The sequence below is a fragment of the Muscardinus avellanarius genome (genome assembly GCF_963383645.1).
Source record: "Muscardinus avellanarius genome assembly, chromosome: 18".
Classification (NCBI taxonomy): domain Eukaryota; kingdom Metazoa; phylum Chordata; class Mammalia; order Rodentia; family Gliridae; genus Muscardinus; species Muscardinus avellanarius.
Window position 1 is genome coordinate 40,098,097 of NC_137804.1, and position 127,756 is coordinate 40,225,852.

General features: G+C 53.7%; 4 protein-coding genes across 6 annotated transcripts; 3 read left to right on the forward strand and 1 right to left on the reverse strand.

Moving 5' to 3' along the window:
* Positions 1-3,065: 3,065 nt before the first annotated feature.
* On the forward strand, positions 3,066-37,806 carry BRD4 (bromodomain containing 4; the record flags this gene model as incomplete). 3 transcript variants are annotated; one of them, XM_080715706.1, is made up of 19 exons in its annotated part: positions 3,066-3,350; positions 8,205-8,342; positions 9,679-9,814; positions 12,306-12,595; positions 13,218-13,580; positions 14,343-14,471; positions 21,426-21,632; positions 22,223-22,422; positions 22,753-23,048; positions 23,961-24,071; positions 32,473-32,525; positions 32,648-33,026; positions 33,546-34,133; positions 36,345-36,457; positions 36,542-36,704; positions 36,809-36,939; positions 37,065-37,270; positions 37,333-37,594; positions 37,738-37,806. In XM_080715706.1, the coding sequence occupies 19 exons, from the start codon at positions 3,066-3,068 to the stop codon at positions 37,804-37,806; spliced, it is 4,119 nt and encodes a 1,372-aa protein (XP_080571832.1). The 3 variants fall into 3 exon arrangements, with proteins under 3 accessions (XP_080571832.1, XP_080571833.1, XP_080571831.1); XM_080715707.1 differs by having other exon boundaries at positions 37,348-37,594; XM_080715705.1 differs by having other exon boundaries at positions 36,345-36,704; positions 37,348-37,594.
* Positions 37,807-43,560: 5,754 nt separating this feature from the next.
* EPHX3 (epoxide hydrolase 3) lies at positions 43,561-46,422 on the forward strand (the record flags this gene model as incomplete). Its single annotated transcript, XM_080715708.1, has 7 exons — positions 43,561-43,803; positions 43,902-43,987; positions 44,160-44,317; positions 44,436-44,564; positions 45,781-45,884; positions 45,970-46,106; positions 46,197-46,422. 7 exons carry the CDS (start codon positions 43,561-43,563, stop codon positions 46,420-46,422), a joined length of 1,083 nt encoding a protein of 360 aa, XP_080571834.1.
* A 12,129-nt stretch (positions 46,423-58,551) lies between these two features.
* NOTCH3 (notch receptor 3) lies at positions 58,552-106,598 on the forward strand (the record flags this gene model as incomplete). The annotated part of the gene is made up of 33 exons (XM_080715704.1): positions 58,552-58,663; positions 60,828-60,906; positions 67,649-67,791; positions 67,873-68,211; positions 68,300-68,422; positions 68,509-68,742; positions 69,957-70,112; positions 70,204-70,389; positions 71,528-71,641; positions 72,360-72,473; positions 73,728-73,961; positions 74,053-74,163; positions 75,646-75,838; positions 75,921-76,072; positions 76,916-77,029; positions 79,653-79,808; positions 81,680-81,905; positions 82,843-83,044; positions 84,298-84,445; positions 84,630-84,814; positions 85,247-85,379; positions 85,462-85,719; positions 85,798-85,916; positions 86,458-87,026; positions 88,933-89,265; positions 92,135-92,289; positions 92,889-93,108; positions 94,038-94,122; positions 96,369-96,531; positions 98,047-98,351; positions 99,431-99,578; positions 102,750-102,847; positions 105,549-106,598. 33 exons carry the CDS (start codon positions 58,552-58,554, stop codon positions 106,596-106,598), a joined length of 6,957 nt encoding a protein of 2,318 aa, XP_080571830.1.
* Positions 106,599-113,627: 7,029 nt separating this feature from the next.
* On the reverse strand, positions 113,628-125,148 carry LOC308276582 (olfactory receptor 10T2-like; the record flags this gene model as incomplete). The annotated part of the gene is made up of 3 exons (XM_080715406.1): positions 113,628-114,581; positions 123,041-123,273; positions 125,040-125,148. The coding sequence occupies 3 exons, from the start codon at positions 125,146-125,148 to the stop codon at positions 113,628-113,630; spliced, it is 1,296 nt and encodes a 431-aa protein (XP_080571532.1).
* Positions 125,149-127,756: the final 2,608 nt, after the last annotated feature.

A 127,756-nucleotide genomic window follows, 5' to 3' on the forward strand; every position in this document is an offset into this window, starting at 1 on the left:
CCTCCATGTTGCTAGAACCCTCTCAGACTACAGGTATCTGCAAACCTTGCCAATACATCTCTGTAATAATGCTCCTGCCCCTCTGGGGTTCAGGTCCTGCTCATTAGAGACTAAATATTAGAGCTGGGTGAAATCTTGCCTCTACCTTGCTGTCACCTCAGGAATAAACACATGATCTGTTCTGCAAGACCCCATGCAACAGCTGGTTGAAGCTTCTGGGAGTGCTGCCCCCTCTGTCCCCTCATTAAACTGCAGCCACCTGTGCCACCCTGTCTTAATTTGCTTGGTGAGTAGTAGTGTGCTCTGGGACACGTTTTGTCACACTCCTGTGACTCTGCTTGGGCCCTAGATTTCTTGTCCTCTGTACTCTCTCCTCATAGCAAACTCCCCTTCCCTCCTTCCTTCCTTCCCTTCCCTTCCCCTCCCTTCCCTTCCCTTCCTTTGTGTGTGTGTGCGCATGCGCACGTACTCGCTCACGCGTGTTTGGGGGAGGTACCGGGATTAAACTCAGAGACATTCTACTTTCAAGCTACACACCCAGTCCTTATTTTTATTTTGAAACAATCTCACTAGGTTGATGAGAGCCTCACTACTTGCTGAGGCTGTCCTTGAACCTAAGATCCCCTGTCGGGCTGGAGTGTAGCTCAGTGGCAAAGCGCCTGCTTTGCAAGTGTGGCACTCCGGGTTCGATCCCCGGTTCCAAAAAAGACAAAAAAAAAAAAAAAAAAGAACCTTTTAAAAAGATTGCCTGGCTCAGCATTCTTCCTTTTTTCTTTCTTTCTTTCTTTCTTTCTTTTCAGTACTAGGGATGGAACCCATGGGCATTCTACATCTAAGCTATACCCTGAGCCCTATTTTTTATTCCTTGTGGGTTTTTTTTGTTTTGTTTTGTTTTGTTTTTTTGTTTTTGAAACAGGGTCTCACTGAGTTGCAAAGGGCCTTAAGTAGCTGAGGCTGTCCAGGAACCACAATCCTCCTGTCTTATCCTTCTAGATGCTGGGATTACAAGGACACACCACCCTGCTCATTCTTTCTTTTAAAGCAAACAGGAATTCCGTTTTCAAGCTGAATCTGCAAGTTCCATCATACCAACATGTTCATCACCATAAGTAATTTGTTGACTCGTGTGTTATATTTGCACGCTGTCATCTTCTGGGTCTTCTACAGGTAACCTCAGATTGCTCCCATATGGACCCCTTTCTATGCAGCAGCTCCCTAAGAGCAATGCTTTCTCTGTGCAGTCTAGCCAGGTGATAGCTGAACCTGCCGTCAGTCAGGGTACCATGGAAGGAAGAAGCTGTCTCTAGGAGTGTCAGTTTTTTGTTTTTTTGGGTGGTGGTACTGGGATTCCTAGAAACCCTTCTACCTCCGGGCTATACTCCCAGACCCTTTTTTTTTTTTTTTTTTTTTGGTGGTACTGGGGTTCCTGGAAGCCCTTCTACCTCTGGGCTACACTCCCAGACCTGTTTTTATATTTTTATTTAGAAACAGGGTCTCCTAAGCCAGAGCGCGCGACTGGCTTCGAACCTGCGCGATCCTCCTGTCTCCGCCTCCCAAGCGCGGGGATTACAAGCATGCGCCACCATGCCCGGCCAGACCCATTTTTTATATTTTATCTGGAAACAGGGTCTCTTAAGCCAGCAAGGCTGCCTTCAAACCTGCGTGATCCTCTTGTCTCCGCCTCCCTCCCAAGCGTGGGGATTACCAGCGTACACCACCACGCCGGGCTAGTTTTTTCCTCTTATCAGCTCTCATCTTAAGCCAGGACCATGATGTAAGAAGAGGTTATGCCAGAACCTATGTGCAAGGCAGTCAGTCAGCCTCCAGCTGACCAGGATGCCCATAGAGAAAGACTACAGAGTTGCTTTATGCAGCAAGTTCTCCTGCTATGCTCTTAAAATGCAGTAATTTGCCAGAACTACATTTATTTAAAAAAGGTTTGTTGGGAGCCTTGGTTTACATTGCACTTGGACTGAATTATAAAGTAATTCATCCACATCTAGAGTGCCTAGGCACAAAGTTGCTTCTTGACTCCGGGTGCATTCCAGAATGTTTCAGAATGAAAGTCACAACAGAACCAGCTATCCTGCCCTGCCTTTATTTGTTCCTCTGCCCTCCTGAGATTCTTAAATCTGCCCTCTTTTTCAAAAGCCCCTGGCCATCTTCCTTCTCCAGGAAGGTTTTCTTACCTTGACTAAATTCCCAGGTTCATTCATTGAGATTGATGTTGGATGTAGTCGGCTCCAGCTTAGCCTTTTTACTGCTGAGATTGTTTAAATGTGGTTGCACCTTTTCCTTGCCAGTAGAAAAGTGTCATAAATGGCACAAAAGGATGGAAGTGACCAGTCCCCATTTGAGCAGATGTTTCTTCTGGTGGATGGAACAGTGTAGGAACTCTGTACTGTGAGGAGGGGTAGGTTGCTGTGTTTCTGGGGGGCACTGAAATCACCTGTGCCCCCAACCTGCAGATGTAACTCTTGGAGTAGGCTACCGTGAATCTTGGAGTGGACTAACTGGACTAGCTTGTGGAGTTCCTCTTGCAAGGATGCTTGTGGCAGGGTTTGCAAAGTTGGCATAGCCTTCAGCGGGGATCACCAGAGATGGCACAAGATGGGGTGTTCGTTCAGATGGGCACTGGTGGCCTAAAGGCATAATGAGAGATTAACATCTTTGTTAGGTGAAGTATAGATTTATTTCTTTATAATGAACAACCTTTTATAGGGTTTTTTAATCAGCAAATGAGCAGTTAGTTACCAGGAAAATGTTCTGGTAAGTGTGAGGCTGTGCTCTAAGCACTTGGCTATGGGTTGGGTGGGCGGGCCTGGCCTAGCTGGCTTGTCTTTCTGTCTCTGTTGTATGGCAAGTCTTAGAGAAGAACAGACACTGGAGCCCTTTTGAGTAAGGCATGGAGATAAGACCTGACCAGTCACTGCCAGAGAAGCTCAATTCTTGGAGTCAGGGGTATCCACAGCCAAGGGACATTTCATTTCTGCTGCCTGGTCTCTGATGGGGCTTTTCTCTTCCCTTGTAGACTGCCTGGTGAAGAATGTGATGGGATCACTAGCATGTCTGCGGAGAGCGGCCCTGGGACAAGATTGAGAAATCTGCCAGTAATGGGGGATGGACTAGAAACCTCCCAAATGTCTACAACACAGGCCCAGGCCCAACCCCAGCCAGCCAACGCAGCCAGCACCAACCCCCCACCCCCGGAAACCTCCAATCCCAACAAGCCCAAGAGGCAGACCAACCAACTGCAATACCTGCTCAGAGTGGTGCTCAAGACACTATGGAAACACCAGTTTGCGTGGCCTTTCCAGCAGCCTGTGGACGCTGTCAAGCTAAACCTCCCTGTGAGTAGCTTGGGCAGGGCTGCTATTCATCCTCCATATCCTTCTGACCTGTGTGTCTCCTGGTGAGGGCAGACTTCAGGGGAGGGGGCCAGGTGGGTTTGGAGCTCTGAATGCCAGCCTAAACCGCAGGGCCCTTGAATGAGTGGTCTCAGCGATGCTGATAATTGGAGGTGAGGAAGGAGAAGGCAGTCACTGCAGCACACACCTGCACTCCAGCCACTGCCTCTGGCTCCTAAGTTTGAGGTCAGCCTAGGCAACTTAGTAAGACCCTGTCTCAAAATAAAAACAGATGGGGATTTACCTCAGAGATAGAAGACTTCTGGGTTTGATCCCCAAGATGAAAGAGAGGAGAAAGAAATGAGCTTAACTGGCTTAAAGTAACTGGTTTCTTAGATCCTGGGGTTCCAGGGAAACAAGATGGGAAGGGCTGCTCACAGGTTTCCGCCCACTTCCAGGGTGAGCTGCACTTGGGCTTGTTGCCAGTCCTGGCCCTCTCTCCTGCTCTGCTCTGCTCTGCCTGCAGGAGAGCTCAGCAGGGCTCGCAAGGCCACTAGACTCACCATCACTGTCGCCCAGCGTGCCCAAGTTATCTCCCAGGCAGCAAGTAAACGAAGGTAGTCCTGGGGAAACTGCCTGGCCACGTGCCCTGGGGAGCAGCTTTTGCGCTCTCACTGTTGGGCCATAGTGCTCTTGAACACTTTTGCTCCCCACTCCTCTTTCCCTTTTCCAGTTGCCCATGTCCCTAACTGACAGCTCATAGCTTGTCTTCTTATCTAAACCTCTAGGAGCAGTTGGAATAAATGCTTTTTTTTTCTTTCCTTTTCATACAAGCATCAACGGCTCATCTCTACATTGTCCTCTGCGGTGTGCCAAGTCCCATACCCCCTGGCAAGTGAATTAGGTGGCAGTAGCTACTGACCAAGATTTGGTCTGAGAGTGCTAGAACTGCTTATGTGGAGTAGCCTTATCCTGCCAGGCATTCCCACTCTTGAAGAAGGGATTCCCTAAGCTGACCTTTCTGGCTTGAAAATCATGTGTCTGACAACTGTCCAGTATTTACACATTCAAATATGTCCAAATACATATCAGATGCATTAGGGGGAGAGAGTCAGGAGGGGGCACCACAGGTCTGGGTAAGGAACTGGCTCAGGAGGGGGGTGGTAGAGGTAGAAGGCCACACCTAAATTGATCAAGACAAGGATTGGAGGCAGTAGCTGTGGCCGCCCACAGGGTACTCTAGAGGCTGTTGGGGTAGCTTGTGACACAGGTCTCTAGCTGGGTGCACCAAGCCACCACGCCCAGCTTGGCACACACTTATCATCCCAGCACTTGGGAGGTGGAAGACTGGAGGATCTCGGTTCATGAACAGCCTCAGCTACTTAGGCCCTTTTCAACAGTAAAAAAGACTAAAAAATTAGGGCTGGGGGTATAGCTCAGAGGTAGATTTCCCCTGGGTCTCATCCCCAGTACCACCAAAAAAAAAAAAAAAGAAAAGAAAGAAAGTAAATGCAAAGAACCAACCAGGTGTGGTGGCATACACTTGTAATCCCAGTTCTTGGGAGACAGACATGAGAATTGCAGGTTCGAAGCCACCCTCAAGAACTTAGGCCCTCTGCAACTTAGACTGTGTTTCCAAATAAAAGAATAAAGCAGGCTTGGAATATAGCTCATAGATAGAACGCCCCTGAGTTCTGTTCCAAGTAACACACACACACACACACACACACACACACACACGGCGAAGCCAGGTGTGGTAATGCACGCTTGTAATCCCCGGGCTTGGGAGGCTGAGACAGGAGGATCACACAGGTTCGAAGCCAGTCTCAGCTACTTAGTGAGGCTCTCAGCAACTTAGTGAGACCCTGTTCCCAAATAAAAATATAAAATAGGTCTGGGAGTATAGCCCAGAGGCAGAAAGCCCCTGGGTTCCACTCCCAGTACCACCCCCCAAAAAAAAAAAGTGAAAAACTCCAAGATGGAAGGAGGCTAGGGTAGAACCCAGGGGCTCTGAGGCATTCATGGGCATTGGGCAAGGTCAAGAGAGCAAGAGGCCCACAGAGCAGTGGGAGGATGGCCAGTGACAGCCGCCTCAGAACAGAAGAGATGACGATGCCTGCCTTCCTTTCCTGGTGGCCTGTGGGGGCGGGGGGGGGCATTGTTGACATTAGAAGACAGGACACAGAACTAGAAGCCAGATCTACAGTGGTTTGACCAAGAGGGTGAGGATCCAAAGCCATCACTATCAAGGAACTTGTTCATAAAGGAAAGTGTGTCAGGGCCAGAATGAAGGTCTTATAGGGCGGAGGAAGAGGATTGCAATATAGAGAGCAGAAACAGCAGCCTGGCATGGTGGTGCACGCTTGTAATCCCAGCATTCAGGAGGCTGAGCCTGGAGGATCACATTTCGCAGACAGCCTCAGCTACTTAGTGAGACCCTGTTTCAAAATAAAGAATAAACAGTAGGGTTGGGGATGTAGCTTGGAGGTAGAATGCCCCTGGGTTCCATCTCCAGACCTGCAAAAATAAAAGAGAGCAGAGACCGAAAAGGCCAAGGAAAGGGGGCCCTGGAGACTTGCGTACTTGAGAAAGCAGCACCCAGATCAGATCCAGGGAACAGTGCTGGCCAGTGGGCCAGGCAGGTATGTGAGGCCCAGGGCAGCTGTCTTCTAAGGTTGGCCAGGATTCTGCTTCTCTGGGTAGAATGTGAATGAACTTGGCTCCATAACAGCCAGCATCACCCTCAACATCTCTGACACTGCCATGCGGAGAGGGAGGACACAGAGGAGGGAGTTTGCTGGTCAGGGTGGCCTTGCAGCCTTGTGGCTGACTAGGAGGAGCCGGCCAGTTGGCAGCAGCATCACAGTGGTGCTGAAAAGAGCTTCCTCTTCTTTAAGAGCTTTTAAGAAAACCACTCCAAGTTCTCCCGATTGTGTTTTCTGACAAATTCCAAATTTCCACCTGTTTTTTAGCCTCTTGTCATGCCCTTAAGCTGTTGGTTCCTCTCCCCCAACAGTCTACCTTCATTCTTTTTTTTTTTTTTTTTTTTTTTTTTTACTTTCATGTGTGTGTGTTGGGGGATGTACTGGAGATTGGACCAGGAGCATTCTACCTCTGAGCTACACCCCCAGCCTTTTTTTTTTTTTTTTTTTTTTTTTTTTGGTGGTACTGGTGTGGAACCCAGAGGCTTTCTACCTCCGGGCTATACTCCCAGACCTATTTTATATTTTATTTGGAAACAGGGTCTCACTAAGTTGCTGAGAGCCTCACTAAGTAGCTGAGGCTGGCTTCGAACCTGCGCCATCCTCCTGTCTCAGCCTCCCAAGCGCGGGGATTACAAGCCGATCACGCCCGGCTTTATTTATTTATTTTGAAACAGGCTTTCACTGAGTTATGGAAGGCCTCAACTTAGGCTTAGTAGCTGAGGCTGGTCATGAACCTGTGCGATCCTCCTGTCTCAGCCACCCAGGTACTGGGGTTACAAGCATGCGCCACCACGCAGGCTTCACTTCTCTTTCTGTGCCCTCTAATTCTCTTCACTCTTGAGCCACCTGACACACTGTGACCAATGCACTTGCCAGGCACTTGGAGACCTTTGACATGGAATAATATCTCTCTATGAGATGATGTAGTTGGGCTTAGTTCTCTTGGGAAAGGAGGCCAGAACATGATGTAGCATAAAACGTCTGGGTTTGAGTACCCCCGGCCTCCTGCCTGGGACACCTGGGTGTTCACATGCAGTCCTTCTCAGCATAGGGTCCTGTTCTGTGGCAGTCCTGACATGCAGGTATGGACCTTATTCCTTTCTTAATGTCAGCGAAATCCAAAGGCCCTCTAGCCTGCTGCCATTTTGGGATAGAACCATGGCACTTGTTGATAATTTTGCTCTCCTCTCTGCAACAGCCTCTCTGTCTCTAGCTGTTCCACTTGTGAATGGTTCTGGTAGTCTTCCTGCCCATCCTCAGAGATTGAAGGTCTTGGTGGATTTGGCCAAGAGGCCATAGCTGGGCCAGCCCTTACGGGCTTGCCATCTGTTTGAGCACCCTACCTGGCTCTCTGATCCTGCCACCTGGAAACTCATATACTGCTTAATCTGTCTCAGTTTCCGTGTGTGTGTGTGTGTGTGTGTGTGTGTGTGTGTGTGTGTGTGTGTGTGTGTTATTTTTAATTATTTTTGTGCTGGGAATTGAACCCCGGGGCATTCTTCCTCTAGGCTATACCCCTACCCCATTTTCTATTTTTAAGTTTTGAAAAAGGATCTCATTAATTTGTTGAGGCTGGCCTCCAATCTATGATACTCCTATCTCAGCTTCCCAAGTACTGGGATTACAAGTGTGTGCCACTTCCCCACCCCCACCCCCAGGCTCTTTGTATTATTTTTGAAAAATAAGTTTTTAGTATTAGACTAGTTTAGATTTAGATAAAAGCTGTGAGGTTAGTACAGAGTTTGATTTCAAGGGCCTTAGACATTCACACCTGTCCTCTGGCCCCTTCTGTTGGAAGCCAGCCTCAGCTGGCTTAAGAAACCCTGTTTCCAAATAAAAATATAAAAAATAGGTCTGGGAGTATAGCCCAGAGGTAGCAGGTCCCTGAGTTCCACCCCCAGTACCACTAAAAAAAAAAAAAGAGAGAGAGAGAGAAGAGAAAGAAATTGATAAACCCGTTTCAAGATGGGGCAATTGACAGCTTGCGTATTTTCCCTCCAAGCTGCTATGCAGCATTTAGGAATCCTCCTCTGGTCCTCCATCTTGGGCTCCACTCAAGGCCGCTTGCCAGCACCATGGAAGAGCTTTGTTCTGTGCTATGGGCCCAGCATGGTTGTCAGGGTGACACTGACCTTTGCTCTCTGCTCCCCAGGATTACTATAAAATCATTAAAACGCCTATGGATATGGGAACAATAAAGAAGCGCTTGGAAAACAACTATTACTGGAATGCTCAGGAATGTATCCAGGACTTCAACACTATGTTTACAAATTGTTACATCTACAACAAGGTGAGATGTGGGGACAGGTGCCCAGCTGCCCTGGGGGTAGGGGAGCTGAAGGAGATGGGGGGCTTATCAGGAGCCCCCGGGTAGTGTGCTGGGAGCTGGGCTTGGAGTCTGAAGCAGGAACTCTTCGGAGGTGGGCTGATGGCAGGAGACCTTTGGAGATGGAGGTGACAGGCCTGGGACCGACTGTGCCTGGGACTGGGTTTGTTTCTTTAACAGGGAGGAGGGTGTTGGCCTCAATGAGCTGTCCTTGTGAGCCTGAAGCTTGTGCTTCTGGTACCCTTGGGGTTTTGGTTCCTCTGCATGTCTAGCTGAGAAGGTGCAAGGAGGACAGTCCATTGGGATGGTACAAATTGTCAGAGATCCTCCGCGAATGTAGCTGTGCAGAGGTGTGCGCAGAGAGAAACCTCCATACAAGAGAGGGTGCATGGGGCTGACCAAGAGCCCAGCAGCAGTTCTGTGGTCACAGTCTCCAGGAACTGTGGACATGACCAGGGGTAAATCTTGGTCATAGGATTGAGTGTCCCCTGATTTTACTTAACACCCAGGTCGCTCCCTAACCCCGTACGTAGCCACACTTTCGGCTCGGCTGTGCCATGAAGCCAGATTATTTGTTTACAGTTCAGACCACAGATGTGATTAAAACCAACCCTTTCATAGAACGACTCTGGAGGGAGACACTATACAGAACTCAGCTTTTGACCTCTGCTGGTGTAGTGGGTAAAATTGCCCAGAAGAGATGGGTAGGTGAGTTTCTTGAAGTTTACTGTGTTTTGTAAAGTCTTAGCTCTCCCCACTTAGGTGGAAGTGAAATATATAGACCAGGCTGTCCGTTTAGAGCTGAGTGGGAACAGCATGTTCTGGACGAGGTGGCAGACTGGGACCCATAAGGCAGTGTGAGATGAGCCTTGTCCACATCCCACGGAGCTGTCTTGGGGGTACATTGGGGAGAACTGTTGGAACCCTGCTAAAGTATTTGCGTCAAGAAATCCTGTGTAATTTGAGAGTATTTTAGTGAATTGAGTTGTGTCCCAGGAAGCCCTAAAGCCAGGAAGGCCCCTGTCAAGGACTGGCTGAACTTGGTAGGTGCTTAAGGCATTAGGATGGTTTCTCAGAGAGACAGGAGCTTAAACAGTGAAGGGAGGTACAGTCTCAGCACCCCTGTAGGGACACCTGGGAGTGTAACCTCGTAGCATCACCTGGCCCTTGGGGGCCCAGATCAGAGAAGGCGCCCAAATACGATGCTTTATGCATTGGGGCAAGGGGTGGCCCGGGTGGCCAATCCAGAGAGGTGGGGAGGGGACGCTTCCGCCTCTACCCCACGTGTCTCCTCATCCAGCCTGGAGATGACATCGTCTTAATGGCAGAAGCTCTGGAGAAGCTTTTCTTGCAAAAAATCAACGAGCTGCCCACAGAAGAAACTGAGATCATGATAGTCCAGGCAAAAGGAAGAGGACGTGGGAGGAAAGAAGCAGGTACTGAAACAGCAAGAAATCTGCTGTGTTTCTCCCTGTTCTCTGTGCTTTCCCAAGTTGCTTGTTTGCTTGGTACCAGGGATAGAACCCAGGGGTATTCTACCTCTGAGCTATACCCCAGCCCTATTTTTTTCTTTTATTTTGAAACAGGGTCTCACAATTTGCAGGGGGCCTCACTAAATTTCTGGAGCTGGCACAAACCTGCAATCCTCCTTTCTCAGCCTTCCAACTACTGGGATTACAAGTGTGCGCCCCTTGCCTGGCTGTGCTTCCCAAGTTCAGTGGAGGCCTGAGTGTGGTGGGAAGGATATGATGACAATACATGCCAGAGTGCTGTGGTTTGGATCAGTTTCAGTATTGGGGCCCCCCACATGGGGCCCTGTGACCTCCACCCCCAAGTAGCAGTCATTGGGCCCTGTTCCGCTTTTCCCAACAGTGGTTGATTTATTTGGTCAAAAAGAAAATAAACCTTTCCCAAGCATTTGTCATTATTTGAATTCTTGACCTTGCCAGTATTGTAGATGGCATTTGCTTTTCTTTTCCTTTTTTTTTTTTTAATACTTTTATTGGTGCATTATAGTCTCACATCATAATATAGTTCATAGTAGTAATGACCTGCCGCACAGTGCTTGGTGAGCTTCCCAGCTCCTCCCCCCTGCCTTTCCCCGCCCAGGAGTCGTTGAGCTTGGCACTGGATTCTCTCGTATGAACCTAATGTCAGTGGAAGGGAGTCTTTCCTTCATTGATTCCATCTTACCACCACCACCTCCCTGGCACCACTGGAGTTTCTCTTCTATTATCTAAGGTCCTCTGGTATCCCAAATACTTTTTATTTTATTGTGTCTTTGCTGGGAATTGAACCCAGGGCCTTGTGCATACTAGGAAAGCGCTTTGCCACTGAGCTATACCCCAGCCTCACTTTTCTGTTCTAGACTAAATAGCCTGACCAGAAGGAATTTGAACCATCATGCCTACCCTGAAGCCTGAGGTCTGTTATCTGAACCACCCTGATGCAGTTGTGCCACAGCTGTGCCCACCTTTGATGCTTAGTCACCTGAAGTCAACTACACCCTCCTCATCTGTCTCTGTGTCTTGCCTCTCCTGCCTCTCCACTGACACAGGATTCTTGAGGCCAGCTGGAAGAGTTGCCCACTCAATTATTTCTGTGGGGAAATCTCTTATAGCTGTTTCTGCGTGCTGTGCTGGCCTTGGAGCCTCTGCTACAGAAGGGTGATGTTCTCAAAGCAGTCCTAGTGCGAGTCGCTTGCTTCTCTGAGGAGAAGCCTAGCCTGGCCTTGTACCCTGCTCTGTAGTCGCAGTGGTACTGGGGCAGCTGAGTGCCCTGCAGTCCTTGGAGTAACCACAGAAAACCAGTCTTGCTGGTCACCTCTTGCCTGCTGCACGCACAGTCACTTTTTTTTCCCCCCTTCCATGAGGAGCCTGGTCCTTGCCTTCTGGGACCAGGATCTTGGTCCATACATGGCCAGACATGGTGAGGCCTTTTCTCTTCCGGTTCTGGGAAAAGCTCCAATGTGGTGCCTGTGGGGAAGGATAATTGGGTAACTCAGCAGAGCCTCCCTTTGTTTTACCTGAGGAGCCTTGGCCATCCTGCAGATGGAGGCCTTTTTGTTTATGTTTGTACTGGGGATTGAATGAAGGGGTAATCTGTTCCCATGCTACCCTTCAGACCTTTTTACTTATTTTTTATTTTCAAACAGTCTCACTATGTCGCTAAGGCTGGCTTCCAACCTGTAATCCTCCCATCTTAGCCTCCTAAGTAGTTTGGTTTATAGGTGTGTGCCTCCACACCCGGCTGATGGTAGCATTTCGTAGCGTACTGGGCATCTGTATTCCTTTCTGCAGTGGCCGGTGTGCGTGTGGAGGATGTGGCTGCCCTGGCCTTGCTCTTTGGCTCTGGTCCTGTGGTCCATTTGCGCGCATTAGCACTCTGGTCAGAGCCCATGTTTTGGAGCTGGTCGAGCATGTTGTGTGGCTGTTTAGTCTACACACTCACCCTCACACTTGCAGGGAGGTGGCCTGAGGTAGTCACGAATGGCAACGGCTACCCACCCATCTCCGTTGTGCCAGGCGGTGGGTCATGCCAGTTTCCAGAAGTCTTGGCGAGGGTGGCCACCACAGGGCCTGCCAGGGCACTTCCTCAGAAGGCAGCCCTTCTGGGAATGAGCACTGCTCTGGCTGGAAGCGCTGAGGAACATTTTCTTGATCTTCACTTACAGTCCTGCCAACCCTGCGCGGCCTGCCTGCTTCTGCAGTCTAGGTTGCTGTTCCCATAAAGGGGCCTTCGTGTCCTGGTGGAGAGTTGTGAAATGGAACTCACCCGTTTTTCCAGCCCTGGGGCCAGCGGGTGGGTTTGGTGTCAGGGCTGCTGTTTACGAGGTGAATGCACCAGGCAAGTATGTGTTGGAGTCCTGGCAAAGTCAGTCAGCATGTGTCAGCACAGCTTCTAACTCCTTGTCCTTATGATTGGTAGGGACGGCAAAGCCCGGCGTTTCCACGGTCCCAAACACAACTCAAGCATCAACTCCTCCGCAGACCCAGACCCCTCAGCAGAACCCTCCACCTGTGCAGGCCACACCTCACCCCTTCCCTGCCGTCACCCCAGACCTCATCGTCCAGACCCCTGTCATGACAGTGGTGCCTCCCCAGCCACTGCAGACGCCCCCACCGGTGCCACCCCAGCCACCACCCCCACCTGCTCCAGCCCCCCAGCCTGTGCAGAGCCACCCGCCCATCATCGCAGCCACCCCACAGCCTGTGAAGGTGAGTGTCTGGGGTACTGGTGGAATGCTCCTACCAGGAACAGGGTGTTGCAGGAGACAGGTGGTCCTGTTCCTGCTAATGCCTTGTTGCAGAGCCTGTCCGTGCTCACAGGTGTTTCTGGGAGTATCTTGCCTTATTTTGTTTTTATTTTTTGGTACTGGGGGTTGAATCCAGGGTCATTCTACCTCAGAGCATTTGGAAACAGGGTCTTGCTAGGTTGATAAGTCTTACTATTTGCTAAGGCTGTCCTCAAACCTGCGGTCTTCTGTCTCAGCCTCCCAAGTACTGGGATCCAAGAGCTGGAACCCTGCTGGTCCAGAGTTTCATAACCATGTTACATTTCCCAGTGGGCTCCTCTGGGCACTGCAGGAGAGGTCCCTGGCATTAAGTAGTAAATGGCTTCAAGTGGTTCTCTGGCCTCTGAGTGAGCAGATCCTGTACTGAGTTGTGTGCTTTCTCCTGCAGCTGGCTAGTCCTGTTCTAGCTGCAGAACAGAGGGGTGGGACAGTGTCCCTCTGTGCATGCTGGCACGCTGGCTGTGCGTAGTTTCAGGGGTGGCCTAAGGGGTAGCTCTATAGGCCACCACATCTAACCAAGCCTGTCACACCTGTGCTCCTGGCAGACAAAAAAAGGGGTGAAGAGGAAAGCAGACACCACCACTCCCACCACCATCGACCCCATTCATGAGCCCCCATCACTGCCCCCGGAGCCTAAGGCCACCAAGTTGGGCCCCCGGAGGGAGAGCAGCCGGCCTGTGAAGCCCCCAAAGAAGGATGTGCCCGACTCGCAACAGCACCCAGCACCAGAGAAGAGCAGCAAGGTCTCAGAGCAGCTCAAGTGCTGTAGTGGCATCCTCAAGGAGATGTTTGCCAAGAAGCACGCAGCCTACGCCTGGCCCTTCTACAAGCCCGTGGACGTGGAGGCACTGGGCCTGCATGACTACTGCGACATCATCAAGCACCCCATGGACATGAGCACAATCAAGGTGAGCCCCCATTCCCCTGGAGTGGAGGGATAGGAGTGCAGGCTGAGGCAGAAACCTTCCGATCCTCAGGACCTCCTTCCCCAGGGCCCTTGCTGGACCAGTCTAAGGTGGCCTGGCCTGCTGTTTCGGTGAACTGTGTAGACTTTTCCCCACTAGTCCAAAGAGACTTGGCGCCCCCTGCTGGAATTTTATGGATATGCAATGAGAGAATGTGTGCAAACTCCTCCCTTGCTCTTGTCTGAGAAGCAACAAGTATCTTCTGTGGCCCTAGTAGATTCTCTAGGAGAACTTGGGGCTGGGTTCCTTGATTGAATTAAGACTTTGTATTTTTTCTTCTTGTAAGAATAGAGTAAGGCTGCCTGAACACAGGATAGGCAGGGGACAGTGCTGTGTTCCTTTGACCAGTGTCCTGTTAGGTATCTCCACAATCAGAACTGGACCTAGCCCTCTGCTAATCTTCCCTTCAATTCTGAATTAAACTTGTTCTCTTGGGATTCTGTGTCCCCTTGCCCTCTGGCCAGTCATAGTGACACCTGCGGGTGAGCTTAGGTTGCTACCAGGGCAATTCCCAGCCTGATACTTCCTGTTTGTTGAGTGTCTCTTTGTCATCTGTTGCTGAGACCTGGAGCGGTGGCCTCTCCCCCAGCCCTAGATTAAACTGACAGCCATTAGGAAGCCTATAGGCAGCCATCACTGCTGCTGCTGGCCACCAATTGGAACAGAGGCACACAAGGCTGACTGGGACCTCTCTTGTTTTTCTAGTCTAAACTGGAGTCCCGTGAGTACCGAGATGCTCAGGAATTTGGTGCTGATGTCCGATTGATGTTCTCCAACTGCTACAAGTACAACCCTCCTGACCATGAGGTGGTAGCCATGGCCCGAAAGCTCCAGGTGAGGCTCTGGGGAGGGTGCGTCAGACCCTTCATGGGCCCTGGCAAATGTTATTTCTGTCATTCTGGGATAATACCATGAGGCTTTGGAAGAGTAGATTCAACTTAGGCTAATGCATACATTGTTGAGCTGGGTTGATTATTTAAGCAGGGTGTCTTTTTTTTTTCTTGGGTGGGGGGGTATGTTCTACTAAAAGCCACCTTCCTACCCTCTACCTGTACTATGTTGCCCTTGGCTGGAAGAGCATGTGTGCTATGCATAGCCCAGTCTTGTCTCTAAAATGTCTCAAGTTGGCTGGGAACACTGTTGCCAGGAAGACACTTTGTTGTGAGCCAGAATAACTATTCTGCTTTGGGTATTCTTTATCAGAGCCTTGAAAGCCTATGTTTTAGCTGCAAGGTAGCTGTTGCTGGATGTTCCATGTTGCTACAATTCTCTATTGGGTAAAATTCACAGTCCCTATATCCTTCAAATTGAAATTCCCAGGTGGTATGTACTGTAAAATGCATGTGAGGAGCCGGGCGTGGTGGCGCACACTTGTAATCCCCGCGCCTGGGAGGCGGAGACAGGAGGATCACGCAGGTTCGAAGCCAGCCGCGCGTGCTGGCTCAGGAGACCCTGTTTCCAAAAATGAAAATGTAAAAATAGGTCTGGGAGTATAGCCCGGAGGTAGAAGGGCTTCCAGGAACCCCAGTACCACCAAAAAAAAAATGCATGTGAGGAAAGGAGGTTATGGCATAATTGTGTAAACTAAGTCTGTTGAAAAAGAAGAGTGGGGCGTGGTGGTGCACGCTTGTCATCCCAGCATTTGGAAGGCTGAGACCAGAGAATCGCAGTTCATGGACAGCCACAGCTACTTAGTGAGGCCAGCCCTCTGCATCTCAGTGAGACCCGGTTTCGAAGAATAAAAAATAGGGCAACGGGTGTAGCTCAGCCTGGGCTTCATCCCCAGACCCGTCCCCCCACCCTCCCCAAAAAAAGAACACTTCAGGATCACATGGGCTTGTAAGAAGAGATACAATTCATGTCTAAGTTATCCTTCTTCCTCATACTCACAGGTGCCAGGTGTCCAGTCTTCACTCATTTCTTTGGCCAGTAAACTGATAAGAGCTTGTTACTTGTTAAGAAGGGGAGTAAAGGCGAGTAGGAGAAAAATATCACTTTGAAACTGGCCATCTGTTAGCTACCAGGGTCAGAAGCAGGCTACCGTTACAGTGGCATGGTACTTACCTAACATGCACGAGGACCTTAGGATTTGAATCCTAAGCTTCACAATTTAAAAAAAAAAAATTGGGAAAAATAAGTATTTAATAATTTTATAATCTTTTTTAAAGTTTTTTAAGGTAAAGCCAGGCGTGGTGGCGCACGCTTATAATCCCTGCGCTTTGGAGGCAGAGACAGGATTGCACAGGTTTGAAACCAGCCTCTCTGGTTTAAGAGATCCTGTTTCCAAATAAATTATAAAATTGGTCTGGGAGTGTAGCCCGAGAAGGGTTCCATCCCCAGTACCACCAAAAACAAAAAAAAAAAAAAAAAAAGTTTTGTAAGATAAATATAAAATCCTAAAACTCTCCTCCTTTTTTCCCCAAGGCGGTGTGGGTTTGCTTGTGCTCGCAGGCCCAGCAGGCCATCGGCTTGCTGCCTGCTGTCACAAGGTGCAGGTGCACTGGTTTGGGGCCTAAGGCTTCCTGACAGCTGGCCCGCAACACTCTGTAAAGTGCTTCCATGACTTGGTGACCCGAGGGTTTGTGCTGCACTGAGCCCACTTGAGCCCCTCCTACCTGTGACCTTCCACCTCTGCCGGCTTCTGGCTCTTCTGTCCTAGGCTCACACCATAGTGTCCTCTGTTGCCTGCCCCACTCTGGCTCAAAGGGTATGTCCCAGGCTTTCAGGTCAAAAAACACTTCCCTTGGGGACTTCCAGGGGCTCCTCTTTTGTACTAGTATAGATCTGGCTCTTGTTATTTAAACATATGCTCAGACTTGAAGCTGTGTGTGTGTGTGTGTGTGTGTGTGTGTGTGTGTGTGGTGGTGGTGGTGGTGGTGGTGGTGGTGGTGGTGGTGGTGCTGCTGCTGCTGCTGCTGCTGCTGCTGGGATGGGATCCAGGGGCTTTCTATCTCCAAGTTACACTCCCAGACCTATTTTATACTTTATTTGGAAACAGCATCTCACTAAGTTTCTGAGAGCCTCACTGAGTAGCTGAGGCTGGCTTTGAACCTGAACAGTCCTCCTGTCTCAGCCTCCCAAGTGCTGGGATTACAAGCATGCACCACCACACCCGGCTGAAGCTTTTTATTTCTAAGGCTTGTTTCTTACATTGTATTTCTGTCTTTGGCAAGGAATGTGTTTTCACTCCAATTTGGGAGGGTGAGACAGGAGGATTGCAGTTTGAGGACAGCCTCAGCTACTTAGGCCCTCCACAACTCAGTGAGACTGTTTCAAAATAAAGAATAAAAAATCAGTCTGGGAGTATAGCTTAGAAGTAGAATGCCCCTGGGTTCCATTCCAGTGCTCCCCCCCCCCAAAAAAAAAAAAAACTGCCCTATATTTACGCTTTTATCTCCTGTCTTTGAAAGGTTCCAGCTTTTTAATTTCACAGCCATTCTTGTACAGAGTCGCTGTGGCAGTGCTGCCTTCAGCTCTGCGCCTGATGCCTCCCTCTCTCCCTCCCTCCTTCCCATTTTCTTGAGAAGACCAAGCAGCGTTTGTGCATGCTGTCCAGATTTGATCCCCGTACCCTTTATTTGCCTTCATGGAAACAGTAAGACCCAAATAAATTCTCTGCCAACCCTTGGAGAGGGCAATTTTGAGCTACTTTATTTTATAAAAAGGAAAGAAAAAGAAATGTCTAATATATTCTACCTCTCTCTTCCTAATTTTGTGTCTTTTCTGTCCTTGACTGCAACCCTGGAGCCACTGCCTCTTCATAGCCTCTACTTCTCTAAAAAAAGTTTTGGGGTTTTATGATTTTCCCTTTTCCATCTTTCTCTTTCCAGGAATGGGTGAATATACCCAGACTGACAGTTTTCACCTGTAGCCCTGCCACCAAGAAGTCTGACACACAGCAGCCTCTTGAGCTGAGTGTCTTAGACATTGACATAGTGTTGGGCTGGACTAGGCCCTTGACCCTGAAGAGGGTCCAGTTCAGTTCAGTGGAGGGGGGGGGTCTTCCCCCCAGGAGTGGCGTTGCTGTGTCTGTTTCTGGAAGTAGTGCCTCCTCTCCCTGCCAGGGGACAGGTAGAGGAGTACCCTTGCAGGCTTCTCTTCTGGTAAACAGCTATGCCATGTGATGCTGGCATCTCCGGCTTTGTGTTGCCTCTTTCTGCATTCTCCCATAGCTGCAAGTTTTAGATAGCTAGGTTATTAAGAGTGTAGGGATGGGAGGTGGACTTGGAAAGCCCTTGTTTGGTGTGTATGTGCGTGCGTGTGCACATGTGTGTGGGTGTGTTATACTGGGGGTTTGACTCAGGGCTATTCTACCTCTAAGCTATACCCTCAGCCCTTTTTATGCTTGGTTTTGAAACAAGGTCTTACTAGATTGCCAAGAGTCTCACTATCTTGCTGAGGCTGTCCTCAAACCTGTGATCTTTCTGTCTCAGCCTTCCAAGTACCCCTGGGATTACATTTCTGGAGGTGTTGGGACTTGCTTAAAGAAATCTAATTAAGCTGCGCCACAGGACGGAAGATTATCTGAAAAGATATATGGAAAGGGGTCCGCTTTTTCTCTTCCAGCACCTCAGTTATAAGAAAGAAGAATAGGTGACATTCACAGGCCCTATATCCTTCAAATTGAAAGTCCCAGGTGGTATGCACTGTAAAATGCATATAAAGAAATAAAGTTATAAGAATGCAGTTATAAGAAAACCTGTATTCAGATCGGTCCTGGTGGCTCAAGTCCTTGGGAGGCTGAGATAGGAGGATTACAGCTTCAAAGCCTGGCAAGACTATGAGAAACCCAGCGAGACCGTGTTTCAAAATAAAAAATAAGGTTGGGGGCCGGGCGTGATGGCGCACGCTTGTAATCCCCGCGCTTGGGAGGCTGAGACAGGAGGATCACACAGGTTCGATGTCAGCCTCAGCTACTGAGTGAGGCTCTCAGCAACTTAGTGAGACCCTGTTTCCAAACAAAATAGAAAATAGGTCTGGGAGTATAGCCTGGAGATAGAAAGCCTCTGGGTTCCACCCCAGTACCACCAAAAAAAAAATATATATATATATATGGTTGGGGATACAGCTCAAAGGTAGAATGCACACACACACAGAAGTGAAAGAAAAGAAAACCTGCATTCAGCAGCCTGACGGCTTTGGTCACAAAATGTCTGGCAGCCTCTAAACTAGGATTTCCCTCAAGAGCCTAAGGGCAGCTTGGGCTGAAAGCCACCAACACAGCTAGTGGTCCCAGAGATGCCGCTGGTCCTGCCCTCAGCTCTTTCATCTGTCATGAAGACAAATTTAGGAAGTTTGGTAGTGATAAACCATGTAAAGCCTGACACTATTTTGGAAGGGGGGAAAAGTTGCAAATTTAGGGTTGTATGCAGTTATTTTCACAAGAAAAAAAAAAAAGTACACTAAACCTCCTGTAGTGTGGATCCCAGAGCCCTGTTTTATTTTTTATTTTGAAACATGGTCTCAATAAGTTGCTGAGACTGGCTTTGAACATGCAGTCCTCCGCACATATGTCTTTGTGTCTTTTACTTAGAGCTGCTGGCACCTAGTGAGCCTCCCGCTCCTGTGTATCCAGCCCCATGGAGAGGCTTCAGCTCCAGCTCATGGCTCCCAGGCTGATTTTCCTGGGGTTGTTTGGGCGTGGGGCTCTTCTAGCACCTGAGCTTGTCTGTCTGATTAAAGGGAGGCTCCTGCAGGTCTGATGCAGTCTGCTGTGCATAACCCCGGTCAGCATTCTAGCAAGAAGAGATACTTGCTCTGATACTATGGGGGTTGGCTGAGGCTAAGAAGCAGGCTGTCACCCAGACCCAGAGGAGGGGCCTGGCCTGGCGTGATGGCCAGGATGCCAGATGGGGAGCTAGGCCACCTTGGGCTATTGTCAGCCCAACAGCAGAAAGCCCAGGGCCTGTGTTTCCCTAATAAGTGCTTGTGTTCACTGTTCCTCACCATCACTGTCCTTCCTCACAAGATGTTTGTCTTCAGTGCATCACCACCTGGGATGTTCCTGGGCTCTATAGCTTTTGTTTTCCAGCCCTGGCCTAATGTCCTCCCATCCTTGAGGCACAACACCCTTCCAGTTACTGCCAGTGCATTGCAGCCCCTTGGCACCTACAGCAGTTTGCAGCTGCTTACGCGTTCACTGGTTTCTGTTTCCCAATAGACTCTGGGATTCTTGAGGGTGTGGGGCTTGCCTGTCTGTTGCAGCCAGGCAGCACATGGGTTTCCCAGGTTTCTTCCACTCAGGCTAGAGCAGAGTTTTCATTTTCCATCTTTCTCCATGTGGAGAAAGATAACAGGATCACACAACTGGACACAGCCAGGAAGCTAACAACCCCAGCCCTGCCTGCTGTTAGCTTCTCATCCTAACTGGATTCTCGTCTTACACTCCTTGTTGTTTAGTAGTGACTGGGCAAGCCGGGGCCGGGAGCCCAGTGAATGGAAGGGGAAAGAGGCCTCAGAGTGCTCCCATCACCATGTCAACAGCCACAGTGTAGGGGGAGGAGAGGGATGTCCTCAAGGCAGGGGTAGTGCTGTCAGAGATCTGGACACCTCCCTTCAGATTGTTCTGCTGACCCGGCTCAAAGCTTGTGGCCCTAACTGCCCCTTAAGGAGCCTTTCCATACGTGAGGCACTGTATGGGGTGGGGGCAAGCTTGCCAGGTACTATGGGACTCGTGATCTTGCATGGTGCCCTGGCAGAGGCTTCTGCTCTAGTGTGAGGCTCCACTTTCCTGCTGGGTCCCCTCTCCCTGGTAGGCTCTGATCGCCCCCTCTTAAAATATGTTTGTCCTTCAGGCTTTCTCAAGGGTCTATTCTGAAGAAACTGGAAAGTTACTGCCCCCCTAATGTTTTATCAGCCAAGTCACTTACAGGCAGGGCCCCGCTGGGAGAAAGAAGCTGTGTGTGAGTGGCGGGGGTGGGGGGCACAGGCAGGTGGAATGCCTGCCACAGGAGATACCTTCTCTTATGGCTGCTGGGGCCGCTGACTGAGCCTCAGGAGGGGCTCCCAGGCAGGCTCTGTCAGAGCCCTGAAGTGAAACTGCAGTCTTGGCACTTGCCCCATGCACTGGACTCTGAAGCATCAATGTACTTCAGGGAAGGCAGCTTATATCATATGGATGGCTAGCTATATTGATCAGTCAGCTCTATGCTTAAAGCACGGATCAAAATCCTCTGGAAACAGCCCTGTTCCCTCTACCTCTGCCCTCCCAAGTTATCATTGGAGTGATGGTGGAGTCTGTAGGGCATGGGGGCCACCTGCCAGCTGGCCTGACCCCTCTAGGAGAGCCTAGAGCACACAACCCCCACAACTCCATCCCATTCTTGGATCTTGAGGTGAGGAGGTGCCTGGGTCTTCCGGAATGGATTCCTGTGCCCGGCTATCCCCATGGCCTCTGCCAAGGCTGCTTATATACTCAAGGTAACTTCCTCCCTGAGCCTTAGTGTGTTCACTGCTCCCAGTGTGCCCTGGGCTAATCTGCGGAGCCAGGGCGCAGGTGCAAACACAGAGCCTTGAACTCTTCCAGCCATGCCCTCCTCTTCCTCTGCCTGGAAGGCTCTCAAACAGCAGAGATCTGCTCTAGGAGCCACAGGCCTGACAGGGCCACCTGATTCCTCCAAGTGAGACTTGAGGGAGGAGTGTTGAAAGACCTGTCAGAGGGCCTCAGCAGGCTCCTTGCCATCTGTATTAGAGAGGCTCCATCTGCATGCCATCCTCACTTGATGTGAATTGATCCTAGCAGCCAGTAAGGTTCAGGTGACTCTCACCGACTTGCCTTTCCCTTCCCAGGATGTGTTTGAAATGCGCTTTGCCAAGATGCCAGATGAGCCTGAGGAGCCAGTGGTGGCCGTGTCCTCTCCAGCTGTGCCACCCCCCACCAAGGTGGCCCCGCCCTCATCTAGTGACAGCAGCAGCGATAGCTCCTCTGACAGTGACAGTTCCACTGACGACTCTGAGGAAGAGCGAGCCCAGCGGCTGGCTGAGCTCCAGGAGCAGGTGAGACAGGAGTGGCTGCCTTCCCAGCCACCAAGAGTTGAGCTTATGGGCCAGGGCACTTCCCAAGAGGCTTCCAAGAGACATTCTGATCCTGCGGCCTTTTTCCCTCTGCTAGGTCAAGTGCATGTTGATCACACACATGTGTATGCTGTATAGACACATGTATTGTGCACAGTTATATACTTAGGTATGTGTGTAGGGGATAAGACTTCTGGTTCCTTCCAGTATCTGGGCAGAGGAGGAGACTGAGCCACAGTGTTCGCCTGTCCTGGGTTGCCTACCTGTCCCTCTCTCCACAGTAGTCATCAGGTCCTTAGTGCCTAAAGTGTGCACTCTAACCCAGCCTCCTAAGGAACATCCTGGGACCAGGAAGTCCTCAGCTTGGGTGGGCAGCTCCTCTGGTGAGGAGAACCCTGGCAGTCTTTAGAAATCAGGGAGCAGATGAGTGCAGGCACTTTGGGAAACTGGTTGATGTAGCAGGCCACTTGACTGAGGCCCCCCTTGTCCCCTGGCTCCATATCCTAATGCCTGGGTCTTGGGTGACAAAAGTGAAATCTCAGCCCTGAAATCTTTCGCCTGTCTCCTCCTAGCTCAAAGCCGTGCACGAGCAGCTTGCAGCCCTCTCTCAGCCACAGCAGAACAAACCAAAGAAAAAGGAGAAGGACAAGAAGGAAAAGAAAAAGGAAAAGCACAAAAAGAAAGAAGAAGTAGAGGAAAATAAGAAAAGTAAAGCCAAGGAACTCCCTCCCAAAAAGACAAAGAAAAACAATAGCAGCAACAGCAACGTGAGGTCTGTGCTTCCTGAGTCTGCCCTGGGTGGGGAGCCACTGCCCTCTTCTGTGGGATAAGCCTTTGGAAAGCTCCGTGTTGGTGAAAGGATAGCGTGGCATAGGCGCCAAGGGTGTGGCCACCGCAGGGCCCCAACTCCTGCAGCACTGGTCAGTTGTTGTGGGCTTCCGCGGGGTGCTCCCGGGAAATGAGCCACCCAAGTCCCCTTTTCTCTGGAGACCAGCTGGGTAGGGGAGTGGGAAGGCCCTGCCCCCCCATACAGATGGAGGAAGGAGTGGCCGGCTTCCTCAGGGGACCCATTCCTGACGGTGTCTGCATCGTCCCTTCATAGCAAGAAGGAGCCAGTACCCATGAAGAACAAGCCCCCTCCCACATACGAGTCGGAGGAAGAGGACAAGTGCAAGCCCATGTCATACGAGGAGAAGCGGCAGCTCAGCCTGGACATCAACAAGCTCCCAGGCGAGAAACTGGGCCGTGTGGTGCACATCATCCAGTCACGGGAGCCCTCACTCAAGAATTCCAACCCTGATGAGATCGAGATCGACTTCGAGACCCTCAAGCCATCCACGCTGCGCGAACTGGAACGCTATGTCACCTCCTGTCTGAGGAAGAAAAGGAAACCTCAAGGTGCACTAGGGTCTGAGGGTGCGGGGCTCTTCCCAGGGACCAGATTAACTTAATTTGCCCTTCTTGGCTCTGCCTCTCTATCTGTATACTTCTGTTTCAACTATGAAATTGGCATCCTTGAACTAGGAACCACCTGGACTACTGGTTTCTACAAGACCTCTCTGCCTGTGGCTGCCTGGAGCTTCTGTGTTTTGAATCTTGCCCTCCGCAGCAGCTGCTTCTATTCCTGCTACCTCTTAGTCTTCCCCCAAAGTCACCTCCCACCTCTGGGGCCAGGAAGAAAGCCAGGCCTGCTGTGACTCGGGCCTGTGTAACTGACGTTAGGTCAGAACTGAGCAGCAGTCTCTTCTCAAGCAGAAATGATGTGGCCCCTTCTCCAGCAGCAGTCTTCCAGGCATCTCTCACTGTACCTGTGCCTCACCTCGGCTCATAGCTTTCCTTTTAGGACTACAGGATTTAGGGTCTATGCCCAGAGCAATATTTGCACATGGCCTTTGTCACCAGGTCGGACTGGCTTCTAAGGGTGGGCCCCTCCTCTAGGACCATCATGTGGTGACACCCATTGGAGCCTCAGTCTTCACACTAGACATGAGTACCCTGGGGTCCTTCCCTGGCCCTGCTCTGTTTATGGGACTCATGTCCTCTGTCAAAAAGGTAGCCAAGAGAGGTAACGTGTCCCAAAGCCAGCTGGAAGTTCCAGCACAAGCTGTATGCAGTGGGTTACCAGCGGGAAGCATGGGACTACTTGGGTGCTTCCGGGGACAGTGGCAGCTGTGGTTAGGAGCAGCCCTTAGGCCTATGGGGTACAATCTTCCCACTGGTCCTTCCTACGGGCAGTTGGGTTGCACCGTAGGTATCAACAGCCTGAGTCAGGGTCCTGCCTGATACACTTGTCTATTGTTTGGATTGCAGCTGAGAAAGTTGATGTGATTGCTGGATCCTCCAAGATGAAAGGCTTCTCGTCCTCCGAGTCAGAGAGCACCAGCGAGTCCAGCTCCTCTGACAGCGAAGACTCCGAAACAGGTTAGGTGACTCCTAACCTGTTATTTAAACATCTTGTCAAACTCCTCCCGTTGCTGCCCAGAGACAGCAGTCTCATGCAGCAGTGCAGGCCCCTTCTGTTTGTCCATCTACCTTGTTAACATTCTCCCTGAGGGTGGTGGGTGGACCTCACAATGTCTCATTAGACCCGGCCTGGGGAGGACTAGTTGCCAAGGGTTTTGGTGTGGCCCTGTCCAGCCTTCTGCACTCCCACGGCATGACCTGGATCACAGTTGCAGGCAGTGCTTGGTTGCAGAGGAGTGCTGGGCCAGGCTGGTGAGCACCAAGCCACCTGCAGCTGGAGGTCCATTCTGCTCCTGGTGCTGCTGTCACCTGGGCTCCAGGACCTGCCTGCTCCCTCCAGTGTGCTCCCTCCAGTGTACTCAGCGCCATGTCAACTGCTCCTGCCTCTGCTCCAGCCCTGAACGGAACTGGAGGTGGGGGCAGGTGACAACACTGGGAGCAGGGTTGGGGGGAGCCAGGAAGGAGTTGTGGAACTTGGGAGGCCTTGGCACTCAACCTGTGCAAGTGAGGTTGCTGTTGGGAAGGTCAGGTCCTAACAACTGCACAGATGGTCAATGGGAAACATGCGTTCTAGCAGAAAGGCTCCTGGCATGTTCTCCCAAAGCCCTGTCCCACTGCTGGAATTTTATTCTAACTGGAGATAAATAACAGCCCATAACAGCCCACATACAGTGAATGCGTGGAAGTGATGGCCAGTCGGTCCGAGGGAATCCTAGGCTCTCTTGCAGCAGCTGGGAAGAGCCACGTTGCTCTGAGGTTTGTACGCTGATCCCGTGGGCCGGTGCTTCTCGTGAACTCCAGTGCCATGAACTACCTCGCCTTTGATGGCACAGGGGCACAAACAAGACACAGCCCAGCCCACCATGCCACGCTTATTCTGCATTTCTTTAGCACTGGCTATAATACTGCCTGGGCAGGCTACTGGCCCCTCAGGCCATCTGTTGCCATCCTTCACCTTTTTTCTAACCAGCACACCTGCCTTGCCTTTTTTTTTTTTTTTTTTTTTTTTTAATTTGTAGTCTTTCTTCCCCTTCTTGCTTTTTTGTTCCATCAGCCAGCAGGGGGCGCTGCACCCCACACCTGCTGTGAAGGGCTGGCCCTGGGCTGCCTTGAGCTGGGCGGGGCCCTCAGTTCAGTTGGGGAACTGGTGAATGGCTGTATTCTTGGGCCCAATTAGCATTCCTGGTGGCTGCTGACTTCATTTTCTGTGCCAGCCAAACTGGGGTTTGCCTTTCCTCTGGGTTGTTGCATCTCCTTTTTCTTCCAGACTACTCCTCCAGGGGTTTTGTAGCCCTTCTTAGGATCCAAGTGACCAAGAGAAAACCCAGTCACTGAAACATGGAGTCCTGGCTACTTAACAACGTGGTTTGACCAGGGTGGGGAGCTGCTTTAGACCTGATTGGCACCTTAGGGCCTTGCCATCGTGTCCTTGACTGCAAGTCTGTCAGTGTGGCCTTTATCCCTGGTCCCCAGCCAGTCTTGGAGTCTGTTTGCTTTAGGCAGGAACTCTCCTGGGCGCCCACATGAGTTGTCCCTCCTCCTTCCTGCCACTGGACTGCCCTGACAGCGTTTCCAGCAGCCCTCTGCTGCTGAGGGTTTTTTAGTTTTTTTACTCCCCCACTTTAAAGAAAGTGGAAAGATTGTGCAACAAGTAATCTGAGAGTCCTGGGAACAGCTGTCCTGGCGGGAAAGAGGGTGAGATTTACAGCCTTGGAACTGCAGTATAGCTGCCTCCACTGGGGCTCTTCTCTTTTCCCAGACACCCCTCCCCCACCTTGGGTTTTGCCTGGCTCCCTTTTGTCTTTGACATGCGGGCCAGCGGGGCTGCTGATAGAGCCAGTGGCTTTTTCTTTTCCTCTGTGGTGAGCAGGCTAGGCTCTTCTGCTCAGAAGGGGCCTTCTGCAAGGGTTTGAGCAGCTGATCCCAGAGCAGGAGCCCACAGGTGGCACTGGTGGCTAGTGAATGCAGCCCCCTGCTACCTCTTGCTGCACACTACAGTACTGCGCCCTCACTGCTGCTGGTGGTGGGTGCAGGGTGGACAGCTCCTCCCACAGCCCCCATTTTTGTGGCTGGATCCAGACTCCCTTGGAGGGAGTGGAATAGGAAAAAGTGGAATTGAAGGTAGTTCCCCTTTGGTCTTTTAGGACTTAATTTTTTTTTCTCCTTGTTCTTTTCCATTTGAATTAGAGCCAAGATTACTGGAAGGGCCTATTTTTGTAATATGTACTAAAGGTTAGTTCTGCTAACATGGCCTCAGGACATGAATCAACAAAAGAAACTGAAAGGCTGAAAGGAGGCACTAAATCCAGCTGGAAGTCGGGTGCACAGAGCCTTTTCTAGCAGGAGCCCTCCTCTGGTGTCCACTGAGACAAGGACGCCCCAGGGGTACAGGGCTGGACCTCTCCTGCCAGCCTGCAGTTTCAGGCGGCTGTGCTTAGTTGAGAGGGGTTGGGGGTTGCTTTCCCAGCTGGGTCCCAGCCACCATGTGTCCAGCAGCAGATAGTACCAGCAGCTATTCCCACCCCTTCCTCTGGACCCAGCTGTTGGCTTGGGTTGTGTGGTCTTTGCTTGGGATTCGATTCTGGCTGGAGTCTGGAGCTGTTGTGGACTCAGTGTTAAGAAAGGCAGGGCTAGGACCCAGACACCACCCTTCCAATCACTGCTAGCACATCTGCAGGCCTGAGCTGGGCAGCCTGGAGGAGGGCACTGCTGTCCTCCTCTTCCTGCTGCCGTCCACATGGGCGGTGGCCTTGGTGTCACCAGTGCTGAGAGCAGATCTGCCTAGCATGTGGGGCATGAAGTGTCCTGTAATTCGCTCCTCCAGCCACCTTGATGACTTCTGGCTCTTCCCAAATAACATCCATGGGTCTGTGTGGGGAGGGGTGGCCACGCAGCTTTTGTCCCTCTCAGAGACAGCCCCACATCCACTGCCCGCACTGTGATGGGCTGAGGAGGTGTAGTGAGATTCTCTCAGACTTTGGCCTGGTCTTAAGGTTTCAGCAGGAGCATAGTCCAGTTATTTTAGTCTCCTGATTTCCTTTTCCCAGGATCAGAGCATGTAGGCGTTTCTTAGCAGCTCCAGGGAGAAAAGGAATTCTGGATGTTTTGGAAAGATTTAAGCCGGGAAGTGCAGACAGAGGCCATGGGACACCCTTAACCACACAGCCAGCCTGGGCTTCCTGGCCCCCGGGATCTTCGAGGGATTCTAAGGCTGTTGCTTGCCCACTCCCAAGGTGTGGCATTGCTCTTGAGAAGTAAGGCCCCTGTAGGAGTTGGGAGTCTACAGCTAGATGACAACCGCACACACACATGGTCGCCCTGGAGCTGCAGCTGGAGGGATTTAGAGCTTCACTGGGGTGAGGGCAAGCCTTATGGAATGTGGCCCGCAGGCAAGAGGCCATGATGGGCGGGTTTTTCCCAGGCATGTGCTGGGGACCAGAACAGCGTGTGTGGTTGCATCCGGGACTGCAGCAGAGGTGTTGCTCTGCTGCTGCGTGGGTGGGTGGGTGGGTGGGTGGGAGGGAAGGAAGGCCGGAGGGAGCAAGTTTGCTTCCTCTCCCCAGGCTTGGAGCCATGTTGGACACCCTGGGAAAAGCAGGGCAGGGCAGGACTTTCCTCTGACCTATTTCTTGTCGCCCCTCCCCCCTTCCTTGGCCATGGACTCCTTTTTACAGTTTGTGTTTTGGAGGGGTGGGGGATCTGGAGGGGTGAGAAGAGGCTCTGCTTTCCTCCCTCAGCTGGAGGTCCTGTACTCTGCCTCCTTCGGCAGGGCAGTTCTTACCCAGCCACACCGTGAGGAAGGGCTCGCCACTTCCCTGAGATAGGGGCAGCAGTGCCTCCTGGGCCTGGCACCTCTGGCCATAGGACGGGCAGGGTTGCCGCCCACCTTCTGCAGAATAAAGGGAGCGAGCGCAGCATGAGCGTGGCAGAGCGCACCTGGAACTTGTTTAGTGGAAGCAGTTCTGTCCAGGAGCACGAACCAGACGCAGGACAGTTCTGGAAATGTCCTGTCGTGCTCGACCCACAGCCCCTCTAAAGGGAAGGCAGGGCAGGGCTCCTGGCCTCCAGCACCATTCTCTCCTGCCCTTTCAGCCAGTGGGGCACAGGAGGCTGGCTTGGTCTGCAGTTCTTCTGTTCTTGTGACTTGAATGGTACATTCCACACCATTTCTCTCACACTGATTTCTCTCTTCCTCTATGTAGGTCCTGCCTAATCATTGGACACGGACTCTTAATAAAACGGTCTTCAGTTCCAGATTCCTTCCCAGCGAGCTATAGCTTAAGTCCATTTTCTTCTGTGAAAGGGACAGGACTCCATCAAGTTATGGAATTCCTCAGAGCCCTGGGCCTGTCCCTGGGGTGGATTAGTCATGTCCAGCAGCACACGCCTAATCCCGCCTTCGGGAAGGCTGCCTGCCTGGCCAGCTGCCCAGGCCTCCCTGTGCAAAGACTGCCTGGCTATCCCGCCCAGCCTCCCCGGCCGTCTGGGGTCCTCTGGGTGGGTGGCATCTCCTGGAGGGTGATGACAATCCCCCCACACGTGCATACATGTGGTGCTGCTCTGTGTGCGAAGCCTGATCACAGTGTGTGTTCTCTCTTCGTCCCCTCCCTCTTTTTCTGAGACTCCAGACCCTAAGTGCTTGCCTCTTTGGGCCTTGCTGTGACTTTAGCCCAGAAAAGATCTCTGAGATGTTCAGCAAAAGGAAGAACACTCTGACCGCCTGACTCTTCCGAAGGAGGGGTGGGAGTTTTAGAGATGAGGCCAGCTCCTCGAAGGCGCGGTGGGCCGTCCTGGTTCATGAGGTAGAGGCTGTCACCAGCTATAGCTGACTCACAGCCCAGGCTCCTCTAGTCCTCCTGTCCCCCTTGTCCCCCTGTGCTTTGGAAACCTTGAGTTTTCTGGTGGGTGTTTTCCCAACTTCTTTGGCCTCTTCTCAAGAGGAAAGTACTTTGGGGGCTGCTGGTGAGGGCATTCAGGCACATCTGCCACAGCCCCTCATGGGCCACCTGCTGCCTGTCTACAGAGCATTACCAGCTTGATATCCTCATCTTCACTTTTCTGGGATGATGGCAGCAGCTGGGGCTGGAGCAGGCAAGGGTGGCCACGTCCAAGCCCTTCCAGAGGCAATATGTAGGTTTTTTTGCTCTAAAAATAACTATCAGCCCTTTTTTGGTCATGAATCCCAGTATCTCAGCAGAAAACTGCCTGATGTGAGAAGTCCCCATGGGAAGTGCTTCTGTGCTTTCGGGGGCTCTTTTGTCCCTTTTTTAAAGTTTAATGTGTGCACTTCTTAGAGGCCTGGCCATCTCTGGGAGCTTCTGAGCCTGCCTTCAGGAGCTGGAAGCGGGTTGAGGAGGTGCCTACTGCTCACTGGCAGGCCATGGGTGCTGGCCCCAACTCCCTGGGGAAGCCAGAAGCCCTCCCAAACACCTCATGTCTGTGGGCTGCTCATTGCCCCAGACCTACTGTGGCCACAGGTCCAGCCTCAGCTTCCCCAGACTTTCCCAGGGCCCTGTGGCTGTGCTCACATGTTCCTGGGCTGTTCCCCATCCTCCACGGGCATCCAGCTTCCAATCAGCTCCATTTGCCAAACAAGACTATTTTGAGCTGCCCTTTGGCCTGCGCCTGATGTGTTCCTAGTGAACTTGGCTTGGCTTGGATGGGGGTGCTTCATGAAGCCCAGAGATTCCCACAAGACAGTGGGAAGCTGCTGGCATCTTTCTGGGAAGATTCTGCTGTCTTGGACCAAACGGCAGCCTGGATTCCCACAGTGTTTCAGCCACATATCGCCCCTGCCCCTCCCTATGCACGTGTGTGTGTGTGTAGGCTGTAGCCACAGGCCAGGTCTCCTGCAGGATTCTCTCACCCTTGCTGTCCAGGGAATCCCATCTTTCTTGCCCATGGGGCTTTCATCCAACAGAGAATTCTCAGAGCCCATTGAACTTGAAAGCTCTTTAAAGTGTCACCTGTGCTGGGTGCCAGAGAACATGGCAGACAGTGCCCACCCACTCTTCCTTGCTGGCAGCTTTTGGCTCCTGGACGGTGGGAGTGCCAGCGGTGTACCACCTGGCTACAGTCCTGTTGGGAGCCAGCCGGCAGTGGAGGGCGCCTCTCCTCCCCTCTGCTCCCCTCTGCTTGCACTACCCTGCCCTCAACCCTCCTTTCTGTCTCCTTGGCTGGAGTGGGCTGGGTGGGAGTGGGAGAAATCAGTGTTTTAATCAGATTTTACAAAAACGTTTTATTTCTTTGTACAATTACCATCCTATGTAAAGATGAAATTTGTGTTGAGTTGAAGATTGTCATGGAATAAAGATCACACAGTACTTGAGGCCATCTCCATGGAACCCTTTCCAGAGAGTTTCGTGCGGGGTGTCTGGGGCTGGTGTGTCGTGAAGCTGTGCATTTCCTGTCTTGTCTTCTTACCGGTACTCCCACAAGCAGCTCAGGCCACAGGAGGGCTGCCCTGGAACACACTCCAGGCCTGGGGGGTCTGCCTTGAGCCTCCCGCCCTCTGAGCCCAGGACACCCCCTGTGACCTTCCCAAGGCAGCCGAGGCATGCGGCCTGGAATCACAAGGGTCTACTATACCTGGACCTCTGCTCACAGCCTTCCTGCAGAAAGTGAGGGGCTAGGGAAACCACCATCTTTCCTTAAGTGGGAAAACCACACTTCGTTCAGGTTACCAGAAACAGGCTGCCCTGACCCTACCCAGCCAGCTTCCCATCACTGGATTGGTGGGATTTGGTGGCACATACCAGAGGCTTCTCCAGACTAGACTTCACACAGTGCCCTGGCTCCTTTCCCCTAGTTCCCCTTCCCTGTGCCCAGCATTTGCATACGCAGCTGCAGCCGCCCAGGCCCACTTTCTCCTTGCACTGGAACAGGTGTCTGGAAGAGAGCCTGTCCCCAAGAAGCCCTGGACTTGCCTCCCCAGCTGGCGTTCTTCCCCTGCGTCATGGCAGCCAGCATGCCGCAGGATACGCTGGTCCCATGGGTTATATGTTTCACCTGCAAGAACCCCTCTCCCCAGAGAGCCCCGAGTTCTGTGTCCAGGCGTCCTCACGTGCTGCACTCTGCCTCATACGAGGACGTGTGTCTGGCTGCTGGGGTGTGTGTCCATGTCTCGTTTTGCATGGAGTGGTGAGCTCTTGCAGGACACAAGGTTCCTTCTCATCCCTCTGACAATACCCTGTCCCTAAAGGGCCATGTGTCTCACACTTAGGGGGGGCCCTTGGAGCCCCTCTGAGTAGAGGCTCCCTCCGTTTGGACAAGGAACATGTCCTCCAACATGAGTGTTGTGTCCTGGCAAAGAGCAGGGTGAGCCAGGCAAAGCAGTGAGGTGCCTCGTGGTGGAGGGAGTCTGACAGGCCCCACCACAAGTCCAGCCTCCCATCTGGTGATGGGCATCTGTATCATTTGCCAGCCAGGAGCAGCAGCCAGGTGCTTTCCTGCTGGGGCTTGTGCGCCATCCGTGTTTGTGGAGGTGGGTAGAGGTGAACACACAGGCCTAGGATGCGCGCACCTTGAGGCAGGCGTGCCGCCGACGTACCCATGTGCTGCAGCACTGACCCCCCAGCCCTGAGGAGCTAAAGCCCCCGCTACCTTCCCCCTGCGGCACACTGGCTGTTCCAGAGAAGGCACTTCTGGGCTGTCTTCCCTGAGGAGGGGGAGCAGGCCAGTGTCATCCTTGTTTGGTAGCCATGGCAGTGCTCCATATGTTCCTGGTCGTTCCAGGAAGGCCACCCTGCTTCCTTTCTTCCTTCGACAAAGTGTTCACTGGGGGTCCTCTCTGCAGTCATACTCGCTGGCACTTTCCCCACCGGCCCATGGCTCTGTGCCTGCAGCACTGCGCGCTCAGCCCCAGTCTCAACCACTGCCGCTTCCAGGAGTCTGGGAAGGTGGACTTTGGAGCACAATACAATTGGAAGCCCCGTGTTGCTCTATTTTAGTTGTGTGGCCAGGAGGAGGCCCCGTGCAACTGTCCAATGAACACCATCGTTGCAGGATTGTTTTAAGCACGAAAGGTTATTCCAGAACAGCCAGTTGGGGTCCAGAGCATGCTGTCACCCAGAGTCTGAGCCGTGGATATGGGGAGGAACAGGGCAAGGTCTCCATTAACCTAACTTTCCTACGAGGCCAGCAGGGGAGGCCTTTTTTCAGGCATGGCCCCCACTAGAAAAAGCAGGATAGGTGATACCACGGCCTTCCCTCCTCCATGATGACCAACTTGTTGACCCACCCAGACACCCTCGTTAGGTGTTGCTGGCCCTTATGAAAACCCCACACCCTCTTTCTCTCTGTCTAAGGCCAGCTCATAATCTTTAGCCCAGAGCCTCACCACCTTCTCTTTTCTCTGCAGAGATGGCTCCAAAGTCAAAAAAGAAGGGGCACCCCGGGAGGGACCAAAAAAAGGTATGTGGTGTGGGGTCGCATTGCTTGGGTGACCTGGCTGGCCACTCCTCTCTGTGGACCTGAGACCTGAATCTGGCCGGCCCATTCCATTGGCCTGATGACATCTTCCTGTCTACCTGCAGCACCATCACCACCACCATCAGCAGATGCAGCCGGCCCCAGCCCCTGTGCCCCAGCAGCCCTCCGCGCCTCCCCAGCAGCCCCCACCGCCTCCGCAGCAGCAGCAGCAGCAGCAGCAGCAGCAGCAGCAGCCCCCGCCACCCCCACCCTCCATGCCACAGCAGGGAGCCCCAGTGATGAAGTCCTCGCCCCCACCCTTCATCGCCACCCAGGTGCCAGTCCTGGAGCCACAGCTCCCTGGCAGTGTTTTCGACCCCATCAGCCACTTCACACAGCCCATCCTGCACCTGCCGCAGCCCGAGCTCCCCCCTCACCTGCCCCAGCCTCCTGAGCACAGCACTCCTCCCCACCTTAACCAGCACACCGTGGTCTCTCCTCCAGGTGAGCCGAGGCTGCTACCCCATTCTCCCCTCCCAGGACTTGGGTACTGTGGGCTGCCTCCTAGCCTCGCTGGGGGCAGCAGCCTCTGAGGCCACCTTTGAAATTAAAGGCATGCTTGTTAAATGGGCCCCTCTGCAGCTCCCAGTTGGGGGTCTGGGGATACATTCATCCTGATAGAGTTAGGCCTGTGGAACCTGGACAGCACATATATATGGGTTGATCAGGGCAGGGCCATCGCTCTCCTGATGGGCTGGCGAAGGTCTAGGAGGGAGGGAAGCAGGTGGCCTGTGCCAAGACCTAAAGGGCCATGAGCAGGGAGCGGGCGGGTGAGGAGCCACTCCTACAGATGGCACTGGGACTTTCTGGTTTGGGAGGTCGTGGAGGGATGAGGGGGGATGAGGTTGTTAGTTGAAGGGAGGCCAAAAGGAGGTTGCTGGAGTCCAGACCAGATCAGGGTGGAGCAGAAGGGACAGACCTAGGCCGTGGCACACTCACTGTCATACTGCCGTGTCCTTCCAGCTTTGCACAACGCGCTGCCCCAGCAGCCATCAAGGCCCAGCAACCGAGCTGCTGCCCTCCCCCCAAAGCCTTCCCGGCCCCCTGCCGTGTCACCTGCCCTGGCCCAGCCCCCCCTCCTCCCACAGCCCCCCATGGCTCAGCCCCCTCAAGTGCTGCTGGAGGATGAGGAGCCACCTGCCCCGCCCCTCGCCTCCATGCACATGCAGCTGTACCTGCAGCAGCTGCAGAAGGTGCAGCCCCCCACACCACTACTCCCTTCCGTGAAGGTGCAGTCCCAACCCCCGCCACCTCTGCCACCCCCACCCCACCCCTCCGTGCAGCAGCAGCTCCAACAGCAGCCACCGCCACCCCCACCGCCCCAGCCCCAGCCCCCTCCCCAGCAGCAGCACCAGCCCCCACCGCGGCCTGTGCATCTGCAGCCCATGCAGTTCTCCGCCCATATCCAGCAGCCCCCACCTCCTCCAGGCCAGCAGCCACCCCACCCAGCCCCAGGCCAGCAGCCACCCCCACCGCAGCCTGCCAAACCTCAGCAAGTCATCCAGCATCACCCTTCACCCCGGCACCACAAGTCAGACCCCTACTCAGCAGGTAAGTGGTCTCACCCTTGCTCCAGGGAGTCTGGTTCTGGGCACGGGGTTCCCCCTCAGAAAGCCTGAAGAGTTAGTTAGCTTGGGCTTCAGGCCAGAGGCTCTGGGGATTGTAAGAGGCAGAACTTGGTGCTCCCTGCAGTGTCTTGCTGGCTAGGTTGTAAGGCCTTCTTCGGCCCTTCTCTTGGAACATACAGTGAAAAACATTGTAGCCTATCCTCAGGCCTGCTGGGGGGAACCAGGACCAGGGCAGGGACACCTGATGCACCTTCAGGAGTCAGGGTAGGCTTCCTAGAGGAAATGACCAGGACTAGCAGGATTTACTTCAGTAAATGAGTTGAGAGCCAGGGCCAGGGCCACCCTAGGAACATGCAGGCTCTTCTCAGCACTGCAGAGCCTGCCTGGGAGTGCAAGGAGCCGTGGAGCCTTGGAGCCCTGCACGTGGGAGTGCAAGGAGCCTGTTGGGTGTGCTGGGGCTGAAGCCGAAGGACACTTCGAACCCCTGGGAACCGGGCCAACCTCCAGCCTTACCTAGGCTGCCCGTTCCCAGCGACACCTTGTTGGGTTTTCTAGACACTTGATTTGTAAGCACCTGTGACCCAATGCCCTGGCCAGTCCTGGCTAGTGGACATTGTTGTGTACTGACAGGATGGGGGCAGGGTTCCTTAGCTCGGTAGCTGAGATCATGCAAGGTGCTTTGGGTGTGCTGCGTGCTGCCCACAAATCACATGCCAAGAGAGGAATATGAAAGGCCCAAAGCCCAGCAGAAGTTGCCAGGTGTGAAGTGGGTGGCTGCATGGCCTGAACTGAGAGCAGCTGCCTGCCTTCCCTGGGGAAAGCTTACATGAGGCCGTTCTCAGCCCAGAGCAGACAGAGCATCCTGTGGTAGAAAGGTGACAGGGGCTGGAAGAGCTGGCACTCAGGGCAGCCTAGGCTCGCAGTCCAGGACCTCTGGCTCCTTCTTCTAGTCCCCAGCTTACCCAAACTCAGCAGCCTGGGATGGGGCATTAGGGGCTGTGTGGCTTGGAACCCAGCCAGGGGCTCTGGGCCAAAAGCCAGTTGTCAAGAGTCCCACAGGCTCAGCAGGCAGCAGATTTGCTCTCTAAAGCCACCAGCAGGTGGGCGGTTCCCCTACACCCCAGCCTGGCTCAAAAGCATCTATCCCCCACATCCGCCTTAGCAGATGTTCCCAAGGGCACCGCCTAGATAGGAACTTGCCACAGTTATGTGTGAGGGTCAGTAACAGGCTAGAACCAGGGCCACTGGGTCCTGGCAGTCTAGAATGGGAGGGACTGTGGAGGTGAGCAGAGGTGAGGGAGTCCTGGCTTTTGAGAGGGGCAGAAGGGTCTGGCACACCTGGGGCATATGGTCTGATACAGACCTACCCAAATAGGGGCCACCAGCCACGGAGCCCACCGAGCTCCCAGGGATGCTTGTGCCAGCGAGTGGTGGCTTAGAAGCCAGGCTCGGAGGTTGGTAGAAGGACTCGCGTGCCGGATGGGGCCAAGTTCAGCTGCTTGGCCCAAGGCAAGGATTGCAGGGTGGCACTCGCTCTTGTGGACCCTTCATATTGTCCTCGTCGAGCTGGCTCAACACAGGATGGGCTTTGGCTCCTCCAGCTGCCCAGGCCTGAGGCGTTGGGGCTCGGACCAAGGCCACCTAGGCCCTCCTGGCTCTTGGTCGGATGCAGCTGATGGGCTTGCTGTGAGCTTCAGGTCCTGGAGAACCACCTGAGTGTGTGAGCCCACTTGGGTCAGAGAAAGGGGCATAGGCTGAGTGAGCTTATTAACGACTCTTGTACATAGCACAGCCGCACTTCAGAACTGCCTAGAGAGCTTTTGAGAAGTACGATTCCAAGACCCAGGATGTCAGGGGTGTATTTCAAAGCTTCCCGGGTGACTCTGGCACCCAGAAGGACCAAACACCAGGACTAAGACCATGGGTTCCAGAAAGCCCTGTGTGCTCTCACTTTGGGAGCATGGCTGACCAGGCTCTGCATACTTGGGGTTGGGGGTACTCAGCCCTTGGGCTAGGGTCATGTTCTTACCAGGCCTGGTAGGATCTGTGGGCCTTTACTCTTGGGCCTGGGTGAGCCATGTACTGATTCTTCATCCAGCCCATCCCTCCCCAGATGAGTTATCTCAAGGCCCAGAGGCCCAGGGTCAGCGACCTCCACACTAGCCCCTGACATGCTCCTTGTCTACTTTCCTAGGTCACCTTCGTGAAGCCCCCTCCCCGCTTATGATACATTCCCCCCAGATGCCACAGTTCCAGAGCCTGACCCACCAGTCTCCACCCCAGCAAAATGTCCAGCCTAAGAAGCAGGTAAAGTTCAGGGCCAAGCCAGGTGCGGGTCAGGGTCAGGGGAGCCCACCTGCCTCACCCGCCGTACTGTCTGTGCCGTCCCAGGAGCTGCATAAGGCCTCAGTGGTCCAGCCCCAACCCCTGGTTGTGGTGAAAGAGGAGAAGATCCACTCACCCATCATCCGCAGCGAGCCCTTCAGCCCCTCGCTGCGGCCGGAGCCCCCCAAGCACCCGGAGAGCATCAAGGCCCCGGTCCACCTGCCCCAGCGTGAGTGCCTTCCGCCTGTGCTAGGCATTGGCTTGCTGTGGGGCTGTGGGCTGCACCCCTCTGGGGTGAGGTGGGCCCGGGCCAATAGGCTACCTGTGTTCCAGGGCCTGAGATGAAGCCTGTGGATGTCGGAAGACCTGTTATCCGGCCCCCTGAGCAGAATGCACCCCCACCAGGGGCCCCTGACAAGGACAAACAGAAACAGGAACCGAAGACTCCAGTGGCACCCAAAAAGGTAGAGACGCTAGGCCTGTGAGTGCCCCGAGGTCCTGCCCTGGGAAGGCACCTTAGTGGGTACCCACTCCCTGCCGTGCCCTCAGGCCAGCGGGCCCCTCATCTCCTGGTGTCTCTGCCCTTCAGGACCTGAAAATCAAGAACATGGGCTCCTGGGCCAGCCTGGTACAGAAGCACCCAGCCACCCCATCCTCCACAGCCAAGTCATCGAGTGACAGCTTTGAACAGTTCCGCCGAGCAGCCCGGGAGAAGGAGGAGCGCGAGAAGGCGCTGAAGGCGCAGGCCGAGCACGCAGAGAAGGAGAAGGAGCGGCTGCGGCAGGAGCGCTTGAGGTGGGCTGCGGGCCGGGCCGGGCGCCGGGCTCTTGGGGCCACACGCGGGGCCGGCTGACCAGGCCTGCTCTGCCCAGGAGCCGAGAGGACGAGGATGCGCTGGAGCAGGCGCGGCGAGCACATGAGGAGGCGCGCCGGCGCCAGGAGCAGCAGCAGCAGCAGCAGCGCCAGGAGCAGCAGCAGCAGCAGCAGCAGCAGCAGCAGGCGGCTGCTGTGGCCGCTGCCGCTGCCCCCCAGGCCCAGAGCTCCCAGCCCCAGTCCATGCTGGACCAGCAGCGAGAGCTGGCCCGAAAGCGGGAGCAGGAGCGGAGACGCCGAGAGGCTGTGAGTCCCGGATCCGGGTGGGGAGCGGGACCCGAGGGAAGGCAGGCCATGAGCCCAGCCTGCTGCCCCTGGGCTGAGGCTCCAGGCGGGCAGCGCAGGCCAGGACACCGCCTCACTCCCTCCTCCTTCCTCTTCCCCTCTAGATGGCAGCTACGATTGACATGAATTTCCAGAGTGATCTTTTGTCAATATTTGAAGAAAATCTTTTCTGAGAGCGCCTACGTGACTTCTGACTTTGATTTTCTGGCAAAGCGTTGACTCTCCATAGTGTTAGGGGCAGCAGTGGAGGCGGTAGCAGGGACCGGTGTCTCCGGGCCTGGCCCTCCTGCATGCTATGCCCGGGGCAGGCCTGACGGGCAGCTGAGGATTGCAGAACCCATCTGCCTTACAGCCAGCCGGAGGGACGTCCCGCCACCCCTCACAGGATGCCAGCTCAGAGCACGCCTCGATACGAGCAAGTGCCGGCCGGACCCACGGCCAGCGTCCCCGCGTGCGGGGCACAGGCCCTCTCTCCGCCAAATGTCTACACAGTATACACAGGACATTGTTGCTGCCGCCACCATGACTGATTTTCTGTCCCTGAGAACGTGACGTTTGTGACGTCCTGCCCATTGGGAGTCCTTCCCTACACCCTAGCCATCGCCGCCGCTCCAGATGGGCCAGGGCAGGCCTATGTGGGCTGGAGCTGGCGAGTGCGCCGGCCCACCCCCTTGCTGGCACTGACTTTGCCTTGAACAGACCCCTCCCTCCCCCACAAGCCTTTAATCGAGAGCCGCTCTCTGTAAGTGTTCGCTTGTGCAAAAGGGAACAGTGCCGTGGAGGTGTATGTCCATGGCATTTTGGGTCGAGGTGACATCCCATGCGTGTGGGCAGGCCTCGCCTGGGGAGTGAGGCCACCAACCAAAGTCAGTTCCTTCCCACCTGTGTTTCTGGTTTTTGTTTTTTTTTTTTTTTCCCCCTATATATATATTTTTTTTGTTGAATTCTATTTTATTTTTAATTCTCTCTCTTCCTCCAGACACAATGGCACTGCTTATCTCCGAAATGGTGTGATTGTCTCCTCATTGAGCGGCGGCCCCCACCGCGCTGTGGGTAGTGTGTGACCGTGGCTGTACTGTATAGTGAACATAGTTGGCATATCTTTGTTTGAAGTTTGTTGGTGACTCCACCAAACTGGTGTAAAAAAAAAAAAACTAAAAAAAATCCACAAAAAAAACAAAACACACAAAAAAAACCTGCCTATATTTTACTCAGTTTCAAACTTTATTAGTCTATTTTTAATTATAAAACCAGAAAGCTGCAATTCCCCTGTCCCCCATTTGTTGGCTTTTTTTTGTTGTTTATTTTTAACGTCAAATCTGTTCATTTTTTACCAAGAAAGGAAGGGACTGGGAATTTGGTGGGCCTGGGCCCTGGGGTGGCTGCAGACTGAGGTCTTGGCCCAGTGCCCGGTCCCCACCAGCTGGCCGCTCCTTCCCATACTTTTTTTTTTTTTTTTAATTTTATAATTGGAGCCCTTGGTGAGGTGACGCGTGCCATGAGAACCCACTACACCGCGACTCGGTGCCTCAGTGTTGGCCAAACTCTGGAGTCACTGACTGGTTTGACTTTCATACGGTGGATATGCATTTGGTCTGTACTGATCATGGAATAAACACATCTCTCTTTTTTAATGCTGGCGTCTCCCTGACATTTCTTTGTAAAACAACTTTTGCCTAGGCTAGGCCCGAGTTCCCCAGTGCCCTCAGGACCCTGGGCCACCTCTGCACGAGAACTAACACACAGCCACTCTACCGTGGCAGGAACTGCTCAGCTGTCACCCCGAGCCGAAGCTGTGACCAGGAGTGCAGATAGCCATCCCTCCTGGGGACCCTGGCCTAGGTGGGTGATTGCCCCAGGAGCGCCTCGCCAAACTCCAGGTGTTTGCCACTTGTCGCCCCCGGGTCCCACCACCAAAGGATTTGGGCCTCCCCTGCCCCCTCCTGGCTCCTCCGTTCATTTAAGCTCAGGGCTAACCAGACACTCTTAGGTAAGTGTACATCCCCCCCAGATAGGATCCTCGCCTGCACCCACACATGTACAAGCGCACGTGTCCACTGCAGAAAGCCCACAGAGGCTCCCTGCCTGTGTGCCCGCCTGTACACATTCCCATCCACAAGGCATGGGTGGCCCCCAAGGACAGCCCCAAGGATGCAGGGTACAAGTACAGTGGTTTATACTTATGCAGAGACAAATGGAAACATTTCTAGCACTGTTCCTTCACCCACACCCCCCTTTTTCAGCCAGAAAGGTCCTATATTGTGTGTGTCAGGATCTGCCAAACCTCCGGTGAGGGTGTGGTTAGGGCAGCCCACCTCAGTGTCCCTGTCCACCCCAGGCACTCTGTGTACCCGCACCTGTTCAAACTGGGTTCAAATGTGACATACTTGCGTTCTTCGGGGTTTCTGCCATCTCATCCTACCCTGTCGTTTCTGTTCCGTGTTTAATTCAGAAACTTCCTCACACTGGGTATATGGTTAAGCTGGAGAGATGGTTTCGTCTGCACCTTCCTACTAGATCTAACTCTGCCATGGCCTTCTCCACACCTGATGGGTGTTTCTCTAACTGGGTGTAATTAGAACTGGGATCTATTTAGTTTCTGGCCATTTATAAATCCCACAGTACTAGAAACCTTAGTCCTATACAAGAGTAAGAGGTGTGTACAAGCCCCATTGTACTGTATGCACGGATCGCTTGGCCAATAATTATGTCAGTGAATCTGAGACTTGTATTAAAACACTTTAGACATTTGTAGAAGGGAATTCGTAGACTTTTCACTTATATACTAAAGGTCCTTTTTTGTGCAGTTCTCATTGCAAAAATAAACATTTGTACTGAATATAAAGTTACCCTCCTGTGACTACTGTCTTTTTGAGGGCAGAGTTGGGAGGAGGGGTAAAGTGGGGTCGGTGTTGTGTAGTGGAGCACCAAGAAGGCAGGTCCCAGCCATGCAGGCAGGGGGCTCGGGAGAGATCTTGGGGGGCTGCTAGTTGTCAGAGACTGACTTGATGCAAACTATAAAGGAAACCAAGGTTAAGATTACAGGAGAGAGCCAGGCGTGGTGGCGCACGCTTGTAATCCCCGCGCTTGAGAGGCTGAGACAGGAGGATCGCACAGGTTCGAAGCCAGCCTCAGCTACTTAGGCTCTCAGGAACTTAGACCCTGTTTCCAAATAAAAAAAAATATTTAAAAAAAAGGTCTGGGAGTATAGCCCGGACGTAGAAAGCGTCTGGGTTCCACCCCCAGTACCACCAAAAAAAAAAAAAAAAAAAAGTATAAAATAGGTCTGGGAGTGTAGCCTGGAGGTAGAAGGGCTTCCAGGAACCCCAGAACCACCAAAAAAAAAAAAAAAAAAAAAAAAAAAAATTACAGGAGAGTATCGGGAAAAGAAAGGGAGACTAAATCTAAATCTAGGAGGGAACAAGAATCAGTATAGGCAAGTGCCGATGTTATTTCACCCAGAGACTGAGCCAGAACAATTGGAGCAGCCCTTCGCCTGTAGGGCACAACCATGGGCTTAATTATGGTCCCCAACAGTAGTGTTTAGTAGCCTGTTAATAACAAAGATTCTGTGGATACAGTGAGAGGTGGCAGGTGCTGGGGCATGAGTGGGGGGCTTAGAGTTAGGGGAGCCGCGTCTAGCGTGAGGCAGTCAGCGGAGTGGGTGTGACGCGCCCCATGGTAAACCAAGGAAGCCACACGAGCACATTAAGCGACACCTAGGCAGCCACCAGAGAAGCTAAGAGCATTCCGGGGGCTGCAGGGCGAGGACGCCGCCGCGGACGGCTGCTTCCCACCGTAAGTGGCCTGGATTGCTGTTTAGCCAGATGCGTGGTTTCAAGTCAGTGACTTCATCCCCGAATTTCAGGTTCCTGATCTGTCATGCAAGGGTATGATGATACTGCCTACACTTGGTAAGGTTGCGATAGCATGTATAAATGATGGGTGTTCTGTAAATGAGTAAGATCTTCCCCGAAGGTTGCAAAACGGGGGAGCCGGGTTCTCTCCGGGTCCCCTCATTCCTGGCCCGCTGCCCTGCTTCCTCTTTCAGCCCGCTCCCCAGTGACTCAATCGTCCTGGCCTTCCTCCGCTCCCAAGCGGGCCTGCTCCACGAGTCCGGGTCTCCCTCCCTGGGTCGCCACCGCCTGGCGCGGCCTTAACACCTGCCCTTTGGCTCCTGCCTGTGGCTTGGATATCAGTGTCCTCCACTGTCCAATCACAAGCCACAAGGGGCGGGCTGACGGGCCCGCCGCACCAACCGGAGGACTGCGCGGGGCAGAGGCTCGGGACCCAGGTGCTGCTGGGGCTTGGGTTCTGGCCGAGAGGAAAGTCTCCAGCCCCGAGGCGGGCGGGAAGCACGCGGGCTAGAGACCTCCTCGGGTCTTTCGCGACGGACTGCGCCTCCCTCCCTCGGTGACTCAACCCCAGCTTAGCCTGCCCTTCCGCTTCCAGCTGGTCCGGACTCCCCCCCTCCCCACCTTTGGGCCTAGCTCCAAGCAACACCTGGTTCATTGGTCCAGCCTCTGCCCGCCAGCCTTCTGGGCCCAGCCTCCAGCCTTCTCCTCCAGAATTAGGCCACGCCTCCTCTATTTCGCCCACTAAACAAGCCCCACCCCTTCGACCAAGGTTCTGCCTAACCTACCAAGGACACCTCCCGTCAGCCCTATTATATTTTTATTTTGAAACAGAGTCTCGCTAAGTTGATGATAGTCTCTACTTGCTGAGGCCGTCCTCGAACCTGCGACCTCCTATCTCAGACTTCCAAGTATTGGTATTACATGTATACACCACCAGGTTTGTGTTATTTATTCATTTATTTATTTTTTGTGGTACTGGGGATTGAACCCAGGGCCGTTCTACCTCTGAGCTACGCTCTCACGCCAATTTTTTATTCTTTATTTTGAAAGCGGGCCTCACTAAGTAGCTGAGCCTGTCTACAAACCCGAATCCTCCTGTCTCAGCCTCCCAAATGCAGGGATTATAAGCGTGTGCCACCAGGCCTGGCTGCTTGTTCTTGTCGTCGTCGTCCTCCTCCTCCTCCTCCTCCTCCTCCTTTCTTTTTCTTCTTTTTGGTACTGGAAATTGAACCTAGGGATATTCTACCTCCAAGCTACACCTCAGTCCTTTTTATTTTTTGTTTTTAAGCCAGGCGTCACTAGGTTGCTGAGGCTGCCCTCACCTTCAATCCTCCTGTCTCAGCCTCCGAAGTATTAGGTGTGTGCTACCACGCCCAGCACCCATCTACCTGCCTTGGAGTCCTGCTGGGCCTCCCTAGGCTCCGCCCAGGGCCTCCAAGGCCCCGCCCCTGGTCCTCTTTCCCCAGGCCCCGCCCCCTGCTCGCTTTCCCCAAGGCCCCGCCCCCTGGTCCTCTTCCCCAGGCCCCGTCCCCTGGTCCTCTTCCTCCCCGACCACGCCCCCTGGTCTCCTTCCCAGGCCCTGCCCCCTGGTCCTTTTTCCCCAGGCCCCGCCCCCTGTCTCCTTCCTAGGCCCCGCCCCCTGGTCTCCTTCCCAGGCCCCGCCCCCTGGTCCTCTTTCCCCAGGCCCCGCCCCCTGGTCCTCTTTCCCCAGGCCCCGCCCCCTGGTCCTCTTTCCCCAGGCCCCGGCCCCTGGTCCTCTTTCCCTAGGCCCCGCCCCCTGGTCTCCTTCCCAGGCCCCGCCCCCTGGTCTCCTTCCCCGGCCCCGCCCCCGCGCCCCGGGCAGGTGCTCGGCGCCCGCCGCGGTCACCTGCACTCTAGGTGAGCCGGCTGCGGCGGCGGTCCCAGCCTCGGCCGCCGTGCATCCATTGCCTCGGCTCCCGCGGACCCGACAGCACGGCCGGGCCCCAGGCCCAGGGCGGCGGCGAGCCCCCGGGGCCAGACCCCGCCTCGCCGCTGCTGCCCGCGGCGCCCCCGGCCCCCGGCGCCGTCCAGGTCCCGGCGCGCGGCGCCATGCCCGAGCTGGTGGTGACGGCGCTGCTGGCGCCCTCGCGCCTCTCGCTGCGGCTGCTGCGCGCCGCGCTCTGGGGCCTGGTGTACGCGGCGGCGCTGGCGGCGGCCGCGGTCTACGGCGGCATGGCGCTCGCGCGCGCGCTGTGCCGGCCCCGCCTCGGCTGCTGCGGCCGCCCCCGGCCCGCCGCGCCCGCCTGCCTGCGGGACCCCGCGCTCGGCCGCCACGGCTTCCTGAGCCTCCGGGTGAGCGCGCGGGCCGACCCGGGGGGGGTGGGGTGGGGGGGGGGCGCGGGGTCGTCCTGCGGGGAGGGTCCGCTCAGGTCGCCTCCCGCCTCCCGCAGAGCTCGGGGCTGCGCCTGCACTACGTCTCCGCCGGCCCCGGCCGCGGGCCGCTCCTGCTCTTTCTGCACGGCTTCCCCGGGAACTGGTACGTGTGGGTGCGCGGGGGCCTGCGGGGGAGAGGCTGAGGGGCCCGGGCTGGGCTGCAGCGGGCGCCGCCATCCTTCCGGGTGGGGAGGTCGGCTGTGCGGATGGGATGGGTGGAGGTGCAACCCCGGGGCCCTGACTCAACCTCCCCTTACGCCCCTCCCGCCGGGCAGGTTCTTCTGGCGCTACCAGCTCCTGGAGTTCCAGAGCCGCTTCCACGTCGTGGCTGTGAACCTGCGCGGTTATGGCCCCTCGGATGCTCCGAAGGACGTGGACTGCTACACCACCGACCTGTTGATGGCCGACATCCAGGATGTCATCCTGGGCCTGGGTGCGAACCTGCCCCAGCCAGGAAAGGCCTTCCCCATTCTGGGCATGCGCGTCTGCTTTTTAGAGCTCCCCCCACCCCTACCAGGCATCCTCCTTACCCCGGTCCCTCTGTCCCCCAGGTTATTCTAAGTGCATCCTGGTAGGCCACGACTGGGGTGCTCTCCTCGCCTGGAATTTCTCCATCTACTTCCCTTCCCTGGTTGAGCGGATGGTCATTGTAAGCGGTGCGCCCATGTCAGTGTACCAAGGTGCGTGGTGGGTGCGGTTTCGTGCCTGGGTCTGTTTGTCCTACGCCACGCACCTGCTCAGGCACCAGGGCCTGAGGGAACAAGCGGCAAACCTGGGTCCCTTGGCGAGTGTCACTCCCCCATCTAAAACCAAAGACAAGAGCCGGGCGTGGTGGTGCACGCTTGTCATCCCAGTACTTGGGAGGCTGAGACAGGAGGATCGGGGTTTATGAACAGCCTCAGCTACTACTTAGTGAGGCCCTCTGCAACTCAGTGAGACCTTATTTCAAAATAAAGAATAAAAAATAGGGCTGGAGGTGTAGCTCAGAGGTAGAACGCCCCTGGGTTCCATCTCCAGTACCGCATAAATAAATAAATAAATATATAAAACCAATGACAAGAGTCAGGCATGGTGGCGCACGCTTGTCATCCCAGTACTTAGGAGGCTGAGACAGGAGGATCGCAGGCTCAGGGCCAGCCTCAGCCACTTAGTGAGGCCCTGTCTCAAAATAAAGAAAAAATAGGGTTGGGGTGTAGCTCAGAGGTAGAATGCCCCTGGGATTCATCCCCAGAATCGCAAAAATAAATAAAAATAAATAAATTTTTTAAAAAAAAGCAATGACAAGCCCAGTACAGTGGCAACACACCTGTAATCCCAGTGCGTGGGAGGCTGAGGCAGGAAGATTGCAAGTTCAAGGATAGCCTCAGTAAGTAATGAGACTCTCATCAAACGAGTAAGACCCTGTTTCCAAATAAAAATTAAAAAATAGGGCTGGGGGTGTGGCTTGGAGGTAGAACGCCCCTGAGTTTCATCCCCAGTACCGCCAAAAAAAAATTATATTTTTGTGTGTGGTACTAAGGATTGAACCCAAGGGCTTCCTTCCTATCCCTACCTCTAGACTGTAAACTCCCTGAGAGCAGGGACTTTTTTCTGTCCCTTTCCCTGCTGGGCTTCCCGGCTCTAGCAGGGCCTGGCAAAGATACTGAAGGTTGCAGGGAAGGCACGCAGGCCTGGGTTGGGGACTCCCAGGAGCTGCAGGGGAAGGCGCCCCCATTCTCTAGCTCTGGTTGCCACCTGGCGAGGAGGGGAGCTGGTGCAGGGGCCAGGCAGGGGCCAGTGTCTTCCCGGTGAGGGGCGGCATTCCTGAGGCCTGTGTGCCTGACCTGCGTGTGTGCAGGGGTGAGGGGCCACCCCAGGCCTGAGCCCCACGATCTCTTCCCCTTCTCCCCTTCCCAGACTATTCCCTTCGCCATATCAGCCAGTTATTCCAATCGAACTACATGTTCCTGTTCCAGCTGCCCTGGCTGCCGGAGAAGTTGTTGTCCATGTCAGACTTCCAGGTACAGCAGACAGAGGGCTCGGGTGCGGGTGGCGGGCTGCCGGGCAGGCTGGACGCTGACACCGAGGCCTGTGCTGTGTGCCCAGATCCTGAAGGACACCCTGGCCCACTATAAGAGGGGCATGTGGAACCTGACCCCCTGCGAGCTGGAGGCCTTCCTCTATGACTTCTCTCAGCCCTGTGGCCTCACGGGGCCCATCAATTACTACCGAAACCTCTTCAGGTGAGGCCCTACCTAGGGAGGAGGCCCGGGAGACAAGCGGGGCCTGGCATGCGGGTGGCCGACCTGCCTGCCTGTCTGTCTTGGCCACAGAAACTTTCCCCTGGAGCCCCAGGAGCTGGCCACCCCCACGCTGCTGCTGTGGGGGGGAAAGGATCCCTACTTCCAGGTGGGGCTGGTGGAGGCCATTCAGAGCCGCTTCGTACCCGGCCGGCTGAACGTTCGCATCCTGCCAGAGGCGGGGCACTGGGCCCCCCACACCAACCCCCAGGAGGTGAACGCGTACATGTGGGCCTTCCTTCAAGACCTGCTGGACTAGCAAGCCCCGCACACCCGCCTGACCAGGCAGGCGCGCAGACACGCGGACCCTGGACGGCACGCCTGCCGTCGGCGCAGTGCACCTGCGCAGTGCACTCTCGGGTTGCACACAGAGGCGTCCTTGGTACCCCGAGGCACACCAGGCCACGCCTTCACGAGGCCTGGGTGTGTGCGGGCAGCTGTGAGGGAGCACGTGGACCCAGGGAAGCAGGCGGGCCTCTCCTTCATGGAGCTACACAGAAGCACTCGGGGTCTTACCCCTCTCTGCCAAAATTCCTGTGTGTCCCCAGCTCCGCCCCATAGCTGCACAAACCGTGAACCCCGACCTTCCTGTCCCTGCCTAAGTCTGGGCCTTCAGCTTCCTCCAATATCCTATCCAATACGGCAGCGTTGGCCACGTGTGGGCTACTTCAGTTTTAATGTGAATTAATAAATGAAATGCAATTTAAAATGCAGTGCCTTGGCCACAGCAGTTGTGGGGGGAAAATATAAAAAATAAAACAAGTTCCATTAGGCAGTGTTGATGACACTATTTTTTGTTTTATTTATTTTTTATTTTTGCTACACTCCCAGACCTATTTTATATTTTTATTTGGAAACAGGGTCTCTTAAGCCAGCGCGGCCGGCTTCGAATCCATGTGATCCTCCTATCCCCGCCTCCCAAGCGCGGGGATTACAAGCGTGTGTCACCACGCCCAGCGTGATGACACTATTCTTGGTTTAAGAGTAGGGTAAGCTGGGTATGGTGGGGCACGCTTGTAATCCCAGCATTTGGGAGGCTGAGACAGAGGATCGCAGTTTGCGACAGCCTCAGCTACTTAGTGAGGTCCTCTGCAACTTAGTGAGACCAGGTTTCAAAATAAAGAATAAAAAACAGGGCAGGGGGTGTAGTTTGGAGGTTGAATGCCCCTGGGTTCCATCCTCACAGCCGCAAAAAAAAAAAAAAAAAAAAAAAGAGTAGGGGAAGCTGGGCAGTCAGGCATGATGGTACATACTTATAATCTCAGTACTTGGGAGGCTGAAAGAGGAGGATCACAGATTTGAGATTTGCGGCCAGCCTCAGCAAGTTTCCTTTTTTATTTATTTATTTATTTATTTATTTATTTATTTATTTGCAGTACTGGGGATGGAACCCAGGGGCATTCTGCCTCCGAGCAACACCCCCTGCCCTATTTTTTATTCTTTATTTTGAAACAGGGTCTCGCTGAGTTGCAAAGGGCCTCACTAAGTAGCTGAGGCTGTCCGCGAACCGCGATCCTCCAGGTCTCAGCCTCCGGAATGCTGGGATGACAAGCGTGCAGCTCTTATCTTTTCTTTTGAAACGAGAGAGCTCTGGCGCAGTCGCTGAGGGCCTGGTTAAATTGAAGAGCCTGGCCGACCTGCGACACTCCTGTCTGGGTCTCTCAGGTACTGGATTACAAATGCACCTCCACGCCCTGCCAGGAGACATGCTTTCAACTCAACATCGGTGCCAAGGACCCGGGGATAGCGCGCCTGGAGCTGGATCTGACAAAGATGTGCTTCCAGCCCGCGAGAGCCGCCTGTGCAGGGGTCGTGGCTTAGCATTTCTGAGAGCACAAGGAAGGTTTAGGGTGGGAAGACAGACGGGGGTGGTTAAACTGCCCTGCCCTGGAATTCAAATGAGAGGCCGAGCTCAGGTAAGACATCGCCGAGGAACCACAGGTGGACGCTGCGGCGAGGGAGAGTAGGAAATGGCCAGATCGAAGGCGATGAGTCTTGGCTCACATGGTGGAAGCCAGTGGCTGCTGAGCAGACCGCCAGGGCTGCGAGGAGCTTGGACTGGGTTCTCAAGGGGGAGCGGCCGGGTTTTCACAGGGGAGCGACATGTTTTGCATTCTGAAGAGCTCCCCGTGGCGGCCGGTGGGGGCGCGGGCTGTCTGCGCCGCGGAGCCTCGACGGAGCACGGAATCCCAGGCTCGGGACCTCCCGAAGGTGGGGAGCAATGCCCGCCTCCCTGGGAGGCGGGAGGAGGGGACCCAGGGACCTCGCAACCTGGGGTGGAGAGTCGGAGCAGGGAGGCCCACGGGCAGGACCAGGACCGCGTCCAGGGGGCGGTGGGTGGGTCTGGGGATGGTTGCCAGGGTGACAGGGGAAGGGTTGATGGTTGACCGGAACGGGTAGCGGTTGTCTGGGTGACTGGAGGGGCCCAGGCAAAGGCGGACAGGAGGCCTCGGACAGTTGCCCGGGCGACCCCGTCCGTCCGCTGACGGTTGCCAGGGTAACCAAAAGGCGCGGTCTTCAGCCTCTGCGATGGCGGGCTGGAGGGAGGAGGGGGTCTTCTAAAGGAAGCGATGATTGGGCAGACTAATGGAAAATGAGCCTATAGAAACCTGCGACTCGGTCCAGGCCGGCCTCCCCCAGCCCGAGCCAATCAGAGTGCGCTTTTCTTCCGGCAGCGGGGCTAAGAGTGAGCATCACTTGGGCGGGAGCAGGGACCTCGAAGGCTCTAGTGGGGCTGCACCCGGGCTGGGTCTCCTCCCAAGTGGGGACTCCAGTGCTCTCTCTTCTTAAATCCTTGCCTCAGCCGAGCCTGGTGCTGCACGCCTGTAATCCCAGTACTTGGGAGGCCGAGACAGGAGGATCACAGGTTTGAGGCCTACTCCAGCAGTTTTAGCGAGAGCCTCGGCAACTTAACAAGAACCTGTTTCAAAATAAAAATAAAAAACAAGAGCCGGGCGTGGTGGCGCACGCTTGTAATCCCAGCATTCGGGAGGCTGAGAACGGAGGATCGCGATGTTCGCGGCCAGCCTCAGCTACTTAACGAGGCCCTTTGCAACTCAGTGAGACTCTGTTTCAAAATTAAAAGGACTCAAAAATAGGGCTGGGGTGTAGCCCCCTGGGTTCCATCCCCTGGGTTCCTTAACCGCAATAATAAATAAATAAATAATAAAAAATAAAATAGCGCCGGAGGAGGTGTAGCTCGGAACTGAAGTCCCTGCCTCGGCACTTTCTGGTTCATTCTTTCCTCTTTACTCCTCCCTTTGGTGGTATGAGTGCTGAGCCCAGGGACAGTCTACCTCCGAGCTATACTCCGAGTGCTTTTTACTTTTGATTTTTTTTTTTTTTTTTTTTTTTTTTTTTTTTTTTGGTGGTACTGGGGTTCCTGGAAGCCCTTCTACCTCCGGGCTACACTCCCAGACCTATTTTTACATTTTTATTTGGAAACAGGGTCTCCTAAGCCAGCGAGCGCGGCTGGCTTCGAACCTGCGGGATCCTCCTGTCTCTGCTTCCCAAGCGTGGGGATTACAAGCGTGCGCCACCACGCCCGGCTGGTTCTTTAATTTCTTCACCCATTCCTGCTCACCTGCCCCACCGGCTCTACTTCAAGGACCCCACCCCATCTGCACTAGAGGAGGGGCAGAGGAGACAGCCGAAGGAGACTCTGGCTACGAGCTGTGTAGAGGCCCCAGTGGAACTAGGAACTGAGGCTGCCGGGCAGTGACCTGCAGGGAGGGAGGGCAGACTGCCCGGGAGATGTCTCGGAGCTGAACCGTGCTCTGACCTGCGCGGGCCTCCAGAGCCTGGGAGGAAGGTTTGGGAGACGTGGGATTGTAAAGGGCTTCCGATGTCAGCAAGGGAGGCTCGGGGACAGATCTTTGTGTCTGGGATATGACTTTGGGGATAGGACCAGAGGGGACCGACTGATCAATGCTGGGCAGGCCTGGAGGGAGGATGGGCAGGTCCAGGCAGTAGAACATGAGCGCTACGGCCTAGGAGCTGGGGAAGGAGAGGACACACCAGGAACCCAGAGCAAGCTTGGGTGGAGTTCAGTCTAAGGGGTCTGGACCTTAGGAGTCAGGGATCTAGAAACAGCCTACTGCTGAGGGCTAAGGCCCAGTGTGCTATCCTAGTATAGTAAGGGGGGGACTGAGGCTGGAGCGAGAGTACTCTCCTCAGAACACAGACTAAAACTGCTTGCAATCCCAGCATTTAGGAGGCTGAGTCAGGAGGATCGTGGTTTAAGGACAGCCTCAGCTACTTGGAGAGGCCCTCTACAACTCAGTGAGACCCTGTTTCAAAATAAAGAATAAAAAATAGGGCTGGGGGTAGAATGCCCCTGGGTTCCATCCCCAGTACCACACACACACACACACACACACACACACACACACACACACACACGACTGAAGATGAAGGCTTGGGGCAAGTGGGTGCCCTCGTGGTAGAGGAGGAAAACACCCAGGAGGAACAGCATAATCGGCAGTTTCTTTTTCTTTTTTGTGTGGTACTAGGAATTGAAATTAGGAGCCTTCTACCTCTAACGAAACCTCCCAGCCCTATTTTATTTTTATATTGAAACAGGGGCTCACCAGGTTGTTAGGGTCTCACTACTTGCTGAGACTGTCCTCAAACCTGTGATTCTCCTGTCTCGGCCTCCCAAGCACTGGAATCACAGGCGTGCTCCACCACACTGGGCTGTCACCTGCAGTTTCAAAAGTTGTTCAGGAGCTGGGCATGGTAGCTCATGCTTGTAAATCCCCGCGCTTGGGAGGCTGAGACAGGAGGATCGCGCAGGTTCGAAGCCAGCCTCAGCTACTTAGTGAGGCTCTCAGCAACTTAGTGAGACCCTGTTTCCAAATAAAATATAAAAATGGTCTGGGAGTATAGCCTGGAGGTAGAAAGCCTCTGGGTTCCACCCCCAGTACCACCAAAAAAAAAAAAATGAGGGCTGGTGTGTAGCTCGGAGGTAGAATGCCCCTGGGTTCCATCCCCAGTACTGCAAAAAGAGTCAGCCAGGCCTACAATTTCAGTACTTGGAAAGCTGAGACAGGAGGATTGCAAGTTGGAGGCTAGCCTCAGTCATGTAAGAGATTCTGGGCAATCTATCAAGATAGATTTCAAAATAAAAAACAATCCAGGTCTGGTGGTGCACACCTATAATCCCAGTACTTGGGAGTCTGAAGCAGGAGGATCAAAGGTTCTAGGCCTCAACATATTAGCAAGTCCCTCATCAATTTTTCAAGACCCTGTTTCAAAATAAAAATAAAGCTGGGTGTGGCGACACACACCTGTAATCCCAGCACTTGGGAAGCTGAGGCAGGAGGGTTGCAGGTTTGAGGCCAGCCCCAGCAACTTAGACCCCAGTTCAACATAAAAAATGATGAAGACTGGGGGTGTAGCTCAGAGGTAGACAGCTTCTGGCTTCAATCTCCAGTACAGTGAGAGAGAGAGAGAGAGAGAGAGAGAGAGAGAGAGAGAGAGAGAGAGGAAGAGAAGGGAAGAGAAGGGAAGGGAAGGGAAGAAAGAAGAAGAGGAGGGAGAGAGGGGAGACAGAGAGACAGAGAGAGAAGACCTTCTCCCTACTTCCTTTTCTTTCCCATGAGCTCTCACATCTACTCCCTGGGAAAGACTGGCCAGGGCCTCTCTCTGACCTAGCCCTGATCTGGACCGGCGGCCCGCGTCTGCATCCCACGGGACATCTGGTGGGGGATGGGAGGAGACTGGTTCTGAGCACAGTCAGGTCCAGCTCCTGATTCACTCATTCAACTGACAGTTACGAGGGCTGAAGGTATAGTTCACAGTCCAGTGCTCACCTAGCATGCCTGAGGTCCTGGCTTCTGTCTCCATTACTACAAAAAAAAAAAAAAAAAAAAGAAAGAAAGAAAGAAAGAAAAAGAAATGGGCCTGGTGTTGGCGCACACCTGTAATCCTGGTACTTGGGAGACTGAAACAGGAGGATTGCAGGTTCAAGGACAGCCTCAGAAAGTAGTGAGATTCTCAGCAACCTAGCAAGATCCTATTTCAAAATAAAAATAAAACATTAAGCCGGGCGTGGTGGCGCACGCTTTTAATCCCAGCATTTGGGAGGCTGAGACAGGAGGATCGCGGTTCGTGGACAGCCTCAGCTATTTAGTGAGGCTCTTTACAACTCAGTGAGACCCTGTTTCGAAATAAATAATAAAAAATAGGGCTAGGGGTACAGCTCAAAGATAGAATGAATGCCCCTGGGTTCCATCCCTAGTACCACAAAAATAAATAAATGAATAAATAAATTAAGTAAGGGTAGAAAGCCCCTTGGTGGTAGAATGCCCCTGGGTTCACTCTCTAGTACCAGAAGAGAGGGAAGGGGAGGGAGGCTGGAATTTAGCACAGAGGGAGAATGGTCTTAGGTTTTATCCCTGGAATCATAAGAAAAAGAAAAAAAAATGGCTCAGGGGTGCCAAGGCGGTGGTATACGGCAGTCCTGACTAGGTCTCACAGCCGCGGGGTCCAGCCCTGAGGCGGGCATCCCGCAGCCCAGGCTTCTGCGCGGGGGCCAGCCTGCTTCCCAGAGGAGAGGCCCAGGGCACATTCTCAGGTTCCCGGTCAGTGTGCCGGCAGCTGCGTCTTGGCCTGGCCCCAGGTCCCGCGTCCCCGGGGACTGAGCTCACGGAGGAGAAATGCAGTCCCTAGCCAAGGCCGCCAGCGGAGCAGGGGAGGGGGCTCCAGCCCATCCTGCCACACGGGGGACTGCGGAGCCGTGGGAACGGCTCCTCTGCCTGGCTGTCCCCGGGGATCTCCACATCCCGGGCGCCCCTGGAGGCCCGCGAGGCCTGGGGACCTGGAGCCATGCGAGACCCTGTCTCTCACCAAATGGGGCCTTTGCGGCTGCAACTTTCTTTCTCCTCTCCCTCTCCCCTGCACTCCACCTCCAGCAGGCCAGGGGCCTCCGTGTGGGCCGTCACCCTCTCGGGACATCTGCCTGGATCCAGGCTCCTTAGTTGCTCCTGTGACAGGGAGCTCAGTGCCTCCTGCGGCATCCGTTCTGGGGAAAAGTCCCCTCTCGATGGCCTTCACTGGGGGTTCTACCTTAGCCCCTGTGGCCACCCATCTTTCTCCAGATCCTGTAATCCCCAGAAAAGCACCAAAGAGAAGGGTGCCTGTCACCCGCGGCCAGGCATCCAGCTCCTCCAGTCACACCCTCGGTGGCCAAACCCCAGTAGGTCACTCACTCTGCACCCGTCCATGCTGGGGGAAACGGGACCCCCCTCCTGATCGGACTCCTAAGAAGCCCCGGTTTCCCGGGGTGGAGGTAACAGCAGGATACATACACCTTGCGAACTGGACTGAGCCAAAGAGAAGGGTCCTGGGGGAGAGGTTGGGGGGCTGGGGGTTCCTGGAGGAGGAGTCTTGAAGAGTAAATAGGGGTCACCAGGTACAACAGGGAGGGGCATGAGCCGGGCGTGGTGGCGCACACTTGTGATCTCAGCATCTGGGAGGCTGAGACCGGAGGATCGTGGTTCTCAGGCAGCCTCAGTTACTTAGTGAGGCCTTCTGCAACTCAGTGAGACCCTGTTTCAGAATAAAGAATAAAAAATAGGGCTGGGGTTGTCGCTCACAGGTAGAATGCCCCTGGGTTCCATCCCCAGTACCGCAAAATAAATATTAAATAAATAAATAAATAAAGGGGTGGGAGGGGGGAAGAGGGAAATTCTCTGATGCACATGATGTACTTCACATCATGTCAACACATGATCAACACATGTCAAACACATCAAAGTCAATCACTAAGCCAAACATGAGAAGGAGGGAGAGGGCGGGAGAGGGCGGGAATGGGGTGGGAATGGGGTGGGAATGGGGTGGGAATGGGGCGGGAATGGGGTAAGGGCTGATTGGGTGATCTGTGCATCACCATCTTGTATTCCATTAGGATATATGACTACAATACACCAATAAAAATTTTAAAAATAAGCCGGGCGTGGTGGCGCACGCTTGTGATCCCCGCACTTGGGAGGCTGAGACAGGAGGATCCCACAGGTTCAAAGCCAGCCTCGGCTACTTAGTGAGGCTCTCAGCAACTTAGTGAGACCCTGTTTCCAAATAAAATATAAAATAGGGCTGGGAGTATAGCCCAGAGGTAGAAAGCACCTGGGTTCCACCCCCAGTACCACACACACACACACACACACACACACACACACACACACAAAATAAAAAATAGAAAATAAATAAAAATAAAAATCAGGTTTGGGTTGTGGCTCAGAGGTAGAACACCCCTGGGTTCAATCCCTAGTGCCACTACACACGCACACGCGCACACGCACGCACACACACACACACACACAAGAGAGAGAGAGAGAGAGAGAGAGAGAGAGAGAGAGAGAGAGAGAGAGAGGAGAGAGGAGAGAGAACACATTTGCTGTGGGTTCGTGCTCATGGAGGAAGTCCCACGTCCTTCAGCTCCTGGCAGAGGAAGGAAGGCCCTGGGGAGGCCATGAACGCAGCCGCAGGCCAAGCAAAGAGAAGACGGGTGGCTCTCAGGGGGCTGGGAGGCTCAGACGTGCCCCGATGCCAGCCTGGAGGGGCTTGGAATCCTCCTCGGTGCAGGGCACAGGAGGCCTTGAGCTGTGCCTGCCCCAGGCCATTCGACTCAGCAAACTTGCAGTGACTCAGTGAGAGCCATTACGCAAGGGGCTTCTTGCCTTTTTCTGGGCCCAGCCTTTACCGGGTTCTCCACCCCATCCCTGCGCTGGCTGGCGGGGAGCCACTCAGACCCAGGTTCAAACCTTAGCTCCAGGGCTGCGGGTGGAGCTCAGGGGTAGAGCGCTTACTTAACAAGTACAAAGCCCTTGCTCCATCCCCAGCTCCAAAGGAAGACAAACAGCTCTGCTCTTCTCAAAACCTCTAGCAAGCCGGCCATGGTGGCGCATGCTTGTGATCCCCGCACTTGGGAGGCTGAGACAGGAGGATCGCACGGGTTCGAAGCCAGCCTCAGCTACTTAGTGAGGCTCTCAGCAACTTAGTGAGACCCTGTTTCCAAATAAAGTATAAAAATAGGTCTGGGAGTGTAGCCCGGAGGTAGAAAAGCCCCTGGGTTCCACCCCCAGTACCACAACAAAACAAAACAAAACCAAAAAAACCCTCTAGCAAATCACTACTTTTTTTTTTTTTTTGACTGAATGAACCCAACCCAGGATTGTTTTACTTATAATCTACACTCCCAGCCCCATGGGGATGGAACCCAGGAGCATTCTACCGCTGAGCTACACCCCCAGCCCTATTTTTTATTATTTTATTTCTGAAAACAGGGTCTCACTGAGTTGCAAAGGGCCTCATTAACTAGCTGAGGCTGCCTGCGAACCGTGATCCTCCTGTCTCAGCCTCCCAAATGCTGGGATCGCAAGCGTGCGCCGCCACGCTATCTTTTTATTTTGAAACAGGATCTTGCCAACTTGCTGAGTTTGGCCTTGAACCTGCGAGCATCCTGTCTCAGACACTTTGTGTGGCTGTAGCTTGGAGATAGCTTGTCCCTGGGTTCAATCCCCAGTATAAACAAAACGATACGATACAAAACTTGGCCAACTGCGTTCTAGCCGAGTCAGCAGAGTGGACATCGCCAGTGCTGGGAACTGACGTCAGGTGTCTCCAATACCATGCGCTGGGGAGGACCCACTACCACTTCCCGGGTTTCTGCCCAAGACACACACCCTGAACTTTGTCTAGAGGAACCGCAGGCCGGTCAGCAGAGGAGCAGCCTTCGAAACAACTGACCCCACCTTTCCAAACAATGTCAAAATCATGCAGAAGAAAGGGAGAGGAGCTAATTCAGAGAGGGAGACCAGGAGACAAGATGACTGGGGAGACGTACCACGTGGCCTGAGATAGCTCGTGGGTCAGCAAAAGTCATGCGATAAATATTATTATGGGCAACCAGTGAAAAATTTTTAATTTATTTATTTATTTTGTGGTACTGGGGGTGGGACCCAGGGGCTTTTCTACCTCCGGGCTATACTCCCAGACCTATTTTAATATTTTATTTGGAAACAGGTTCTCACTAAGTTGCTGGGAGCCTCACTCAATAGCTGAGGCTGACTTCGAACCTGCTCGATCCTCCTGTCTCAGCCTCCCAAGTGCTGGGATTACAAGCGTGCGCCACCACGCCCGGCTTTTTTTTTTTTTTTTTAAATATTGGGGATTGAACCTAGGGGCTTTCTATCACTGAGCTACACCCCAATTCTATTTTATTATTATTTTATTTTGAAACAGGGTCTAAGTTTTGGAGGGCCTCATTATGTTGCTAAGGCTGGCTGCAAACCTGTAATTCTCCTGTCTCAGCCTCCCAAGTACTGAAATTACAAGTGTGCTCCACCATGTCCAGCTTATTTATTTATTTTTAATTTTTGTGATACTGGGGATTGAACCCAGGGATATTCTACCTCCAAGATATACCGCAGCCCCATTTATTTATTTATATTAGGAAACAGGGTCTTGTTGGGTTGCTGACATCTTCACTAAGTAGCTGAGGCTGGCTTCAAACTTACAATCCTCCCGTTTCAGCCTCTAAAGTACTAGGATTATAGGCATAAGCTACTATATCCAGCTTTTTTTTTTTTTCGGTATTGGGAATGGAACCCAGGGGCATTCTCCCTCTGAGCTACACCCCCAGCCCTATTTTTTATTCTTTATTTTGAAACAGGGTCTCACTAAGTTGCAAAGGGCCTCACTAAGTAGTAGCTGAGGCTGGCCACGAACCGCGATCCTCCTGCCTCAGCCTCCTGAATGCTGGGATAACAGGTGTGCACCACCACGCCTGGCTTGGGACCTCTTAAGGTTTTAGTTCTCACACCAGAGACAGAGGGACTGCAGTAAACCTCTGCAGGAGACTAACTTTGGAAGCTGCAGTTAATTACAGTGAGCAGAGCTGGGCGTGGTGGCCCAGGCCTGCAATCCATCCCAGTACTTGGACGCTGAGACAGGAGAATCACAGGTTCACGGGAAACCTCAGCTACTCAGTGCGGCCCTCTGCAACTTCGTGAGACCCTGTTTTGAGATAATGAATAGAAAATAGGGCTGGGGGTGTAGCTCAGAGGTAGAATGCCCCAGGGTTCAATCCCCAGTGCCACACACACTAAATGATAATAATAATAATAATAATAATAATATAATAATAATAATAATAATAATAATCTTGTTATCCCAGCATTTGAGAGGCTGAGACAGGAGGCTCGCTGTTCAAGGACAGCCTCAGCTACTTAACGAGGCCCTCTGCACTCAGTGAGACCCTGTTTCCAAATATAGAATAAAAGAATAGGGCTGGGGGTGTAGCTTGGAGGTAGATGTCCCCGGTTCCATCCCCAGTGCCGCAAAAACAACAAAAAAAAGTTATTATTACAGTGAGCAGGACCGTAGGCCAAGCTGCGTGGAGGTCGCAGGGTAGGGGCAGGGGCGGACCTCTGAGATTCACACAAGCTAGCGAGGAGGAAGGGGCTGGGAGAGGGGTGCACGCGGGCGGGCCTCCCAGGGTGCCCAGGTTAGAGGCTTGGGTGCTGCCCAGGCTCTCGGCCTGGCTGGGCTGGAGTCTGAGGCTGGCCGGGGTCTGGGTTCCCGCGCCTCTCAGGACCTCAGGCGGGGGTCTCTGGGTGTCCCGGCCCCGGGCGTGCAGCAGCCTGGGCGTGGGCCCGCACCTCTCCGCGTGGCGGCCGCGGCCGTGGGACGAGGGTGGACGCGGGTGGGCGGGGGTGGACGGGGGTGGACGCGGGTGGACGGGGGTGGACGGGGTGGGCGGGGGTGGGCGGGGGTGGACGGGGGTGGACGGGGTGGACGGGGGTGGGCGGGGCTGGACGCGGGTGGGCGGGGGTGGACGGGGTGGACGGGGGTGGGCGGGGCTGGACGCGGGAGGGCGGGGGTGGACGGGGGTGGACGCGGGTGGGCGGGGGTGGGCGGGGGTGGACGGGGGTGGACGCGGTGGACGCGGGTGGACGGGGGTGGACGCGGGTGGACGCGGTGGATGCGGGTGGACGGGGTGGACGAGGGTGGACGGGGGTGGGCGGGGGTGGCGGGGGTGGGCGGGGGTGGACGGGGTGGACGAGGGTGGACGGGGTGGACGGGGTGGACGAGAGTGGACGGGGTGGGCGGGGGTGGACGGGGTGGACGAGGGTGGGCGAGGGTGGACGAGGGTGGACGAGGGTGGGCGGGGGTGGGCGGGGGTGGGCGGGGGTGGACGCGGGTGGGCGGGGTGGGCGGGGCGCCGAGGTCCGGCCCCGGGGCGGGGCGAGGCGGCGAGGGCTGGGGGCGGGGCGGCGGCCCGGCCTCACTTCGGCGAAGTTGGCGGCGCGGAGGCTGGCCCGGGACGCGCCCGGAGCCCAGGGCCGGAGGGAGGAGGGAGGAGGGAGGGTCGCGGCCGGCCGCCATGGGGCCGGGGGCCCGGGGCCGCCGCCGCCGCCCGATGTCCCTGCCGCCGCCAGCTCCGGCCGTGCGGGCGCTGCCGCTCCTGCTGCTGCTAGCGGGGCCGGGGGCTGCAGGTGAGGGGCCGGGGGCCTGGCGGGCGGGCGGGCGGGGGAGGGTAGGAACCCCACCTGGGGTTGGGGTCTCGGGAGTCGGAGCGGAGCGGGCAGAGAGAGGTGCAGGAGCTGAGGACTGTGTGCTAGTCTTGGGGGGGGCGCAGGGGCTCAAAATGGGGGTCGGGGTGCCCGAGGCCTGAGAAGAGACCCTGGAGCGATCCAGGCTGCAGAGGAGCGGACCCCAGAGCCTGGGGGCTCGGGGTGCGGCCCTGGGACTGGGGGGGCACTAAAGCCGGGCTCGCCCCTCGCCCCCCGGGCCGGAGCCTCGGGAAAGTTACCACCGGGGCCCACGCACCCCCCAGCCAGGGGACCCTCGCACAAAAGCCCCCCTCCCCGACACCCGGGCGGGCCGGGCGGGGGGCGGGAGGGGGCGCGAAGTTCTGGGAGTTCTGAACTCGGAGAAACTTCCCAGGCCGGAGAGCCGCAAGACCCGGAGCCGGAGCCGGAGCCGGAGCCGCCGCGCGCCCGCGCCCCCTCCCCCAGCGCCCGGCGGGACCCGCAGCCCCGGACCCGCCTCCGAGCGGGAGGGCCGGCGCGGGCCCACGTGCTCCCGCCGGCCGCGGCCCCCTCCCCGGCCGGCCCCGGCCTCCTCCCGCGCTCTCCCCTCCCCCGCCCGGGACAATGGCTGCGCCGTCTAGACACCCCCTCCCCCCGGCCGGCCTCGCGCTTTCTTTGCCAGACAAAGCGGGACCCGCGGCGGGGCCGGGCGGGGGCTGCGGGGCGCCCCATCGCCCGCCCCGGGGGGTCTGGCCGGCGGGGGAGGGGCGCCCGGCCAGCCGGGCAGGGCCGGGCAGCAGCGGCCGCCCCCGCGGGCCGCCGCACACTGGCTGTCACCGCCGGCAGGCGGGCCCCCAGGCCCTGGGTCGCGCCCCCCGCCCGGACCGCGCAGCCCTGGCGCAGAGCGGGGCACCCGCGCTCGCCCGCCTCCAGGCGGGATGGAGGATGCGCCCGCAGCAGGTGCGCAGACAGTACAGCCACCCTGACGCCGACACCCATGCACACGCGGCTGGACACGCTCGGCCGGTCTGAATAGCACACATCTGTACACTGCTGCCTGGGTGTGTCGTTCACACGCACGCACGCCGACATACACATGCAGATTCAGACTTAGCTGCAGCAGCAGGGCTCCGGGGGACAGCCTCAAGGCCCCACAGCTATAGGTTGATGCACCAGCTCAGGATCCGTGTGTGTGCATGCATGCACGTACACGCGCGTGCACACATGTACACACGTGGCTCGTGCAGCCCGCAGCCCAGCGGGGTGGGAGCTTGGGGAGGGAACGCTGGCGTGGCATGGCCCGTGGTGCGCCCTGCCCGGTGACAGCGTCCCATCGGCGTGGCCCACGAGGAAGGGAACCTTTGCCACTTGGGGCCATCCGATAGTCCATTCATTCTGTTAGCCTGTCTGCTGTCTGTTCTGCCTCTACCTGCTTCTAGAGTCTTCTTTTACACCTGTTTCTCTCCAGCTCTCTCTTATACACACACAGACACACACACACACACACACACACACACGCACACACACGATCTGCCCTTGTACACACAAAATTCCACACTAGCTCAGACCTGGCCACACCCTGGCCCCAGCGGCAGGCAGGACAGTTAGACGGTGTCACACCCAAGAAGGACACAGCCCTCTGGCAGGGCTGGGGCTCCTCTGTCCTTCGGGCGCACACCCATCCAGCTCCCCATTTCACCTCACTCCTCCTGGGCACCCCCCTCGGCCCCTCCTTCAAGAGCCAGCACAGAGGGCTGCAGCTGGACGAGGCCCACCTTCAGAGGAGGGAGGACGCAGAGACCCCGACAGCCTGCCCGCGTTACCCCAAGACCTCCCCTTAATGTCAGCGCCTCACTTCCTGACTCCACACCCCCGATTCTGCACGTCTCCGCCCTGGTGGCTTCCTGAGCCCCCACATCTGGCACAGCCAGCCCCCCACCCCCGCCCCGGTTCCCAGGGCTCAAGCTGGCAGGGACAGCTGCAGCCCCAACAGCTGGGACGAGGCGTGGGAACCGCAGATAGGGGGCCTCTCTGCACCCACCGAGACACCCCAGCCCAGCACAGCTGTTGAGGGAGGGGCTCTCGTTGGGGTGCCCGGCTGACCCCCACCTTCCTCTGCCCCACACAGCGCCCCCTTGCCTGGACGGAAGCCCGTGTGCAAATGGAGGTCGTTGCGCCCAGCTACCCTCTCGGGAGGCTGCCTGCCTGTAAGTGCCCCCTCAGAGCCGCCAGAGGGCCCGCGTGGGGAGGGGGCGTCCTCCCCTCTCCCTGTGCTCACCCCCCTTTCTCCACAGGCTGGCTGGGGTGGCCTCTAGTGTTTCCCTGTTGGGAATTGAGTGGGCTTCCAGAGATCAGGGGTTCTGGAGTCAGCCAGGCCTGGGTTCAAAATCCCACCTTACGCTATTGACTGGCATGGAACTAAACCTTTTGAGTCTCAGTGTTCTGGTCTGGGAAATGGGCCCAGTAAACCCAACTGCATGGGGCTCTTGGTCTCTTCAGGTCACATTTTTTCTATTAACAAACTTTTCAGGGGGTGGTGACATCATTCACACTCCTGTGTCTTAAGATGTCACAGTGAGAGCCAGGTGTGGCGGAACCCTCCTGTCATCCCAGGACTTAGCAGGCTGAGACAGGAGGATCACAGGTTCAAGGCCAGCCTCAGAAACTTCATGAGACCCTTAGCAACTTAGTAAGACCTTGTTTCAAAATAAAATAAAATAAATAAAATAGAGCCCGGCGTGGTGGCGCACGCTTGTAATCCCCGCGCTTGGGAGGCTGAGACAGGATGATCGTGCAGGTTCGAAGCCAGCCTCAGCTACTGAGTGAGGCTCTCAGCAACTTAGTGAGACCCTGTTTCCAAATAAAATATAAAATGGGTCTGGGAGTATAGCCCGGAGGTGGAAAGCCTCTGGGTTCCACTCCCAGTACCACCAAAAAAAAAAAAATAATAATAATAATAAAACAAAATAGGGCTGGGGTGTAGCTTGGAGGTTCCTCTGGGTTCAGTCCCCACTACTGAAAAAATAAAAACAAATTTTATTTTATTATTATTATTATTAATTATTATTTTGGTGGTACTGGGGTTCCTGGTAGCCCTTCTACCTCCGGGCTACACTCCCAGACCTAATATATATATATATATATATATATATATATATATATATATATATATATATATATTTTTTTTTTTTTTTTTTTTTTTTTTTTTGAAACAGGGTCTCTTAAGCCAGCGAGACTAGCTCCATACCAGCGTGATCCTCCTGTCTCCACCTCCCAAGCGCGGGGATTACAAGCGTGCACCACCACACCCTGCTTAAAACAAAACAAATTTTATGATGAGACTTGGATGCGGTGGCACACACCTGTAATCCCAGTACTTGGGAGGCCAGGGTGGGAGGATTGCAGGTTCAAGGCCAGCCTCAGCAATCTGACAAGGTCCTCAACTATTTAGCAGGACCCTGTTTCAAAATTAAAAATAAACTGGACCTGGTGGTGCATGTCTATAATCTCAGTACTTGGGAGGCCGAAACAGGAGGATCGCAGGTTCAAGGACAGGATGTAGTGAGACTCAGCAACCTAGCTAGACTCTGTTTCAAAAAAAGAAGTCTGAGGGGGCATGTAGGTTGGATGTGAATGTCGCTGGGTTCAACCCCCCCCCAAAAAAAAAAAACATGGTGGGGGCACAGGAGACCTATAATACAATCCCCATCGGCCACTTACGTGCTGTGTGAACCCTGGGCTTTTGCTTCCCCTCTCTGACTCTCACTGCTTTTCCTTGGCTTGTAACCGAAGCAGCCAGAGCATGTACTTGTCCCCTAGAGAGAGCCCAGCGAGGAGAGCCCAGCTGGAGTTCCCGGCTCTGAGACACCCTGAGAAAGTGCTTGGGAGCCAGCGTGGTGGGCACGCTTGTAATCCCAGAATTTGGGAGGCTGAGACAGGAGGATCGCGATTTGAAGACAGCCTCAGCTACTTAGTGAGGCCCTCTGCAACTCAGTGAGACCCTATTTCAAAATAAAGAAAAAATATAGGGCAGGGAGTGTAGCTCGGAGGTCAAATGCCCCTGGGTTCCATCCCCAGACCCGCAAAAAAAAAAAAAAAAAAAAAAAGAACAGCCTCAGGTACTTAGTGAGACCCTTTGCAACTCAGTAAGACCCTGTTTCAAAATAAAGAATAAAAAAACAGGGCTGGGGGTGTATCTCCGAGGTAGAACGCCCGCAAAACATAAATAAAGAAAAATAAAAAATAAAAAAGGAAAGTGCTTGGAACTCTCTAAGCCTCAGTTTTTGCATCTGAAAAAATGGGGCAGTAAGAGCTGTTCATTTATGGGGTTGGCTGTAAAGGTCAAAAGAGACCCTCCATGCGATGTGCTGGTAAAACAGTAAGTGCCCCATAGATGCTCATAAATAATAATGATAGGGAATGGCAGGAAACAGGGGACGCGCGCTCAGGGTTATGGGGGAGGCTCGCTCCTTAGGTTATAATTAGTCGTAGCAGTTCACCCAGGAGCCATGCATTAATTCATCAATGTATTCATTTACCCCACACGGTGTGTGTCCGGCATTGGGTCTGGAGCGATTTTAGACCCAGAAGAGGGTCTCTCCGAAGTTACACCTGCCCTTTGGCTTGGCTGGAGCTGGGGTTCACCTGTTCGGGGGCGTTGAGGCTGGCGAGGTGGGGGCGTCGTGGGGCGGCAGGAGCGCGGCCTTTACCTGGAGCCGCCCCCCCGGGCGCCTGCGCAGTCGGGCTCCGCGCCTGGACTGGGGCCGCCTGGACTGGGGCCGACAGGTGGATGCGCCGCGGGCTGCCCCGCCCCCCGACAGGTGAATCACCGGCGCGCTGGGCGCCCGGAGCCGGAGCCCCGGAGCGGAGCGGGCCGTCCCCAGAGTGGGGCTGCGGGAGGGCCCCTCCCTAGGCACCCAGCCCCCGGCCTCAGAGACGGCCCCCTTGAGGGGTGCCCCATAATGTCACCCTCCCCAAGGATTCCGCCGTCTCCGCCACGAAGTAGGCTCCAAGCCTTGGCCCCGTCGCCGAGCGCTCGTCCCCCCCCCCCCGCTGGCCGGCCCCCTCCGAGTCCGCGCTGCCCCCGCCCCCAGAGCTCAGGCCCAGGGCGGGGCGCGGGCCGGGCTGGAACCGGCCGGACCGGTCGCGGGGACGCGGGGCGCAGAGCGTGGGAACCTGCCCGCGGCGCAGGGAGGGGGCCGGCGGGCGCGCCCTGCCGGGGGCGGGGGGCCGTCCTCAGCGCCCCCTCCCTTCTGGCGGAGGGTCTTCGTCCGGGAGCCTTGGGGTGGGGGCTGAGAGCCGCGTCTTCTCGCCCCCTCCTAGGCACCCGCACCCATGCCGGGCTGTGCCCCGACTTGTTCTCGGGGGGCCGGGGTGGGGGACATTGTGGGTGACGCTAAGGCCTGAATCACCTGCCGAGTTCAGTCTCGGGCGTCTGGGGCCAGCCGGAGGGAGGGGACCCGCGCGAGTATCGGGAGGAGGGGGGCAGGGGGGCGGAGGTGTCGCGGGTGGAGCCGGGCCTCCAAGCCCCTCCCTCAAAATCCTCCCCCCCGGGGTGGGGGGACCTGGAGGTTATTATCTCAAGACCACCACCCCTCCGGGTTCCCACTCCCCTAGCCCTCAGGGCGGCCCGGGTGGGCTTGGGGAGGGGTCTGCAGGCTGATGACCCCCCCCAGCCCTCCTGCACGGGAGGAAGGCTGCTTGAGTCCAGGAGAAAGGACTTGCGGCCAGCTCCCGCGCCTGCGGGACCCCGGGAGAGCCGACATATCCGCGTGGGAGGCATGTGGCTTGGTGTTGGCCTCTGCTGGCGATCTGTCCCGTTGGCGGTTCCTCTGTATATCCGTGGTTTCTGGGTCTGCCTGGGTGTGGCTCTGAAATTGGGTGCTGCACCCGGGAGACTTTAAATTTGCTGTTTCTTTGGCCTGGAATGCCCTTCCCCACACTACCTTCTGGCTGGCTCCCTGCCTTCTGTTTTGAATTTATTTTTTGGTACTGGGGATTGAACCCAGAGCCATCCTACCTCTGACCTACACCCCCAAACCTATTTTATCTCTTTATTTTGAAACAAGGTCCCCCCCCTAAGTTGCTGAGGTTGGCCTCAAACCTGCGGTCCCTCCCGTTTCAGCCTCCCGGGTACTGGGATTACAGGCGTGTCAGGCCTGTGCCATTACACTGGCTCTGGCCTTCATTAGTCTGTTCAAATATAATACCCACTTTCTCCTTCCCACCGGTCCACCCACTTAGCCTGTGTAAGAGTTTCCTTAGACTCTTATAACAAATGACCACAAACTGGGTGGCTTCAATCAACAGGAATGTGTTCACTGTAAACCCCAAAGGCCTGGCGTCTGACCTGGAGGTGTTCGCCGGGCTATGCTCCCTGCAGCAGCCGGGTGGAGAATCCAGCCTGCTTCCTCTGCTCTTGTATCTGCCTTTGTCTGGGAATGACAACCACCACCACCACCACCACCACCACCACCACCACCACCACCACCACCTCTTCCTCCTCCTCCTCCTCCTCCTCCTCCTCCTCTTTCTTCTTTTTTGGTCTGGAGATGGAACTCAGGTGCATTCGACCGCCAAGCTACACCCCCTGCCCTCTTTTTTATTTTTTATTTTGAAACAGGGTCTCACTGAGTTGCAGAGGGCCTCACTAAGTAGTTGAGGCTGTCCACGAATAGCAATCCTCCTGAATGCTGGGATGACAAGCGTGCACCACCACGCCCAGCTTGTGAATGACCTTTTCCTCTTCCCAAAGCTCTAGCCCCTCTCTCTCTCTCTCTCTCTCTCTCTCTCTCTCTCTCTCTCTCTCTCTCATTCTCTCTTTCTCTCTTTCTCTTTTTGGTGGTACTGGGGATGGAACCCAGGGGACTTCTACCTCTGGACTACACTCCCAGACCTATTTTATATTTTTATTTGGAAACAGGGTCTCTTAAGCCAGCTGAGGCTGGCTTCGAACCTACGGGATCCTCCTGTCTCAGCCTCCCAAGCGCGGGGATTACAAGCGTGCGCCACCACGCCCGGCTTAGCCTTTCTCTTAATAAAGACACTTGTCACTGGCTTGAGGGCTGCTGCGTGATCCAGTATGATCTCATCTTGACATCTTCCCACAATTACATCTGCAAGACCCCTCTGCTTCTCTTTCTTCCTTTATCTCTCTCTTTCTCTTGGGGGTTATTGAATTCAGGAGCATTCTACCCCAGAGCTACACCCCAGCCCTTTTATTTATTTGACTTTCAAACAGGGTGTGGCTAAGTTTCCCAGGCTGGCCTTAGACCTGCTATCTTCCTGCCTCAGCCTCCCAAGTACTGGGATTACAGGCATGTGCCCCCCACTTTCAACAAAGACACAAAGACTCTTTTTCTTCCACGCCCCCCCCCCCCACCGATGTTATTTATTTGGAAACAAGGTCTCACTAGGGTGCTGGGAGCCTCGCTAAGTTGCTGAGCCTGGCTTTGGGCCTGTTGACAGCCTCTTGCCTCCCAAAGACTGAAGTTGCAACCATGCGCCGCCACTCTTGCTGACCTTTTTTCTTTCTTTTTCTTTTTTGTGATACTCAAGATGGAACCCAGGGCCATTCTACCTCCGAGCTCCACCCCCAGCCCTATTTTCTTTTCTTTTTTCTTAATTTCTTTTTTAAAATTTATTTTTATTGGTGCAATGTAATCAATCATACATCACATTGGAATACAAGACTTGAGAGGATATACAAGCACACATCATCCCATTAGCCCTCATCCACTCCCCATCCCATTCCCTCCCCCTCCCTCCATCCCATGCTTGTTTGGTGATTAACTTTGATACATTTGTTTATACGCCTCCTGCGTTTTAAAGAGGCTCCATCCTCCCCTATTCCATACCCTCTGATTGGTCACCTTAGTTGCTTCACTAAAGGGCCCTTTCTATAGTTCGACCACTTCCTGTTGCCCCTTTCCTCCTAGTTATTGCTGATTAGGGAAGCATCTGGTTTTAATTTTCTGCGATATTTCTCTGTGCATGCCGCGTTGCAAGTACCGATCCCACTCTTGACGGCCCCAGTAGTGGCCTGGCTACCCAGTGGACTGATCCAGACCTCGCTGGTTCAAGCAGAGGCCTTGTCTCATGGGAGGCCCCGATTCTGACCTCACTGGCCCCCACACCGTCCTCACCCCTCGATTGGCTCCGATCCCGGCGTCATTGGCCTCAGCACCGGCCTAGCCTCAAGGCAGGCTCTGATCCCAGCCTCGCTGGCCCCGGTACCAGCCTAACCCCTCGGCAGGCTCCGAACCCGGCCTGGGAGGCCCCAGTAGCAGCCTTGCCTCAAGGCAGGCTCCGATGCTGGCCGCTGGCCCTGTCACCGGCCTACCCCTCAGCAGGCTCCAATCCTGGCCTCGGAGGCCCCAGCACTAGCCTTGCCTCACGGCAGGCTCCGATTCCAACCTTCCCAGCCCTATTTTCTACTCTTTATTTTGAAACAGGGTCTCACTGAGTTGCGGAGGGCCTCGCTAAGTAGCTGAGGCTGCCTGCCAACCGCCATCCTCCTGTTTCAGCCTCCTGAATGCTGGGATTACAAGTGTGCGCCACTACAGCCGGCTATGGTGCCCCCTTTTCTAAGTCAGGTTCTGGTCAGTGGTTCTGGGGACATGGATAGTCCTTGGGGGCCGCTCTCAGCTTCCTGCGCCCTCGCGGCCCTCGCAGTGCATACTGTCCGTTCGTTGCCGGCGTGCTGTGTATTAATTCGCTCCTTGTCTGTGCTCTCTTTGCCTGACCTGGCTGTGAGGATCAGGAAGGTAAGAAGCACATCTGCCCTGTTTGCTGCTGTTCTTCTGTTACTTGGCACATAGTAGGTACTCAGTAAATGCTCATTGCAAGGATGAATGGGCGTGTGTGTTTGCTGGCCTGTGTTTCCCCTGCTCTGTGTGTCTGGCAACATCCTGCCCTGAACTGCCTCCGTCACATGGTCTCTGCCCACAGGTGCCCGCCGGGGTGGGTGGGTGAGCGTTGCCAGTTGGAAGACCCCTGCCACTCGGGCCCCTGCGCCGGCCGTGGCGTGTGCCAGAGCTCCGTGGTGGCAGGCACCGCCCGGTTCTCTTGCCGGTGTCCCCGTGGCTTCCGAGGTGAGAGGTGGGGTCTGGAGGGGAACCCACGGGAGGCAGGGCACGGTCAACCCCAGGCTCATCCTCTCCTGGTCCCTGCAGGCCCGGACTGCTCCCTGCCGGACCCCTGCCTCAGCAGCCCCTGCGCCCACGGCGCACCCTGCTCGGTGGGGTCCGACGGCCGCTTCCTCTGCTCCTGCCCGCCCGGCTACCAGGGCCGCAGCTGCCGAGCTGATGTGGACGAGTGCCGGCTGGGCGGGCCCTGCCGCCACGGAGCCACCTGCCTTAACACGCCAGGCTCGTTCCGCTGCCAGTGCCCGGGCGGCTACGCGGGGCCCCTGTGTGAGAGCCCCACGGCCCCCTGCGCGCCTTCGCCCTGCCGCAACGGGGGAACGTGCAGGCAGAGCGGCGACCTCGCCTACGACTGCGCCTGCCTCCCGGGTGAGTGAGCCAGGCGCAGGGCAGGCCGCGGCGGTGCAGGGGCTGGAGGCCGGCCTCTGGGTGACCGCGGGCCTCCTCGCCGTCCCAGGCTTCGAGGGCCAGAACTGCGAGGTGAATGTGGACGACTGCCCGGGACACCGATGTCTAAACGGGGGGACGTGTGTGGATGGCGTCAACACCTACAACTGCCAGTGCCCACCGGAGTGGACAGGTGGGCATGGACGGGCAGCGGACTGGCGACCTGGGGAGGCTGGACCCATGCCCGGTGGCAAAGACGGGTCCATCTGTGTGTCCCAGGCCAATTCTGCACAGAGGACGTGGACGAGTGCCAGCTGCAGCCCAATGCCTGCCACAACGGAGGCACCTGCTTCAACACGCTGGGCGGCCACAGCTGCGTGTGTGTCAATGGCTGGACGGGCGAGAGCTGCAGCCAAAACATCGACGACTGTGCCACAGCCGTGTGCTTCCACGGAGCCACCTGCCACGACCGCGTGGCCTCCTTCTTCTGTGCCTGCCCTATGGGCAAGACTGGTAAGTGGCCAGTAGGGAGCCATTGATGGTTCTGGAGTGGGTGAGGGCAGACCCTGCTTTGAGCTGGGAATGGCGGCACGTGCCTATAATCCCAGTGCTTGGGAGGCCGAGATAGAAGGATTGCAGGTTCAAGGACAGCCTCAGCAACATAGCGAGACTCTCTTCAACCCAGCTGGACCCTGTTTAAAAAAAAAACAACAACAAAAAATAGAAAGGTCTGCTGGGTCTGGTGGCACACACTTGTAATCCCCGCGCTTGGGAGGCTGAGACAGGAGGATTGCACGGGTTCGAAGCCAGCCTCAGCTACTTAGTGAGGCTTTCAGCAACTTACTGAGACCCTGTTTCCAAATAAAAAAATATTTTAAAAAAGGTCTGGGAGTATAGCCCAGAGGTAGAAAGCCTCTGGGTTCCACCCCCAGTACCACCAAAAATAAAATAGAAAGGTCTGGGAGTAAGCTGGACATGGTGACGCACGCTTGTAATCCCGGCTTTTGGGAGGAAGGGCTGGGAGTGTAAGTGGGAGGTAGAGTGTCCCTGGGTTCAATTCCCAGTACCAAAAAAAAAAAAGCTTACAAGTTATTCAAGTGGCCTGGGGTAGGGGTGGGGAGGTTGACAGCTGGACAATTGTTGAATCTAGGTGGGGCCTATATGAATAACCAACTTTTTTTTTTCTGTTTGAGCATTTTCATAATAAATGGATTAAAAGGAAAAAAAGCTACTAGCTGGGCGTGGTGGCACACACTTTTAGTCCTGGTAGTTGGGAGGCTGAAACAGGAGGATTCGGGTTTGCAGCCAGCCTCAGCTACTTAGAGAGGCCCTCTGCAACTTAGTGAGACCCTGTTTCCAAATAAAGAATAAAAAAATTGGCTGGGGGTGTAGCTCAGCAGTAGAATGCCTCTGGGTTCAATCCCAGCACAACGAAACAAAAACAAACAAACAAACAAAAAAAACAAAAAAAGGAAAAGAGAAAAATAGCTACTAAGCGGGGTAAGTGGTACAGGCCTTTAATCCTGATAGTTGGGAGTCTGAAATAGGATCAAAAGTGTGAGTCCAACCTGAGACAGATTTAAAAAAACAAGGGGGGGGGGTTTCGGATAGGGCTCAGAGGTGGAGCTGAAGCAAGGCTGAGGCTCCTGGCTCAGGCGCCAGCACACACCCCAGTCCCCGACATGCAAGGGAGGATCAGCCCCTGCCCTCTGCCTCCTTTACCTCAGGCCTCCTGTGTCACTTGGACGACGCCTGTGTCAGCAACCCTTGTCACGAGGATGCTATCTGCGACACGAACCCAGTGAACGGCCGGGCCATCTGTACCTGCCCACCTGGCTTCACCGGAGGGGCCTGCGACCAAGATGTGGATGAATGCTCCATCGGTGAGGGGGGCCACCTTCTGAGAAAGAGATGAGCCGGGGAGAGGCGGGGCCTCCGAGGCCACGCCCACACCGGCTGTGACCCCTCCCACAGGCGCCAACCCCTGCGAACACCTGGGCCGGTGCGTGAACACGCAGGGCTCCTTCCTGTGCCAGTGTGGTCGCGGCTACACCGGGCCACGCTGCGAGACCGACGTCAACGAGTGTCTGTCTGGGCCCTGCCGCAACCAGGCCACGTGCCTGGACCGCATTGGCCAGTTCACCTGTATCTGTATGGCAGGTGCGTGGTGGGCGTGGCTGGGGGCCCTGAAGGATGGTAGAGGCTACAGCAGCCTAGAGGAGGCAACTGGGTTTAAAGTGAGATCCCAGCCGGGGCTGGCGGTGCACGCTTGTAATCCCAGTATGTAGGAGGTTAAGACAGGAGGATCGCAGGTTCAAAGCCAGCATCAGCAACTAGTGAGACCCTGTTTCAAAATAAATAAAACTGGAGCCCAACGTGGTGGCGCACGCTTGTAATCCCCGCGCTTGGGAGGCTGAGACAGGAGGATCGCACGGGTTCGAAGCCAGCCTCAGCTACTTAGTGAGGCTCTCAGCAACCTAGTGAGACCCTGTTTCTAAATAAAATATAAAAAAGGTCTGGGAGTATAGCCTGGAGGTAGAAAGCCTCTGGGTTCCACTCCCAGTACCACAAAAAAAAAAAAAATTAAAAATTAAAAAAAAATCAAGAATGAAATATAGGGATGGGGACGTAGCTTGGAGGTAGAATGCCCCTGGGTTCTATCCCCAGTACCACACACACACACACACAAAATAAATAAAATTGAGATCCTGGGCAAGTACTTCTCATGCGCAAAGCCCTGAGTTTTATCCTCAGAATCCCCCCCCCTCAAATAATATATGTTTAATGCCGGGCGTGGTGGCGCACGCTTATAATCCCTGCGCTTGGGAGGCGGAGACAGGAGGATCGCGCAGGTTCGAAGCCAGCCGCTCGCGCTGGCTTAGGAGACCCTGTTTCCAAATAAAAATGTAAAAATAGGTCTGGGAGTGTAGCCCAGAGGTAGAAGGGCTTCCAGGAACCCCAGTACCACACACACACACACACACACTATATATATATATATATATATATATATATATATATATATATATATATATATATATCTTAGTGATGGAACCTGGGAGGCAGTGGGCAGGGCTGGAGCAGAATCTTGCTCTAACTGGGCGCGCTGGCGCTGGTGTGGGTCCAGGGGAGTCCCTGGAGCCTCGATGGGCTGGGAGAGCAGTCCAGTTCATATTTCGGGGAGGGCAGTGTGGGTGGAGGGGCAAGTCACTGCCCTGGTGTCAGTGTGAAGCCTGTTCCTGTACCGCCTTCACACCAGAGGGGGCCCCACTCCCCTAACCCTCTCTCCTGCCCCCAGGCTTCACAGGTACCTACTGCGAGGTGGACATCAACGAGTGTCAGAGTAGTCCCTGTGTCAACGGCGGAGTCTGCAAGGATCGGGTCAACGGCTTCAGCTGTGCCTGCCCGTCGGGTGAGGATTTCAGGACCGAGAGTCTGAGAAAGACGGGTTCTCGCTGGGGCAGAAGCTCCAGTGTGGGAACCTAGAAGACAAAATTAGCAAATAACTTAGAATAGAAGCCACACGTCTGGAAAACACTGAAATGCCAGGTACATGCCTATAAACCCAGCGACTGAGGAGGCCAAGGCAGGAGGATTACAACTGGGAGCCCGACCTGGGCAAATGAGCGAGGCCCGGTCTCAAAATAAGAAGTGAGCCAGGTGTGGTGGCATACACTTATAATCCCAGTACTCGGGGGGCCAAGACGGGAGGATTGTGAATTCACGACCAGCCTCAGCAACTTAATGAGGTCCTTATGACTTAGTGAGACCTTAAGTAAAAAATAAAGCCAGGGGCGTGGTGGGCACGCTTGTCATCCCAGCATTCGGGAGGCTGAGACTGGAGGACCGCGGTTTGCAGGCAGCCTCAGCTACTTTGTGAGGCCCTCTGCAACTCAGCGAGACCCTGTTTCAAAATAAAGACTAAAGAATAGGGCAGGGGGTGTAGCTTGGAGGTAGAATGCCCCTGGGTTCAATCCTCAGTACTGTAAAACAAGATGAAACACAACAAAACATCGAAATTAATTTAAGATAAAGTCAGTGGGGGTTCCCCGTGCCAACAAGGTAGTGATGGTGAGGGGTGGCTGCCCTGATGCTCTGGGGGGCTCCTCTCACCCCACTCCCCACCCCAGGCTTCAGCGGGTCCACATGCCAGATGGATGTGGACGAATGCGCTAGCACGCCCTGCAGGAACGGAGCCAAGTGCGTGGACCAGCCGGACGGCTACGAGTGTCGCTGCACAGAGGGTGAGGAGGATGCTGGGAGACTGTGGAGCAGGGCTGGTGGGGAGGGAGCTCGGGGTGGGGCTTCAGCCAGGCTAGGACAGAGCCCAGGAGCAGCTAATGATGGATGTAGGCTGAGGTCACCAGGGTGGGGCCAAGGGTCTTGTGGAGTACCCGGTGCATGTAAAGGGCAGGTTCAGTCTCCTCTTCCCAGCCTGTGTGGTGGCGCAGGTCTGTAATCTCTGTACTTGGGAGGCTGAGACTGGAGGGTTGTAGGTTTAAAGCTAGCCTTGGCACTTTAGTGAGACTCTGTTTCAAAGTAAAAAGTAGTAAGTCGGGTGTAATGGTGCATGCTTATAATCTCAGCATTTGGGAGGCTGAGACAGGAGGATACGGTTTTGCAGATAGCCTCAGCTACTTAGGCCCTTTGCACTCAGTGAGACCCTGTTTCCGGATAAAGAATAAAAAATAGGACTGGGGTGTAGCTTGGAGGTAGAATGCCCCTGAGTCTCATCCCCAGTACCAAAAAAAAAAAAAAAAAAAAAAAAAAAGAAAAAGAAAAAGAAAAAGAAAGAAAAGAAAAGAAAAAGAAAGAAAGGAGAGAAATTGAGAAGAAAGAAAGAAAAAAAAAGAAAGAAAAAAATAAGCTGGGGGTGGTGGTGCATGCCTACAACCCAAGTACCTGGGAGCCTAAGACAGGAGGAGCGCAGATTCGAGGCCAGCCTCAGCTACTTAGTGAGGCCCTCTGCAACTCAGCGTGACCCTGTTTCAAAATAAAGAATAAAAAATAGGGCAGGGGGTGTAGCTCAGGGGTCGAATGCCCCTGGGTTCCATCCCCAGACCCGCAATAATAATAATAATAATAATAATAATAATAATAATAATAATAAAGAAATAAAATCAGGCTGGGGGTGTAGCTTTAGGGTTGAATGCCCCTGGTTCAATCAGCAATGCCAAAAATAAGTAAAGAAAAAAATAAAAAGGCCTGGGGATGTAGCTCCGAGGTGGGTGCCTCTGGGTTCAATTCTCGAAGCCCCTTCAAACTCCCCTTCACCTTCTCTAGGAGCCTAAATATTTGAGCCCCCTCTCCAGTCCAGGCTCTGGTGTTGAGATGGGTCTTGGATGGACCCAGGCAACCTAGGGGCGGGGTCTGGGTTGAGCCCGCCTCCTGACAGCGGGTGGGCGGGGCCTGGGTAGAGCGGCGCCAGGATTGGGCGGAGGCCTGGCTGTGGGTGGGCCCAAGGACGTGGGCGGAGTCTGAGCCTGCCCACCCGGCAGGTTTCGAAGGCACGCTGTGCGAACGCAACGTGGACGACTGCTCCCCGGACCCATGCCACCACGGGCGCTGCGTGGACGGCATCGCCAGCTTCTCCTGCGCCTGCGCCCCCGGGTACACGGGCACACGCTGCGAGAGCCAGGTGGACGAGTGCCGCAGCCAGCCCTGCCGCCACGGGGGCAAATGCCTGGATCTGGTGGACAAGTACCTCTGCCGCTGCGCTCCGGGCACCACAGGTGGGGCAGGGTGGGCGCAGGCACCTGGGGGGCGCGGAGGGGCCGGGGGTGGGGCGCGGCGGCGGTGACTGCCCCTGGCCACGCACCCCAGGTGTGAACTGCGAGGTCAACATCGACGACTGCGCCAGCAACCCTTGCACCTTCGGGGTGTGTCGCGACGGAATCAACCGCTACGACTGTGTCTGCCAGCCCGGCTTCACAGGTGGGTGGGCCGGAGACAGGGTTTCTATAGGGTGGGGCTGGAGCTACCCATTTCTGTTGGCTGGGGTCCCGTCCTGTCCAAAGAGATTGTCCGCGCTGTGTCCTGAGGCTTGGCGTGGGGTTGTGATATTGGCTTGTGATTAATCCGGAGGAAAAATGTCCAGACTCAGGGCTGGGGTTGTGTCTATATAGTGACTTGGTAATCTTTGCTGGGAATAAAAGTAACTTCCCTGCGCTTGGGAGGCGGAGACAGGAGGATTGCACAGGTTCGAAGCCAGCCTCAGCTACTTAGTGAGGCTCTCAGCAACTTAGTGAGACCCTGTTTCCAAATAAAAATATAAAATAGGTCTGGGAGTATAGCCCGGAGGTAGAAAGCGCCTGGGTTAGTTCCACCAAAAAAAAAAAAAAAAAAAAAAGTATCCTCAAAGCTGGGCATGGTGGTGCACACCTGTAATCCCAGTACTGGGGAGGCTGAGACAGCAGAATCACAGGACAGCCTCAGTAACTTTGCAAAACTCTCAGCAACCTAGAGAACCCTGTTTCAAAACAAAAAATAATAAGGGCTGGGAGTGTAGCTCGGAGGTAGAACACCCCTAGGTTCAACCCCCAGTACCATACATTAATAATAATAGCTCTGCGTGGTGGCCCACACTTGTAACCTCAGTACTTGAGAGGCTGAGACAGGAGGATTATGGTTTGTTGCCAACCTCAGCTACTTAGTGAGGTCCTTTGCAACTCAGTGAGACACTGTTTCAAAATGAATACAAAAGCCCGGTGTGGTGGCACACACTTGTAATCCCAGCATTCTGGAGGCTGAGACAGGAGGATCACTGCTTGCAAAGGCCCTCCGCAACTCAGTGAGACCCGGTTTCAAAAATAAAGAAGCCGGGCGTGGTGGAACACACTTGTAATCCCCATGCTTGGGAGGCGGAGACAGGAAGATCGTGCTGGTTTGTATCAGCCTCGCTGGCTTAATAGACCCTATTTCCAAATAAATAAATAAAATATAAAATAGGTCTGGGAGTGTAGTCCAGAGGTAGAAGGGCTTCCAGAAACCCCAGTACCACAATAATTAATAATAATAATAATAATAATAATAATAATAATAATAATGATAAATTTTTTAAAATAATAAAAAATAGGGCAGGGTGTGTAGCTCAGAGGTCGAATGCCCCTGGGTTTCATCCCCAGACCCCCCTACACAAAAAAAAGAATAAAAAAATAGGGCTAGGGGTATAGCCTCTGGGTTCCATCCTCAATGCTGCAAAAAAAAAAAAAAAAAAAAAAAAAAAGAATTCAGGGACCAGGGTGATGTGGTACAAGACTGCCCTGGGTCCAGGAGGTATTTTGCGCCTAAGTCCCACACATTGTGAGATTGGGGGGTCCTTGCACAGGGGCACGGCTGTGCTAACTGGGATGAGGCATCTTTCCTGGTGGGTTCCTATGTCCTCGTCCTGGGACGAGTTTGCCTGCATTTTCCCAGGGCCCCTCTGTAATGTGGAGGTCAACGAGTGTGCATCCAGCCCCTGCGGAGAGGGAGGCTCCTGCGTGGACGGGGAGAACGGCTTTCGCTGCCTCTGTCCCCCGGGCTCTCTACCTCCGCTCTGCCTCCCCCCGAGCCATCCCTGTGCCCACGAGCCCTGCAGCCACGGCGTCTGCCACGATGCGCCTGGCGGGTGAGACCCCCCACAACTCCCGACCCCTCTGCTGTCTCCCCGAACCCCCACCCTCGCCACCCCTGACTGCCTCCCCCGCCAGGTTCCGCTGCGTGTGCGAGCCTGGCTGGAGTGGCCCCCGCTGCAGCCAGAGCCTGGCTCGAGATGCCTGTGAGTCCCAGCCCTGCCGGGCCGGCGGAACCTGCACCAGTGACGGGACGGGCTTCCACTGCACCTGCCCACCGGGCGTCCAGGGTGCGTGTCCCCGGCCCCTCCCAGCTCCCTGACACCCTGGTCCTTCTCATTTCTTCTCTATTCTTTTTTCCTTTTGCTCCTCTGAGGAGCTCCCTAGGGAGGTAGTTGCAGGTTCAAGACCAGCCTCAGCAACTTTAGCAAGACCCTATTTCAAAATCAAAAAGCAAATAAGAGCCGGGCGTGGTGGCGCACGCTTGTAATCCCAGCATTCGGGAGGCTGAGACAGGAAGATCGAGGTTTGAGGACAGCCTTGGCTACTTAGTGAGGCCCTCTGCAACTCAGTGAGACCCTGTTTCAAAATAAAGAATAAGGCCGGGTGTGGTGGCGCACGCTTGTAATCCCCGCACTTGGGAGGCGGAGACAGGAGGATCGCGCAGGTTCGAAGCCAGCAGCGCTGGCGTAAGAGACCCTGTTTCAAAAATATAAAATAGGTCTGGGAGTGTAGCCCGGAGGTAGTAGGGCTTCCAGGAACCCCAGAACCACCACAAAAGAAAGAAAGAAAGAATAAAAAATATGGCAGGGGGTGTAGCTCAGAGGTAGAGTGTCCCTGGGTTCCATCCTCAGTACCACCAATAATAATAGTAATAATAGTAAATAATAATAATAATAATAATAATAATAATAATAATAATATAAAATAGGGCTAGGCGAGTAGCGTTAAGGTAGGATGCCCTTGGATTCAATCCCCAGCACCACTTGGACCTGTGTGCACACACACACACACACACACACACACACACACACACACACGAGACACACACACAGTGGGGTTTCCAGGGCGGGATGAGATGGGGACAGGAGTCTCTCAAGACCATCACTCCACTCTGTCTGCCCCTTCCACAGGCCACCAGTGTGAGCTGCCGTCTCCCTGCACCCCGAACCCCTGTGAACATGGGGGGCACTGTGAGTCTGCCCCCGGCCAGCTGCCCATCTGCACCTGCCCGCCAGGCTGGCAAGGTACATCAGCTTCTGCGCCTTCCTCCTCCTCCTCTCCTCCACCCTCTCTGCACCTTGCTGCCCGCGGGGTGATGCTGGGGCCCAGAGGAGGACTTGCCCCAACCCTGCCTCCGAGGGGAGCTTTCTTCCCGGAAGAACAGGCCTGCACATGGACACTCGCAGCCCATATGAGCCGGCTCGGCTGAAGAGCACTGTGGGGTTGGGGGCGCTGGGACCCAGGCTGAGGTTGGGGGACCGCTTCCGGGAGGGCACATCTCAGAGTGGGCATTTGCCACCCATTGAGCCAGGCAAAAGGGCTTTCCAGAATGGCAAAGTTTAGAGGCAAATTGTCGCTGCTTCCCAGCAACTCTGGAAACTGAGGCAGGAGGATGGCAAATTCAAGGCCAGCCTGGGCAACTTAGTGAGACCCTGTCTCAAAATTTAAAAAAAAAGCCGGGCGTGGTGGCGCACGCTTGTAATCCCCGCGCTTGGGAGGCGGAGACAGGAGGATCGCGCAGGTTCGAAGCCAGCCTCCTTGGCTTAAGAGACCCTGTTTCCAAATAAAAATATAAAAAATAGGTGTCTGGGAGTGTAGTCTGGAGATAGAAGGGTTTCCAGGAACCCCAGTGCCACCAAATAAATAAATAAATAAGTAAACAAATAAATAAATAACTAGAAAGGGCTAGGCATGGTGGCATATTCCTGTAATAACAGTACTTGGGAGGCTGAGGCCAGAGCACAGGTTCAAGGACAACCTTGGCAATTTAGCCTCAGCAATTTGATGAGACCCTATTTTGTTTGTTTATTTTTGTAGTACTGGGGTTGGGACCCAGGGGCATTTTACCTCTGAGCTACACCCCCAGCCCTATTTTTTTTTTTTTTTTTTTTTGGTGGTACTGGTGTTCCTGGAAGCCCCTCTACCTCCAGGCTACACTCCCAGATCTATTTTATATTTTTGAAATAGGGTCTCTTACGCCAGCACGGCTGGCTTCGAACTTGTGCGATCCTCCTATCTCCGCCTCCCAAGCGCAGGGATGACAAGCGTGCGCCACCACACCTGGCTCCCAGCCCTATTTTTATTCTTTTAAGAAATTTTTTTTCTTTTTGGTGGTCCTGGGGGTGGAACCTAGGGGCTTTCTACCTCTGGGCTACACTCCCAGACCTATTTTATATTTTATTTGGAAACAGGGTCTCACTAAGTTGCTGAGAGCCTCGCTCAGTAGCTGAGGCTGGCTTCGAACCTGTGCGATCCTCCTGTCTCAGCCTCCCAAGCGCGGGATTACAAGCATGCGCCACTATGCCGGCCTTTTTTTAAATTTATTATTATTTTTTTAATTTTGAAACAGGATCTCACTGAGTTGCTGAGGCTGTCCACAAACAATGATCCTCCTGTCTCAGCCTCCTGAATGCTGGGATTATAAGCGTGAACCACACCTGGCTTTGTTTCTTTTGTTTTTGTGGTAATGGGGATTGAACACAGGAGCATTCTACCTCTGAGAAACATCCCCAGATTCTTCCTTCCTTCCTTCCTTCCTTCCTTCCTTCCTTCCTTCCTCTCTCTCTCTCTCTCTCTCTCTCTCTCTTTCTTTCTTTCTTTCTTTCTTTCTTTCTTTCTTTCTTTCTTTCTTTCTTTCTTTCTTTCTTTCTTCACAGGGTCTCACTAAATTGCAGATGCTGGCCCCAAACCTATGATCCTCCTGTCTCACCCTCCCAAGTACTGGGATTACAAGCGTAAACCACCACGCCCAGCTTCAATTTTGGTTTTTAGAAACAGGCTACTTGGGCCGGGCGTGGTGGCGCACGCTTGTAATACCAGCAACTGGGAGGCTGAGACAGGAGGATTGTGGTTGGTGGACAGCCTCAGCTACTTAGCGAGGTCCTCTGCAACTTAGTAAAATAAAAAATAAAAAATAGGGCAGGGGGTATAGCTCAGAGGTCAAATGCCCCTGGGTTCCATCCCCAGACCTGCAAAAATAAATAAATAAATAAATAAATAAATAAATAAATAAATAAAAGAAACAGGCTACTCACTAAGTTGTAGCGGGCCTCAATAAGTTGCTGAGGCTGGCCATGAACCTACCATCCTTCTGTCTCAGCCTCCCAGTTGCTGGGATTGCAAGTGTGAGACCCTGTTTTAAAAAAGAAAGGGCTGGGGATGTAGCTTGGTGATAGAATGCTATTGTGATCAACCTTCAGTATCAAAATAAAAAAATAAAAAGGGCTGGGGCTAGCTGGGCGTGGTGGCGCAGACTTGTAATCCCAGCATTTGGGAGGCTGAGATAGGAGGATCTCGGTTGCCGACAGCTTCAGCTACTTAGTGAGGCCCTTTGCAATTCAGTGAGACCCGGTTTCAAAACAGAATAAAAAATAGGGCTGGGGGTGTAGCTCGGAGGTAGAATGCCCCTGGGTTCCATCCCCAGTATCTAAAAAAAAGGGCTTGGATATAGAATGCTCTTGGGCTCAATCTCCACTGTCAAAATAAAAAAAACTAACAAATAACCCCAGTACCCAGTAAAAAAAATAAACCCCAAAAGGCCCATCTTGCCTTTATCTGCCTCATCCTGCAGGTTCTTCCTGTGACCCAGGGATCCCCAGACCTACCTGTACCCCCTAACCCTAGGCGTCCCCTCGCTCCCCACCCCAGGCCCACGGTGTCAGCAGGACGTGGACGAGTGTGCCGGCCCCTCACCCTGCGGCCCCCGTGGCTCCTGCACCAACCTGCCGGGGAGTTTTAGCTGTACCTGCCACGGCGGCTACACCAGCATGAGCTGCGAGGAGGACATCCATGCCTGCGACCCCAGTGAGTGCGGGAGCTCTGGGCAGCGTTGCCCTGGGGACACTTCACGTCTCATGGGTCCCCGGCTCTGATCTTACCCCTGTGGGAGCCGGGCTCCAGGAGGGCAGCGACTGGCTCCCGTTCACAGGCCCGAGCTGGTCCTGGAGCACAGGTCCCCTGCACTGCCTCTGGGGGCCAGTGAGTTAGGATCGGGCGTAAAGTATAAGATAAAAGGTTCCCAGGGCCTGCTGCGGGGGTGCACGTCTTCCATTCCGGTGATTCGGCAGGCTGAGGCGGGAAGATTGCAAGTTCAAGGCCAGCCTGGGCAACTGCGCAGACCCTGTCTCAAGAGAAAAATGAAAAGTGCTGGAGCTTAGTTCAGTGACGGAGTACTAAGCTACCAAACCAAGAAACATTTATTTATTTATTTATTTATTTTTGCAGTACTGGGGATGGAACCCAGGGACATTCTACCTCTGAGCTACACCCCCAGCTCTATTTTTTTTTTTTTTTTTTTTGCTTGCAGAACACTCTACCTCCGAGTTACACCCCAGTCCTAATTTTTAAATTATTCTTTATTTTGAAACAAGGTCTCCCTAAGTTGCAGAAGGCCTCACTAAGTAGCTGAGGCTGTCTGCGATCCATGATCCTTCTGTCTCAGCCTCCAGAATGCTGCGATTACAAGCGTGCGTCACCCCACCTGGCCCCAGCCCTATTTTTTTTTCTTTATTTTGAAACGAGTTCTCACTGAATTGGGAAGGGCCTCACTAAGTGGTTGAGGCTGGCCACAACGCGATCCTCCTGTCTCGGCCTCCCAGATGCTGGGATTACAAGCGTGGGCCACCATGCCTGGCCAAGCATGGGGTTTATAATTCTAGTAGTCAAATAGAAAAAGCGAAGAGAGGGGCTAGGAGTAGGGCTCAGAGGAGAGTGCTTACCTAGACTGCCGAGATCCTGGCCTCAGTCTTCAGCAACACACACACACACACACACACACACAGGGTAAAAAGAAATGGGTGATATTAAACTTAATATTTAACCCGGACATGGTGGTATGTACCTATAATCTCAAGACTTGGGAGGCTGAGACAGGAGGATTGCAGGTTTGAGGCCAGCCTCAGCAATTTTGTGAGACCCTCAGCAATTTAGTAAGACCCTATTATGAAATAAAGAATAGAGCCGGGCGTGGTGGCGCACGCTTGTAATCCCCGCGCTTGGGAGGCGGAGACAGGAGGATCGCGCTGGTTCGGAGCCAGCCGTGCTGGCTTAAGAGAACCTGTTTCCAAAAAATAAAACAGTCTAAAATAGGTCTGGGAGTGTAGCCTGGAGGTAGAAGGGCTTCCAGTATCACACACACACACGCACAAAAAAAAAAAGAATAGAGAGGGTAGAATGTTCTGGGTTCCCCCCCAAAAAGATATGTATGTGTGTGTGTGTGTGTGTGTGTAACATGTATGTAACATATATATATATATATAACATATAATAAATGCACAATTCCTAGATTAATTATAACTAGTAAAATGTAAATTCTATTTAAATACTTAGTACTCTGTCATTTAAAGAATAATGACAAGAAAATTGTCTCTATATGTTCAGTATAGACACAACTAAAAAAAAAAATTTCCACCTGCTGGTTGATTTGGGGGTGCTGAACCAGAGATTTTGAAGGGAGGGTCAATTTGGCAGCTCAGAGGGGCTTTCTGGTTCCCCCAGAGTTCTCCCCTTCCACACAGACATGGCTTCCAGATACAAGAACATATATGCCCACAAAGGGGACAGAATCCCTCTGGCCAGCTGTGCCCCTCCCGGTTGAGCCCGGGAGTCCCCTCCAGCCAGGGGCCGGGCCAGGCTGCCGGCGCGGGTGAGCACAGACTCTTCCTTCCTGGCTGCAGACCCGTGTCTCAACGGCGGCTCGTGCCAGGACGGCGTGGGCACCTTTTCCTGCTCCTGCCTTCCGGGCTTCGCTGGCCCGCGCTGCGCCCTGGACGTGGACGACTGTCTGAGCAGCCCCTGCGGCCTGGGCACCTGCACCGACCATGTGGCCTCCTTCACCTGCACCTGCCCGCCGGGATATGGAGGCCTGCACTGCGAGAGGGACCTGCCCGACTGCAGCCCCAGGTGGGCAAGTCCTCGCCGCTAAACTCAAGGGTTCCCGGGCCTGAGATGCAGCAGGGACGGGGGAGGGGGCCTCCGCTGGCTCACACCCGAGGGCTCTGATGGCTGAGGAAGGGTCACCTTAGAGACTGCTGCTTGAGGGCTGGGGTCCACACGTGGCTCACACCTGGGAAACTTAGGCTAAGGGGTGGGTGAGACCTTCACTGGGGCTGCGGCTTCTGGTGGGGGGCGTCATGGTCAGAGATTGGGAAGCCCAGCCTGGTGTGATGGTGCACACTTGTAATCCCAGTCGTTGGGAGGCTGAGAAAGGAGGCCTCAAGGTCAAGGCCATAGTCAGCAACTTAGGAAGACCTTCAGCAACCCAGGGAGACCCTGTTTTAAAACAAAGAATAAAAAAGGTAGCCAGGCGTGGTAGCGCACGCTTGTAATCCCAGTACTTGGGAGGCTGAGACAAGAGGATCGCAGGTTTGCGGCCGGCCTCAACTACTTAGTGAGGCCCTCTGCAACTTAGTGAGACCCTGTTTCAAAATAAAGAATAAAAAATAGGGGTGGGGTGTTGTCCGGAGGCAGAATGCCCCTGGCTTCCATCCCCACTACCACACAAAAAAAGAAAAGAGGAAAAAAGGGCTGGAGGCCTTGTATGTACTTGGGATGCCGAGACAGGAAGATTGCAGGTTCGAGGACAGCCTCAGCAAGTAGTGACACTCTCAGCAAGACACGGTTTCAAAATAAAAATGCAAAATAGGGCTAGGAGTGTAGCTCAGAGGTAGAATGCCTCTGGGTTCAATATCCCAGCTACTACTTAGGCCCTTTGCAATATCCAGTACCACATACACAAAAGAGGGAAAGGGCGAGGCACGGGGAGAAAGAGGCCCCTAGTTTTAGGAGGGAGGGTGGAGCCTGCGGCGGGGCGGAGCTTGACTCTTCCTTCCCTCTCCAGTTCCTGCTTCAACGGAGGGACGTGCGTGGATGGCGTGAACACCTTCAGCTGCCTGTGCCGCCCTGGCTACACTGGTGCCCACTGCCAACACGAGGTGGACCCCTGCCTCTCGCGGCCCTGCCTGCACCGGGGTGTCTGCAGCGCCACGCGCTCCGGCTTCCGCTGTGCCTGCCCGGAAGGTTTCACTGGTGGCTTGTGCCAGGTGGGCGGGGCCACGGGTCATGGGCGTGGTCTGGGCGTGGTCTGGGGAGGGGCTGGCCTGGCAGCCTTCACTAGAAACTGGGCAAAGGCCGGGCCTGGCGGCACGCATCCATGATCCTAGTTCTTGGAAGGCTGAGACAGGAAGATCGCAAGTTCAAGGCTGGCCTCGGCAATTAGTGAGTCCCTGTCTCAAAATAAAAAATAAAAGCCGGGGGTGGTGGCACACGCTTGTAATCTCAGTACTTGAGAGGCTGAGATGGGAGGATCCCAAGTTAGCAGCCAGCCTCAGCAACTTCTGAGGCCCTCCGCAACTTCATGAGACCTTGTTTCAAAATAAAGAACTAAGCCGGGCGTGGTGGCGCACGCTTGTAATCCCAGCATCTGGGAGGCTGAGACGGGAGGATTGAGGTTTGAGGACAGCCTCAGCTACTACTTAGGCCCTTTGCAACTCAGTGAGACCCTGTTTCAAAATAAAGAATAAAAATAGGGCTGGTGGTGTAGCTCAGAGGGAGAATGCTCCTGGGTTCCATCCTCAGTACTGGAAAAAAAAAAAAAAAGGGCTGAGGATGTAGCTTAGAGATTGACTATTCCTGGATTCAACCCCTAGTAGTGTGCGCGCACATGCACGCGCGCGCTCACACACACACACACTCTACATATATATAAAATAAAGCCAGGCATGATGTCACACAATTGTAATCTTAGTACTCGGGAGTCTGAGACAAGAGGATGGCAGGTTCAAGGCCAGCTTCAGCAATTTAGTGAGCCCCTCAGCGACCTAGCAAGACTGTTTAAAAAAAATTTAGAAAATTTCCCCCAAAACTTGCCGGGCGTGGTGGCGCACGCTTGTAATCCTCGCGCTTGGGAGGCGGAGACAGGAGGATCGCGCAGTTTCAGAGCAAGCCTCGCTGGCTTAAGAGACCCTGTTTCCAAATAAAAATATAAAATAGGTCTGGGAATGTATCCCGGAGAGAGAAGGGTTTCTAGGAACCCCAGTACCACCAAAAAAAATTCCCCCAAAAACAATAAAACAAGGCTGGGGATATATCTTACAGGTTCAATGCCCCTGGGCTTAATCCCCAATCTCACTGCAAATAATAATAACTAGGGCTGGGGTGTAGCTTAGAGGTAGAATGTGCCTGGGTTTGATTCCTGTCAGCGTGCATGCATGCATGTGCATGCATGCACGCACACACACACACACGCTGAGTGTCTAGGACTGGCCCAGTACCAGTGCTTGGCTTTTCTTTCTAGACGGTGGTCGACTGGTGCAGCCGAGCCCCCTGTCAGAACGGGGGCCGCTGTGTCCAGACGGGGGCCTACTGTCTTTGTCCGCCTGGATGGAGCGGCCGCCTCTGTGACGTCCAAAGCTTGCCGTGCAGGGAGGCCGCAGCCCAGATGGGTGAGAAGCTTGTGCCCAGGCGTGGGGGGTTCAGGGAGGGTGTGTGAGCTGAACGAGGTGCCACTGAGCCGGTGGGAGCGCCCAAGTGTGCACATGCGGGTGACTGGGACCTGCCAGCGGCAGGGTGTGACGGCCCCATAGACTGTGAGTAAGACCCGGGGACTAATGAAACTCTCCTTCCCAGGGGTGCGGCCGGAGCACCTGTGCCAGGCAGGTGGGCAGTGCGTGGATCAGGACGGCACCCATTACTGCGTGTGCCCGGAGGGCCGCACCGGCAGCCACTGTGAGCAGGAGGTGGACCCCTGCCTGGCCCAGCCCTGCCAGCACGGGGGCACCTGTCGTGGCTACATGGGGGGCTACGTGTGTGAGGTAGGGTGTGCCCCAGTCATGCCTGGGCAGGTGTGGGTGTGTCTCCTGCAGGTCTCTGCTTTTGTGGCCCCAGGCCTCTCTTTGGGGGGTCCCTGTGGCTGGATCTGGGGGTGTTTGGGGGTTGCGTCTGCCTCCGGCATTTCCTGGGTGTATGTATATGTGTGTGTGTGCACTGTGTTTCTTTGGTTCTAAAGGGACATGGCAGTGTCCCGGTGTGTGTGCATCTGTGTATCTGGGCCAGTCTCTCGTGTGTTTGCACGTGTGTGTTCCTCTGTCCTGGGCGTGCCTGTGGCCCTCCATGCCTGGGTGTGTTTCCATGTGTGCCCTGCACACTGGGCATGTCCCCGTGTCAGATGCCCAGGTGTGTCCTCTTGTGCTGGAATGCCCTGCCCCTGGCTCTTGGCCTGAGTGGCCCATCGCCCTTCCCCACAGTGTCCAGCTGGCTACTCCGGTGCCAGCTGTGAGGCCGACGTGGATGAGTGTGTCTCACAGCCCTGCCAGCACGGAGGCTCCTGCATTGACCTGGTGGACCGCTATCTCTGCTCCTGTCCCCCGGGGACACAGGGTATGCCAGGGCCAGGGTGCGGTGGGGATAGGCGGCTGGGTCTCCCGTCGCCTGCTGCTCACGGCTCACTGCCCTCCCCCAGGTGTGCTCTGTGAGATTAACGAGGATGACTGTGGCCCTGGCTCTCCCCTGGACTCGGGTCCCCGCTGCCTGCACAACGGCACCTGTGTGGACCTGGTGGGGGGCTTCCGCTGTACCTGCCCCCCAGGGTACACCGGCCTGCACTGCGAAGCCAATATCAATGAGTGCCGGCCTGGGGTCTGCCACGCGGCTCACACGCGCGACTGCCTGCAGGACTCGGGCGGGCACTTCCGCTGCCTGTGCCATCCTGGCTTCACAGGTAACCCTGGGGTGGGCTGGCCCGGACCCTGCCTCTTTTACCCCTTTGTATCTGATCCCGCTGCCCCTGCCGGCCCAGGTGCCCAGTGCCAGACGGCCCTGTCTCCCTGCGAGTCCCAGCCCTGCCAGCACGGAGGCCAGTGCCGCCCTGGTCCCGGCCCCGGGGGTGGGCTCACCTTCACCTGCCACTGTGCGCAGGTAGGTGCGAGGGGCGTGGCCCGGGAAGGGGGCGTGGCTTTAGGGGAGGAGTAGAGGGAGGTTCTGAGATTCTCCCGAGGCTTGGAGGGCGGGGATAGGGGGGGTTGTCAGGGCTAGGGGGCGTGGCCTCCTTGAGAAGGCGTGGCCTAGCTGCCAAGCCGGCCACCTGGAGAGTTTGAGGGGGGGTTGTCGGGGCTTGGGGCGTGGCCTCCTAGAGAAGGCGTGGCCTAGCTGCCAAGCAGGCCACCTGGAGAGTTTGAGGGGGGGGTTGTCGGGGCTTGGGGCGTGGCCTCCTAGAGAAGGCGTGGCCTAGCTGCCAAGCAGGCCACCTGGAGAGTTTGAGGGGGGGGGTGTCGGGGCTTGGGGCGTGGCCTCCTAGAGAAGGCGTGGCCTAGCTGCCAAGCGGGCCACCTGGAGGGTTTGAGCCGGGCTGGGGAGGCTGGCATCCCAACCTCTCCCAGGTCGCGCTCACTCTTCTTCCCCTCGCCCTCCTATTTCTCTTCCTTCCCTTCCCTCTGCCCCCGTTTTCTCTTTCCCCCAGCCATTCTGGGGTCCCCGTTGCGAACGCGTGGCGCGCTCCTGCCGCGAGCTGCAGTGCCCGGGGGGTGTCCCTTGCCAGCAGACGGCCCGCGGTCCTCGCTGCGTTTGCCCCCCCGGGATGTCGGGGCCCTCCTGCCGCGGCCCCTCCCGGGCGCTGCCCCCGGGGGCCGCCAACGCCAGCTGCGCGGCCGCCCCCTGCCTCCACGGCGGCTCCTGCCGGCCCGCGCCGCTCGCCCCCTTCTTCCGCTGCGCGTGCGCCCCGGGCTGGGCCGGCCCGCGCTGCGAGAGCCCGGCGGCGGCGCCCGAGGGCCCGGAGGAGCCGCGCTGCCCGCGGGCCGCCTGCCAGGCCAAGCGCGGGGACCGGCGCTGCGACCGCGAGTGCAACAGCCCGGGCTGCGGCTGGGACGGCGGCGACTGCTCGCTGAGCGTGGGCGACCCCTGGCGGCAGTGCGAGGCGCTGCAGTGCTGGCGCCTCTTCAACAACAGCCGCTGCGACCCCGCCTGCAGCTCGCCCGCCTGCCTCTACGACAACTTCGACTGCCACCCCGGCGGCCGCGAGCGCGCCTGCAAGTGAGCCCCCCCCCGCCCGCCTCCCGGGACACCCTTGGTTCGAGCCATCCTGGCGGGCGTGGACCCGTGGACCCTGCCTCTCGCCCTGTCTGCCCATGTGCCCCCCTGTGGCCCTCTGTTGGCTGCTTCTTGACCTCCTGTGTCTGTTCCTCCGTGCATACCATCAGCACATCCAGGTGTGACCTCTTGTTTGAGGGTCCGCTCACCCATGTGCCCTGGCTCCTCCCACTCGACCTTTCACCCACGGGCCCTCCTGACTTCGCCCGCCATCCCTCCTATCCATCCATGCATCCATCCATGCATCCATCCATCCATGCATCCATCCATCCATTGTACTGGGGATTGAACCCAGGAACATTCTACCACTGAACCACACCCAAGCCTTCTTCTTCTTCCTCTTCCTCCTCCTCCTCCTCCTCCTCTTCTTCTTCTTCTTCTTCTTCTTCTTCTTCTTCTTCTTCTTCTTATTATTATTATTATTATTACTTTGTGGTGCTGGGGCTCGAACCCAGGGACATACTACCTCCGAGCTACATACCCAACCTATTCTATTTTTTACTTTAAAGTTTTTTAAATTTTTAAATTTATTTATTTATTGGTGGTACTGGGCTTCCTGGAAACCCTTCTACCTCCGGGCTACACTTCCAGACCTAGTTTATATTTTATTTGGAAATAGGGTCTCTTAAGACAGCGAGGCTGGCTTTGAACGTGCACGATCCTCCTGTCTTCGCCTCCCAAGTGCAGGGATAATAAGCGTGCGCCACCACGCCTGGCCTTATTTTTTTATTTTTTATTTTTTGTGGTACTGGGGGTGGAACCCAGAGGCTTTCTACTTCCGGGCTATACTCCCAGACCTATTTTATACTTTATTTGGAAGCAGGGTCTCACTAAGTAGCTGAGGCTGGCTTCGAACCTGTGTGATCCTCCTGTCTCAGCCTCCCAAGTGCTGGGATTACAAGCGCGCACTACCATGCCCAGCCCTTTATTTTTTATTTGAAAACAGTATCTCACTAAGTTGCTGAGAGCCTTGCGGAGTGGCTGAGGCTGGCTTTGAACCTGTGTGATCCTCCTGCCTCAGCCTCCCAAGCGTGGATTACAGGCGTGCTCTTCTGACCCAACTATGTGTTTCTTTCCTTTCCTTCTCCTCCTAGCCCTCCTTTTTTCTTTTCCACAGTCTACCACTGAACTACACTTTCACCTCTCTCTCTCTCTTTTGTTGATACTGGGGATTGAACCCAGGGACATTCTACCTTTGAGCTACAGCCCCAGCCCTTTCAGCTTTCTGTTTAGGAAAGAGGGTCTTGTCAGGTTGCTGAGTCTCGCTATGTGGCTGAGGCTGTCTTCGAACCTGTGCTTCTCCTGTCTCGGCCTCTCAGTACTGAAATTACAGGTGTGGGTCACCATTCCTAGCTCTCTCAGCCCTTTTTATTATTATTTTTTAAATTTTGAAACAGAGTCTCACTATGTTGATGAGGACCTTGTTATGTTGTCATGGTTGGCCTCAAATCTGTGATCCTCCTGTGCCAGCCTCCCATACACTGGGATTACAGGCCCGTGCCACAGCTCCGGGAGATGAATTTAGACTTAGGCTCTTTCCCCAAAATAATATATTGCATACGCATATATAGGCATACATATGTATTATATGTTAATTTTAGTGTTGCATATGCATATATTATATATGTGTAAATATTTCAGCCCCCTTAAAAAAAAAAAAAACACCCTGAATCCTGAAACATTTCTGGTCCCAAGTATTTTGGATAAAGGATGCTCGGCCTATAGTTATCCGGCTGGTGATCGGCTCTGCAGAGCACCTGCACATCCCAGCCCCATTCCAGAGTCCCTCGCCCTGAGCTCCGCGGCCTTCGGAGGTCCGAGGCCCCTGACCCTGCCCCTCTGCCCCCAGCCCGGTGTACGAGAAGTACTGCGCCGACCACTTTGCAGACGGCCGCTGCGACCAGGGCTGCAACTCGGAGGAGTGCGGCTGGGATGGGCTGGACTGTGCGGGCGAGGTCCCGGCCCTGCTGGCCCGCGGCGTGCTGGTCCTCACCGTCCTGCTGCCGCCCGAGGAGCTGCTGCGCTCCAGCGCCGACTTCCTGCAGCGGCTGAGCGCCATCCTGCGCACCTCGCTGCGCTTCCGCCTGGACGCGCGGGGCCAGGCCATGGTCTTCCCCTACCACCGGCCGAGTCCCGCGTCCGAATCCCGCGCCCGGCGGGAGCTGGCCCCCGAGGTGATAGGGTGAGTGACTGCGGTGGGCGCCTAGGGAGGCTCGGGGCCCAGCAGCGGAGGGGCGCCCTGGTCCAGATCAGGTGTGATTCTGTTCTGTGAGCATCTTAGTCCTCCTCCTCCTCCTCCTCCTCCTCCTCCTCCTCCTCCTCCTCCTCCTCCTCCTCCCTCCTCCCCCCTCCCTTCCTCTCTTGTATTCTGCATCGAACCCAGAGTCTTATGCATACTAGACAAGCTCCATCACTGAGCTGCATTCCTATCCCCCCCTTTGGTGCTGTGGATTGAGCCTAGAGGCATTCTATCTCCGAGCTACACCCCCAGTCCTATTTTATTATTACTCTTGAAGCGGAGCCTAAGTTGCAGAGGGCCTCGCCACCTCTGAGTGAGCCTGTCCTCCAACCTGATATCCTCCTGTCTCAGCCTCCCAAGTACTCGCTTTTATATTTTATTTATTTTATTTTTGGTACTGGCGCTGGAACCCAGAGGCATTGTACTTCTGAGCTACATCCCCTGCCCTATTTTTATTCTTTATTTTGAAACAGGGTCTCACTGAGTTGCAAAGGGCCTCACTAAGTAGCCGAGGCTGTCCTTGAACCACGATCCTCCTGTTTCAGCCTCCCAAATGCTGGGATTATAAGCGTGCGATACCATGCCCAGCTTATATTTTATTTTGAGACAAGGTCTTGCTAAGTTTCCTGGGCTGGCCTCAAACTTGCGGTCTTCCTGCCTCAGTCTCCCCTGCTTCCATAGGATTTTTCATCCTCTGCTTCATTGGCATTTGGGGTCAGATGATTCCTTGCTGTGGAATCTGCCCTGAGCAGCATCCCCCGCCTTTACCCATTAGATGCCAGCAACACCGCCCCCTAGTGTTAGATGCCGGTAACACGGCTCCCTAATGAGAGTGAAAAAATTACCCCAGATATGAGCAGGTGTCCCCTGTAGGGAGGGAACAGAATTGCTCCAGTGGTCTAGGGCTGCCTCATTCTAGAGAGACAGATGATTGAGCTGAGGAGCTAAGGGTGTGTGTAGTTTGTTTGTTTGTTTGTTTTGCAATACTGGGGATGGAACCCAGGGGCATTCTACCTCCAAGTTATACCCCCAGCCCTAATTATTTATTTATTTATTTATTTATTTTTATTTTTTGGTGGTACTGGGGTTCCTGGAAATCCTTCTACTTCTGGGCTACACTCCCAGACCTATTTTTATATTTTTAAATTTGGAAACAGGGTCTCTTAAGCCAGCGAGGCTGGCTTCGAACCTGCGTGATCCTCCTGTCTCTGCCTCCCAAGCGTGGGGATTACAAGCGTGCGCCACCACGCCCGGGTCCCCAGCCCTATTTTTTATTCTTTCTTTCTTTCTTTCTTTCTTTCTTTCTTTCTTTCTTTTTTTTTTGGTGGTACTGGGGTTCCTGGAAGCCCTGTCTCGCCGGGCGTGGTGGCGCACGCTTGTAATCCCCGCGCTTGGGAGGCGGAGACAGGAGGATCGCGCAGGTTCGAAGCCAGCTGCGCGCGCTGGCTTAGGAGACCCTGTTTCCAAAATGAAAATGTAAAAATAGGTCTGGGAGTGTAGCCCGGAAGTAGAAGGGCTTCCAGGAACCCCAGTACCACCAAAAAAAATAAAAAATAAAAAAAATAAAAAAAATAAAAACAGGGTCTCACTGAGTTGCAGAGGGCCTCACTAAGTAGCTGAGGCTGGTGGTGAACTGCGATCCTCCTGTCTCAATCTCCCAAATGCTGGGATCACAAGCATGGGCCACCAAGCCCGGCTTAGTTTGTTTGTTTATAGAATAAAAATGGAAGCTGGGGCAAGCGTAAGCCTGTCGTTCTAGTACTTGGGAAGCTGAGACGGGGGATTGCAGAATGGAGGCCAACCTCAGCAACTTAGTGAGACCCTCGGCAACTTAGGGAGACTCTTGTTTCAAAATAAGACATAAAAAGGGCTGGGGTTGTAGCTCACATAGAATGCTGTGGGTTCAATTCTCAGTATCTCGTGTGTGCAAGTGCTCATGCGTGCACGGATGTACACACACACACACACACACACACACACACACACACACAGAATGAAAAACGTAGAACTGTCCTGCTGGTGACCTGCTATAGGGAAGGAAGGGGAGTATGGCCCCTGCTGGGGTGGAGCAGGGGCCCGAGGAGGGTGAAGGTGGCCACAGAAAGGAGGGCTGGAGTTTGGAGATCCAGGGGTGGGTGGGGGGCGGGCTGGTTGGAGGCAGATGGAGATGGGGGGGCTTGGTCGGTTGCCCTTCCTTGGCAGAAGCGACAGCGATGACGACACTCGGTGAAAACGGGGGCCGCTTTGGGGCTCGCAGAGTCTGAGGGGCCTGAAGGTGTGGATGGGGAAGCCCTGGAGTTAGCTGGGCGCTGAAGTAGAAGCAGGGAGATGGTGATGATCACAGAAGCCGGAGGAGGGACTGAAATGGGGAGAGAAGGAAACGATAAGCCTGGGGAGAGACCTGAGGACTGGCCGAGGAAGGAGAAGGGCAGGGCCGCAGCCCCGCGGCAGAGCCCTGGCATAGCGTGCCCCAGGCCCTGGGCATCGTCCCCCAAACCGGAGAGAGATCAAGCGCGCAGAGGTCAGGTCTAAGCCCAGGCAGCAGCACCAGGGTGGCCAGGGCAGTTACTGAAACGCTGACATGAAACAAGGTCCGTTGGGGTCATGGCTCCGGAGCACTGGTGCGTTTACTCAGTAAGACCTGTCTTGAGGTTGGCGCGGGGCTGGGAGCGAGCTGGGAGCAGGCGGGTGGTGGAGATGTGGCAGGTGGAGAGGGCTCTTAGCCTGGCGCTAGGAGGGAGGACGGGGCTCGGCGCCTGGGGTAGGCCGCGACCATGGACACCCGCGGCCCCTCCCTCCCCTTGCCCCGCAGCTCCGTAGTCATGCTGGAGATCGACAACCGGCTCTGTCTGCAGTCGCCGGAGAACGACCACTGCTTCCCAGACGCCCAGAGCGCGGCCGACTACCTGGGGGCCCTGTCCGCCGTGGAGCGCCTGGACTTTCCCTACCCGCTGCGGGATGTGCGCGGTGAGGCCCTGGCAGGTGGTTGAATCCTCGCCCGCCCAGTGACTGCTTCCTTGGCCTATGGCTGAAGGCCTGCCCCTGGTGGGAGCCCATGGCTAAAGCATCTCCCAGAGCTGCAGCCCTCCTGGTGGCTGCAATGAAGGCTATGTTTTAGCTCCGCCCTGCAATGGAAGCCACGCCCACAGTGGCAGGCCCGCCCTGTGGCTAAAGCCCCGCCCACAGTGGTAGCCCCACTCCATGGCTGAAACTCCACCCAGTGACTAAGGTCCCGCCCTGTGGTTGGAGCCACGCCCATGGTTTTAGCTCCTCCCCCTATCTGGAGCCCAGCCATCACGGCAGCCTCATTCTGTGGTTGAGGCCCTGCCTGCACTCGCCCCGCCCCATGGCTGGAGCCACGCCCACACTCACAGTCTCTCCCTGTATCTGGAGCCCAGCCAAGGTGGCAGACTTAGTGGTTGATGCCCCACCCACGGTGGCAGCCCTGCCCACGACTGAGGCCCCACCCAGTGCCCGAGGCCCCGCCCACACCCGCAGCCCCGCCCACTGTTACAGCCCACCCTCGCGCGGTGGTGGCAGCTGGGCCTCCTGATTCCTTCCCGCAGGGGAGCCTCTGGAGATACCCGAGCCCAGCGTGCCGCTGCTGCCGCTGCTGGCAGCCAGTGCTGTCTTCCTGCTGGTCATCCTGGTCCTGGGCGTCATGGTGGCCCGGCGCAAGCGCGAGCACAGCACCCTCTGGTTCCCTGAGGGCTTTGCCCTGCACAAGGACGCAGCTGGTCACAAAGGCCGCAGGGAGCCCGTGGGACAAGATGCACTGGGCATGAAGTGAGGACCCTGCCTGCTCCCTGTCCTCCGGCCTGACTGTGACCCCTTCCGACCTTAACTGCAGACCCCATCTGGACCCCTCTGGACTGCTGACTAGTTCATGATCCCTGGGGATCACCCCTGATTCCTGACCCTTGACCTCATTTCCTTTGTCCCCATTTCCTGACTCAAATCCTACGGAGACCCCACGCTGAACTGACCTCTGACCTTTACTCTGATGGCTGACCCCATGACCCAGTTCTTCCCAACTCCACCCAGCCCTCCTGACCCTGCCCTCTATGGTCCCCAATACCAGTCCCCTTCCTCCAACCTACCTTCTCTTTGACCTCCTATGACCCCCTTCCCACCCAACTCAGCGTTCACACCCCCGGTCCTTGATTCCCGTTTTAACTCTGGACCTCACCTCCAACTTGACCTCTCTCACAAGACCCCAAACCCTGTCTGCATTCACCCTTCCCTGTGACTCCATGACCCGTGATCCCTCACGTAACCTTTGCAGTCCTGACTGCCTGTCCAGTTAGTTATGAGGCTACTCTCATCCCCCATGACCCCCAGCACCATCCTCTATAGCCCCTGCTCTGTGCCCAGGCCTCTCATCTGTTCCAAAGCCCATTGCTCTGACCCCTGACCCCATGTCTCTGACCCCTGACCTCCTGACTGACCCCTGACCCCACTGCTGGTGCTTCTCTGACTCCACTTAAGACGGTCTGTGAGCCCTCATAGCCCCCGTGTTCCCTGAACCTTTGCTCCTCTTGGCAGTTTTGCACTCCCTCGTTGGGGTCTGCACCTTCCTCCCCCCACTGCACCTGTTGACTCGAGACCCCAGTCCCAACTCCAGAGCCCTGCCCTTGCCCCTGTGACCCCAAGCCCTCCTCCCAGGCTGCTGCCTCCCTGGCCCTCCTCACACTTTTCCTTTCTCTTGCCCCCAGGAACATGGCCAAGGGCGAGAGTCTGATGGGGGAAGTGGCCACAGACTGGGTGGACTCAGAGTGTCCAGAGGCCAAGAGGCTGAAGGTGCTGCCCCTTCCCTCTCCTGCCCCAGGGTCCTGGGTGTGGGCCCCGATGGCCAGTGGGAGCGGCCAGGGGGAGCCTCTGCCCTTTCCACCTCCCCAGATCCAGACAGCAGCCATAGCTCTGGGTCCTCTTTTCTCCTTGGTGTGTGGCTCTGTGGCCCCAAAGAGAGGAAGACTGGCCACGGGGGCCCAGGGGTTCTCCGGGTGTGTGGAAAGTTCCCCTACTCCATCCCGTCCCCCTGAACCAGGTTCCTGCTCCCAGACCAGCCTGGGGTCATCCCAGAGGAGATTTCCTGACTCACGCATAGTAACTCTGCTTTCTTTCTGGTGGTTCGGAGTTTGTCTAGCACCCCCAGCCTGAAAGTGTACCCCGCTGGTCCTGAGCGCCATGACACCTCCTGGCGCCATCCCCAGGGCTCTGTGTTCACCAGCTCGTGTCCTACTCTCTTTTCTATTGCAACAACAAAATACCTGAGGCTTGGTCATGTATAGAGTAAAGAGGTTTAATCTCACAGTTTTGGAGGCTATCAGGGTTGGTTCCTGATGAGGGGTCTTTTCCCTGACTGGACGGCCACCTTCTTTTTCTCCCAGAGACTCAGTCCTTCCCAAGGCTGATGATACCAATCCTCAAAGGCTGGATCCTCGACCCCCATATTTCTTTTTATCAGTGATTTGTAGCTTCCAGAGAAAAACATTTTGTGTGTGTGTGTGTGTGTGTGTGTGTGTGTGTGTGTGTGGTACTGGGTTACACTCCCAGACCTATTTTTATTTTTATTTTATTTAATTTTTGTAGTACCGGGAATGGAACCCAGGGAATTCTACCTCCAAGCTACACCCTAGCCATTTATTTATTTATTTATTTATTTATTTATTTATTTATTTATTTATTTATTTGGTGGTACTGGGGTTCCTGGAAGCCCTTCTACCTCCGGGCTACACTCCCAGACCCATTTTATACTTTTTAAAAAAATTTTTGGAAACAGGGTCTCTTAAGCCAGCACGGCTGGCTCCGAACCAGCGCGATCCTCCTGTCTCCGCCTCCCAAGTGCGGGGATTACAAGTGTGCGCCACCACGCCCGGCCTAGCCCTATTTTTTAAGTTCTTTATTTTGAAACAGGGTCTCACTGAGTTGCAAGGACCTCTTTAAGTAGCTGAGGCTGGCCATGAACCACACGATCCTCCTGTCTCAGCCTCCCAAATGCTGGGATTACAAGCGTGTACCACCACGCCCGGCTTATTTTTATATTTTATTGGAAACAGGGTCTCACTAAGTTGCTGAGAGCCTCACTCAGTAGCTGAGGCTGGCTTCAAACTTGTGTGATCTTCTGGTCTTAGCTTTCCAAGTACTGGGATTACACGTGTGTGCCACCACGCCCGTCTCCAGAGAACAACTTTTGCACTTCTTTTGTTAATCATTATTATTGTTTTTTGTAGCACTGGAGATTGAACTCAGGGGCATTCTATCTCCAAGCTCTACCCCCAGTTCTTTTAATTTTGAAGCAGGGTCTTGCTAGGTTAATGAAAGTCTCACTACTTGCAGAGGCAGTCCTCAAATCTGCAATCCTCCTGCCTCAGCCTCTCAAGTAGTGGGATTACAGGTGTGTGCCACTATGCCCAGCTTGTTAAATTTAATTCGAAGCTGGCACCTAGGAGCTGGCACCTAAGCTGGCAGTAGAATTGCCAGAATTTTTTGTTTTTTTCTTTTGTGCTATTGAGGATTGGACCCAGGGGCATTCTACCTCTGAGCTACACCCCCAGCTCTATTTCTTTTATTTATTTATTTTTTTGTGGCAGGGTCTCAGTAGGTTGATGAGAGTCTCACAATTTGGTGAGGTTGTTTTTGAAACGGCCATCCTCCTGTCTCAGCCTCCCGAGTACTGGGATTACAAGCGTGCGCCACCATACCTGGCAGTGGAATTGTTTCTAGTTTAGTGTGTGCACGTCTCGCGTGCTGGTAAATGCTGGGCTCCATATTCTTTGATTACACATCACCCACTTTGGGTTCCAGCCTCTCCCTCCTTCCAGCCCGGATTGAAGCCCCATTTCTTCCTCTCTTTAGCTCTCTAAGCCCCAGCACACCCTTTTTCCATTTCCTTGTGTGTTAGAGAAGGAGGATGTGGACCGTTTCCCAGGGCCCTGTGAGCATCTCTCTGAGTGGGAACCCGTGGGAATGTCCAGCCCCTTCCCCGGTAGCGTCTACCATCCCCAAAGGGCGAGGCCTGAGAACCCTGATCCCTGTCCCTCCAGGTAGAGGAGCCTGGCCTGGGGGCCGAGGAGCCTGTGGATTGCCGCCAGTGGACCCAGCACCATCTGGTGGCTGCCGACATCCGAGTGGCACCGGCCATGGCGCTGACACCACCGCAGGGGGACGCGGATGCCGATGGGATGGATGTCAACGTGCGTGGCCCAGGTCAGGCACCTCCCGAAGGGGGCTTTTCTCTTGTCCTGTTTGTGAGAAGTGACATCTATCTGAGTCTGTTCTGGGGAATGTCCGCACTTCTGTGGGCATGTATATTAATTGAGACTCTTGGTTGCAAATGATAAAACCTCAACTCAAACTAGTTTAAGTAAAAGAAAGCATTTACTGATGTGTAACTGCAGACAGTTATCGATTTTTTGGATCCTGAACTTGATATTCTCCTCTTCCTCCTCCTCTTCCTCCTCCTCTTCCTTCTCCTCCTCCTCCTCCCCTCCTCCTCTTCCTCCTCTTCCTCCTCTTCCTCCTCCTCCTCCTCCTCTTCCTCCTCCTCCTCCTCCTCTCCTCCTCCTCTTCCTCCTCCTTCTCCTCGTTCTCCTCCTCCTCCTTGTTTTTTCTTTTTTTCTTTTGTGGTACTGGGAATGGAACCCAGGAGCATTTGACCTCCGAGCTACACTCTCTGCCCTATTTTTTAATTCTTTATTTTTGAAACAGGGCCATCATGCCACCATGCCTGGCTCGGCTTATTCTTTATTTTGCAACAGTGTCTCACTGAGTTGCAGAGGGCCTAAGTTGCTGAGGCTGTCCTCGAACCCCCATCCTCCTGTCTCAGCCTCCAGAATGCTGAGATTACAAATGCACCACCACGCCCGCTTGTCTTATCTTCCCTTCTTGGTCTAGCAAAAATCTCAGAATACCTTCTGGTTGGATGGACTAGCCCACCCTGGAGCCAATCAGTGTGGCGAGGGGGCTGGAATATGCAGATTGACCGGTCCTAGCCCACAGGATTGTTTGAGCCAGGAAAGAGGTTGGCCTTTCATCAGGGCTTGAGACTGGAGAATAGAGTGAAGGGTTCCCAAGGAAAACCAGGGCAAATGCTCTTCTGGTGGCAGAAGACTGATGTGTATTCACCTTCCCTGGTCCCTCTCTGCCGTGTTTAAGCGTATTCCTCCCCCGTCTGTTCCATCTTTGCTCCAATGGCAGTCTCTCTCCTCTCTCTCCTCTCTCTCTCTCTCTCTCTCTCTCTCTCTCTCTCTCTCTCTCTCTCTCTCTCCCCTCCCTTTCTCTCCTCTCTTTCTCTCCTCTCTCTCCTCCCTCTTTCTCTCTCTGCCCTCCTCTTTCTCCTCCCTCTTTCTCTCCTCTCCTCTCCTCTCTCCTCTCTCTCTTTTCTCTCCTCCCTCTTTCTCTCCTCTCTCTTCTCATCTCCTCCCTTTCTCTCCTCTCCTTTCCTCTCTCTCTCCTCTCTCTTCTGTCTCTCTCTCTCCCTCCCTCCCTCCCTCCCAGGTGCTGGGGCCTCAGGAGTGCACCACCCAGCCCTGCTCCTTGGGGCTGTTCTGTGATCATCTTTTTATGCCTACCTGCATTGCAATCCGGGTGTGGTCTGCAGCCCTGAGGGTTGGCCATTTCCCCCTGTCCCTCTTTATGTCCGCTTGCTCCTTATGCAGTGCTCTTGGGAGTATCCCTTGTAAAGACCCCCGAGCCTTTGTGACACACCCCCGGTCCCTGCAGATGGCTTCACCCCGCTCATGCTGGCCTCGTTTTGCGGGGGGACCCTGGAGCCTGTGCCGACTGAGGAGGACGAGGCCGACGACACGTCCGCCAGCATCATCTCGGACCTGATCTGCCAGGGGGCCCAGCTTGGGGCTCGGACTGACCGCACGGGGGAGACCGCCCTGCACCTGGCTGCCCGATACGCCAGGGCCGATGCTGCCAAGCGGCTGTTGGATGCCGGGGCGGACACCAATGCACAGGACCACTCTGGGCGCACCCCTCTGCACACGGCAGTCACTGCTGATGCCCAGGGCGTCTTCCAGGTGAGACAGTCCACTGCTTTGCCTGCTGGAGCTGAGGCGGGCCTTAGAGGCACCTGGATTTGAGCCCTGCTTCTGTGTGTGTGTTGCTGGGGATTGAACCCAAGGGTGTTCTACCTCTGAGCCGTATACCCCAGCCTTTTTACTTTTTGTTTTAATTAATTAGTTAATTAATTAACTTTTGCAATACTGGCGATTGAACCCAGGAACATTCTCCCTCTGAAGTACAACTCCAGCCTTATTTTTTAATTCTTTATTTTGAAATAGGTCTCACTAAATTGTGGAGGGCCTCACTAAGTAGTTGAGGCTGGCCATGAACCCAGATCCTCCTGTCTCAGCCTTCCAAGTACTGGGAAGACAGGCGTGCATGACCATGCTTGGCTTTATGTTTTTTATTTTGAAATAGCATCTCAGTAAATTGCTGTTAATCTTGCTACATCGCTGGGGCTGTCCTGGAGCTTGTGATTGTCCCACCTCAACCTCCTAAGTACTGGGATTACAGGCGGGTGCTACCACTTCCACTGTGCTCTACCAATTTTGGGTTTAGGATATTTTCAATTTATGATTTTTTTGGGGGGGGATAGAATCCCATTATAACTGTAATGCTTGTAATCCCAGTACTTGGAAGGAAGGCTTGCAGGTTCAAAGCCAGCCTTGGCGACCTAGCGAGGCTGTCAGCAACTTAGCAAAACCTTGTTTCCAAATAAAAAATAAAATAGGATGCCGGGCATGGTGGCGCACGCTTGTAATCCCCGTTCTTGGGAGGCGGAGACAGGAGGATCGCGCAGGTTTGAAGCCAGCCTCGCTGGCTTAAGAGACCCTTTTTCCAAATAAAATATAAAAAATAGGTCTGGGAGTGTAGCCCGGAGGTAGAGGGTTCCATCCCCAGTACCCCCCCCCAAAAAAAAAAAAAAAGGTCTGAGGGATGTAGCCTGGAATTTGAGGCCCATGGGTCTATTCCTGGAGTGTCTGTAGCTCATGGATTCTAGGGCTGGGCCTGGGGGCCTTGGGGGCCTCAGGTTGGGGTGCTTCTAGTCCCTCCGTTCCTGCCACAGTTCCATTCTGTGTCTTCCCATTCCCAGATACTCATCCGGAACCGCTCCACAGACTTGGACGCGCGCATGGCAGATGGCTCGACCGCTCTGATCCTGGCGGCCCGCCTGGCTGTGGAGGGCATGGTGGAAGAGCTCATTGCCAGCCACGCGGACGTCAACGCCGTGGATGAGCTCGGTAGGCGGCCGAGGGTGTGCGGGGAGGGGGGACTGCGAGGGCGTCCCTGGTCCTGACTGGCCTGTCCCTGTGAATTCACGCCCATGTTGCCGAAGCTCTCGTACGCACAGCCAGGCTCCCGCCTGAGTGCAGGGCTTATCCATTGGATGCCTCAGGGATTAAAAGAAAGGTGTGCCAGGCGCACCAGTGCACGCCAAGATCCCAGGACTTGGGAGGCAGAGACCCGGTACATTCCAGATTTGTAGCCAGCCTCAGCAACTTAGGCCCTCTACAACTTACTGAGACCCTGCTTCAAAATAAGAAATAAGCTTGGCATGGTGGTTCATGCTTGTGATCCCAGCACTTGGGAGGCTGAGACAGGAGGATTGCAGGTTCGAAGCCAGCCTCAGCAATTTAGTGAGGCTCTCAGCAACCTAGTGAGACCTTGTTTCCAGTTAAGAAATAAGATGGGGCTGAGGGTGTAGCTCGGAGGTAGAATGCCCCTGAGTTCAACGCCCAGCACCACAAAACAAACAAAAAACCTATCTCTCTATATGTGTACATATAAGAATTATGACTTAATAAAGCTGTATATATATATATATATATATATATATATATATATATATTATATTTTTTGTGTTACTGGGAATTGAGCCCAGGGGCATTCTACCTCCAAACTCTACCCCCAGTGCTATTTGAATTTTTTTTTTTTTTTTTTTTTTTTTGCGGTCCTGGGGATGGGACCCAGGAGCATTCTACCTCTGAGCTCCACTCCCAGACCTATTTTTTATTCTTTATTTTTTATTTTTATTTATTTATTTTTTGGTGGTACTGGGGTTCCCAGAAATCCTTCTACCTCCGGGCTAAACTCCCAGTACCTATTTTTATACTTTTTTATTTGGAAACAGGGTCTCTTAAGCCAGTGAGGCTGGCTTCGAACCTGCGTGATCCTCCTGTCTCCACCTCCCAAGCGCGGGGATTACAAGCGTGCGCCACCACACCCAGCGTTATTCTTTATTTTGAAACAGGATCTCACTGAGTTGCAAAGGGCCTCACTAAGTAGTTGAGGCTGTCCATGAATTGTTATCTTCCTGTCTCAGCCACCCAAATGCTAGGATTGCAAGCATGCACCACCATGCCCAGCTTGGTTTTTTATTTTATTTTATTTATTTATTTATTTATTTATTTATTTATTTATTTATTTATTTGTGGTACTGGGGTTACTGGAAGCCCTTCTACCTCTGGGCTACACTCCCAGACCTATTTTTACATTTTTATTTGGAAACAGGGTCTCCTAAGCCAGCGCGCGACTGGCTTCGAACCTGCACGATCCTCCTGTCTCTGCCTCCCAAGTGCGGGGATGACAAGCGTGCGCCACCATGCCCGGCTTGATTTTTTATTTTAAAACAGGGTCTTGCAAGCCGGGCGTGGTGGCACACGATTGTGGTCCCAGTATTTGGGAGGCTGAGACTGGAGGATGGCAGTTCGCGGCCAGCCTCAGCTACTTAGTGAGGCCCTTTGCAACTCAGTGAAACCCTGTTTCAAAATAAAGAATAAAAAATAGGGCTAGGGGTGTAGCTCAGAGGCAAAATACCCCTGAGTTCCATCCCCAGTACCACAAAAAAGAACAAAACAAAACTAAACAGGATCTTGCAGCCAGGCATGGTAGTACACGCTTATAATCCCAGTACTTGGGAGGCTGAGACAGGAAGATCGCAGGTTCTTAGCCAGCCTCAGCTACTTAGGCCCTCTGCAATTTAGTGAGACCCTGTTTCAAAATAAAGAAAAAAAAATATAGGGCTGAGGGTATAGTTCAGAGGTTAGGATGTCCCTTGGTTCAGTCTTCAGTACCACAAAGTAAAATAAAGAATAAAAAAAATAGGACTGGGGATGTAGCTTGGAGGTAGAATGCCCCTGAGCTCAATCATTGGTACCACAAAAACAAAACAAGGCAAACAATAATAAACCAACGTCTTGTAAGTCGCTGAGGGCCTCACTAAGTTTCTGAGGCTGGCCTAAAACCTGCCACCCTCCCGTTTTACCCTCCTAAGTATACAGGTGAACACCACTATGCCCAGCACACCGGGCTTATTTTCCTGATGGTCTCCTTGGAAACGCGCCATTTTCAATCTTGATGATGCATATTTTATTTTGTTGTTGATTGTCATTTGTGCAGTTAGTGTCATATCAAAGAATGCTTGGCTTAGTTCCAGGCCATGAAGGTTGATTTCAAGGTTCTATAGTACTAGCTCTTACATCTCTGATTGCTTTTGAGTCAGCTTTGCGCATGGTGTGAGGTAGGGGTCAAACTTCATTCTTCTAGCCGGGCGTGGTGGCGCACGCTTGTAATCCCGGCGCTTGGGAGGCTGAGACAGGAGGATCACACAGTTTCGAAGCCAGCCTCAGCTGGTTTAAGAGACCCTGTTTCCAAATAAAAAATAAAATAGGTAGGTCTGGAAGTGTAGCCTGGAGGTAGAAGGCCCCTGGGTTCCATTCCCAGTACCACCAAAACAAAAAACAAAAAACAAAAAACTTCATTCTTCTGCCTGTAGAGATCTAGTTGTCATAGCACCCACGATGAGTTGAGAAGACTTGTTTTCATTAAATGGTCTCAGCACCTACTCTATTTAATTAATTAATTAATTAATTATTTATTTATTTATTTTTTGCGGGTCTGGGGATGGAACCCAGGGGCATTTGACCTCCGAGCTACACCCCCTGCCCTATTTTTTATTCTTTATTTTGAAACCGGATCTCACTGAGTTGCGGAGGGCCTCGCTAAGCAGCTGAGGCTGTCCGCGAACCGCGATCCTCCAGGTCTCAGCCTCCCGAATGCTGGGATTACAAGTGTGCGCCACCACGCCCGGCTCTATTTAATTTTAATAAGTTAGAATCTGAAGGTAGCTGATAGCTATTGCATTGGACTGCGTGGCTCTAGGTGTAACCGAGTGAGGTGTGCGCAGCACCCACTGCGTATGGAGAGCCGTGCAGGTTTGTGAGCAAACACGCGGGATGTACACCTCGGTCAGAGTAGTGATTCTATCCATCTGCACACACGTGGACCCAATCTAGGTGTGCAGACACTGAAGACAAGCCTGTCTCCCTCAGGTCATAGTCTAGCTACTCTCTGCCCCCTTGTGACGGGGACCTGGGACAAGAGCCTGACCCTGAACTCTGTCTCCCCTCCAGGGAAATCAGCCTTACACTGGGCTGCAGCTGTGAACAACGTGGAGGCCACTTTGACTCTGCTCAAAAATGGAGCCAACAAGGACATGCAGGACAGCAAGGTGAGCCCTGAGTCTCTCGTGATGCAGAGAGTGGGGCGGGATGTAGCTGGTGGGGACATTCACCCCGCCTGCAGCCACCTCGCAGGGGCGGGATTCGCGGCTAGAAGACTGCAGTGTGGATCAGAGGGAGAAGCCTGCGGCGATTGCTCTGTTACCTTGGGCACATTTTCTTGATTTCTCTGCACCTTGCTGTCCCAGTCAGTAAAGTTGGGAAGCAGCGGTAGTCTCCTCATTGACTGTCTGGAGGATTCAAGGACTCAGTGGATGTTTGCAAAGTGTTTAGGGAATCCTCAATAAAAGGTACACTTTGTTTAAAAATCTTCCCGTGAAGCCAGGCATGGTGGTGCACGCCTGTAATCTCAGTACTTGGGAGGTTGAGACAGGAGGATCACAGGTTTGCAGCCAGCCTCAGCTACTGAGTGAGGCCATTTGAAACTTAGTGAGACCTTGTTTCAAAATAAAAATTAAAATCAGGCTGGGGCTACAGCTCAGAGGTAGAACACCCTGGGTTCAATCCCCAGTACCATGCACACACACACACACACACACACACACACACACACACACACAAAGCTGGGATGGTGGTGTGCCGCAAACCGGCTCAGTCGAGATTGGGGTGATCCCACTCGCGATCGAATCAATCTCAGAAAAGATGGGGGAGGATAGGGTGCCGTACTGCAGCCGCTTATCTGTAGCGATTCTTTCCCTTCTAGGAAATAAATTTCTTTAAGTTCCTATTTACGGCGCTTCTGGAAAGAATCTGACATGGACAAGAGCTTCTTGAGCTAATGACACTTTATTACAAGAACCCAGAAAAATTTATACCCTTCACCAGTAAAGTTAATAATAAGAGAAAAAGAGGTGAATGCAATCACTGTAAAACAATAGTGAATAACATGTAAACAAAGTTAAAAAAAAAAAAAACTAGTCCGGCTTTGGCTTTCAAGAGATTAGCTCCAGATCTTCTCCCGGATCTTGCAGACAGGCAGTTCCAAAGGGGCACGCCCAGGGCTTGGAGGCCTCTCAGGGAATCTTCTTTAACTTTTTTGGAACTTTCCATCTTTAGGGCTCAGTCCATATGGCAGGCATGGGGGGATGTGGCGATTCAGGTGGATGTGATAAAGTTCTCCCAGGTCTCGCTCACCTTGCCTTCTAAAATCTGAAAGCTTAAGCAAACTCACAACACAGTTTGGCAGACAAACACCAAAAATACCATGTAGTTTTTAGATTTAGTTGTTAGATATACTTCCTTAGCTGCAGAACACTTTTCCTCGAACGATAGGCCTATTAGAAACCTATTCACCTTATAAATAATCCATATTCCTGTCCCAGATCCTTTGCAATATCCTTTCCTTAGCCACGTGGTGCCTCCCCCATCTCGGGCAGGGCTCATACTGGGTGTAAAGGTCAAGAATCTTCCTAGCCTTCAGCTCCATTGTATTGGGCAGTATCAGTTGCTCATAAACTAGGTTGCTTTGATGTCACACCCAACGTTTGTCTTCCTGTATCTGGGCAGGATCACAAAGAGAGGTAAATAGAGGCATCGGGTCGCCTCCCCCTCTAGGGCCTTTTTTTTGTAAGTTAGTGATTAGGCTGAAGGTCAGAGATTGAGGGGAAATCTGTGTTTGTAATTACTGAATGGAATGCTGCCACTGCATCTAAATTCTAACTAGATTTTATTACCATTTGAACAAAGCCGAGGATGTTTAGAGGCTTAGACAAATTACCAGAAACTTTATTTTACACGGACTCAGTTTCTCTCACAGTCCTGATCTTACACCACCGTGTGGAGAGTTAAAAGAATCATTACCAAAAGAATAATAGTTATGAAAGAATATCTAAAAGTGGGGGAGTTTTTGGCCAGAGACGACGCCCTCTCTCGGGGCTAATCGCCAATTTGACTCCGTGGGGAATTGTCTCACACGCAGATGCCGAGAGGAAGTAGGCGCGGTCTCAGCAGTGGTGCATACTTGTCATCCTAGTACTTGGGAGGCTGAGGCAGGAGGATAGCAGGTATATGGCCAGCCTCAGCTACTTAATGAGGCCCTCTGCAACTAAGTGAGACCCTGTTTCTTTTCTTTCTTTTCTTTCTTTCTTTCTTTCTTTCTTTCTTTCTTTCTTTCTTACTTTTTTTTTTGGCCAATCTGGGGATGGAACCCATTCTACCTTGAGCTATATCCCCAGACCTATTTTTTATTTTGAAACCGGGTCTCACTGAGTTGCAGAGGGCCTCACTAAGTAGCTGAGTCTGTCTGTGAACCCGGATCCTCCTGTCTAGCCTCCCAAATGCTGGGATGACAAGCGCGCGCCACCACGCCCAGGTCCCAGCCCTATTTTTTATTCTTTATTTTGAAATAGGGTCTCACTGAGTTGCAAAGGGTCTCACTAAGTAGTAGCCGAGGCCATCCTTGAACCGTGATCCTCCTGTCTCAGCCTCCCAGATGCTGGGATGACAAGCATGTGCTACCAGACCCGGCTCGAGACTCTGTTTCTAAATAAAAAATAAAATAGGACTGGGGCTGTAGCTTGAAGAAATGCCCTGGGTTCCATCCCCAGCGCCACCAAAAAGGAAAGAATGTCCCCAAATTCCCTAGCGGAGCCGGGACTAGAAATCCAGCTATCAGACCTGGGACCTTGCTGAGGTTAGCCAGGGTACCCACTGGCTTGATCTCAGGTTCTGCTCCTCCTTTGCCCATCCCAGGAGGAGACCCCGCTGTTCCTGGCCGCCCGAGAGGGCAGCTTTGAGGCCGCCAAGCTGCTGCTGGATCACTTTGCCAACCGGGAGATCACAGACCACCTGGACAGGCTGCCACGAGACGTGGCCCAGGAGCGTCTGCACCAGGACATCGTGCGGCTCCTGGACCAGCCCAGTGGGCCCCGCAGCCCGCCCGGCCCCCATGGCTTGGGTCCCCTGCTCTGCCAACCCGGGGCCTTCCTCCCCGGCCTCAAGGCAACACAATCGGGGGCCAAGAAGAGCAGGAGGCCCCCCGGGAAGGCCGGGTTGGGGCCGCAGGGGGCCCGGGGCCGTGGCAAGAAGCTGACCCTGGCCTGCCCCGGCCCTCTGGCCGACAGCTCGGTCACACTGTCACCTGTGGACTCGCTGGACTCTCCGCGCACCTTTGGGGGCCCCCCTGCTTCCCCTGGAGGCTTCCCCTTGGAGGGCCCCTATGCTGCAGCCACAGCCACCGCCGTGTCCCTGGCGCAGCTCGGCGGTGCTGGCCGGGTGGGCCCTCTGGGGCGCCAGGCCCCCGGAGGCTGCGTTCTCAGTCTGGGCCTGCTGAACCCCGTGGCTGTCCCCCTCGACTGGTCCCGTCTGCCCCCGCCGGCTCCCCCGGGGCCCTCATTCCTGCTGCCCCTGGCACCCGGACCCCAGCTTCTCAACCCTGGGACCCCTCTTTCTCCCCAGGAGCGGCCCCCACCCTACCTGGCAGCCCCAGGACACGGAGAGGAATACCCGACAGCAGGGGCCCACAGCAGCCCCACCAAGGCCCGCTTCCTGCGGGTCCCCAGTGAGCACCCCTATCTGACACCCTCCCCGGAGTCCCCTGAGCACTGGGCCAGTCCGTCCCCTCCCTCCCTGTCAGACTGGTCCGACTCCACCCCCAGCCCAGCCACGGCCACCGGGGCTGCCGCTGTGGGGACGCTGCCCACCCAGCCACACCCCTTGTCTGTCCCCGGCTCCCTCGCGCAGGCCCAGACCCAGCTGGGGCCCCAGCCAGAGGCCACTCCTAAGAGGCAGGTGTTGGCCTGAAGCGCCCTTCGGTTCCTGGACTTGGGGGACTGAAGAGATACCCCTCGTCCTCCTCCTCCTCTCCTCTCTCCTGTTTTTTAGTTTTATTAATTCTCTTCTTTCTCTACCCACCCTCCTGCAGTCCTGGCGAGCAGTGTAACCGTGGGTCGCCAGCCCAGGGCCTCAGTCTTCCTTTATTTATAATGGGTGGGGCCAGGGCCGGGCCGGGATGCCCTCTTGCCCCAGGACACACACACACACTCTCTCTCTCTCTCTCTCTCTCTCTCTCTCTCTCTCTCTCTCTCCTCCCTTCCTTGCTTTATTTTCTCACACTCTGAATATTATTATTTTTCTTTCTTTTATTTTTTTTTACATTTTGTATAGAAACAAAGTCATTTAAACAAACTTATTATTATTATTGTTATTTTTTACAAAATATATATATGGAGACACTCCCTTCCCTCTCCTGCAATCCCCCAGTGCCCCCGTGGGGCTGAGTCTGTGGGCCCATTCGGCCGAGCTGGATCCTGTGTACCGAGTATGCAGACATGACCGGGGTCCTGTGTACTGAGTACACAGCCCTGGTGTGTACCAAGTAGGAACCCTTGGGCGCATCCTGTGGGGCCCGTGGTCAGGGGAGACTTGGGAGCCTCCTCCCCATCCCCCCCTCACTTCACTGCATTCCAGATGAGACTTGTCTTGTATCCCTTCTGGCCTGAGAGCCCCCTCCAGGTCTCCCACCCTCCCAGAGTTTGGGCCGCATCCCTTGGTGATGGGGGGGCAGCCGGTGGGAAATGGGGGCCGGGGAACATGTATGCATTCTACTTTGTCTCCTTACTGGCTGGGGAGGAGCTGCCGGTGTGGCTTGCCCTCCTCCTGCCATTCCCCTGGCCCACCCTCATGGCAGAATAGAAGTATTTTTAGACTATTTTTGTAATATGGCTTCTGATCACCGTCCCTGTGTAGCTGAATTCCCAGGCCCAGCATTGTACAGCCCTGTCTCCCTCATCACCTAATAAAGGAATAGTTAACATCGGTGTCATTGGTCTGTGTCTGGGCGAGGTGGGGAGTGTGGTGGCTGGGCTGCTGTCTCCCCTGGGGAGCTCCCTGACAGACCTTAGAAAAGGAGGAGACTCTGCTGGGTGATATCGCGAGAGGGGCGCAGTGTCCAGGGGCCGTAAACTGTAAAAGGAAAGGCATTTCCCTTCCAGCGTCGGAGGAGCTCAGAGGTCTTCAGGAGCGGTCCAGCTCCTATCCCTGAGAGGAGACCGCATTAAAATTCTTTTTCTTGGCGCATCGGTCTCTCTCGCCTTTTTTATTGCGCCTAAAAACCTAACACCTGGTGCAAAAACCCGAGACTTTATTTTATTTTAATTTTTAATTTTTTTTAAATTTCAAACTGCCACGGCGTTCTCTGGGCGGGTTTGGCAGAAACCGCCTGGATCCACTGGGGTGCTCGGACCACTCCCACCCCACCCGCCGCTCCAGGACCGCTGCCGCCCGTGCCTGCCCGGAAGGAAGCCTTCTTCCGCAGCCTCCAGCCCCGCGCTCTCCGGGAGAGCCGGTGGCCATCTCTCCGGCCTGGGCTCTGCTGAGAGCCGGCCGCCATCTTCCCCCGCCCATGGGCTCTCTTCCAGAGAGCCCACGGCCATCTTCCCAGTCCCCGTGGCCAGCTTTCCTGACACATGCTCAGAGCCGGTGGCGGCCATCTTACCGCCCTGCCAAGCCCAGAAGGCCATCTTAAACCTCATCCAGCCCAGATTCCACCCAACAGCTCCACAGTGTGCCCTCCTGGCTCTGCAGCCTCTCAGCATTTTGGTTTCACTGGCTGATAACACTACACTGTGGTAAGCTTCCCCTTCCTTGGACAAGCGGTTCCGGCTTTTAGCCTTTTCCAGACTTGGGTTCACGGCTGTTAAAAATCCAAATAATTGGTGTCCAAGTTCTCCGAGGGTGGCCAGGCTGCCCTATAGTTGTGTAAAGGGAACGGAGAGGTCCTTCTCTAACACGACCACACTGTCTAGGGTAACCTCCAACTCACGCCACAGCCATACTCCCACCTGCCCACTTCTGAAGGACCTGACCTCTCCCGGCCGAGGGGCCCCCTTACGATGCCCCTTGACAGCAGGAAGTAGTTTAAGATTCGAATCTCCACCCATTATTACCAAAAGGCCGGGACAGGTTGGGTCCGGCGGGGCGGGACCTTAGAAAAGGAGGGGAGACTGCTGGGTGATATCGCGAGAGGGGTGGAGTTTCCCCACGTGGGGTAAACTTTAAAAGGAAGGGCATTTCCCTTCCAGCGTCGGAGGAGCTTGGAGGTCTTCAGGAGCGGTCCAGCTGCTATCCCTGGGAGAGACCGCATTAAAATTCTTTTTCTTGGCGCGTCGGTCTCTCTCACCTTTTTTATTGCGCCTAAAAACCTAACACTCCCATCTTGGGGCAAACCCACTTAGCTTGCTTGGCCACTCATTGCTCCTCTTTTTGGCAGAGGACTCCACTAATTGGATGAGGGTGATCACATGACTTAAGATGAGCCAATAAGATTCTTGTGTTTGAGAACTTTACCAGAGACACCAAGAAAACTGTCAGTTGGTGAGGCTTGTTTTTTTTTTTTTTTTTTTTTTTTTTTGTATGTGTAGTACTGGGGGGTTGAGCCCAGTTAGGATTTTACTTCTGAGCTATATCCCTGGCCCTACTTTTTTTTTTTTTTACTTTAAGCAGGGTCTCACTAGGCTGATGAGTCTCTGAGGCTTTCCTCAAACCTGCAATCTTCCTCTCTCAGCCTCCCAAGTACTGGGATTATAAGTGTGTGCAGCCACACCCAATTCACGTTATACTTTTTGAAACAGGGTCTCAATAAGTTGCAGAGGGCCTCACTAAATTGTTGAGGCTGTCTATGAACCTGTGATCCTTCTATCTCAGCCTCTCCCGTACTGAAATTACGAGCATGTGCCATTATGTCTGGCTCAGTGGCTTGGTGGAGCTTTTAAGGCCACCAGCATATTAAATCTTCTTAGCTACTTTGTTCTGTGGCAGTGTTGGGCATAGAACTTGGAGCCTTGTACTTGCTAGATAAGTATTCTACCACTGAGCTACACTTCCAGCCCTGTGCAGAGGTTAAGGATTAGGAGACAGTAGAATCATGAAGTTCATATTCAGAGAGAATCAGAACTGACAGCCCAGGGCTCATTGCAGCCCAGGGCTGGAGGGAATAGCCTGCCTCAGCCTCCCTAGTAGCCAGGGCTACAGTCTGGTGCCACCAGGTCTGACTCAAGTTTATTTTATGTTTATTCATCTCATCTATACATATTTATTTGGCACCTATTGTATGCCAAGTCCTAAACAAGTTGTTGGGAGTAGAATGGTGAATTATAACATCCCAGTCTCTATCTTCTGAACTGTGAGGCTAATGGTCGAGGGATGGTACTATGCCTTGGTCTTGAAAAGAAGAAAAAAAAACAAACACTCAAACTCACATCTGGTAGCAGATGAAAAGAGTGTCTTTTACAGCATCCCTTATTCATCAACGTATCCCTTTTCTCTGTGGATCCCACTGGGATTTCAGAAATGAGAGGGACAGGTGGGGATTAGAGGGTAAAATGTATGCACGTATTGATGTATATGTATATTTTTTTGTGATGCCAGCAGCACCCTGAGCCCTTTTTATATTATTTTGAGACAAGGTCTTGCTAGATTGTGGACAGCCTCAGTAAGTTGCTGAGGCTGGATGGACTTGAACCTATGATCCTCCTGTCTCAGCCTCTCAAGTACTGGGATGACAGGCAAATGCCACTGTGCCCAGCAGGACCCTGGGCTTTGTGCATGCTGGGAAAGTGCTCTACCACCGAGCGACTTCCCCAGTCCTTCTTATTGACTTTGTGACAGTCTTGGGATGTTGCCCAGGCTGGCTGGCTTTCTTTCTTTCTTTCTTTCTTTCTTTCTTTCTTTCTTTCTTTCTTTCTTTCTTCCTTTCTTTCTTTCTTTCTTCCTTCCTTTATTTCTTTATTTCTTCTTTCTTTCTTTCTTTCTTTCTTCCTCTCTCTCTTTCTTTCTTTCTTCTTTCTTTTTCTTTCATTTGCTGTACTGGAGATGGAACCCAGGGGAATTTGACCTCCGACCTACACCCCCAGTCCTATTTTTTTTATTATTCTTTTATTTTGAAACAGGGTCTCACTGTGTTGCAAAGGGCCTCACTTAGTAGTAGTTGAGGCTGTCCGCGAACTGCAATCCTCCTGTCTCAGCCTCCCAAATGCTGGGATGACAAGCGTGCGCCACCACGCCCGGCCCAGGCCGGCTTTAAACTCCCCGGGTCAAGCCGTCCTCCTGCCTCAGCCTCCCGCGTAGCTGCGGGTACAAGTGTGCATCATTCTACCCAATCTATAAGTGTATTTCCCTAGCTCCCTGTGGGGAGAAATAACACTTGTTTTTCTGTGAGTTGAAATGTTTTTCCCTTTCTTGACTCCAAGGCACAATGCCACCCTTGGCCTGTACTCTCAATGCACCTCATTTTTCTACCATCCTTCTCTCTTTTCTCTTATTTTCCAAGTCTTTATCATCTATCTCCATCAACATCTATCACTCATCTCAGGAGCAGCATTGCAACCATCTTGTAATCTTTCTTTCTTTCTTTCTTTCTTTCTTTCTTTCTTTCTTTCTGTACTGGGGATGAGCCCAGCCTGCTCTACCCCTGAGCTACATCCCCAGTTTTAATTTTTTTTGAGACAGATTCTCACTAAGTTACCCACACTGGCCTTGAGTTTGCACCTGTCCTGCTTCAGCTTAGCAAGTACTGGGATCACAAGCGTGTGCTACCACACCCAGCTTTGCTGTATGCTTGTTTTTTAAACAGGAGATTGAACCCAGGACACTCTACCTACAAGCTACACCCCAAGTCCTTTTTATTTTTTTAATTTTTAAATTTTATTTATTTATTTATTTATTTTATTTTATTATTATTATTATTATTTTGGTGGTTCTTGGGTTCCTGGAAGCCCTTCTACCTCTGGGCTACACTCCCAGACCTATTTTTACATTTTTATTTGGAAACAGGGTCTCCTAAGCCAGCGCGCACAGCTGGCTTTGAACCTGCGCGATCCTCCTGTCTCTGCCTCCCAAGCGCGGGGATGACAAGCGTGCGCCACCACGCCCAGCTCTTTTTTTTTTATGGTGGTACTGGGGGTGGAACCTAGAGGCTTTCTACCTCCAGGCTATACTCCCAGACCTATTTTATATTTTATTTGGAAACAGGGTCTCACTAAGTTGCTGAGAGCCTCACTAAGTACCTGAGGCTGGCTTCGAACCCTTTTTATTTTTGATTTTGAAATAGGGAATAGGCTCTTGCTAAGTCACTGAGGCTGGCCTTGAACCTGTGATCCTTCTGATCTCAGCATCACAACCAAGTCCTGGGATTACAGGTGTATGCCAGCTCACCCGGCACCAGTTTTCTTAGTCCCCCTGTGTGTGTTTTCTCATGCTGGGACTTGAACGCAGGGCCTCGTGTGTACCACTGAGTGCTCACCACTGACCTACACCCCAGCCCCTGTCTTTGGTACCGCTACGGCAGAATGCCACATGTCAAGTAATTTATTTATTTATTTACTTTTTTTTCATGACTTTGGGGGTTCATCACAGGGGTACTCTACCACTGAGACACATCTGCAGCCTATTTATTTATTTATTATTTATATTTTTTGTGGTACTGGGGGTGGAACCCAGGGGCTTTTCTTCCTCCGGGTTATACCCCCAGACCTATTTTATAATTTATTTGGAAACAGGGTCTCAGTTGCTGAGAGCCGTACTCAGTAGCTGAGGCTGGCTTTGAACCTGTGTGATCCAATCCTTCTGTCTCAGCCTCCTGAGCGCTGGAATTACAAGCGTGTGCCACCAGGCCTGGCCAAGCCCTTTTTATTTTAAGATAGAGTCTTGCTAAGTTGCCCAGGCTGACACTGAATTTGTAATCCTCTTCCCTCAGCCTCCTGGTCCTCCTGTCTCAGCTCTGGAATCTCTGAGATTACTGGCATGCACCACCCAATCCAGCTATACTGGGCAACTTATAAAAGACAGGAATTGCTAGGTGTGGTGATGCTTGCCTGGAATCCCAGTACTTTGGAGGCTTAGACAAGAAGATCACAGGTTCGAGGACAGCCTTAGCAAGTAGTGACTTAAAAGTTAGCTCAGCAACCTAACAAAAAATTAAACAGGGCTGGGGTGTAGCCTGGCCCAGAGGTAGAATATCCCAGGTTCCATCTCCAGTATCACAAAAAGAAGAAAGAAAGAAAGGATTTGTTTCCATTTTAAGGGTTAGAACCTTCATGATCTAATCTCCTCTCCTCCCCCGGGGGTACTGGGAATTGAACCCAGGGGCATTCTACCTCTGAATTATACAACCATGCCTTTTTGTTCTTGATTTTGAAACAGGGTTTCTCTAGGTTACTGAGGCTGTCTTTGAACTTGAGATCCACCTGTCTCAGCCAACCAAGCACTGGGATTACAGGCAGTTTGGCACTGCAACGCCAGGCTCCGCTCCTTGTCCTTGCTTTTCTTTTTCTTTTTTTTTTTCTCTTGGTACTGGGGATGGAAGGGGGGGGGCATTTTACCTCCGAGCAACACTCCCAGCCCTTTTTTTTTTTTTTTTCAGAACTGGGGTTGGAACCCAAGGGCATTGCACCTCTGAGATACACCACCAGTCCTATTTCTTAGACTATTATATTTATTTATTTTGGTGGTACTGGGGATGGGATCCAGGGCTTTCTACCCCTGGGCTACACTCCCAGACCTGTTTTTATATTTTGTTAGAAACAGGGTCTCACTGAGACTCAGAACCTCACAAGCTGAGGCTGGCTTCGAACCTGTGCGATCCTCCTGTCTCAGCCTCCCAAGTACTGGGATGACAAGCGTGCGCCACCACGCCCGGCTCTTAGTCTTCTTATTTTTTGAAACAGGGTGTCACTGAGTTGCGAAGGGCCTCCCTAGTGGCTGAGGCTGACCGCGAACCCAGATCCTCCTGTCTCAGCCTCCCACGTGCTGGGATTACCAGCGTGCGCTCGGTCCTTATCTGGGGCCCGCGCAGGCGCGGCCCAGGGTCCTCCCGAGAGCCAGGCGCACCTCCTTGTTGCGCAGCGTGTACACCACGGGGCTCAGCAGCGGCGTCACCACCGTGTAGAACACGGCCACCAGGCGGTCGTGGGCGGGGTTGGAGCCCGAGTCCGGCCTCAGGTAGATGATGGCCGCGCAGCCGAAGTGCACCACGACCACGGTGAGGTGGGCCGCGCAGGTGGAGAAGGCCTTGCGGCGGCCTGCGGCCGAGGGGATGCGCACGATGGCCGCCACGATGAAGGCGTAGGAGAGCAGGATGAGCAGGAACGAGACCAGCACCACCAGGACGCTCAGGAAGAAGATGGCCAGCCCTTTGCGCGCCACGTCACCGCAGCTCAGCCTCAGCACCGGGGCGATGTCGCAGAAGAAGTGCTCCACGCGGTTCCCGCGGCAGAAGGGCGAGGAGAAGACCACGCAGGTCTCCACCAAGGCCACCGAGAAGCCGCAGCCGAAGACCAGCGCGCCCAGGCGCAGGCAGGCGGCCGGCCGCAGGAGCACGGCGTAGCGCAGTGGCCGGCAGATGGCCACGCCGCGGTCGTAGCCCATGAGCGCCAGCAGGAAGCAGTGGCTGCAGCCCAGGCCCAGGAAGAAGAACATCTGCGCGCGGCAGCCGGCCAGCGCCACGGCCTGCGGCCCGGCCCGCAGGTGCGCCAGCATGTTGGGCACGGTGACCAGCGTGTAGCAGGTCTCGGACACCGACAGCGCCGCCAGGAAGCCGTACATGGGCGTGTGCAGGCTGCGGTCGGCGCGGATGACCACCACGATGGCCGCGTTGCCGCCCAGCGTGAGCAGGTAGGCCAGGAGGAAGAGCGGGAGGAGCGTGCGCTGCAGCCGAGGCATGTCGGAGAAGCCCACCAGCACCAGCTCGGCCAGCAGCCGCGTGGCGTTGGCGCGCAGCGTCTCGGGGGCCTGAGGACAGAGGGCCGCGCCAGGTGGGCGCGGGGCGCACTCAGAAACCTCGGTGTCATGGCCCCCCACTGCTCATGGGTGAGGAGTCTGGGGCCCGCCTAAGAAAGACACTTGGTGGTGCAGGAAGAGGCTAACGTCGGTGTCAGCTTCAGCCCCCCTGGAGACAGGCCCTAGGTACAGATCCCCGTGCAAGTGGCTCACCTGGGAGAAATCCCAGTCAACAGGTGGAGGAAGGAGGGGGCAGGGAAGGGGAGCGCAGTAAGAAGTATGGCTGAACCGGGGGTGGAGCCCGCCTGTAGCGCTGGCGATTAGGAGGCTCGGGCAGGAGGATGGCAGGTTTGAAGTCAGCCCAGCAACTTAGTGAGGTTTTCAGCAGCTTGGTGAGACCTTGTTTCCAAATAAAGAAAAGTAAAAAGGGTTGGGGTGTAGCTCAGATGTAGAACACTCTTGGGTGCAATCCCCCAGCAATACACACACACACACACACACACACACACACACACACACACACACACACCCTACACACTGGTGGCGTAGCTCAGAGACAATGCAATCCCCAGTATGTAGCATCCCCAGTGCATCCAGATGGACACAGTGGCACACGCCTGTAACCTTAGCTACTAGGGAGGCTGAGGAAGGATTGGAAGTTCAAGGCCAGCTTGGGCAACTTAGAAAGACCCAGTCTCAAAATAAAAAGGGCTGGGGTTGTAGGTAGTGCAATGGCAAAGCAGTCCTGGGATCCATCCTATTACTGAAGTCTTGGGGGGAGAAACAGAGGCTAGAATGTAATTTGCCAGGAGCTGAGGGTTTTGGGAGATGTTGGTCAATGGGTACAAAATCCTAGTTAGTCAGGAGGAGGCATTTGACCTCTAAGCTACACCCCCTGCCCTATTTTTTTTTATTCCTTATTTTGAAACAAGGTCTCACTGAGTTGCAGAGGGTCTCACTAAGTAGCTGGGACTGTCTGCAAACCAGAATCCTCCTGTCTCAGCCTCCCGAATGCTAGGATTACAAGTGTGCATCACCACACCCGGCTTAGGAGGAGTATTTTGAGATCAATTGTACAACACAGTGACTATAATTAATAGCTATATGTAGTTTGAAAATCCTTGAGAGGACTTCCGGGAAGATGGTGACCGAGAAAAGCGGGGCTTAAGAGCCCCGCTAACAACTAATCTCCATTACCACAAAATCAGCGCCTTTCATAGCTAGAAACACCATCACCAGAGAAACAGAAAAATCATCAGCCTCCAGAGAGGAAGGGGACTCAGAACAAAGCTCAGAGCCACAGAGGAGATACACCGGCCTCACGCCCGAGGACACAGCAGCAGCGCCTTACTACCGGCGGCAGCGGCAAGTTCACTGGACGGCTACAGCGAGCGGAGGTGAGCCGCTGCGGAATAGCCGGGCGGGATTTTTCGGCGCAGGGACCATCTAAAGCTCCCAGTGGCTGAGCTCAGCACACGCCGCAGGGGCTCAGAGCGGAGCTCAAAACCAGAGAACAAATACACCAGCCTCACTGCCGAGGGCATGGCAGCGGCACCATATTGCCACCGGTGGCAGCAGCAGCAAATTCACCGAGTCCAGTACAGCTCCATCAGCGCACTCAACATCAGTGAGTCAAATTGTGGCCCCAGAGGAGAAATCCCAGTACTGCACTCCCAGGGACTTGACCCAGTGGGGGAGGGGCGGTGGCAGAGATATCACACCATAGGAGAACGCCCAACCTGGCACCCCCCCATAGTCTAAAGCAGCCTCTATCGACTCCCTGGGTCAGAAACTCTGTGATACAACCCAGTAAAGGAGTAGTGGGGTCTGAGATACCACAGACTCGAGATCCAGAACACCTTAAGTGAAGTCGTAGTGACCCAAGGGAAGAACCCAGAGAAGGCACAAACTTCCTAAATCATGAGAAAGAGGAATAACAATGGAGCAACGATTGCCCACAACCCCACAACATCAGAACCTGATAAAACAGAAATTCAGAGATTTCCAGAAGGTCAAATCAGAAAAATAACTGTAGAAATAATAGAGGTGTTTCGAAAAGAATTCAGAGAGAGCCAAAAAGAGATAAAGGATGCAATTAATGAAGTAAAGGCCTCAATTCAAAGTACAAACAACCGATTAGACCACATGGAGAATAGAATCTCGCTCTTAGAAGATGAGCAATCCAAAAATGAACGCATAGTTTCTAATTTAGAAAAAAAATCTGACAGCAGGAATCTGACATTGAAGAAATATGGGCCCATTTTAAGAGAGCTAACCTAAGAATAATTGGAATAGAGGAGGGAAAAGAAGGTGAAACCAAAGGGATCAACAATCTTTTCAAGAAAGTAATAGCAGAAAATTTTCCAAACATAGAGCAAGAGGTCGATACACAGGTCCAGGAAACTTATAGAACTCCCTTTAGACAGGATCGGAGAAGAGGATCCCCACGCCACATAATTGTCAAAATGACCAATGTGGAAGCCAAGCTGAGAATCTTAAAGGCAACAAAAACAAAGGGCCAAGTGACATTGAGAGGCAAACCAATTAGAATCACTCCAGACTTCCCAAACCAAGTCATGAGAGCCAGAAGGGCTTGGAGTAATATATTCCAAACTCTGAAAGAAAACAACTTCCAGCCAAAAATTTCCTACCCAGCAAAACTTTCTATCAAATTAGATGGAGAAATAAGAAGCTTCCATGACAAACAGAAACTGAAGGAATTTATGTCTTCAAAACTAGCGCTAGAGAAAATACTCAAAGAGATTAACTACAAAGAAGAAATAGGTAACACACACACCAGAACCAGAGAAACAAGATTTTCCATCCAACAGACAACTAAGATTAGTTATCTGTGGAGATTCATTACTTATGTTAGTCTTTTACCTATCTCTAAATGGTATTGTTTGCTTTTATTGTTGTTAATTTTTAGGAATTCTAGTTGGAATATTAATATACCTTCAGATATAGCATTTAGAAATATTTTATCCCATTCAACCAGTAACTTTTAACTCTGTTTACATTGTCTTTGGATATACAATATTTTTTTATTTTTTAGGGAGTTTGTATACTCTTCTGTTGCCTGTGCCATTGAAATCATAACCAAGAAATCACTGCCAATTTCAATGTTGTGAGGTTTTATGACCCAGATTTTCTCCTAAAAGTTTATAGTCTTAAGATTTATATTTAGGTCTTTTATCTATTTTGAGTTAATATTTGTATATGGGAATAGGTAAGGGTCCAACTTTATTCTTCTCCATGTAGTTATTATTTTTCAACAATATTTAGTTAAAAGATTATTATTTCCCCCACCAAATGTTCGTGGAAACCTTGTCAAAAATAACTTGACAATATATGAAAGAATTTAGCTCTAGGCTTTTATTTAACTCCAATGGTTTATATATCTGCCTTTAGAACAGTACTACACTGTTTCAATTATTGTAGCTTTATATGGTTTGAAATCAGAAAATATATATCTTCTAGCTTTGTTCTTTTTTGAGATCGTTTTGGGTATCTAGAGTCCATATTCTATATTAGGATAGATTTTTTTCATGAAAAATAAATATATAAATATATATAGTTTCACCAAAAAAAAAAAAAGAAAAGAAAAAAATATTCTCTGGTAAGAAAGAAAGCAAAAAGAAATATTGAAATGTTATCTTTAAGTTATCAAAAGCTTGGTATGAAACTGTTATGTGAGATTATCATTTTTAATTTTGGATAAATTGCTATAATACTAGATGTCAACCACTAAGCCAAGCATGGGAGGGAGGGATGGGGAGAGAATGGGGTGGGGATCGGGTGGGGGATGACTGGGCGATGTGTGCATGTATGTCTACAAAAGTTTATATCCCACTATGATGTATGAATACAGTGTACCAATAAAAAATTAAAAAGAAAATCCTTGAGAGTAAATTTTGGGTTCTTACTACAAAATAAGTAACTAGGTAAGGTGATACATACGTTAATTAGCTGAATTTACCTATACCACATTGTTTATATTTCTAAAACCTCAGGTTGTACATAACAAATATATGCATGTTTACCTGTCAATTGAAATACACAGATAGCTACATTTTCATTTATATATAATATATAATATATAGATATAGATTGAACCAGGGGCATTCTGCTCTGAGCTACACTCCCACCTCTTTTTGTTCTTTATTTTAATATAGGGTTCCCCCAAGTTGCTGAGCACCTTGCTAAGTTGCTGAGGCTGGCCTCGAATCTGCAATCTCCCTGTTTCATCCTCCTAAGTACTGGGATTACAGGTGTGCACCACCATGCTGTGTGTGTGTGTGTGTGTGTGTGTGTGTGTGTGTGTGTGTGTGGCAGGGTGCTGAGGATGGAACCCAGAGTCTAGCTACAGTCATCTACATCCCCAACCCACTTTTTTGTGGTACTAGGGATTGAACTCAGGGACCTTCTGCCTCTCTACCCCCTAGTCCTTTATATTTTGAAGTAGGGTTTCACTCAGTTTCTGAGAGTCTCAGCAAGTTGCTGAGGCTGGCCTTGAACCTGGATCCTCCGGTCTCAGCCTCCCAAGTACTGGGATTGCAAGTGTATTCCACCACGCCCGGCCAGCCGGGGTCTCTATTCCTCTCCTGGCATTGCCGGAGAAGCGTGAGCTAGGAGGTATCACTTGCTCACACCTCCCATCGCATAGCAGGATTAGTTTGTTGACTTTTATGGTCCTGGGGATTGAACCCAGGGACTTTCTGCCTCTGACCTGCACTCTCAGCCCTGTTTACATTTTTTATTTGAAACAGGTTCTCACGAACGTGCGCCGCCATGCCTGGCTGCAGAGCAGGATCTGAAGCCTGTGTCTGCGCTGCCAGGACCGAGTCTGGGCTCACCGCTGTCTCCACATGGCGGCTGCGCCGGCCCTGAGCCCACCGCGGGAGCTAAGCAGGCACAGGCTGCTGTTCTGGAGGAGAAGGATCTGGAAGAGGGAGTCTGAGCATAAAGAGGAAGTGTGTGAGGCTCGAGGATAGGAGACGGCAAGCATAGGAAAAAAGAAGGGCACAGCAGAGGGCTGGAGGGAGGACTTGGGGATTTTATGCTCAGTATAAAATTTCTTCACTTCTAGCCTGGGGATGGTCCAGGAAGTTTCTCCAACTATGCAAAACACCCCCCCCCATCTTTTTTTTTTTTTTTTTGTAGTACTGGAGATGGAACCCAGGGACATTCTACCTCCCAGCTGCAAAACCAGCCCTATTTTTCATTCTTTATTTTGAAACAGGGTCTCACTGACTTGCAAAAGAGCTCACTAAGTAGCTGGAGCTGTCCATGAACTGTGATTCTCCTGTCTCAGCCTCCCAAATGTTGGGATTTGCCACCATGTCTGGCTTTCTGTGTGTGTGTGTGTGTGTGTGTGTGTGTGTGTTTGTATGGTATCAGGGATTGAACCCGGAGACATTCTATCTTCAAGCTTACCCACAGCCTATTTTATTTTATTTTATTTTATTTTTTCCGTACCGGGGATGGAACCCAGAAGCATTCTAACCTCTGAGCTACATATCCATTCCTAGTTTTTATTCTTTATTATGAAACAGGGTCTTACTGAATTGCAAAGGACCTCACTAAGTAGCTCAGGCTGACCGCGAACCGCGATCCTCCTGTCTCAGCCTCCCAAATGCTGGGATAACAAGCGTGCGCCACCACACCTGGCTAATTTTTTTGTTTTTAACGGGCTAGGTTGTCAGCAAGTCTCACTAAGTTGCTGAGGCTGGCCTCGAACCTGCGATTACCTTATTTGAGCCTCCCTACTAATAGGATGACAGGCGTGTGCCACCACGCCCGGCTTAAAGACCCCAAATTGACACTTGAAAGAAATGAGAATATTAACCAGCATATGCGGTGATGGGAATGCCTCTGGGTGGAGGCAGCAGCAGGCACTGCTCAGTGGATTTGGGTCTTGAATCTCGGATGGGGTCTGAGCAGAGCGCGTCCGGCCCGATACTGGGTGCTCTCTGGCGCCCTCTGGTGGCTGTGGAAGAGCAGCAGAGGAGGACCAGATCTGGAGACCAGGGTTGGTGGCTCCGCCGCGCTATGGTGGGAGGGAGCTCAGGAGGGCTCCGAGGGGATGAGAATTGGCTGAGCCGGGGAGATTCTGCAGGCTGAGCCTGGATTTCCTGATGCATTCGTGATGCAGAGGAGGAGCCTGGGGAAGGAGGCAGCAGAGGCCTCACAGGACCAGCGGGGCCAGCCACTTGCAGCGGGGTCAGCGCGGGCCTGTTCCTCTCAGCCAGAGCTCAAAGCAGAACAAACTAGACCGAGCCGGGGGAATTCGCAACTGTGCCAGAGCCGGGCGTGGCAGTGCACACTTCTGATCCCAGGACTGAAACCGGAGGATTGCAGGTTTGAGGACAGCCTCAGCAATTTAGAGAGACCTTCAGCAACCGGCTGAGACTCTGTTAAAAAAAAAAAAAAAAAAGCCGAGTATGGTGGCGCACGCTTGCAATCCCAGCATTCGGGAGGCTGAGACAGGAGGATCACAGCTCACAGACAGCCTCAGCTACTTAGTGAGGCCCTTTGCAACTCAGTGAGACCCTGTTTCAAAATAAAGAATAAAAAATAGGGCTGAGGGTGTAGCTCGGAGGGAGAATGCCCCTGGGTTCCATCCCCAGTACCCCCCCCCCCCACACAAAAATGATAATAAAAAAAGAAAGAAAATGGGGCTGGAAATTGCTCAGAGGTAAACTGTCCGTGCTTTCAATCTCTAGTGCAGACGACGAGGATGCAGGTGACAGCTGTGGAGTGACCCTGGAGATGATGCCTGTTCTGGCCTGGACCTCCGCCCTGGAGAAGGGAGAGGGAAGACAGAGCCCTGAGCGTGGCCAGAATTTCCCTCTGTAACAGGGTCGGCCTTAACCTGCTGGGTTCCGTGTTCCAGTCCTTGGGATTGGGAAGAGTGGTCCCCAGGACCTGTATAGCAATTCCTAACTTGGAACCCATAAAAACCGCACCACTGACAGATGCCCAGCACAGCTGCTGTGCTTGGTGGAGAGCTGCCCGTGGCTGCTGAGCTCTGAGACCCGGCCGATGCCCCTCACAGTGAGAGCGACAGGGCCAGAGGTCCTTCCTGAGGGCTTTGGGAGCCCAGAGAGAAACCGCATGGCCTGAGAGTTTGGGGTCCTTTCAAGTCCTTCTCCATCTCCTTCTCCTCCTTCTATGTGGTGCCTAGGATTGAACCCAGGGGCATTCTAACTCTGTGCCACACCCCCAATCCTTTTTAATTTAATTTTTATTTTTGCAGTTCTGGGAATGGAACCCAGGGGCATTTCTACCTCCAAGCCACACACACACTCCAGTCCTATTTTTTTTTTTTTTTTTCGGTACTGGGGATGAAACTCTGGGGCATTTTGCCTCCGAGATATACCCCAGCTCTCTTTTTTATTCTTTATTGTGAAACAGGGTCTCACTGAGTTGCAAAGGGCCTCACTAAGTAGCGGAGGCTGTCCGTGAACCGCGATCCTCCTGTCTCAGCCTCTCAAATGCTGGAATTACAAGCGTGCACCAACATGCTCGGCTTCCCAAACCCTATTTTTTATTCTTTATTTTGAAACAGGATCTCACTTAGTTGAAAAGGGCCTCACTAAGTAGTAGCTAGGGCTGGCTGAGAACCGTGATTCTCCTGTCTCAGCCTCCCAAATTCTGGGATTACAAGCGTGTGCCACTATGCCCAGCTTAATTTTTTTTTTTTTTTTTTTGTGGTACTGGAGGTGGAACCCAGGGACTTTTCTACCTCCAGGCTACACTCTCAGACCCATTTTATACTTTATTTGGAAACAGGGTCTCACTCAGTTGCTGAGAGCCTCACTAAGTAGCTGAGGCTGGCTTCGAACCTGTGCGATCCTCCTGTCTCAGCCTCCCAAGCTCTGGGATTATACACCCGGATTAATTTTTTTTTTCTTGAAACAAGTTCTCACTAGGTTGTTGAGTGTCTTGCTAAGTTGCTGAGGCTGACCTTGAACCTGCGATCCTCCTGTTTTAGCCTCCCAAGTACTGGGATTACAGGCATACACCACCCCACCCAACTCTACCTTCTCATCAAGAAGCTCCCCCCCCCAAACAGGAACCCCTTTCCTCTCCTCTTAATCCGTGGCTTTACGAGATTCCATATAAGTGTGTGCCTGTGTGTTGATCCCTGAGCTCCAGGGTCCCGGTGCCTCCTGGCCAGTCCTGCTCAGTGCCTCCCCTCTGGCTGCGCGCACCTGTCGCGCGGTGGTGGCCTGGCCAGGTCCCTTTGGCCTTCCCTTCCTTCCTGGGCAGCTCTCACATCCCCCCGCCCTGTGTGCTGTCTCTGCAAAACTCAGAACATTGAACATTCTTGGGTGAACTCCAGCCAAGTCCCCCGCTGGTGAACTTTCGGAAACCCCGCAATGCTGCTGTCCCCGTTCTCACTGCTAAGGTCAGATGGGCTGCTGCGGAGGCTTCTCCAGCCGGGCACAGCCCCAGCTGACACTCACCATGGCAGACGAGGGCTCCCGCTGTCCCTGCCGGCCTCCCTCTGCCTGAGAGGGGAGGGCGGAGGACTCGGCTCCTGATATCTTGGGGTCCCTGGAGCTGCCCTCCCAGGGGCTCCCGCCTCTAACGAGCCCCCCAGGGCCTCCGGTGCTTCCTCCCTGGAGCCTGGATCCCCGGGGGTCTGCTCCCCAGCCCCCGGGCCGCCGCTCAGAGCCCAGGACTAATTGGCTTCTCCCTGTGGGTAACCGGCACAAACGCACCCCTCACTCTGGAAGAACTCGGGGTCCCCAGGAGCGCTGGGCCCGGCTGGGCAAGGCTGCTCACAAGGACCTGCAGCCCAGGCTCACGCTAGAGGAGGAACAGGCAGGTCCGACATCGTTCCCCCAGTGCTGCCCTGGCCAGCTGCCGGCTGCCTCGGGCTGGAGCCTGGCTTCCCAGATGTTAGTAGTCACCAAATCTCCATGCTCCCCGGCTTCACCCATCGCCTCAGCCGCACCCGAAGCCCAGGCTGCATTCCTCTGACCCGCTGGGAGCGCCTGATGGCTAGCCTCCCTCTAGGGTGACCTGTGCGCTGGCCCCCAGAACGCAAACTCTGGCTGGTTCCTATCCTGCTCAAGTACTGAGCGTGGCTCCCCAGTGCCCTCAGAGTAGTTTAGCAGTGCTCATCTTCCACATTCCAGCTGCTATGATCTGGCCCCGGCTGCCTTCTCTAGTTCTGTGTCCAGCTATTGCCCCTCACAGGCTGACACCCATCCAGTGGTAACTTAATAAGGAAAAACAGGAGATGTAGATGCCGCCACCCCAAAGAGTCCCACGTGCTTAGCGTCTAGTCCTTCTGTGCTGCGATCCTCCGGTCTCAGCCTCCTAAGTCCTGGATTACAGGTGTGCACCACCACGTCCTGCTCCTCCCAGCCCTTTATTAAATTTTTTTTTTTTGGTACTGGGGATTGAACCCAGGGGTATTCTACCTCCAAGCTACAGGCCCCGGCCCAATATTATTTCTTATTTGGAAACAAGGTATTATTAGGCTGCTGAGAGCCTAAGTTGCTGAGACTGGCTTTGAACCTGTGATCCTCCTGTCTCAGCCTCCCAAGAACTGGGATGACAAGCGTGCGCCATCATACTAGGCTTGCCCCCACCCCTTTAATTTTTTTTCCTTTTTTTGTGGTGCTAGGGATAGAACCCAGGGGTATCCCACTTTTGAGCTACACCCACAACCCTATTTTGTTATTTTAGTTGGAAATAGGGTCTCACTAAATTCTGGAGGGCTTTACTAGGTTGCTGAAGCTTGCCATGGACCTGAGATCCTCCTGTCTCAGCCCCCCAAGTACAAGGATTACATCCTACCGCTCCCAGCCCTTTATTTAAAAAATTTTTTTTTTTTGGTACTGAGGATTGAACCAGAAGCATTCTACCTCCAAGCTACACCGCTAGCCCAATTTTATTTCTTATTTGGACCCAGGGTCTCACTGGGTTGCTGAGAGCCTTGCAAGTTGCCGAGGCTGGCTTTGAACCTGCGATCCTTCTGCCTTAGCCTCCCGAGTACTGGAATTACAGGCGCGCACCACCGCCACTCAGCTTCATCTTCCTAGACTTCTCACCACCTCTGACTTGTCCAGAAAGACATATCTCTAGTATGATCCCATCCAAGGAACCTTCCCTGACCGTCTTAGGCATGTTGCAGGCAGTATCGTGTGCTTCCAGAGAGCCTGGGTCTCTTCGTATTATAGGGCTAGGATGTGGTTCGTGGAGTGCTTGTCTAGGATGCAGAGTTCCTGGGTTCCATCCCCAGAACCTGTAATCCCATTATTGGAGGCAAAGTCAGGAGGATTGGAGGTTTGAGGCCAGACTCAGCCAATTTAGTGAAACTCTCAGTAACCTAGCAAGACCCTTGATTAATAAATAAAATGTGTGGCGCTTTCCTCCGGGGTACACAGATATACGCGGGAGTCAACTATAGGTAATATGGATGCCTTTATTCGTCTAGAGTCAGCCGCCCACCATCGCGGGCAGCTCCTTTCCCGCCGCTTCCGCCGGCCGGCGCAAACGGGCGAGCAAGAGAGCGCCCGTGTCCGTCTCTCTGTGAGTCCCCTGTGTCTGAGGTAGCCATGGCTACCTTAAATTGAGGGGAGTGGTCTCTTCTGTGGGAATCATGGAGCTCTGCCTCCTAGCTTCCGGCCCTGCCCCCTGCGGGGCAGCGGCTCAGACCTTTCATCCCGGCCTCTTTGACTAAGGGGGTAAATGATGATGATTTTTACCCCCTCTAGTTACTTCCTGTTGTCAAGGGGTGTCGTCAGGGACCCCAGGCTGGGAGAAATCGGGGTCTGAGTCCGCCGGAAGGGGGACAGGTGGGTGTGGTCACAGCAAAAGTTGGGAGTTACCCTGGAGAGCTCGGTGACGTGGTTTTAGGAGACTTTAACAGGCAAGGTACTATTAAAGAAGAAAGAAAATCATGAGAGTGGATCCCAGGCTGTGCAGGAGCCCTTTTAGATATGAGGCAGATTGTCACTAGATCTATTAATACAAATAGCACTTCCCTGAGGAAGACGTGTGCCGCCCCTTTAGCAGTTTTTCATTAGACCAGAGTCCTTAATAGCGGCAGCTCCCGGAGAGGACCCCACACCACTCTTCAGCATTGAGTGGGTATGGATTTGTCTGGTCAAACAAACACCTGTTACTGCGTCAGGAGCATCAGTTACCCATTTTAGAAGTTTAATACTTATGGAAATTTGGCATCCGAAGAGGGAGAGCACCGTAGTATGTAAACAAGTGGACCTGCTAAAATATAAACGTCAAAGAGAGTTATGTCTAGAGAAACAAAGTTTAGTGGGTCCCAACATTGTAAAAGAGGATTTGTCCTGGAGCTGTTGTAACGGAGCCCTTTTAGATATGGCCTAAGCCTTGGGCAGAGGCAGGAGAGCTTGCCGTCATCCTCCTAGACCGAGATTTGGGAAGGAAACTAAGGCCTGAAACATTGAGCAGACCACCAAAGAGGAAACTGGCTTACCCTGTACCTGTAGAGTTACCCTGGGCCAGCAAGGAAGATGGAGGAAGGAGGATGAGGGATTCCAGGAGCTGTCAGTCCTCGGCCAGACCGAACGGGGCCAGCAGCGGGTCCTTGTCCAGAAGGGTGGATCCCCTGTATTGAGATACCTGGGGCTCACCACTTTTTCAAGGGCACTCGCCTTTCCAATGGCCATTTACTCCACACCTGAAACAGGCTCCTGGAAGTGGTTGTTTTTATTGTCATCTTCCCCCGGGTGGCGCTTACCACCCGGAGGGCTGCCCTCTCTCCTCCGGCCTCAGGGCTGCTACCAGGGCTTGGGACTGTAGGTCTGCCATCTGGCGAAGATGAAGGGTACGCTCTACTTCTGCCTGTTCCTCTCTGGAATTAGAGACCTTAAATGCCATATTCATCAAATCTCAGACAGGGGTCTGCGGGCCATCCTCAGCCTTCTTTAATTTTTTCCGAATGTCAAGGGCCGCTTGCCCAATGAAATGGGTGGCCAATTTGATCGAGCCTGCCTCAGAGGATGGATCTAGACGGGTATAGTGTGTAAGAGCCTCTCACAACCGATTAAGAAAAACTGCTGGGTTTTTGTTTGGACGCTGGGTGATTTCCCTAAGCTTATCATAATTAACCACCTTATGGGAGGCATCTCGCATACCATCGAGAAGACATTGTATCATGTAATTTCTTATTTCTATTCCCTCCTTTACATTATAATTCCAGTGGGGCTCCTCGGGTGGAACTGCAGCTGTGCCAATAGGAAGCCCCGGATCTGTTAAATGAGCCTGATCAGCTCTTCCCCTGGCCGCTTTCAGGATCCGATCGCGTTCATCTGCAGTTAGAGAAGAGGTTAGAATGACAAGCAGATCCCGCCAAGTTACATCATATGTTTGTACAATATGTTGGGATTCCTTGATAAAACCAGAGGGATTGGTAGAAAAGGAACCCAGTCTCTTTTCCAGTTGAGTGAGGTCAGGAAGGGAAAAAGGAACATGGACCTGGACCACACCTGCACCAGCCACCTCACGGAGTGGGGCCAGGAGAGAGGGAGATGGGACTTGTAACTCAGCTGAGTCAGACCCGGCACCCACGTTTCATCACAAAATGGCGGCCGTGAGTCTGCAGAATTATAAGCCTGTGACCCAGAAGGACCACCAGGTGGCGCCTGTGAGTTGCCACGTGGTGTCCAAGATGGCGGCTGTGGCTGGCGGGGCTCCCCAGCCAGCATGCCTTGGGCAGTAGAGCCGGTAGAGGGAGAAAACAGAAAATGCAGGTGCCAGAAGGGCTGCATATACATGAGGTCGCACCATTTTGCCGACTGCGTGCAAAATTCACTGAGAGCCATCAACATCCTAGGATCTAGCGTGCCCATTCTAGGCCATCGAAAATTATTAGTTAAATCATATGTCGGCCAGACCTTAGTGCAGAGAGACACGAGCCTCTCAGGGGACAGTTCCCTGGAGAACCCCAAAGTCTGGAAATTAGCCAGAACATGGCCCAGTGGAGACTGATAGTCAATCTCAATCTTTGATGGCTGACTTCCCCCATGACTTGTAAGTGGGCAAGAACGAAGGCAGGATATCAGCGTCCCAATATCCCCCAAGCGCCCGGAGCAGAACGGATGTTTTTAAGAGAAATAACGTCTTAATTCTCTTAGCACATCCCCAGATTGGCCCAGCTGATCGGAGAGAACCTGGGTACCGGTACC